The sequence below is a fragment of the Amphiprion ocellaris genome, chromosome 5 (assembly GCF_022539595.1).
Source record: "Amphiprion ocellaris isolate individual 3 ecotype Okinawa chromosome 5, ASM2253959v1, whole genome shotgun sequence".
NCBI lineage: Eukaryota > Metazoa > Chordata > Actinopteri > Pomacentridae > Amphiprion > Amphiprion ocellaris.
The window spans coordinates 24,091,821-24,232,283 of NC_072770.1; the positions used below are offsets into that span (position 1 = coordinate 24,091,821).

The following is a 140,463-nucleotide window of genomic DNA, read 5'->3' on the forward strand; positions in this document are numbered from 1 at the left end:
AAGTTTTTATCTTTTTTGAGTTGAATTGGTCCTGTAAAACAGTTTCAGCCACACAAAGCAGATAAAATAACACAGAGACGAAAGAGGTATTTTTATGGCTGTTTGATCAAGATAAAAGCTGCTGTAGACTTCTACAAACTGGGGATAAAGCTTTAACGATCACTTTTTGGCACCACGCCCTGATACGGAGTTACATTTATTTCTCTGCATGTTCTCTGTGAAGCGACAGGTGGCGGTGATCGCTGCAGCTACAGAAGAGAGCGCAGTTAATGCACCGTAGAAGAAGAATCGGTTTACGCAGGTGTTTACGTTCTCCCACTTCCGTAGCTGCCTGAAGCGGAATAACGTTACCAATCTGACTCTAAATCTATAAATTTGGCAAGAAACTCTCGGTCATGTCTGTTATTTTCTGCTTAAGTATCAGAGCTGCTCACCAGATGGACATGAATCGGGTGGTTTGCTGTAAACTGTAGGCGCTGTATCGCGAGTTTTCCTCGTCATTCATCGCAGTCAAAGCTAAAGCTAGCGGTGTGTTAGCAGCACGTCCACGGCATAGTGGACAGAGTTTGATAAATCATCGCCTGATCCGCACTTTGTCCGGTGTTAAATTAGATATCAAGCAAGGCAGTCATGGCCACTAGGCGTCTGACCGATGCCTTCTTGTTAATGCGGAACAATGCAATCCAAAACCGGCAGATATTGGCTGAGCAAGTGAGTACATACGACCCCCGTCTGAGTACACGTAGCAATGCTGCGGTGAGTGGTCTGCATCGTTTTGACATTTTACTGTGTGTGTTTGCATATAGCCAGTCACTAATAGCTGTTAGCTAGCTTCAGCTGTGTGGTAGTAGCTGCTAGTTATTATTTAGGACGGTTTGTACGACCTCTGAGCCCCTGTGGCCCGTAGTTTCACTGCAGGACTTGATGTGGCTCAGTGAGGTGATGGAGGAGGATGAAAAGCACTGTGCAGGCACGTTTTTCACCTCTCATCAGCTAAGTGTCCACAGCAAACAATAGGAGTAAGACTTGTTAAATGTTAGCCAGGGCTATATAATAGTAAGATAATCATAATAATTTTGCCAGAGTAAGTTACGTAAAATTAAAGCATGCTTTTACCGTCAAATGTGCTCCTCACTAGTATAGCCTGTGCTTTGACCTTTGACTTAGTCTAGATCAGACTGTGCCTGTGATCTGTGATTGATAAAGTGAATCTGATGTTTTCCCTGCATTTAGAAAAAAACGTGTCACACAAACTAAGACAAGAAAAGTGCTCTGTAATGTCGCTGAAAACGTTAACCACTAATCCTAGAGTAAAGTTGCTCTCTCTCGTGGAGCCATAAAGAAAAGCAAGTCATCTCATTGTTAGTTTAGTGGAGAAACGTGTAGTTTCCACAATACAAACAGCTCACATTAATTTTACTTTCACCAATGAAATTAGTGATGCATCTTTCTGATATTGATTTCTACTCAGTACTGATCCAGTCCCTCCCCTTTTCCAAAACGGTGACTTAATTGTATGAAACTCCATCCATCCATTATCTATACGCCGCTTAATCCTCATTAGGGTCGAAGGGGGGCTGGAGTCTATCCCAGTTGACATAGGGCGAAGGCAGGAGACACCATGGACAGGTCGCCAGTCTATCACAGGGCTACACATAGACAAACAAGCACACTCACATTCACACCCACAGACAATTTAGAATCACCTGTATGAAACTCACTGATTAAAAAAAAAAAAAAACAAAAACATTACATCAGAGACTTCCAGGGCCAGTGATGAAAAGAGTATCCAGATTCTTTAGTAAAAGTACCAGTGCAGTAATGTAAAAACACTCCATCAGTGGTAAAAGTCCAACCTGAAAACGCCTGCCAACTAAGTAAAAGTACATAAGTATAAGCAGCAATGCTTTGTAATTAAAGTACTAGCTTGGTCCTTCTGACTGATCTACTTTTATACATGACACCATTAAATTATTAATACAGAATCATCAGTGTGTAAGTAGTGGGGCTGAAGAATTCATCAGTTTAAATTGTGACTGGAAGCAATGCAATTAGCAAATTGCAAAAGCTGCAGTTTCACATATATATTACTTCCCCTGGCTGACCTGGGGTTAAAACTGTTGTGTCTTGTGTGGCAATTACGCTGGTGGTATGTGGTAATACACCATCACACATTTTAAATGTGAATTTATTTAAAAAATAAAATAAAAAATTGCAGTCATTTAATAGTTCCCCTAAATTGTTCAAATGTTTGACTTTTGGAGAGGCGTTGGAGCAATTAAACTTTTTTTTAAATGAAACCATGTGAGAAGTTTACAGGGAAAAATCACCATTTGTGAAAGCTGTTCAAAACTCAGAGACATCTGAAATATGAAACTTACTACACACTGTTTTGTAAGATGTTAGAAGCCAATAAAGGCTGGAAACTCAGTGTTGCATTTTAAAAAGCTGTTACATTATCCATTTTGTCACATCTTTATCTTCAAAGTAACTAAAGCTGTTAAATAAAGTGGAACAGAAAGTATGTTAAATTCCCTCTAAAATCTAAAAGAGTGGAAGTAAAAAGTAGCATAAAATGGTTTCATTGAGACGCTCAAGTATTTCAGACTTATACTTAAATACAGTCGATGTACTTAGTTACTTTCCACCACTGGCTGAGGTGCGACAGAATTGAGCTGATGACATTCTTTGGCTGACATTGATGAATTCTGTGATAAATGTTGAGTTCAGGGAGGTCACGTTGTTCACTACAAATTCTTCATTATTCCGACATTTCAAAAAAGGATACTTCATTCCATATGAATATCCTGCAACTATCTTCTTGCACATTTAAAGTTAAACTCCATTGCACAGCTTCTTCTGGTTTCCTGACTCTTGTTCTAAGCTGGTAGAGCCAAGCAGGTGTAGCCTACATGTGACTACTCACACTCTGCTGTGAACATTTTAACTACTTACCTGCTCGCTGAGGTAGATTAATTTCTTCCAGCCCGGATGCCCAGAGACAATGAACATGTAATGATATTAGCTGCACAGCTTCCATACCGAAAAATAAAATCCACAGCCACAAGTTTTTTTCTTGTTACTCTGCACTTCCTGACAGCACAGAATACAGACAAAAGTGGATGTGGAGAGGCTGATCATTCAGTAACGAAGATCATTTTAACCATCAGGCCGAGCTACAGGAGTGAAGACCTTCAAATAGTTGTGGCTCCTGGACTGACACTGTGTATTAGTGCATCTCTTTGTGACACACAGTGTAGAGCAGCATGTTGGGAGCATCAGCAAGTACGCTCAGAATAACAGAACCCAGTAATGATGCTGTGGCCTCAGAGCAGAGAGTGTTATGTTAATAGTTCTCCCACGTAGAACCAAAAAAAAACATCCACTATTCAGTCAGTCCTCTGTGTTTATTTTACACAGAACCACAACAGGACGAGGGCCTCCACTGATCCTGTTACAGATTAATCAAAATTCTGTATTTGCAGACGGTCTCCTGTGACCCGAGAAGCTTCTTACCAAGATCTGCTCACACTCAGTAAATCTCTTCCTCCTGTCCTTAAAGGACATTTACTGCTCCAACCATTTTACTTATGTGTCATGACAATTTAAATGTCAAAAGTTTATCAGTAAAACCATGCGTGTAGTCTGCTGCTACTTTTCTTGTCTTGCAGCGTCTGTGTTCAGTGTTCGTCTGTTGTCTTCGTATTCGCTTCATCCCAATGTCCACCAGAGATGATGTGAACTACTTGGGGATAAAATTAGGATTGTGAATTATAAATTAATTTGTTCTGCATTTTTAGAGCAGTCAGCCATAGTCACATTATCAAAGTGAAAGCTGTGAAAAATATTTGACCCTAGGGAAATTATGATGCACATACATATTCACAGATTGAAATATTGTTGCTCTGTTTAAAAGGTGACAACTCCACTAAAACTACTGTTTGACTGCTGACAAAACTGCTGCACATTCAGGTTTAAAATTACTCACTTTGCAGGAAGGCAGCTGTTTATCTGTTCAAACAAGACACATATACAAGAGACACATTTATGCAAAACAAGTTGTCTCTTTTAGGTTTAGTTATTGAAGTAAATTAATAATGTCAAATACCAGAAATATCCTGCCCATGTGAAACTGTCTTTCAGACCCCTTCTTTCCTTCATCTGAGTCTTTACCATTTCTGCTCTCTCTGTAGTTTCTCATATTTCTCACATGTAATGATTTGATTTCTGAAATGAAATTATTTTGTTGCAAGTTACTGAATGATTTATTATTTTTGTGTCCGCATTAATTGTACAGTTTCATACATGGCTGGGATTGATAGCCACATATGTTTTACAGTATTTTTAATTAATTGGTTTGTAGAAGTGGATGCAAAGGCATATTTGGTATTTTTTTAAAAATCTGATTTCTTTGGCCTCACTTTCTGTTGCTTCTGTCTTTCTCTCTTTTCCTTGTCCTCTGTTGGATCTGTTGGACCACTCTGCTCTCTGCCAATCACATTAGGAGCTTGATGAGGTACTGTAGTAGTTTCCCTTCGTGGTAGAATAACTTTAGAATCATAAATTAGTACACTGTCATCGTCATACTGTTAAAATATTATGTAAAATGTTTTAATGGGATGATTTGTGTTTTTAAGTTGGCTGATGACCGAATGGCCCTGGTGTCTGGGATCAGTCTGGATCCTGAAGCTGCCATCGGAGTCACCAAGAAACTTCCTCCCAAGTGGGTGGAGGGGGTTGATGAGGTACAACCCAAACTGGATTATGTAATTTGATAGTAATTTTTGCTGGAGTTAATATACAAAATAAAGTCTTTACGGGATTTTTCACTGTCGATCGTCACCTTTCAGATCCAGTACGAGATCACACGGGTTCGGCAGAAGATGAAGGACCTGGCCATACTTCATGACAAGCACATGAATCGTCCAACACTGGATGACAGTAGTGAAGAAGAACATGCCATAGAAATCACTACTCAAGAGATCACACAGGTACACTCATTTATAATTACTGTGATATACATATAGCATATTTTCGATTAAAAGAGGATATGTTTATTTATTGAAATAGTACTTATTTGAATATAGATCAGTATTTATGAGAGTGTGATCTAGTGCTGATTCTGTAGTGGACATATCTGACAGCAGTTAATGAGACTGAGATGAAACAGATGGTTGTTTTGTGCCAACTCACTATTTCTGCGGTCCATTGCAGATGTTCCATCGATGCCAGCGAGCTGTGACGGGTTTGCAGTCTCGTTGTGGCCACTGCACTGAGCAGGAGGAGAGACTCTTGAGAAACGTGGTTTCGTCTCTGGCACAGAGCCTGCAGGATCTCTCCACCAATTTTAGACACACACAGTCCGGCTACCTAAAACGTAAGAACTGCACCGGAACTGGTCTTTATAAGTTCTTACACCTCACTGTCGTATGTCACATGTTTGTAGCATTGTCAAGGTTATGTCTTGTGTTGTTTGTCTTCTATTCTCCTATTAATACCATCATGGCATTGGTTTATCTACCAGGTATGAAGAATCGCGAAGAGAGATCGAAGCACTTTTTTGACTCGGGGCCCTTAATGGAAGAAGATGAAGATTTAGCTCTGTATGAAAAGGTGAGCAGTGTTTTTCAAAGGCAGTAATTTATTCAGCGAAATCCAGTGAGAGTTGAAGTACATAGTACATTAACATCATGAGTACAACATTTCTGTTTTTATTTTACCTGGAAAGTCATCAAGAATAAATTCTTATTCAAAATGGTAGCAAATGGCAAAGCCTTTTGAAGACATAGGTTAAAGGGCTGAAAACAAATGCCAAATGTTAAAAGACGAAAGCACATATCTGAAAGCAACATGACCTTAGGGATCAATAAAGTACTTCTGATTCTGAAATCATTTCAACACACCAGCTACTTACATAGAATCGCAACGTGACAATCAGTGCATGAGTGATACTCACTTAAAAAACACAATCGCACAAAAACACAGCTAACGCCATCAACGCAAAAGCAAGACAAGAGTAACATGCACAAGCAGTCAGTGAAACAGTTGAGGTAGAACGTTAAAAACAGCAGCAGGAAGAGAGCAAAAATACGGCAGAAAAAAAGCAGGTTTCAGTACTTTTTACTAATACTACTATTGGACAGGAAATGGCCTCAATACTTGAAGTGAATGTATGGGGGAGAAAAAGCAAAAAAAAAATGTCAGATTTTTTGAAAACATCAAGAGCATGAATGTAGTTTTTAAAACTTAGAAAACAGTGGTGCTGTATTGTTATTATTAGTTACTATTGAAACAAATCAGGCACAAATGTGATGCTAATGTGTTTAAAGATCTATTAGTGCTGTCAAAATGATGTTGAACTACTCCATGTGAGAAAACAATGGGTTTGAGCCATTATAATATCTACTTATGTGCATTGTGTACATAAGAGAGCAAACAAATACAACAGGAGACATAATTAATGCTCATTTGGGTGCATATTTTTGAGATGTACCCTCAGGTTGTGAGAGCTAGTCCACTCTAGCTTATCTAGCTTCCATGAAACTTCACTTGAGGTTAAACTATTACACCATCTACTGACCAAAAATGTATTTCCAGATGGGCAAGTTTGTTTAATCAAATGTGAAATATTCATTGACATACCTGTACCTTCTAAGTGGATCTATTAAGAGTAGCAATGTCATGCGTACTGACCCGTGTTTACCGTAAGGCATTAAATGTGCATTTTTTAATCTGCTGTCTTTCAGGGCTTCACAGACGATCAGCTGATGCTGGTGGAGCAGAACACAGTTATGGTTGAAGAACGGGAGAGGGAGATCCGACAAATAGTGCAGTCCATCTCAGACCTGAATGAGATTTTCCGGGACTTGGCTGGAATGGTGGTGGAGCAGGTATTTGAAACATGGCAAAATTGTGGCATGATTCCAAGAGAGAAAAAAAATCTTATTCAGAATACATATGCATGGGGCACATCAGTGAGCTGTCTGAATGGTTTACAAAATTTAAAGTATCCTGTTTATTGGAATTTTAAATTTAAAATTTCTATAATATGCCTTGAGTCAAAATTATAAACTTATTTTTTTTTAAACTATGAGAGCAAAGCACTTTTAACTGACATTTAAGGCAAAACAAACCCAAATTTGGAAACCCAAACTGCTAACAAGACTGCTAACATACAATATTATTCTTTGTATAAAATATATGATCTGCAACTGAAATGACTTTCTTCCACAAATAAAATTCTATGCTCTTCTTCCCCGCAGGGCACCGTTCTTGATAGAATCGACTTCAATGTGGAGCAGGCTTGTGTTAAAACAGAAGACGGATTGAAACAGTTACAAAAGGTAAACTTGATGTGCTCATGGCGACATGAAATTATAATACATTACAATACGAAAACAGTTTAACATTTGAAGGGTTTTTCCACTGAGTGAGTTAGCTGTGGCCTCTATGCACAGCTGCGATCATCATGTTTTCCCACCACAAGCAAAAATATAGTTCACTTTAAACCACTAAAGAACCAGAAGAGCTCAGTTTACATCAACAGTAACTTAACACGGCTCTGATTTGACTGAAAACTGTCGATAAGCAGTAAATTGAGGCTGCTATTTGAATGGACAAACAAAAAAAATTATTAAAAATTGAGAGCTGAACACAGAGAAACTTTAAAAACAGATTTTTCTCTAGTGCCCAGCAGAGGTTTGGCACCACAGGTGGTACAGGTGGGTGGTGGAGAGTCTTGCTATCACCTGCTGTGAAAGCGCACGTTGTCATGGTTTGGCACAACTAAATTTGGCCAACCTGGGCCAGTGGAACAACCCTGTTTGGTTAAGAAATTGTCACCATTTTTTATAGCACACATGCGTAGCTCTGAGAAAACATGAAGGCAGCAATTATAGCTAAAAGCATAATCATGATTTACCATTTGTTCTTAATAATAATAATGTAAATTTTTACACTGAAATCATTGCCTTTATTTTTCACACAGTTTTTATTCTCTTTGCAGGCTGAACAGTACCAGAAGAAAAACAGAAAGATGCTGGTCATTTTGATCCTCTTTATCATAGTCATTGTTCTAATTATTATTCTTTTTGGAACAAAGTTTTAATTATGCATTCCTCTGGCTTTTTGTTTTCTGTCTGAGTGTTTGTTGTGCATCTGTGTGGACTTGGACTCAATTCTACTCTAAAGAAATGTGACTGCCTTTCATACCGACCAGGAAACATCAAGAAGTATTCCACGTCTTTGCAGGTGCACTTTGGGCTTCGTGGAGATGTTCTTTGGTTGATTTTAATGAAAGAAACAATCGACAGCCTGTTCGAGCTGCGGCTATTTTATCAAATGACTGCCAAGACGGTGACAGAGGTCTGTCGACCCGAACATGCAGACATAAATGTGTCTTAACAAAAGACAACACTTTGTGATGTATGAAAATGGACTACTAATGTTAAGTTGCTTAAGCAGAGCCTTCTCAAAGCATGAATTGTGATATTGTGCAAAGACACATCATTTCTGTCGAATATCATCATACTTCTTTAGTTTCTCGGGGGTAGATTTGACAAGAACGAATGTTTGCAAAAAAAAAACATGCAGTAGGTCCAATTTTACTGCAAGTTAATTTTCATCTCGATATTACATTTACGTCCTGGCTCAGTATTTTACCTTGAAAGACTAAAGGAGAATGTTTTGTATTAGGGCAGTCCCAGATAAGATTAGAATAGCCATTCAGTACCAAATATATTCCTTTGGTTTAAGGACCATTTGTTTTTTTTTTTAACACCATACTTTAATAATAATATTGAGGTCCTGTTAGTCCACTGTTGGCCTGAGGAGGGTGCATACTTGATCCTGTAACTTAAAATCATACCCATCTCACACTGGCTGCACTTTTTATGAAGTGCTCCTTTTATAAAACACTTGTTTTTGTTTTCCATGGTCCTTGCATAAAGTGCTACCTTTTTTTAAACTCTTGCAGTTTGCACATATTGAGGCCTGAGTGGGAGGGGGTTGTGTTATGGATGTAATACTACTGTCATCTGTATGATAAGAAGAATTATTTATTTTCTAATAACTACAAATAATCCAGAGGTGTTCTGTTTCTGGCAGATTTGCTGTATATTGAGTAGAGTGTATGTGTAGCCTGAACCCAGCAGTTGTTGTCCACTCCACTGAGGAAACTGTGATGTAGTCCAACACAAGCAGACATCTAAAGACGGCATTATGATTCTTTCTTTAGTTTCAGTTTGGACGCATTACATTTTGTTTGGCTGTGTTGGAAATTCTTTACATGTTCTTGTGTTCTTTAAAGACTGATAAGCTGAAATGATGAAGAGCTTTATTCGACATATCTGTACTCAACTCTACACTTTATACACCTGTTAAGTCATCTTTGTCATTGATGTGAAGTTGTGTGTGGGGAAAAAAATGGTTATGTCCTAGTGGTACTTCACTTAAATATTGTTTTCCAGACAAAGCAGGATGAGGGTGACAAGAAGGTGACTTTTTTTTTTTTTTTTTTTTTTTAAATAAACCTGGAACGTGATGGTGTTTTGTGTTTTTGAAGTGCAGCATTCCAACAGTGTAGAAAATAATAAAATAATCACAATTAATGATACTAGACAGCTTCCCTATCAACACAAAAAAATGACAGCTGTGACACACGAGAGCAAAATTGAAATGTAACTATTTTAATACTTAATTCATCATTACAGTATTTTTTTCAAGCAAACAAGCCAAATATGAGCTTTTTTTTAGATGTAAGGATTTGCTGCTTTTTTTTAGACTTAAGTAAAAGATGCTATTCAACCCACAAATAACTAGACTACAAGCCTAGTCTTCAGTGAGTGACTAACATTGTCTATTAGGATGTCTGAGACCAGCAAGCTAAAATGCAACCTTTAATGATATTGGCTAAATCTCAGTTTATTTTTTCTAATATCAATTTATGATGTACAAAGATGAACTGTCAGTGATGAGAGCAGGACATTCACATTCTTGTACTCTCCAATATATCACACCCACATGTCCGTGCTTCACTGTCAGGACTATGCATTCACTGTGGTATTCCTGACCAAGTTCCCTCTAGACATGATGGACCACATCTAAGCTGAACAAATTTCACTTGGTCACATCTGACCAAGGGTTGTGCTCCAAATATACATCAGGCTTGTTTTTGTGTTATTTAGCAAAGTTTAATCTTACAGTTTTGTTCCAAAGAGCACATGGAGCCCTGATGCACACACACACACACACACACACACACACACACACACACACACACACACACACACACACACACACACACACACACACACACACATATATATATATATATGATTTTCACACACACACATCGCAAAAGTCCAAAACTGAGATAGTTCTGGTGTTCACAACTGATTTAACCCTCCTGCTGTCCTCATTTACGGGCACCAAAAACATATTGTTTCCTTGTCTGTAAAAAATCAAAAATGGAGCAAAAAATTCCCCAAATTTCTGAAAATTTGCAAAACCATCAGGAAAAAATTTCCAATAATTCCTTATTAATTTTTTTTTAAACCCAAATCTGGCAAGAAAATTCTTGTAAATATTCTCAAAAAATGAGTAAAAATCAAAAAAAAATCCTAAAAATATCTATTACATATATATCAGTAAAACTTCTAATATTTTCTTTAAGAACATTCACATAAAAAAAAAATTGTGAATGTTCTTAACAAACATTTTTAACATTTCTTTTTTTTCCACCAAAAAATGTTCAAAGATTTCCCAAAAATGTTGAAAATGTGGACATCAGAAGTTTCACTGTGAACTTTTTTCCACATTTTCAAACTTTAAAACGGAAGGTTAAAAGTCATGTTCATGCTAATAGACTGATTGGAAATAACAGAAGTACTCAGTTTCAATTATCAGATCTTTTTTAGAAGTTTACATTTTAAAGCCTGTATTTTCAATATAGCCTTCCACTCCAATGTCAACTCAGAAATAATAATTGAGCATTGATCTAATTTTTAATCAATTAGGTGACATGACCCAGGGGTGTACTCACTTCTGTTGCTTACTGTAGCTCTCAGCACCTCAGTATTTTAAGGCTACAATAATGCATAACAATCAAGTTTGTTTGTATAGTACCCAAGTAAAACAGCAATAGTTTAAAAGTAACACAAAACTAAGCGTGCTTGTGTTAAACTGATAGTCTCATGTAATGCCACAGACTTGCGGTTAAACGCCACTAAAAACGGTTTAAGCTAATAATAATCCATTTGCAGGAGGTCTTTTCCAGACTAAATTTATCAGCTGAAACTTAAAACCAAGCCTCCCTCTGCTGACTGTGGGCTAGCTAGCTAACTTACAGCCGGCTAAACAGTGCCAGAACAGCGGGTTACACTGAAAAACTCATTTTAAAGTAAAGCTTAGCTAATTATCATTTTTCCACTTTCCTCAGTCCACGACCTCGTTAACGTTTCTACGGTTCACCATTTAACTTAATGCTGTTTAAGCAGGCTGCTACTCTCTGAGCTAATGCTAATGCTAACGATATTTGACCTGGAAGCGTCTCAGCGACTGAATCCGGGTTTTATCCGCCGACAAGCATGACTTGTGTTGCGGACGAAGACGACCCGTTCCCTGATGACGACTGTCTCTTTTCGGAGACATTTTCCCAGGATAATGTGTACAGTTTGCTGGGTGAGGAGCTCAACATACGGCAAGTGTTCGGTGCTAACCTCGGCGTCGCTGCTCCGGTCTGGGAAGCTGTAAGAGCGGATAGTTGGGACACTTTTCTTGCTTTGTGTAGACGTTGTAGGTGAAATTAAAGAAGTAAATTAAAGTTTTGTGGTGCTTTTGTGGGTGTAAACAGGCGTTGCATCTGTGCCGGTACTTCGGGGAGCAGTCAGTGCAGCTAGCGGGGAAGCGCATCATCGAGCTGGGAGCAGGCACCGGGGTGGTCGGTATCCTGGCAGCTCGCCTCGGTAGGTTTGTTTTGTGTTTCTGATTTTAAATTAAATCATAAGGTCCTCCTAAACCTTCTCTGAGTGTCTTAAGGCTCTCTGTATGTCCATTTGGTTCAGCTGGCGTAGCCACATGCTCCTACACATCATGCTGCCTGTCATTCATCATGGTGTCAACTGTCAACAGAAGCAGAGCTAATATTACAGCAGGTTACAGTGGAGTCACAAGTTTGGTTTCAAGGATTAGAGCCCACATTAATGCCTCCAGAGTTCCAGTGGCAGACACAAATATGAAATTAATTTTAGCTTGGTTAACACTGTTTGTTTGCTAGAGAACATAGTAAAAGTAAAGAAAAACGACTAATGTGCTTCAACTCGTTACTGGTGTTGTATGTGCTGCATCCATCTACACATGCATACAGATTGTCTTCATTTGATGTCGTCAGTTTCATTGAAAGCACATGGAATCAGCTTTTCATATCTTTTCCTTCCAGGTGCAGAGGTGACTCTTACAGACCTTCCTTTGGCTCTTCCTCAACTAGAAGCCAATGTCTCTGCTAACATGCCTTCCAGTGGTTGGCCTTCCTCCCCTCCCGCTGTCCTCCCTCTGTCCTGGGGTGAGGACCACATGACCTTCCCCTCTGACTGGGATCTGGTGCTTTGTGCAGATATAATTTACCTGCCAGAGACTTACCCGCAGCTCGTGGAGACACTCGCTCATTTGTGCAAAAATGGAGCCCTTGTGTATCTGTCATCCAAGATGCGAAAAGAACACAAGACTCCAAGTTTCTATGAGGAGCATCTACCGAGAAGATTTAATGTGGAGCTTATGCACCGTGATGACAAACAAAACAATAACATCTACAAGGCGACACTGAGAACAGATTCATGATTACAGGAACAGACTGTTACAGATGTGGGACTGTATTGAAACCAGTTATATCTCTGGGTCCTTGGGTGGGTTTTTAAGAGTTAATGCATTCTGGAAAATGCAAAGCTATCAGAAACACATTTATTCATGTATTTATGTTTTTATGTTGGATATTTGGAGCCACTTAAGAATCTCTGTTATCCTGTTTATATCTCACTTGTTTCAACTGAGATTATGTTTAACCAATAAACATTTTAATGTGGGTACAAGTAACCAAAGTTAAATATATATTTTATCTTTAGCTAGGTAGCCTGATTTACAGTCTTTTGAAAAATGTGTCTTGAAGTGGGATTTTAGAGATTTTGTCCAATATTTTGAAAAAAAAAATGCATCCAAAATCAGCATTTTATCGAAACAGATGAGGTTAACTGATCTTTTTCTGTGTATTTTAATTACGGTTTACAATCAGTCATCAAGATGAAACAAGCTGTTGTTGTGATTTCATATATAGTAGATCAGCCTCACAGTTTGTTAAAAACCTAACTCCACTTTTGTAGTTCTTTTATTTCCATCCTGTTGTCTGTCACACACCTTGCAGTTTCCGAGATGAACTTGACAAGATTTTATCAGCACATTTCTTCAGCTGTACCTAACAGTTCTTTACTTAAAATCTCAGATGTCTTTTCCATATTTCTGATTACATGACTGTCTATTAGTATAGTTTGGTTTCTACAGAGATGTTGGATGTTAGAAAGAGATCTGAATAACTGCAATTTTAGATTAGGCAAAAAAAGCCACAATGTCACAACTTTAAAGGCCCTAAAAATCTATTTTCTCAGTCAATTGTTTACTATTAGTTATTTGGTGCTATATGAACACATTTACTCATTTTACATGAGACATTTCCAAGCACTTTACTGCTTGTAACATCTTTAAGATGATTTGCTTATACAGCCAGACCACTGTCCTGATGAAGCAGATGAATTTAATTGTTAAACTTTTTATTGACCTAAGGATCTTTATTGTTAGTTCTTTACTTTTAAATATGCAATGTGATAGTCAAATATTTAAAACCAGATTTTTTAGGGGCTTTAAATCAGGTTCATAGAGGTCCCTCCACACAGGATGTATCACTCACTCAACATTTTAATCAGCAACATGTCTTTTATATACAAGCCGTGTCAAAACTCAGGAGCAAAAATGATTCACTTCTTAGGTAATTAGTTATTGGTGTTTTACTGTTTGTCACTCAAAACTGTCATTAGTGTAATTACAGAACTGTTAAATTTGATAGCCAGCAAATACATCTTCAAGGAGCCAGATTTGCTTTTCAATAATTTCAGGACATCAATGCAATATTGTTTGTAGTGAATTATACAAAACCCAAAACAAAATTCACCTCATCCCAAACTATTCTGTCAACACCAACAGACTGCCGTCCCTGCAGCCGGCTGTCTGTTCGTACTTCATCCCCTCTCTCCTGCACACTGCTGATGTACAGACTTTCTGTTCAGGAAAGGAAAGCCTGTTTGTTACGCTGGAGAGTTTCAAAGAAAGGGAGACGACCCGACCGCTGCCCGTCACTCCCTCTGCTACAATTCAGCCGACAAAACAACAGATCCCTATCTCCATGCAGAGTCTGCTCGCCATCACGCCCAGCGCCTCCCACGCGACTGTCATGCAAAGTGATTATCCCTGGTTGGGTTGATATACATTACTGTGTGGGCAAAGTCATAAATTATACCAGGAAGCATGTATGAATAGTATGATAAGAAGACATCAAAGTTTCATTCAAAACATAAATTAGTTTTACTGCAAATTTCAGAGATAAGGCAGGGAATTATCTTTTTTATTATCTGCATCATAATAACTACAAAATTAGTGTTAATCTCAATACAGTCATATCAAAGAGTTTTCACCTACATTTGTCTTAACATTCAGAAGTAAACACAAGAGTAGCTTTTATCCTCTTGCTGCATTTGACAGTTTGTGACATCTAAATCCATGTTACTTTGTTTTTACTTTAGTTTTCAGCTCGAATGTATGAGATCACATTTCTAAAACAAGTGTTTAGAAACTTCTTTAGTGCTGTTTGAACTGAGTGTATTGGCTGGATGAAAGGAGGATGGGCAGTGGAGGTTTGTGTGGTAGATGAGTGGGAGGGGGACTGAAAGTCACTGTCCTCTTAAAACAACTTGTGCTGTTTGGACTTCATTAGACCTCATGTCACCTCATGAGCAAGAAGGACAATAATCTAAAAACAGCAGCTGAAGGTATGTTGACGTGTGTTTATGCGACAATTTCTATCAGTTTTTCTGAAAATACTCTTGAAAAACTTGTTTTTAGCTGGTAAATATATGCCAAGTCTGTTTTAGTGTCTTAAATTTAATTATTTTTAAGGGATTGCTCTTTTTTTCATGCTTCAGATCTGTGTATGACACCAAATGATGGAGTTTTGGCCTGAGAATCAGGGGCAAGCACATCTGTACTCCAGATTTGGTACAGTTCCTGGGAGAAACTGTACACACAAGTAAGTTGAGTGCAAAGAAAACTCTTTCAGTCATGACAATAAAGCTGCTTTTCATACATACTTAATCTGAAAATGTACTCTTAGTTTGCACATTTGGGTATTGATAATCATCTGCTGTGTGACTCAATAAAATGTGAACTGCATTCCTGCACATTAATCTATAAAGTTCTGAATAACTTTAAAAATTGCTTTTGGGCATTTTGCTGTTAATATCAGTCTACAGATACAGAAAAGTATTACCAGTACCAGTGAAATTACATAAGCTGTTTGAATTTGCTCACACATTTTTCTGCAACTTTACTTACAGCTACCACGACAGACATCAGGCTGCCCATTATCCGTTGTACTACGGAGAGCAGCAGGACCACAGCAGAGAGTCCAACTACTGGACTGTACCAGGATCCAGAACAGGAGGAGCTCTACACGAGTACAGCAGCTGGACGGACCCAGAGCTGACCGCCTCTTCTTCTTCCTCCCACTTCCCTTTTATTCTAGACCGCCACACCCAGCACCACCAGGACCTGGGAGACTATCAGCCTTATGAGGCCAGAGACAGAGAGTGGACGACGGCTCAGCGGGCCACGAGGGACTACGAGAGAGGATTTCTGAGGGAGGGGTGGCAGAGGAGGTGGGAGCCCTGCAGCCCCCTCCACTACAAGAGGGAGGTTTCTGCTAAGAGGAGCGACAGCAGCTACCGAGAGCTGGAGGCCTGGGCGGCTCGGTACAGTCATTCACTGCCGAGGAAGAGATGCATAGAGGCCGAGTTGAGGGGAACCTCCCAGGGGCTGGTGGGGAGCAACAGGGCTCCAGAGAAGGACAGCAGGAGTGGGACGGATGCTCAGGTTGCGACACTGCAACATGTCCGACAATCTGCAAACATCAGAGAACCCGGACTGTGGGACAGAGGGAGCAGACAGCAAGCTACAAACTATTATCTACCACAAGGTCCTGCCCCTGACACAAGCCACATGATGGACACAAAGGAAAACACTGGCTACCAAAGGAGGATATTCAGCCAACCTCCTGGCTATATTGCTCCTCCTCCCTACGACAGCCCACATAAAAGCTCACCTGTGAAGCACCAGTCTAACACCAACTGGGAGCAGGACGGTAAGAGACAAACCTACTGGTCAAAGCCCATGCTTAAAAACCAGCTTGTTGATTTGCAAGACAAGAGGAAGGAGGAGAAGGAAGAATTTGCAAAGCCAGATGAAAGTAAAACCTGCACACAACTTGAAGTATTAAAGCATCAAATACAGGAGGCGGATGCCCAGTGTGAACACATGTCATCTGTACAACATCCACACGAAGTTCAGACTTCAAAACTAATCAAGGAAACATCTTCACAGGTCATTGAAGGAAGGAAGTTCAGATTAAACAAAAAGACAGGAGGGATGACCATATTCTGCCTGGTCTCTCGAATAGCTGCAGCCACTAAAAGTCCATCCTTTCCACCTTTTGCCTCCCAAACTGATATTCAAAGCAAAGAAACAGGAGAAGTTTCTAAAGCTGTAAGAGATGCTAATGAAATGAACAAGCTGGCAGATGAGGTGGACTTCAGAGCATCAACACTCACAGAGCAACCCAGTGCTTCTCATGTCGAACAGAAAGAGGCACCAACCTGCACAGGAAAGGAGATGTTTGGAGATGATCTACTTAACAAGGTTGGGACGGATGATGTTGAGTCTACAGGTGGGAGACAATTAGGTCAGTCAGAGCAGCCTGCTTCGGTCAAATTTCCTTTGTGGAGGGAGCCGAGTTTCACCAGCAGGGCTGAGAGTTTGTCCACGGGCTGTTTGAAACTAAACAGCGAGGAAGAAGAAACAGATGGTGTACAAAACCGACATGATCGAGGTAATGTAAGTAGCCATCCGATAGATATTGAAGTCAGGAGACTGGACATCAAGGAGGACACCGAGGACAACGAGGGTCTGCTGGTTATAGACACAACCTGTGTGGTCGTCAAAATGGAGCTGATTCCATCACCAAAGAAAGAGCATGTTCACTATTTAGGTTCCATAGCACACGATGAAGACCGTCCATTTAATGTTGAAACAGATGTCTCCAGTGAAGTAAACTATCAGCTAAATCAAGATCTGACAACTGACCAAAAGGCACAAGGAGACCCCATGCAAAGGAATGAAAGTCCTGACACCAATTTCAGCTCAACACTTTTGGAGAAAGAGGAACACAAGGGAGAAAGTGAAATCTCTTTGACCTGCATGTTGTCATCTCCAATTCCTGAGAGGGAAACCTTGGAGGAGCGCGCTGAAAGAATCCTAGGAATCCCTCTACATGACACTATCACTGAGCAGCAACCCAAAGATGAAACACCATTCCTTGATTCATGTATTGAGGAGCAGGATGAGGAGGCTGAACCTTCTCCAGTAAAAGAGGACATTCATGATGAAAATAAACAAACTCCAGAAGACACAACAGACAAACAGAATTCCTTAGAGGTCAAGGATGCAGTACTTTTGGAGGATAGTGAAGACGCAACAGATCAGGCCAATGAAAGTGTTGAGGACTTTGCAGGATCTCAAGAGCAGGTGTCAGATATGCCTGAAGAGAATGACACTGACTCCCAACTTGCAAACCATGTTGAAACTTCAACCAAAACTGAGATTCCTATGCATGAAACCCCTGGTCAAGAAGGTACAAGAAGTGGACAGTGTCAGGAGGAAAATCAGCCTGTTGTAGATGATCAGTCCTCTCATCGTTCTGACTTCTCTGATTCTTCTTTGCCGTCGCCTTCTGATCTTACATCTCCCTTAAATAACTCGGAGTCAAACACAGACGATTCTACACTTAACACAGCTGCATACATCACTCCTCATCCTGAAACCTCATCCCTTCCTCCTTCACCTTTGCAGCAGATGCCATCTCCTCTTGTACCTGACTCTTTCCGAAGCTCTACTCCCCATATAGACTATTACCTAAGCCCTCCTCCTCCTCCTCTTGATTTAACAGATCAAACTGCTGAAGCAAAGTCCACTGAGGATGAAGAGGGTGAAACATCACATCGAATCGAATATGAGGTTGACGCTAAGTCTCTCACAGCAGATACAACAGAGGAGGTGGCATCTCAACCGCAGCATGAACCAGATGATGATGAGCAAATGGAACAAAAACTAGTAACATCTACAGAACAGGATATAGACAACATTTTGCAGCAAAAACTTGAATGTGTCCAAGAACAGAGTGTTGTTTGTGTAAAAGAGAGTAATACTGCTGAGGAACAGCCACCAGATGAAGTCAGTGAGGATCCTACTGGGCTTTCAGTGCAGGCATTTGAAACAGATGAAGAAACTGTGAGTCAAGTAGAAGTCAGCCTCGTCCAGCAACAGTTTGACTGTGGTCAAGAGGAGGATGTTTCTGAAGATAGATCACTAAAAAACCCAGACGGGCTTCTTGCAGATTTTTGGGAACAGACAAGGAGCAACAACAATGCTACAGACTTGCAAATGGAGATGAAAATGTTGCATGACACTGAACCCTCAGCTTCAGACGGTGAGGTCTCACCTTTGGATGGACATTCACTCCCTGAGCTTCCTTCTCCTTCACAGGAATCACCTGAGTCAGACACACAGTTTGTTTCTCTTGTGGACTCAGTTTGTCCTTCACCTCTAAATCCTGAAGCTGCTGCTGACATCCAACAAACTGCCTCTGCTCCTCTACATTTCGACTCCCTTCAGTTTCCCTCTCTCTCTGATTCACCCCCAGTCCTGCCTCCCAGCTCTACTCCTGATTTCCTCCCATCTCACAAAGAAGAGCTCCAGTATCCAAAGTCGCTGTGGGATGTGGTGAATCGCATCAGGAAACACACAGCGCCTGACTCTGAGAATGAAGAGGAAGAAGTGAGCGAGCTGTGGGATCCAGAGAATGTAGGCGAGGACTTTGGTTGCCCGGATGAGGAGATGGTCTTTGATGAAGCAGAGCAACAGGAGGTGGAGTTGATGGATCACAAAGAACTAAGTGGACATGCTGATGAAGACACTCTGTCCTGCAGCAGCACCAGCAGCCACGGCTCTGGAGACACTGTGATTGTAGCGGACGAGGACGAAGTTGAGGAAATGACGCTCAATGTCGTGACTGGAAGCAAGACAGATGATGAGAATGAGGAGTTTAATGCAGTCGAGGAGGAACTATGCTGCTCTGGAGATGTAAAAGATGAAACCATAGCCGAGGAAGATAAAGATTAGGAAGACACAAAGAAATCTTTTCCAGTGGAGGTGGAGAAAACAGCAGCCAGAGCAGAAATTATAGAAGCTGAAGCCCTCTGAGATCACCATGGTCTCATATGAGGTCAGAAGTTCAGTCTATACAGCTGCCAGGGGATTAGACATAAATTTGTAAATCAACTAAGCAGACAAGTTCTGCATATGACCACTATGTTGTATTCTTGTAATAAATTAAAGCCTATTCCTGTAAAAGGTTTTGTAGCAGATATTTTCACACAGACTAGAGTATTTTTTTTAGCTTCAGTGTAATTTTAGAGCTTTTATTTTGCTGGCTGGGAAGTGAAAACAACTGTTAAGTACATAGAAATGTAGAAATTCGACAATAACAAATCTAAAGTATCTAAAACAGCTATATTCATGTTATGGTAGTATTCTTGTGAAGCAGATTTTGTCACAATTCTTTTTTCAAATGTTTGTTGCTATTTCTAAAGAGTAGAATGCTTTGCGCAGTTGTGAGATTATGGAAGTAGATGTAATTAAAGAATGTCATATTTGGTGTGATTTTCCGGGTGTGATTATATTTCTGGCAAAAAAAAAAACAAGCCATTGGTGTGCTTTGCATATAAATAAACACTGAATTAACATGAAAATGTGTCCTTTACAGACTTTTGTTCTTGTAACAGTGTTTTGTCTCCTGCTGCTTCCAAAGTCAACAACTATTTTTGAAAATAAACCTCTCAAGTGTTTAGAAAAATAAAAATTTAAAAAGGGTACATTTTACATTACTGTTTTGATGCTTTAAAATCAACATTAAAATTCCAAAAATATGTGTTTTTCTGCAATAATCGTATCAACATTGAGGCAAGTGATTTTGCATTTCTTAAATATTCAATTTCTCCAACGTTTCAGTATATTTTCAGTTATGTCAGCAGTTCATTGCTCCAAATATGACCTCATGGAAAACACTAGGCTTTCGTTCTCCCATTTTTCAAAGTTTTAAAAAATCTATTAACACTCCAAATTATTTAATGGAAACGCTCAATTATCTGTGTGAAAAATGTTAATAACCGCATAATTATGTTGCATAAGGGTGATTATGATAAGTCTGTTGCCTGATCTTTGCTTTTTATATATAAATCCATGCAAGAGGATTCAAGGAAATCTATAGATATAGCCATAGAATTGCTTTAGTAGTCTTGAAACTTCTTGCCTGCAAAGTACCGTTTAGTTTAGAAATGACAAGTCGTGTTGATGTTGTACAAATATATTTCCATTGATAGAAGACAAAGCAGATTCAGAAAACGTACAAAATATTTTTTTTTTTAATAAAAAAAAAAGACATTTCAGGACAATGCTCACGACAGTAAATTCGTTTGTTTGTTTTTCTCACATAAATGACACCAAAAATACCTCCTGACTGTTCTACATGGACAGTACAGCACTAGGACTAACCAGGTGCAATATATGCCATTGACTACGGCACACTCTAGTGGAGTTACAACAGAGTTCAGTTGTATTGCACTACTGGGAAAAATAAACTTCACAATAATCTTGATGCTCATATTCACAGCAACTCTGTAATTTTCATAATGTGAGGTCACTGCAGCTGGTTTTGACAGTGTTTACTCAAAAGGCAATAAATCAAATACATCTTATCTGGGTGAAACTGTATGCAATTTTGGCTCAGGTATACTTCTGTTTTCTACTGCTCATGAATTTACAATTGACCAAATTATTTTACATACAAGGATACTTTTTCTACTCTACATTAATAAAGCAGCATGAGGAAAAGAGGATATTTTTTCCAGGCATGACTACACGTCCCGTGAATCCTTACTGTTTGCCACATTTCAGCCTCTTTCCAGTTCAAAACTTTGTGACCAAACTGCAATTTATTTCAAAACATGAGCAGAATCAAGCAGTTTATGCATCATTATCAGTGATGTGTTTTAAATTCACTGTGGGCTACTAGAAGCTACAAAGTGTGAATTCAAAATTCCTCATGAAGAAGTAAATTACTTTTTGGATATTTAAGGATTTAATGAAAAATGAAAGGCTTCAGCAGCAGACATTTTTGTTGATTTGGCTTCTAATCTTTTGTTAACTTCTGTGGTGGAAAAAGTGTGTTAAGTTGTAAAACAGATGAGGAAACGGATCCTGATTAAGAAAACCAACCAACAACTCTACATATAAAATCTGCTGATTTTGGACGAGGATCAGCATTTGAAGAGTGTGAAACTACCTGGGAAACATTAAGTGATGAAGGCACATGTCATCTGTACGACAGGCAAACCTACAATGTTATTTATTTCTGATTATACACAATGCACTTTTAAATTGTGGCCTTTAGGATTTCAGTTTTACTTTGAAGAATATCCTCAGAACTGGCATCAGTTAATGCTGTGATCTTGGACTGTTTAATAAATATTGGTGAGCATTAAAACTCTCTTGTAGAACCAGAGTTGAAAGTGTCATTTGGCATCAGATGTCACTTTTATCAGTGAGCAGGCAGTATGACTGTCAATTCATTGTGAATAAAAGAAGACTTCTTGCTCTTAGCACTTTGGTGTAGGACAGAGTTTTGAATTGTGCAAGAATATGAGCTGAGAGACCACTTGACCAAATTCAATTCTGATCTCAATGAATCCTGTAAGAAATCCGGCATCTACCGGAGAGTCTAACTTCATTTTCCAGGTTCACAGTTTCAGTCTGAAGAGCATTTGAATGGAAGACAAGCACCTTGATGAGAGAGACAGAGTGTGGACGAGTGTAATAACTTACAGTACATGAACAGGTGACCAAATATTACGACTAGAAACGGACAAAAAAATGGCAAAGTGGTCCATATGTTCTCCAAGATCATTTTCAGGTAGAGTTCCTTTTTTTTTTTTTTACACAAAGATTTGTATACATCTTGTAGCACGGCCCTGGTATAAACAAGTGACAAATGAAAACAGTACAGCACAAACCATCTCAGCAGAGACGGCAGCTCTGGAGAGACGGTATCAAAGTTCATCATGGGGCATTTTCAGAGCGTGATCACAGAGATCTGAGGAGTAAATAAAAAAAACCCAATGTATTACTGCAGTGAGACAACAACAGAAATTTGCAGAACTCATTCAAAGTCTGAACATACCTGTCCTCTTACTGCAGAGCTTGTCTTTAACATTATCCGTTTCATGAGCGAAGAATTCAATGATTTCATCCTCATGCTGTTCAACGATTGTTTCACACTAGAGAAAAAAAAATTAAAAACTGCACATTTAAAAGTAAAAGTCACATGATTTACAATCTATCAATGCAAGACTAGATGCCATTTTAAGCTCGTTCCGTGGGCCTTCCTCTACTCACTGCAAACTTTAAACTGCCTGTAACTCTTGAATCCAGCGAGGCCTCTGACAGGTCCATGGCCTCACCGCTCCGAGACTTGATCCTGATGTAAGACTTCCTGTTGGTGGAAGAATCTATTCGCTCACCGTAGTCCTCCATCCTCTCACAAACGCTCTCCATCAAGTCCAGCAGGTTTCCCTCAGAGCGAGCCAGAGGAACCTGAGGGCAGCCAATGCCACGAAAAAAATCTGAATTAAAGATGATTTGAGGTTTTTAATCAATGAAAATGATGCATATCCCTTTGCTTCAATTCCATGTATGTCTCCTCTTTGGTGTCTTTAACTTATAACATATGTAGGAATACAGAATAATGTGCCAACACTGAATTTGGCAGTCTAGTGAGAAATTAATGTAGTTGTAACCTAATCAACATTGTATTTGCAATAGTTTTTATATTAGTTAACCAACGTAAGTTGGTTAAATTATACAACCATATTGTCTAGCTTTATTATTACATTAGTTAGGTTATTTTCAATAAATAATAAGGGTCTCAACCTGAATATGTAAAGTAGTGTTTTATTCACATCTTGTAGCGTTTAATGTGTAATATGTAAATTACTCAGCACTACAGGATCTTAACTGCAATGTTTAATCTTACTAGGTTACTTTCCTAAAGTCAATCATGATTCTTTTTTTACTAGAACACACTTCAGTGCATCGCCTGTTGTCTTAGATGTGTTCAATAGAAATATTGCCTTAACTTAACTGTTTGATCTCGTTTATGATCAGCCTTATTAACTGTTGAATTTGTTTTCATTATTCATCTAATTTGACATTTGTATTATTGTACAGGTATTTGTAACTTCGAAAGCTGCTTCCCAAATAATTGGTCAGTCATCTTACAAATACAACTTTTCTGACTCAAAACTAGATGAAAGAAATGGATGAAAGTTGTTCTGTAACCCATAATAAAAAGGCACAGCAGATTGCTGTACATACTGCCCGAAAAGTAGTTTTTGTTATTATTTTTGTTAGTATTTGTAAGATTTATCCTGTGTTCTTAAAATGTTCAAACTGTAGCAACTTGCACAGAATGTAGTATTTTGGGTTTAACAAACTTTTAAAGCTATAAGTAGCATTTTGGGTACAATAATCCTTTAAAACCATAACTCATTAGTTAAAAAGCATATGGAAAATAAATGGAAGTCGTTATGTAAGCTGTCAAAAAGGAGCATAAGAAGCTGTATACACTGAAAAGTGGGCATTGGATTTGGTAATGGCAGAAAAGAAGTACATTTAAAACTGTAAAGGTATAATCAAATTATGTTTGTTTTATCTTGCGTTCTTTAACTTTGATTTTAAATTAAGTGCTTTTTGTTTTGTTTGTTTACTCATGTACATAAAACAAATAACTATATTTTTGTAATTTTAATGATAAAGATGAAACTAAACCTTTTCCTACATCTTTAAACTGTAACAACTTGGACAGAAAGTAGTATTTTGGGTTTAACAGACTTTTAAAGCTATAAGTAGCATTTAGAGCGGAATAAACCTTTAAAACCATAACTCATTAGTTAAAAAGTATTATTTGGCAGAAGCAAAATATGGAAAATAAACGGAAGTTTTGTAAGCTTTTAAAAAGGAACATAAGAAGCTGTACACTGTCTGAAAAGTAGTGAATGAATTTAATAATGACAGAAAAGAAGTACATTTGAAATTCTAAAGGTATAATTAAATTATTTTTGTTTTATCTTGCGTTCGTTAACTTTTGACTTTAAATTGTGTTTTTTTGTTTCATAAACACTTTGGCTTGGTTGCATTTTGTTTGTTTACCTGCGTATATGAAACAAATAGCTACATTTTTGTGATTTTAATGATAAAGATTAAACTAAATCTCCTCCACAGTGGGCTGGACTCTGCCTCCTACGTGGCCCTGCTGCTGCTGCTGCTGCTCACCTCCCTGATGGACTGACTGCCGTCCGGGTTGATCCTGAAGGATCCGGTCTGGATCATCTTCTTGGGGTCCACCTGGGAGATGGCCCACTCCATCTCATCCACCAGAGCCCTGCAGGCTGACAGCAGCAGGACACACGTTAGCACTGAGCTCTGGACGAACGCTGCAGCCACAGAGGAACATGCAGCCCGTTTACCTCCACACCGGACGTCCTGACCCTGCCTGGCCGCCTGGCAGCAGCTCAGCAGGAGACACGCGAACACCCACGGAGCGAGCAGGAGAGCAGCTTCCCTCATTTTGCGTCTGAACACACACATACACACAAATCAAGCATCACACATTCTGCACGTAAACGCCACATATAAGTTCGCCTCAGCGGCCGTTAACCTCGGTAGCGTCTCCGTCGGACCACCGGGACACAGACGGAGCCACAGAGCCGCCGTGAGTCCAACTTTTCATTCATCTCACCTGGTACCGGCGACGTTTCTTGGCGCTTCACGGTCCTCCCCGCTCTGCCATCAATCCGTGAAATGTGGTGACGTAGCAGCGGAGCACCGGACAGGATGTGGAGCGCGAGACTTGCTCGGACAGCGCCCTCACGCGACCGGGAAGATTCCGGCACAAGCCGCCCCGCAGTTACCAGGGCAACGGGTCCACCGCCTGTTTGCGAAAGACTTACCAGATTATGAGTTTTAAAAGCTGTTGAATTTCTAATGTAAGGCAGTAACAAAAACATCCCACTAGGTGGTACTGTAGCACCGTATGTTGTTCGGTTGAATTAAGCAAATTCTATATTTTTATCCCTTCGAGGACACCGTAGTTAGACCGGCGTTCAGCTGAGGACGCCATGTTTCGGGGGAAGATACGTTTTACTGTTGTTGAAGAAGGTGGTATGTACAAGGATAGTTAGCAATAAAAATAAATAATAATAATAATAAACCGGTCTCCATCGCAATTCCGAGCCCCGCCGTCTGCTTCTTCTCGCTGCAAGACACCCTGCACTCAAATTTAAACACACACACAACGCAGAGCTACGCAGGGTTTGTGGAGAGGCGCCCCACCGGAGCAGAGGCGCAGAACGTGTGGGTTACACTAACTTTGAAATTTATTACATCGAAATTATGTATGTGATTTTTTAAATGTCTGAATTCAGTGTTTTTTGTGTTCAGGATTCGCCGCCAAAAAATTCAGTGTTCAAAGTTCACCGTCAAAAAACTCAATGTGTTCAAAATTCGGTGTCCAAAAATTCACTGTGTTCAAAATATGCCATTCAAAAAAATTGCTGTGTTCAATATTCGGCATCAAAAAATTTGATATGTTCAAAATTTGCCGTCAAAAAAACTTGATGTGTTCAAAATTCGCCGTCCAAAAATTTGCTGTGTTCAAAATTTACTGTCCAGAAATTACATTACATTACATGAGAAGTATTTGGAGTGGAATAAACCTTTGAAAGTACAGATAGTATTTTGAAATAAACCTTTAGAATTACAACAACTTGGACAGAAAATAGTATTTTGTGTAGAATAAACCATTAAAGCTATAAATAGCATTTGAGTGGAGCAAACCATTACAACTATATGTCATATTTTGTGTGGAATAAACCATTAAAATCATAGATAGTGTGAAATAAACCTTTAAAATGATAACAACTTGGACAGAAAGCAGTATTTGGTGTGGAAGAAACCCTAAACTATAGGCAATATTTTGGGAACAAACCTTTAAAACTATAAGTTGTATCATAGGGGCAACAAACCTTTAAAACTCCAACTCTGTAGTTGTTTTTTTAGTTCTGCTTTACTCACACTTTTGGTGCTATTTGGATGGAGCAACCCTGTAGTATTTTGGGTGGAAAAGAAGATTAAACCGTAAGTAGCAATTTGAGTGGAATAAACCATCAAAACTATAATCAAGGATTAGTGTTAGGGTTAATGAATTGGGACACTGGAGTTTTAGTGAGTGATCTTGACCTTTCAGATCTGGGGCCCCTCTTGGAGGCGCCACTGATTATAGTGACAAAACAAACAGGAGTAATTTGAATAGAACACAATAAAGTGCAAGTGTGCTGTAGGAATTTAAATGTGTTCTGTGGTGCTCATCAGCAATTACATATAAAAGACAGACTTATGAACACAATAGTTAAGAAACCAAATGAATACACATCTTTTGACATGTGTTACTAGAAAAGGCACGAGTCACAAATTCCCATTCACAGTGTGTTTCCCAGTAACCCATGCCAGCGGTATTTAGGTATTCATTTTATTGTTTACGATATGCCTGTACTTTTCCTACTCTAGCAATTCAAAATGTTTTTTTCGTGCTAAAGGCCTATTAGGTTGGGAGGACAGAAAACGTAATTTAGGCAACAGAATCAATAACCACAACTGAGCAAACTGATACTTCAAATAGTTTTAATTCCTCAGCAACAGTAAACCATTAGGGCATTGCAAAAAAAGAGAAAACAGTCCAGAGTGCTCTGATTGCAAATTCTTTTCAGTTTATTGGACAAGAAGAGACTTTTTGTCTTATAGTGTTTGGCATACTTTTTACATTCAGTCACCTTGGATGTTATTAAGATCCAATCAATGAACACAGTTACATACTGCAACAATTTCACACCTTCCATTGCTGTGCCAAACAATTTCCAACAATACAGGAAAAGCAGCACAAACATCAGGTTGATCAGGGATACAGAATAAAGAGCAGCTCCAGATGAGTGAACAGTGTTTTTCTTGAAGATATTTTTAAAAAAGACCACAGGGATGAATTTATTTCTAGTTTTGTTTTTTTAAAAAAAGGAAAAAAAAAACACCTTTAAAGGTATAATATGTAAATTATTTTTTACTCTACAATATTGAAACATAAAATACAGATGATCTATCATTAAAAACAGAAAACTTTTGAACAAAACAGCAGAAAACCATCCTGGCTGATGGTCTTAATACTGCTCAGTTTCATAAATTCAGAAAAAAAAAAACTTACAATGTAGAACAGCTGCAGTTTTCTGTCTGGACATGAAACCAGAAAATGGTCTCTGACAGGTTTTTCCCAAATTCTTTATGGTACTTTAATATGCAACTAAAAGCAGCCAACTAAACATCTGCAATGTCTGTTTTAAGCTAATTCCCTTAGAAGCAGTTTTATAACGCTGCCAGAGGTTCATATGGAGAGAAATGTATGCCTGATGGCACCCAAAATCAGGTTAGCATATCTTGTGATCCTATGGATGGTCCTCCAGAATTTAAAACAATATTCAATCACTCAGCTTACAGTGTGAAATTTTTGACTTTTTAATTACATATTGGCCCATTTTTCTGTATTCAAGTGCTGGTTTGTCATTATTATTTTAAATAGTTTGCTGGAGATCCTACTAATGAGGCACGTTGGTGATCAGAGGAGGCACTGTGGTCGTCTGCACAGGAATTAGAACATACAGTACGAGTGCAGTTTGATATTTGGTCGAGGGAAAGGTTTGTTTAGTTAGCAGCAGTCACACCTCTCAAGTGCTTTGACGGATTTTTGATATTATTTTATGCATTTTTTTTCTTGTCTAGTGTCCTCTCTGTACTGTATTTTCTGGAAAACATCTTGTCACACTGCGTTGGAAAGTTGCTGTACTAAGTAAATAAAGGGCACCAGAAGACAAAAGAGTCAGAATTAGAGATATTTGTTATATTAGCACTCTGTTGTAAAACCAACACTTGTCTTTTACGTTTGAAACAGTCAAAAATGTTCATATTTTGTACGATTACAAACTCCATTGACACATATCTTTTCCAGGAATTCCCAGGATGTTTCATACTGCTACCAAAAATACAGCACACCTCTAATAGTGACCTCATTGTTTTATTTCAGCTGCCAATTTTTTCCTCAACATCAATTTCAGCAAACAAAAACTGTATTTTTATTTTTTTTGGGGAAAGTGCATTTTTTACACACATTTGGCTTCTAAAAAGGCTAACTGCAATAACTCCCAAAAAAACATTTAACCTAAACAAAGTAAAAGCATTCAAATAAAGCTTGCATTAAAACTACATATATAGCATTTATAAAAAGTGGAAACTACACATAAATAAATAGCTCTTAAAACAAACTGGCCTAACCTTAACGGAGAAGGAAACTGAAGAATGAAATGAAATAAAGAATGTGAAATCTAAATAGTAATGGCTGAGCCGATCAAACTTGAATTACTGCCTCCTGCACTGATCCATAACACTGAACCTCTGCAGCAGATTTATGACAGAAACTCAAGTATTAATTTAATGGGAATGTAAACAAGCTGAAAACGGACATATGTGTAATTCTGTAGCTTAAAGTTTGTGTTTGCCGCCTTTTTTGATATCATCTCTAAATATCACTGCAGTGAAGAGTTTCAAAAAGGCTGAATCTCTGGTTTTAATTTAATAACATGCTAAGATCTGATATCCTCATGAACAGTTTATAAAGATTTGGAAATACAGACGTGTACATCTCCATGAGCAAAATGTGACCTAAAATATTTTGCACAGAAAGTGACATAAAACTGTCATTCTTTCATACGTTATACAAAACACAGGAACAGTGTGACCAATAAAACATAAATATCTTTTATATTTTTAAAGTGTACATATTTCATATATTAATCATGACAATTTTGTAATCTAATATTTATATCTAAAGGACTATTCTTATCACAGCATTGAATAGAATAACAGGAAGCTGCTTGGTCCCCAACAAAGACATAAAAATTGGGAACATATTGCAGCTTTGGTGTTTGTTCTTTTGTTTTTAGATCATACCGGATAAAACAGATCAAAAAGTTAAATGTATAAAAAAATCCAAACTAAGAGCCCTTTAATGTGGCACAATGTGCAGCCTAGTAGCTATAATGGACAACCAAATTGGTGCACCACTGTTTCTCTGTTTCTCTGAATTTAAGGACAGTTCAGTGTCCCATTCATGACTGGAAACTTCATGACTGTAGGGCTGATTGGCAACTATCACTGTTTTCTATTTTACAATGATGTAGTTTACTGTGTGACAGCCAAGGCAGCACTTTAGTCCAGTCTTCCATTGGAGATATTTAACCATTTTTCAATATTGTTACTCTTCTGCAACAGATTGTCTGCCAAAAGCAACCGATTGACAACATCCATCGCCGATTTAAACAGACTTCTGTGGCTGTACTATAAGGACACTTTAAAACACTTCAGACACCGAGGTGAAGACGAGCACATACTGGCCGAGCTGCCGTGGTCCCACTCAGGTCATTTACTGGTGAGTTACAGCATGTTGTTTCATCTGTCAACCGGCGCATCAGAGTCCATATCGTTCAGCAGGTAAATGTCTGTGTGGCGCGACAATCCCAACTGCATCTGAAAGAGACAGACGGCATCAAGGGTCTATTATTAGTGACATGTGTTCCCAATTTTGTCGCATAAATCAGCTCAGCTTGATTTCACCGGTTATGAGGACAACCTTAAATAGAAGTAAAAACATTTCTCACATGATTCTTGCCATGATTTGGATTTTTCACAAGTGATGTGAAATTTTATGAAACATTTCTGGAGTAAACTATCAGCTGTACAATTAAGGAAATATTCTGCTTGCTATGAATGCACACTTTGCTTATTAAGCTTTGTGAGAGCAGCCGTGTTACTGCAGCTCATCTTATATTACTGTAAATATAACTTTATCCTCTTTCTATTGTAACAGAAACCTCAAGGTTTCAGACACAAAATGACAGCTGTTGGTAGTTCACTTTAAGATCATTTGAAGAATATGTTTTGATTTATCCAAAAATAATATCCCTATCAATGCTGTGTTTAGATCAGTGATAGAGTTCAATCAGTTAACAATTTGAATTTGATTGTTTTATAGAATTACAGATTAACTGAGGGTGCTCACCTTCAAACTCAACTTTCCTCATTTAATCCTGGAAAGTCCTGAAAAAAAGCAATTCTGTTGCCTAGCATGAGGTACTACTAGTGTTTTGTTCATGAAAGATGGATGAGTCAGGTTGTTTATTTTAACACTTATATATCTTAAATTTACATTTATTGTGCATCAGTCAATTAATAGTTTATACTGATGATGGTATATAGCAGGTGATAATTTCTTGACAAGGTTGTAAAGTGAGGCAAGTTAATTATACTTAACTGCAGTAATTATCCTGTTTTAATTTTAGTATATTTAGTTTTTATTAGTAAAAATAATATAAATTTTTCTCGATTTAAAATAGAAAACACAAAGAACCTAAGTCCTCCTATGGACATTTGAACAGAAGACGCCAACAAATGCCCATATCTCCATTATTTGCATTTATTTTGGAAAAACGGTGTGCTTCATCCAGCAGCAGAGAACAGACAGTTTTTCATTCAATCCCATAAATGAGTAGAGTAGACATGACTACATTGAAGTTTTCACTGTAACAGTTCAAATGTGCATTTTCCATGTTTTTCCCCCAGAAAAGTTTTCATGACATTGTGTTAACTGAAAGTAGCCTGTAAAATATCAAGTCATGTTTCCATCACCTCCCTGAACACTTTGAGAAACTTCATAACAGCTCTTGAGAACTTTAAACCAGAGACCTGCATTTGTACCTAAAGCCTTCACACTGAAGAGAACATGTTATATGAGAACTTATCATGAACCTGAGATCTTCATTGAGCTTACTATATGAACGGTGCGTTGTACAGTTCACTTCCAGTGTTCTTATTGGTTGATATGTACTTCTTACTTGGTTATTGCTCGGTTAGTTGTGTTTTCTTCCTCTGGGCTCTATCAAAGAACATAAAAGTACAGTGTAGACTACAGGTAAAACTGATTTCCGATGTTCATAGCTAAGATGTGGACTTGTTATCTACTGTGCCTCAATGGGACAACATAGCTGCTGTTAATTTGCACTTCAAGCAGCTACTGATCAGCTGTTTTTGCTTTTATGCAGTTGAGTGGGACAGATAAAAGTATGACTCTAAACACAGCTGTAAGTGTGAGACAGGATTTGATAACACTAAGAAACTGACCGCTGATAATAAACATAATTCTAAATAATATTTTCTTCCTAAACAGGGTTGAATTCACTTATTACTGGTTTACTGAATATGGGTAATGTTTTATAAAAACTGGTTATGTAATCTTTATTTTGAAGCCCACTTGAATTTAAAAAATGTACAGTAAAAGTTAACAGTACATTTGTTGTTAACAGAGAGAAAAAAATTGATCCAAATGTAACTAACTAAAAACTAACAATGTCCTAATAAACAAACATTTTTATTGCCAATTATTTGTCTTGCCATCATATGGCTACTGTGAAAACTATTTGCCTTTATAGAAACATTAAGAGGTCTAAAATGAATCTGTGCAGAATGCTGAACTCTGTAGCTTAATTATATAACAAATACATATGTATATATTTGAATGAACCTGACCCTACTGTAGACTATTCACGACTGTGGAGGTTTTTTAGACTTAAACCCACAAAAAGATTTGTGATGGTCAAAGTTTGGAGGGAGTCAGACTCTCTACAATCCAGAGGCAAACTTGTGATTATAGGCTATATAAATAAATTCGACTTTCTTACACGTCTTGACTTGATTTACAACAACTATAACTCCTTGTAATCAAACATAAAAACAGTTCATTCACCTTAGAACCTTTAACCATAAGTATTGTAATAGAACATACACAATTACAATAAATTGCAAACACCTTATCTGGTATTTATCTCTTAACATATCCCACAGCTCTACAAAAACAAATACCGTAAAGAGGTTAAGACTGGTATCACAAAATTAAACAACACAAAACCCAAAAAACAAAACAAAACAAAACAAAAAAGGAGCTCCCACTCTTTCTAAAAACTATCGTTGTTCATGATACTGTTGAGTTCACTTTAGCCCAAGTCTCGGGCACCTGATCACTGAAGCACTAAAAGAAGACGAAGCTGCAAACACATAAAGCTTCACTTGTTTGAATGGAGCAGTTTGGTTTAGTAAAATCTAGACAGTTAGGGCTGGATATCATTTGGAGCTTTTTAGTACATATAATGGACTGTAAAAAGCCTTCCCACATATCATGCAACAACTATATTCTCTAAGAAATATTCTAAAATGATTAGATGTAACAATCAAGTCAATCAAAGTGCTACAGAGAGGCAGCACTGGGATTAAACAGTAGAGGACACTGAGGTAGACTGAGTGGAAATCATAAAATGAGGAGTGCCTCTCTTTGCATGAGGAGGGCTGAGGATAAAAAAAACCCAACAAGATGCGAAAAATAGGTTAGAAAGACATCTAGTTTTCAAAAAGAGATCTTTCTGCTAATGTAGTCTGTGATCAATTAACTTAACTTCAGTCGAACCATATATACAGTCTATGAACAGAGCTGTGTTTCACGTTTCCTCTGTGCTTCTCTGCACATATGGCAAAAGTGAAGACTATCTGATTCAAATAATGTCCTCATATGTGACTCAAATCATTTACTTACTGGGTTTATTGTTGAAACTAACCTTGGGCTCCTGGTCTAATGTAGATTATTGGATTTTGTACTGTCATGAGAACTAAAGCCTGTAAAAACTGGTGTTCACAACAGCTGTGGAGAAAACACAAGCTGACTATCTGATGTTAAGATAGCATTTTGGGCAAGTGTGGGAAATGCTTTCTCAAGGTATTAATTATAAATATACATGTTGCTACATGCTGTATCAGCCACTCATGTCACAGGATGTCACTTTGTTGACTGAATACAGCTGGTACCTTTGTGAAGTGCTACAAATAATAGTATTTTTAAAATGATATATAGTGTTTTCCAAGAAAATGGCTCAAACATCAAACACTGGTATCTAATGTGCTGTGCTGGTGTCGTACTACTATGTCAGAGAACCTAAAAAGAACCAAACTCTGATATCCAGCCCTACATAAAATGAACATGTGACATTAGCAGAAAATGTGCGTTCAAGATCCTACATGATCTTGAAAAGTCCCAGGTGTGTAAAGGGCTCTCCGAGAGGAAAGAGAAATGCTGGTTACTGTCGTGTTCAGCTCTAGGAGTCGTACTCAGACTGCTCCTCTATGAACACAGCAGGTCGGTTGCTTACCCTGCTGCCACAGTCCACGCAGGAAACCCCCAACGCAATCAGACAGTGCCACACCTGCCGACGACAAAAGAAGAACAAGAGGTCAACGAACAGCCAGCTTTGAGTGCACTTTTTATGTCAAACCTTCTTTCAAAAAGACTGAAACTTCAATGTAGTTTGATGCTTTGGTCTACTTTGCTTCAAACCAGAGTTGGCCCCTTAAACCTTTGATCAATGGATCCTTTTTTAATGAAGTTGAAACATATTGAGAGGAGTTGTAGGGCTGATTTTATCAATTTGATTTTGATACTTGCATTCCTTTTGTTTGTGATCATACTGTCTCAGCCTGTGTGTTCTAGCAATTAGAAATGAAGATTAAACAAAAAATGAAGTTTAGAAAAAGACACTAAAAAGTTCAATAAAATAATATATTTTTATTATTTATTTATTGTACATGTATTTTTATTTTGATCTATTCCAGAGAGCAGGTTTAGTAAAATCTTGTAGATTGTAAACCTTGAGATGAGGGAAACTGAATTTTGACTGACGTCTGAATCATATTCTTTGCTTAAAGTGAGTCGATTTTTCCGCTGCAACTCACCAAAATCATTACTGCTGGCTAAGGCAATGAGAGTACAATCTGGGTATAATGTGTAATATCTATATAATAATGTAATGTGTAAGTTCTATAACCAAGTTGCATCTTATCATTGTCATCTCCAGTTGCAGTTTTTTCTCCTAGAAGTTACAACTGATTAAATATATTTGAATGTATAATGTACAGTCCCATTCCAACACTTTATCATTCATTAAGGACATTCATGTCTGGTAGATAATAAATCATTAAAAAAGGGAGAACAAAAGAAGAAAAAATAAACAAAAACAATTTATAGTCTTCCTGCAGATGAAAAGGCTACTATTCAAAAATGAGTGCCAACCCAGTCTTCACTGTTGATGACGTGCTTTTCAAGATGATTGTGTTATTTTTTAATGTATTATTGGAGCTCAGAGTGACGATACTCAGAGCTAAAGTAACACTGGTCAGCCATTCTGGAGGTCAAAACTTTGGGTATCAAGTTTGTTAAACCTGCTTTCTGGAACAGTCTCCCACCTAATAGTAAAGTATTACCTTTTCTCATAGTTATTCCCTCATTTTGATACATTAATGTTATTGAAATATAAATAGTTTAATAGATACCTAGCACTAAACTAGATAGTGTACTATATTTATTCATGGAGTCACACTCAAAATATTAAGAAAACAAGCTATAAAGATCCATTTTTTGACAGTTTATGAGAATCACAGTCAGTATTCGAAGTCTCCAAACTATCGTATTATTTAAGCCAAAAAGTCCCTGCAAAGTGAATATAATGTTGCAGTAATCTAACTCACCAGATAGCCAACAAAGCCCAGATAGGCTACGGAGAGGAGAGCAGCGATAACGTAAAGAGCTACGCTGTTCAGCGAAGTCACGTAAACCACCACAAAGTACATGTTGATTGCACAAACCACCAGGATGACGACGCCTCCAGAAATCTTCCACACCCTGGAGAGAACAGATACTTCATTGGACCATTGAGCAACACAGTTTTTTTTTTAAGTTGATAATTTACGAGAAACTGACAGAAAATGTCCAAGACTATCGTTTTCTTGCATCATGCTGTCAGTGTTGAGTTATTCCCAGGTTGCGTAATTCGATTTTGGACTGTTTAAAAAATTTTTTTATATATATATATATATATATATATATATATATATATATATATTTATTTAAAAATGCATCTATTTTACTTACAATCCATTGGCAAAGTCATTCATTATGGATTTCAGACTGGTGAAAGTCAGAATTGGGATCAAAGCAAATGGAAGCTGTTGGATGAGAAAAGAAATGACAGTCAATACCACTTAACAAAATCCACTACAGATTGCGTAAAAAGAGGGTAAACTTTTGGGTTAATCGTGGATGCGTTCTCGATTACTCCTCCTGACCTGCATGCTTTGAAGCACGTTCAGGAAATCATTCATCCCTGTCAGATGCTGAACATCCTGGAAAATGGCGACCAGCAGCGTTGGCGTGATGGCGATGGAGCGGGTCAGCAGCACCCGAGCAAAACGAGACCATCGCAGGTTCAGGAAACCCTACGTACACATGAAAGCAAAAACATTTCGTGTTCTTCTTCTGATTATTTTTGTTAGATTTTTTTTACACCAAAATTAAACAACACCTACACACAGTCCACTGCTTTATCGACATGTATTCTTACCTCCATCACAAACTGCCCAGAGTAAGTGCCTGTCATGGTGGAGCTCTGTCCAGCTGCCAGGATCCCAATAGCCCAGATGTAGAGAGCTGCAGGGCCAAAGAAACAGCCCAGCACCACCCCCTAAAGACACATACCAACACAAAGTTAGTCATCCTATTAATCATCTACATATTCATGTGGTTACTGAAAACTATAGGACCAGCTATTAGACTGTTTACTAGATAACTTCAAATAATTAGTTGAATTTAAGATTTAATTACAATTTTGCACAATTTCCTCAGTGCAACTCTGATTGTTTTTGTTGGAGACTGCATTTAAATTGTTAGCAATGAGACCATTTATTACGAATGCGAGGAGTCCTCCAAGATGGAATAAACACAGAACACCTGAAGAATCTACAGTACCAAAGTTTGTGACAACTATTAAGACACAGCAGCACTTCTACACTATTGTCTTCTAGATGTTTATACTGTTTTGTATATTCTGGTGACAGTGTGTGAATGCATGACCAGAGGTTTAATCGACCAGTGCAAGTTGCTGTTTATTCTTCTCCTCTGTGACAATTATTTTCATTTCACTATACAAAATTTCTGCTGTGGTAATGCTGACCACACATACCCCTTTGTAAATGTCCACCTCCAGTGTGTCGTTGTTCAGAGGGAAGAGATCTGTGTGCGGGCTGCCAGTGGCATTGCACTCTTCATTCTGCAACAGCACGGTTAGCAACATCTTAACTGACAGTGTGTGTTAAGATTATTAATCAAAAAACAATTATTTTGCTGTATTTGAAACTGAGCAACCAAGCATCAGCACTCCCCAGTATAGTGATGGATTTACCGACCGCATACTCACCACTTGCATATTGGTTTTATTGTAGAAGGCCTGAGCAAAGACTGCGACAACGAAGACGTTGATGAGGAAAGAGACAAAGAGAGCGATAGTTGATTCGATGAAGAAGTACTTGTTGGCTTCTTTTACTTCCTTCTTATTTTTGCGATCGACTTCCCGGGACTGGTTAAAGCAGAAATAAACAGAGAGATATGCAACTATTATCAAACACTGCAATCAATGCATTTCATTTCTTATTTAAAAATGTACTTTTGATTCTCATAGAGCTATAGAGTTAGGAAACTGTACTTTATTTTCTTTTGCATTTTTCCTTCAGGCATGAATCTTGTTACATGTATATGTTTCTAACCTTGACCAGCGCTGAGTGCAGGTAGATGTTGTGAGGCATGATGACAGCTCCTACGATTCCCACTGCCTGCTCCAGCTGCACAGGTCCACAGCCAGAACAGTACGGTACAAACATCCCCTTCAGCAGTTGTGGTTGGTCTGGCTTTACCAGCACATACTAAATGCAGATTACAGAGTCAGACATGGTAAGTGGCCACGAACCATGTGAAGTTTCTACAAACACTTGAATTACATTTGAACAGTGAGGGAACATTACCTCATAACCAAAACTAACAGCCATGACAGTGATCAGAAAGCCAAAGAAAGCCTCAAGTTTCCTCAGGCCTATAAAGATATGAAAACAATATTAACACTAGGATGCACAGCTTCTAATTACTGATAATAGGTGGATGTTTTATATCTACAAAGAAGAATCACATACCGTATTTGTCTAAAAACAGGAACACAAATGTGTCTGTGATGGTGATGAGAACTCCTGCCCACAGTGGGATCCTGGAAAAGAGAAGAAATAGCTTTTAATTTTTCCAGAAGGAAACTTCTTTGTGAATCTGTAAAAAATGTTTGCAGTGAGTTTTAACTAAAGATGTTACCTGCCCACAGAGAGAAGGTTGAGAGCTATGGCACAGCCAATGACCTCCTGCATGTCTGAACCAATAATTGCCAATTCGACCATCAGCCAAAGGAGGATCCGAGGAACCTGAAAAAAACTAAACAATTAAACCTCATGCATAGTTCACAGAATGCATTCACTGATATTTAACAATAAGAAATAAAAGAGAATCCAAAGCAAGCAAACAGCCAGTGATATTACAAATTCAGCTTCAGACCAATAGTTAATGAAAAACAACAACAAAGAGGGACGTAATGAGAGTGGGAAATACTCACGGTGGGATACTGGCGGTTGCAGACTTCTGCCAGGTGCATCCCTGTTACGACGCCCAGACGTGCAGCTAACCTCTGCAGCAGCAGGCCAATGATGGTGGCACCGAGGAGCACCCATAGGAGCTGAGGAAGAAAGAGAAAATCAGCACTTGTTGCCAGGGCTGGGAATCACAGAAGACCTTACAATGGAATCACGATAAGGCTGGTATCATTACACAGCAATTTGGAGATATTAAGCGATTTATCACAATATCTGTATAACTGAAAAGGAAAAAATATGCCTAAAAACACACAGAGCAGGAGGTTTTATTACACTATGGTGTTAGCGTATCTCTGTATTTTCATTATTATTCCAATTTAATAATAAGTAATTTCAATTAATCAACACTGATTTGCCTCCCACTGTTGGTCGCCATTTTCCCCCTGTAAGTTTCTTCTCTTTCACCGCAGGTTTGTTAATTTTTGTTCACTTTACCCTCACTTATTTGATAATCACCATCAAGAGTAGTCAATAAATAGTGACTCTGGTAAGTCCAACTTGTTGTGGGAATCCATGTAGAGTATCTGCATGATTTAATAAAAATAGGAAGTGATACAATATATTGCTGTATCAATGTTTTATTCCACCGCATCTTATGGGAATTGTTTCTGGCATACTGCCAAAATCAAAATAAATAAATCTCATATAAATTCTTTCATATTTGATTCAATAAAACCAGCATTTAAAAACAGTATTTCTTTGAAGTATTACAAGGAAAATAAATATAGATAGAAGTCACTGTAACCTGTTTCACCTATGATGCAGCAAAGCCTTAGTCTCTACAGAAATACAGCATACTGATGTAGCTCATTATGTGTCAGAGCAAAAAACAGAACAAGACACATCGAGCTTCAGAGCAAAACTTAGAGATAAGTAAACACATGGAAAATATATTGTATGTTTTACAACCTGTAGATTTACCTCTGAAACATGGAGTGACAAATATAAAAGCTGCCATAGATAAAAGTTAAGATTATACTGTAATATGTTTTTTCCTAAATCCCTATCATTTAACCCAGCTAAGTAAACTGCCTGTTCTGTTCTGCTGTCTAGATGAACATGTTTTTATTCCTCACCTTAAAGCCAGCTTTAGCTCCAGACTGCAGGTCGGACTCGATGTTTCCTGGATCCAAATAAGCTATGCTCATCAAAAACCCTGGTCCAGTGAACGCCCAGAGTTTACGGAAACTGAATGCCTGAATGGGAGAGTCAGACAGCATCGTTTTAGTTTTAATGCTTTATTTGTAATATTTTGCAAATTCTCTTAGTGCTTTTCTGCTTATATTACAAGAACCAGTGGTTGTGAGGTGGTACCTGGTTGACACTTTCTGGAATGGGCACCTTCTCCTCAAAGTACGTGGAGAAGGGTTCGTCCTCCACCACAGGGGAGGCAGGAGGAGAGATGGAGCTGTACTGGTTTGTCTGGACTCCATTCTCTTGAGGGGAGTCCTCTGATAAAACCACAGAAAGAGAAGCAGAGAGGTTCTTGTTAGTGATGCGAAAGGAATGAGACTTACATAGAGAAAGAAGAAGTTATCATTAGTAAAACCAAAATATGTCTTTCCATGAATTGTTGAGGCTGTGGTGGTCAGAAATCTGGGCTATTTTGAATGTACAGACTTCCTGCTACAGCTCTCTACCCCCCTCCCTGCACTGAGCACCTTTTGCCATATGAGTACATTCCTATACATGTGCAGGAAATGTTCAAAAATAGTCGAGCTGAAAGTCAACATTCATTTTCTACTTCAGACTTTGTAGCTCATTGGGCCAGTGTCATACTATTCATGCTTATGCGTACACGTGGGTCTGCTAGGAACCATGAGGCGTAAAAAACTTCATCATTGACGTGCAGCCCAGAATTTGTAACCCCACGTCAATTATGCTACAAGGGCAACAGTGCAGATTGACAGAATACGCACATAAAACATACTTTGCAAGACCGGAACTGAGCCCAGTGGACTTCTGCAGGTGAGACAGTTGTAAAATAACAAAAACTATAAGTCCATGATGTCTGCAGCTGTCCATGCACGTGTTCAGAAGGAAGTATAACCTAAGCTGTACACCATCTCACCTGATCTGGGTGATAAAACCGGTGATTGGCCAAAATCTCCCATCATACGCTTTATAAAAAAATCTGTTCTTTCTAAAACCTAAAAACGAGCCAAGGCAAAGTGCAGAAGTCTCTGTTCCTCTCAGACCACTTGAATTACAATATGCTAAAAGGTTATTTTGGAATTTTTGCCCAATGATCCCACATAAGATTGACAACCCAGCTTCCAGGATTTCTGTCTGCTAAACTCAGCAACTTAAGTGCCATTCTAGTAAAATAGGTTATTTTAAACTTGGAGTTTTCTTGAAAATCTGTTCTGAACCTGATTCTATACAGTGATCTGCTGCACTGCAAAACTAACTCTTTAGCATTTGTGTCTCTGAAAACTTTTCAACAAATCCTAAACAAACATTTTCCTATTCAAGTCGAGGAGCCAAAGTTGACATTGATACTATTTACATAATGCTTACTGAGGTCAGGTGACACACGAACAACACAGCTCACACCCCAACCTGACAAAACTGATTCAAGGACTTTCATTATGCTAATTTGATCTTAATTTGTTAGTTAAGCTGCGACTTAACATTTATTCCACAAAGATTTAGTTAAAATACATTTTAAATAAATTATGTTTCTGAAAAATAATATGTAACTTTAAGGTTTGAACAGCAGTGTTTGGGTCATACTCAAGTGATTTCCTTTAAGATTTGAAATTACATGTTTCTACTTGGCCAGCAGTAACCAGCAATTAGCCCCACATTGTTGACATTTTAAACCCAGCGACTCTACAAACATGTTTTATGAGAACACAGTAAAGGAAAGGGCTTAGGAAAAAAACAGCAGACAATATACAAAAGAAATCTCACTGAAAAACTTTCCAAGATCTATAATTACAGTTTAACATTTCTGACAAATCTATAATTATTTTGTAAGTAAGCCTGTAAATGCAGTGTAGTACTCACTGAGTCTGGACCTGTCAGTCTTTCCTCCCTTCATCTCCAACTCACTGCTGGTCCTAAAGTCCACTGTTGCCTAAGAATGTCCCTGCTTTTTATATGACTCAGTCTTTATCATTAGTTCTTTTTTTTTTAACCCTGACATTAGATGTCACAACGACAGTCTGACATAGTGCTTCTAAAAATGACCCTCAAAGGGAGAGAAGTGAAGACTGGCCAACCAGGATGTCAATAAAACATAAAACCCGCCCTTTACTCACAGTCACACGAGCACTAATGCAGTTTTCCAAAGACAAAATGCCAATAAAAAGCATCCAGCTTTTGAAGTTATTTGAGGATTAATCTTACTTTTTGTACATAATTTATGACTTTTCAAAAGGTCGACCATGGTGTTACATACAAAAGCAGAGCACAGCAAAAACAAGTGCTGTAATAAATTGTTTTAGTGAGCTACATCACGTGACTATTGGTAGCAGCTGAGTCATAAATGGTTTTATGATTTCAGTGCAAATGATTGACTTTTTCTAATTTTCTAATAAAGACATTAAGCTTTTGTTTCCTTTAGTTGTCCGATGGAACAGTACGGCACAGATGAGTAGTTCAACAACCACATTTTCTTTTGTTTCTTCTACAGTTTCTGGCTCTGATGAATGCTGCAATTTTGTCTTTTTTTGTTCAAGAAAAAGGGCCTTACAAACCTGCATATGTGAATGTGTACTGCAGCCTAATCCAAACACCCAGAATGTTTAATGTTGGATAGCATGGTGAGTTAGGCTGAAATATGCTGGTCATGTTTCTGTTATCGTAAGCAGTTACCTTCCAGGAGGTCTCCGTCTTGTTCGGCCTTCATCAGGGCAGGCTGAGGGATCCCTAGGAACTGGAGGGATGAATATCAGCCTCCCTGTAAAAATACAACAATTGTTACATTATTCGAGTGAGAATCAAAGATCACAATGTTAAAAGTTGTTTTTATATCATTAGTGAGTAAAACAGCAACGATCATGTTAGCCAAGTGATGCTTCTCTCTCTAAAACGAATTATTGAGCAAAAATAAATAAATAAAAAATTCACTGTGAAACTAATCAACTTCAGCTTTTCACATAGAAAGTACAAACAGCTTCAACATGAGACATGACTGTGCAACTATTGGTTCCCCCTTTAAACAAAAACATTAAAATTCACATGTGTCATAATAATGACTAAGCAACATTAACAGTAAGTCAAAGACCACAGCATGAGAACCGTCCACAGGAAACCATGAGTTGACCACTGACGCCTGATTTTCACTTCCACTACATGCATCCTTCTTTTAATCGAAAGAGACAAACACTCCACAAATGTAGTACTTCTTAACATTAAAGATGAAATAAAATGCAAAACAACTGTGTTTCATTATGACACTGAAAGCTCAGGGCCTCTGGAAGCACATGACTGTGGAATCATATCAGGCAAAGGACGACCTGAGGCAGCAGACTTAGCAGCTTTTCCAACAGTCAGTGTTTCCAACAAAGCACCACTTCCCCAAACTGAACATTAGCCTAGATTACTGTGCATTATTCAAGTGCTAATAGTCCTCGGTACTATTATTTATTTATTTTATTTACTATAATTTGGTTTTCTCTTCTATAGTGCAGTGTGTTATTGAACAGCAAATTTCTTCTCTGAAACTGAGCTTCTTAAATTTAACTGGCATTGTTGACGGAGCTAATCTGCTTATGATTGTACTCCAAAGGCAGCTTACTTACAGCAGATGAGGCATTTATATGGCACAAAAAATTAGCAGTTGTAATCTATTCAAACTGGCTATGCTCCGTGTTGGAGACCATGTCAGAATGGGAAATAATTTAACAAAAGAATTCAGAGAAAAAGCAAATTAGATTTTTAAGTAAGTGTGCAGCCGTGTGAAATTGTCTCGGAGCTGGATCTGGCGACAGGGTTGACTAATTACTGGGCCACAGGGTACATCATTTTCTGACCTATTTGTCATGTGTTCTCATGTGGCCACAGTCAGCAGCTACTATACACACGACAAAGACAATGAAAAAGAGGTTTCAGATCATTTCTGCTACCACCAAATGTGGTGGTAGCAGTGTACGATGATCATAGCTCGTAAAAATAGGAGTAAAAAAACATCTTTACAAATCAGGTATGATCCTCAACTAGCAGAAATTATACTCTTGTGTTAATATCATTGACATCTGGCTCATGTAGAAAACATGGCTCAGTTTCTGCACTACCCCAACAACAGTTCTCAGATTTAATCAAGTCCTAGCAACTCTCCTAAATCTCCATCCACCGACCATCCAGCAAGCTCACCATCACGAAATTAACGGTTGTCTGACTCGACTTAAACTTGCCCTTTGAAGAGACTTTTTGGTTTCAGCATAAAGATGTACTTTATATTGTCTTATTATGTCTCAAAGTAGATTTCCTTGATGAGGATCTGTTTTCCAAATATACTAATGCTGCTGATAAAGATTTCAAGGGAGATTTTGCCTTTGTCCTTGCATCTGATTGAAGCTGTAGCAGAATGTAATTTGTACTTTCTTTTTCACACATAAATAGACATACAGCAAACAGTCAGGTCTGTCCTGCTTTGGTCAACTTATCTGCACTTTTACACATTCAAATGACACTGACTGTTCTCAGTTTGTTTTAAACTACCAGTGTCTCAAGGTTTTCACAAGTTAGTCAGTAGGTAAACTGTAAAGCATGTGTGAGAGTGGACCTTTGGAAACAGCTAAAATCTGTTCTTTTTTGGTGTACTCTTTTTCTTATCCGTGTTTCGTCTGCCAGGCTGCTATGTGTTGTACTAGTCGTGGTGTGACCTGGATTACAGTCTTTGATTGTGTAACTCCTCCAATGTGTCAACACCAATCTTGTCAAATACAACGGACACCCACAAGTATGTGGTGCTAAAAGAAATTCAGACTGACAAAGCTTCCTGGTAGTTAAGACTTAGAGCAAAGTGAGCTCATGTGATATTCTACACCCTATTAATAATAGTACCAGCGTGACATTCACAAAGAAAGATCAACCCATATCATCAAGTATATACTTCATTTTGACTTCATCAAATGTCAGGGAGGATTTTCTAAGCTTGTAGTTCTAAATTAAAAACAATAAACTTAGCAAGAAACAACCCCACTTAGCCATTTATTCAACTTCCTTTGGCTAAACAGACATTAATGACACCTAATCTGTGCAGAACAGCTTTTACTATCTCTGCATCTATGACAACTCCCAAACTGACAAATGATCTCTAATGTTACACCCCTCCAATTGTGCAATTGTGGGCCTTGAGGACTTTAAATGACACACAAAATAAATCAACTAATAAAATAATTGATTAACAATTTATTTCTACTATTTTCAAATGAAAACTCACCACGAGCACCAAAATATCAAACCTTTTGCGTCCAATGCAGCTCTGTTCAACCCAACGGACAATCAACTGCCACGAATAATAAACTGTCTCTGATGATGTCTAACCAGAAAACCCAATATCCGGGAACTTAGCTCTTGCAAAAACTGGTAAATCAAGTCCACATGCATACCTCATAAGCAGCATTACCGACTGCATCACGCAATATTAATTTATGTGATCACATATAGTATAAACTAGAATTGCCCTACTTGACTTTGATGAGTGGTTTCAAATTGATTCAAATGTTCATGCACAAATAAAATGCGTTATATTCAACATTAAAACAGAATCAATTTTGGTTGCATAAATTAATTCATAATAGCATAAATTTATGGAGCACTTATATTTCTTTTGCAAAGCAAATACAGTGCCTATAAATGTGTTGATTTGCTTTATTTTGTTCTTTTATTGTTGTTAAACACTGAATCATGGTCAGTTTGATTTGTCTTTTTTTTTATAATTTTGTTTAATAATTTACCAAAAATAAGACTTTTTCATGTCAAAGTGAAAACAGATTTTCATAAAGTAATGTCAATAATTGAAAATATAAAATGTAAAATAAGTGGCTCCTAAAATTGAGGTATTTGGCCATAATACTACACATTATGTTTGGCGGACACCAAACACTGCACATCATCACAAACACACCAGCTCCATAAATGAAGCATGGTGGTGGCAGCATCGTGATATAGGGATGCTTCTCAGCTGCAGGCCCTGGAAGGCTTGTTAGGGTAGAGGATAAAATGAATGCAGCAACTGCAATTTGGCCGAGGAGTGTTTTCCAGAAAGACAATGACCTGACCTGAAGCATACAGCCAAAGCTACACAGAAATGGCTTAAAGACAACAAGGTGAATGTTCTCGAGTGGCCAAGTCAGAGCAGATCTTACTGCAATTGAGAATTTGTGCTTGGACTTGAAATACGCTATTCATTCATGGTCCCTATGCAACCTGACAAATTCTGAGTACCGTGGTTTTGCACAGAACAATGAGGTACAACCGCAGCATCCAGATGCAAAAGGATGATTGAGACCTATCAACATAGGTTCAGCACTACAATAGTGGCCAGTAATTCATCTACTAAATACTGACTTGAAAAGGGTAAAACTTAAGCAGACACTTTCTTTAAGTTTCAGATTATTAATCAATTTTCACTTTGACATGTAAGAGTCATTTTCAAATTGAAACAAGCTAGATTAAATTCACCATGATTCGCTGTTGAAAAGCAATAAATGGTGACAACTTCCAAGAGGGATGCATACTTTCTATAGGCACTGTAAGTAGCGGAATTTGTCAGTAGCATAATTATTACAGCAGTTCCTTCTTTTACAACGGCCTACACACTTTTCTGCCACAAGAGACGGCCATTAGGAACACTTCACATACAGGCAGATTAAATGTGTTTAGGAGGTGACTGCAAAATGATGTGTATTACAGAATTACACATATAAATGAGTTATATGAGGTATGGCAAAAAAATGTTGTGAACACTGATATCAATTTCCTCTTGCACAAGTCCAAGCCTTTACATAGGGGATAAATAGAGTTCACCAACTAACACCTTAAATTCCACTGACACACAGAATCTGGAGGAAAGTTGGCTAATTTGAGTTATGGTAACGATTTATCCTACTTACGCAGGCTCCCGGCACAATATCACATAGTTTAAAGGTACAGGAAGTGAGGAAAGCTCTAAACTTCAGCATCAGCATTAAAAAGAACATGCTGTCCTGAATACTCCAAGAACAAACAATCACAAGTATTACTAGAGTTTTGACCCCCTTGAGATTGCTTTTCCTTTTTCCCAGCATTTCGCAAGTAGGTGCTATTATGCCCTCCTCTTCCATTCAAGATGCACTCACCATAAAATAACATTACTATAGTAAATGTTCCTAGAATGGCTTTTCCACTCTCATTAGTAAGGAAGTATAATTACTCAAAGACAACAGATGATTTGTCTGAGACTGTTATGATCAGATATGGTAAAGAACAGTGATGTAATGATCACTGCTACTGGATCAGATTCAGTAAGTGTCACTTGATCATTTCATCAACTCAGGATGGTGTTCTGATTCTGATGTGTAACACTGAAATCATCACCTTGATTGTACTGATCTCCACTACAGGAATCACTGAGATTAGATCATGTTAATGACTAGACTTTGCCTTTTATGGCAACATACCGGTGTATTCAGAATTTAGTTTGACAAAAACCAATCCTTAACTTAGTCGTTCATTGTCATAGTATTTCACAGAATAAGATAAAGTGAGAAATTAACTCGAGCTGAAACTTGAAAATACCATTTGACCTCTTGTCCTGATGAAGTCTTTAGCAGCTACATGGCGATGTTGCTGGACAAGCTTGCTAGTTTAACCGCTATTTAACCCTTCAGATATGTACAGCAGAACAGCTTTGACAACCACCTTCATAAACTCTTCCGACAGACCCGATAACATAAATCTTCATACGCCAACACTGTCAGTACTGTTTCTGTGCTATCAAGCTAACAATTTTCCGTTAAGTATTAGCTGTCTGGTTGCTTCTGCTAACACTACTGTCATCAAAGTATGAAAACGTTCTTACCTGTGTGTAGTTTACAGGACGGTAAAAGAAAAGGCTGTGTTTTGATTATGAAGTTTCGTTATAAACCGGCACCATGTGTTTGAATTTGAAGCTAAGCTAGGCACGTTATCATGCTAAGTCTGGCAAAGTCGTATCTTCCCATGTCAACTGTAGGTTCAAGGTACACTGCGCATGTGCAGTAGTGACAAATTGTTTTGATTGGCTGATCAATAAACTCACTTGTTAGCCCTGAGTGCAGCCTGGCAGGCGGTGAAACTGTAAAAGTACAAAACTGTTCTCAGTAAAATGAACGCCAAAGTATCAAAAATATTCACTATAGGGAGAAAAGGAAAGAAAGGAGTCAAAGTAAAATATTTACTTCTGAGCTGTGTTGTAGCATAAAATGTAAACTTAAGTAAAGTGTCAAATTTGCACATCGCCACAGGTATATAATCAAAAAATAAACCATTAGGGAATTAAAGACTCCTAAATTTAAAAAAAAAATGACATTATCCAATAAATGAATATAATGATTGTTGTTAAAAGAACAGTTGTCTATATATTTATTGCATGATTTATTAACTCTAGGATTAATTATTAGGGGTTTTATTTATTTAGTTGGAACATTTATTTATTTGTTTATCTATTTATTTATTTAACGTTTAGAATTGACTTTTTTTATTCCTTTGCCATCTTGTTTTCAGTTTTTTCGGAAAACGAAATTTTAAAATTAAAAGAATTATTATTTAAATAGTGTCAGTGATAGGCTTCTTTGCATAACATTTGTAATAGAAACGTTGTATTGTATAAGCATTCATAAAATTGTCTATTTAATTTTAAAAATTACATTCGGTTTACATTGCAGGTTTATGATTAATAAAAATATATAAATTAAGCAAAGGCTGTATAAAAAGAACTGAGACGTTACCAAATTATAATTGAAACAATCATCTCATTAAAGTTTAGACTGACGTGACAAAAAAAATTCAAAATCGCTTAAAATCACGTTTCTTCAACTTCTCTCGCGATGTTTTGGTAACAGCGGCGTACACAACACATCCAGTGGCTAACTAAGCTAAAGCTAGGCTAACTATCCTCTACAGAGTGACATGTAGTCACGTCTACGTCGAGTCTCAATGTAGGAGCCCCAAGAGTGACTGGGACATGGAGTTAAGAAATATCAAGGACCAGGTAGTAAATAAAGCTTTTACTTCTGTCTGACTTAACGTTAGATAACCTGCCCTACTTCTGACTACTGCACACAGCTGGCTAGTCATGTTAGCGACATGACGAGGAAAGTTTTCTACAAGGCTCGTTGATGTCACAGAATCCGTGCAATGCAAAGATAATTAAGTTTTAGTTCGTGCGAGAGGTTTGCATGTTAATTTACTGTAGAATTTGATGTTTGACATCTCAGTTTCGTGATGCACTGACATTCTCGTTAGTGTCATTGGAGCTACTGGTAACTGAACTCCCAAACCTGCCAAAAAGCATTTTAAACATCGATTTTAAATATAGTTGTCGACTGTATTGTGGTTTAGCTTGATGAATCATTGCTAAAATTACCCTCAAAGTTTCTAAATATTCACAACAAAGTGGTTGGAGTTTGTATGAAGATGGAAAGTATTCGTTTTCTTCATTTAAATAAAGTCAGAAGGAAAATGCTTATTGCTTTGCGTGATGTACTTCACTTTATTGAACTGACACCATCATGCAAATTTAAATGTTTCACTGAAGGCAGATCCATTATTGGCATTATACCTAAATTATTGGTCAGAAATGTGACAGATTTATCCTGACTCAATTTATAATAACAGTAACTATAGATGCTTTTCAGAACAATCAGTTCCACCTTACAAGACATCAATCTCAAGCAGACAAGTCTGTTGTGAGATTGTGTTCAGATAGAAGACAAACTACTTCTCTCAAATTAAGCTGTTTATTCTCTAATATCAACGTCTCGAACGAATCTTGTACAAGGACATTTTCTGTTTGCAACAGCCTCCCAGAAAAGGATAAATTCTGAGAACATTTTAAACAGTATGGTGAAATGTGATTGGTTGCAGAAGACAAACATATAATTCAAATATTGAAATGTGATTGGCTGAATGTGGGGATAAACTGTGGTTTAGACTTAGTTCTCCCATTAGTTGGTGCACAGATATGTCCAAATCACTTGGCAGACGATTCAACCAATTTCCAAGAACCGCACCCTGTAAAAAGAACCCTCCTAGCACCCTCTTCCTGCTCTCTACCTGTCAGTCTATTCCTTTGTTAGCTGTGATGTGATGCAGCTACTGGTGGTATCTCATAGGAAGGATTATTATGGTTTCCACCCTTGAACAACCTTGAGTTAGCAGTTTCAGTGCAATTAGTTGTTACCTTATAAGGAAATAGAAATATACTGTGAAGCAAAGCCAAATCTCTCTTATCTTTTTGGTGTGTGTATGTGTAAAAACTATCCAGCTTGACCTGTCCCTGGTTGTATCCCTCATATATTCAGTCCTTCAGAGTCTGGGAGTCCATCTCTCTCCGTTAAAGGTCAAGCACAGCTCATGCAATCATTGTACAATAAATGTTATTAATATAAATATTGTAATACTCATGAATGATATCGATTTAAGTGTTATACTAACAGTGCCTTGTGAAAAATAAATCCTAACAATATGATATGAACGGATAAGAACTGAGTTTGTAAAGGGTGTAAAATTCTAAACAGGTATTTTGTGAATTGTGATTTGAACTGTGCAATGGAGACCAGCTGACTGATGTGTGGTGGTAGTGAGGTCCAAAGTCTTGGTGCAGTACACCTGAAGGCTCTGGCATCCATAGTGCTGAGTCTAAAACTTTGGACAGACAGTAGAGCAACAGAGTAAAGTATGAAAAAGGCCTGAAAGGTCTGAGGGCTTTGAAAGTGAGCAGTAGAACCTTGTAATGTATCTGCTGTTGAACAGGGAGCAAGTAAAGCTTAATAAGGAGAGATGTGATACGGTCAGTGGGTTTGTTACAGGTAATGAGCTTAGGAAGTTTAAATGATTTGGAGCCAATGAGGAATTTTTAATGTCCAGAGAGAGGAGAGTGGCAGTAATCAATGTGAGAAGTGACCAGGGTATGAATAAGAACTTCAGTGTGAAGAAACACAAAGCAGTATGTGAGATGTTGTTGGTGTGGGGTCTAAAGGAAAGTATACTGTCCGGTATGACACCAACACTTTCAATATGTAGTGAAAGTGTGGACCAGGCAGTCATCAAGAATATAATAAATAGATGCCTTTTGGAAAGTGCAGTCTTTGAACCTGTGAGGAATCCTTCAGTTTTATTTCCACTGATCAAATACATTTATTGGGCTTGGTATTCTGTAAAAGTTTGACAAATTACAATTAATTTTATTGTGTAAATTTTCATATCATTGTTGCTCTTGTTCTGCATTTCTCATCTCTTTTCAGTCTCCATTGGTCCAGGCCATATTCAGCCGAAACACAGAAGACGTGACATTTTTGTTAGACCACAAAGAAGATGTCAATTCACTGGTAGTATTATCCATAAACTCACCTGTCATGATGTTTTTACAAGATGTGCTGTCAAGCTTGCATGCAAAATATTTTGGGTGAAACATTTGTCGAACTTATAAGGATAACCGTATAAAATGGGAAAGAAATGTGTCGTCTGCTATTATGGATGGTTCGATTTATTTTGTTCTTCTTATTTTATATTTTTTACTTGTCTCAGGACCAAGAACAAAGCACACCACTTCATGCTGCTGCTTATCTGGGTGATGTCCATGTTATGGACCTCCTTATTAGTGCAGGTAAAAAACAAAGAATTTTACTGGAAATATGTCTGAGTGCATAGTAAATCTTTGCAATAATGGAGTCTAGTAGTCAGTCACATATACACAAACTAAAACGCATTAAAAATGCTCAGTGGCACAGCAAAGCTCATTCTTGCTTTTGCGTTCTGTTACAGGTGCAAATATAAATGCTAAGGACCAGGGGTTGCTGACTCCTCTACATCGAGCAGCTGCCTCACGAAATGAAGTACATTCCTGTTCTCAAAACTCAGAAATAAAAATATAAAACTGTCGCTTACATCTAGATTTTAATGTTCCATTCTTATTCTACCTTTTTTTTTCCTTTCAGAGGGCTGTGGAGCTGCTGCTAAAGCACAGTGTGGAGGTAAACACACGGGACAAATTCTGGCATACACCCCTACACATGGCAGCTGCCAACTGGGCGACAGGCTGCGCTGAAGCCTTGTTACCGCATGTTTGCAGCCTGGATATTACTGACAGGTCAGGAAGGACACCTCTACATCATGCAGCACACAGCGGCCACGGAGAGGTAAACTATGAAGCCGATGGTTTTAACCAGAGTCTTCACTTGACCTTTAGCGATCCCTGAAGTAATTATTGCAACTTAACATGTCTCGAAACTAGATTTATTTCCTTTAGGGAAGTAAATGGACATTTTGTTGTCTCTGGCAGGTGTTTTTTTCCCATGTAGCTCAAGGCATTCTCTCCTAATATATTGATCTAGCTTCAAACTATTTACTCCTCTGTGCAAAATATAACCAGAGCTATGTTAAAGTAAACACTGGAGTATGTTGTATTTGGTTCTAGACATTCTTGTAATTGTTGATGGCGATGACTTTACATGGACATGCTGGTTTATCAAGGTATTGTGTTTCTGCAGATGGTGAACTTGTTCCTCAGTAAAGGTGCCAACGTGAGTGCCAAAGATAAAAAGGAGAGACAGCCAATCCACTGGGCTGCATACCTCGGTGAGTGGTGCCCAGAGTTACATGTATATATTTTGTTGTGAGTGTAAGGAAGAACAGAAGAACAAGAGCAGATATATGTCAGTATGTGTGTACAAAGTGGAGAGGATGACCTCCATCTCAAGACTAACTACACCAATATTTTGCAATATTGTTGAGGGAATGTAACAGGATTTCATATGTATATACCCCTTACTGTGGTTGTCTCAGTCTGTTTATACACATACACAGTTTCAACATCATAGTATATAGACACCTTGTGTGTGGAATTGTTTATTCTGCTCTTTAGCAAATCAAAGGTGAATTCATTGTCTGAGAAACAAATGTCTAAAAGAGTTAAATGTCGATCTGTTCTTAGAGAAAGTGTACATAGTCCACCTGCTGTCCTTGCCTTTAGATCTAATTTACCCATCTGTCACTGCACAATTGACTGTTTGAATGATCAAGCTGTTATAATACTTTTGAAGTTAAGAATATCTATCTATATTTAGACTAGTCTAATGTTTAGTCTGTATGCTCAGAGTAGAGGTTAAATAAATGGGGTGTGATATGTAATATGTAACCAAAGACAGACACTTGTAGTAAATGTTATTCTCTTGTTTCAGGACATGTGGAGGTCATGAAGCTGCTGGTGTCGCACAGTGCAGATGTGACTTCCAAGGACAAACGTGGTTACACTCCACTACATGCTGCAGCGGCCGGTGGACAGTTAGACGTGGTCAGATATCTGCTGAGACTCGGGATGGAGGTAAAGCAGCTCCATCACATCGCTGTTGGAAAACACAAATATCTTTAAATAGTAAAATTGTATAATAGCTGCCACTTGTTGCATATATTGTATATTTTTAGATTATGCATAGGATTTTTTTGTACTTGCTTTAAAGACCGAATTCGGATATACTCCACAACAATGCAGACTGCAGGTATAAATGATTCCACGTAAGATTAGGAATTAACAACACAGATCTTTTGGAGCTCCAGACTGGATTTAATGGTCTGTATTACTAATTATCAGGTTAGGAAATTAACTTTTTAAAGCATAAACATCTACTCAAAGAGAGAAATATGTTCAAATTCACCTGCATTATTCAATTCAATTCATCAGTCAGTCTTTATTTTGTATCAGAAATCTAGCTTCTTACATATGCTACCAGAATTTTCGTGGTGGCTGGTTTCCCACTCTGGTAGTTATACTGGTGCATTTTCAGTGTGACATAAATTCCAATAAATTTAATGCAGAAAATATGTACACAAATATTTATTGCATCGCGTCGGAAATCATGAAATCTGCTTTTTGCCGATAGTAGCAGGAAAATCTGTTTAAACAATACACCTCTATGTTTTGAACTGCCGCCAACTAGATCGGGTATATGTATATTTTGTACCTGTCTCTAGCTTTGGACCAGTCAAATTATTTAAATCTTTTTTTGTTTAAGCCTATTTTTGTCTTTTTTTTTTAAGGTCAGCTTTCCACTGATGGGCTGCGGTAATTCTTGAGCACAAACTGTTGTGCGGCATTTTTCATTGTGATCTCATCACTTTTTTTCCCCCCTCTTCTGTCTCCCAGATTGATGAACCCAACCTTTTTGGGAACACGGCGCTCCACATGGCCTGCCACACAGGGCAGGACACTGTAGCCACTGAACTCGTGAACTGCGGCGCAAACATCAACCAGCCCAACTACCATGGCAACACACCGCTGCATCTGGCTGCCGGCTCCTCCAGCGGGGTGCTGTGTCTGGAGCTGCTCGTCAACAATGGTGCTGATGTCAACATGCAGGTAATTATTTAAAGATCTGAAAAGGAAAACAAAGAAGAAAATCATTTCTGAATTGCTGAATTGTAGCGATTAACACATATTATAATTATTTAAGACAGTCTTTCAACTATGCTTGTTTTCTTCACCTCAGAATACAGAAGGGAAGAGCCCTTTACATATGGCAGCGATGTACGGACGCTTCACAGGCTCCCAGATTCTGATCCAAAATGGTAACATAAATTGCAAAGAATATTGACAACATCATGTTATTGCATGTGATTAATGGTGTAAAACAAAAAAAATGTCATTGCAAAACACCCAAGCTTGAAATATACATCAAGAGGTCTGATTTCTTCCATCTGCACAGGTGGAGAGGTTGACTGTGTTGACATGAATGGAAACACTCCTCTTCATGTTGCTGCCAGATATGGTCAGGAGTTACTTATCAGTACTCTGCTGACAAATGGTGCTGACAAAAGCAGGTAAGTCTGTTCAAACCTGGAACTGTTTAATGCTGCTGATGGTAAAAATTCGTAGTTACTGGAGTCACAGTTCTGCATTTTGATTTTATATTAGAGCACTTTGAAGGACATGAGAAATTAATAAATATCGGTTGGAGTGAGAAATTTTGTGGGAAATGAATTTGCACCCCTGCCTCAGTAAAGTTCATAACAACTTATTTTCTAGAATTTAATCAAAAAGTAATCTAGGTTGGACCACAACAATACACGCACGCACACACACACACATGTAGTTTTTGAAATGATACTTTGAGATTCTATTTTCTGATGAAACAGTGGACTGTGGCCAGAAAATTAAATTGCTAACTTGCAGACGATGCTTCTCTGATGTTCGTGTGAAACTGCAGTTATTAGCATTCACGTCCACAACTTCAGGACTGGGAGTAGATATTTCTAACTGAACACCTAATAATATGGAAGAACCTGAAAACCAAAACCACCTTGCAATGATTTTACCATCCTGAGCTGTCAGGTGACACAAATAATTGCAATTAATAATCAAAGAGATCTTTTCCCATCTCTACTATCCATATTGTAGCAAGACAACATTAAACCTCTAATCCAACAATAGATATTATAAATGGAATGAAAACAGTCAGTTTAGTGATTGTTGTCTTTAATTACAATTTTAGAGTGAACAATGCTTCCCAGCCTGGCGCACGCAGACTGAACCTAACAATGTTATCTCTACAGACAGGGGATTCATGGGATGTTACCTCTCCATTTAGCAGCACTCTACGGCTTTCCAGACTGTTGTCGCAAGTTACTGTCTAACGGTGAGATTCAGCTCGGATTCATCACACCTTGTTTTCTAATCTAATCTTTTCCTTGTTGGATTTTAATGACTAACACAAGTCTAAAATGTTTCTGTCGTTTGTGTTTTGCTCAGGCCAGTTTTACAACCTCATGCCATCTATGATGAGTGGAGAAATGCCACCAGTGGGGTTTGATATAAACATCGTAGATGACCACGGGAGGACCTGCCTGCATGCCGCTGCCTCTGGAGGGTGAGTGGTGAACACACTTCTTAATGCTTCAGATTGAAGTTTAAGTTTACATATTAGGATTAGGAACCTACATTGTTATATATGTTAATCTGAATTTACCTGAGTAATTTAGGTATTATGGTTAAGACACTACACTATTATATATTATACAGCTTGGCCTGATTAACTTAAATGTTAAGAACCTACACTATTGTAATCTCAAATTATTTGACTAATTTAAAAATTAAAGATAATACAACACAAAATTCTACATGGAAAACCCAAGTAATCCATAGATTCCCTATGTGCAAGCCTATTGGCAACAGTGGGCTGTCCAGCACAGTTTTAAGCTAATTGAAATAACGATAAATTTTTTTTTTTTCTTTTTTTTTTTTTTAGGAATGTTGAGTGTCTCAATTTGCTATTAAACAGTGGTGCTGAGCTGGATATGAAGGACAGTTTGGGAAGGTGAGCAGTGCTGAATGGCTGTGGTAAGAATTGAACTGCACTTTTGTGTTGCCTGATGTCACAGACTCCCCCTGTCATACCTTGCAGATCTCCTCTGCATTATGCTGCAGCAAACGGGAACAGCCAGTGCACGATTTCCCTGGTGAGAGCAGGTGCAGAGGCCAATGAGCTGGACCTGACGGGCTGCAGCCCTCTGCACTACGCTGCTGCTTCACACACCTTCTGTGGGTAGGAGCCTTTACTGCCATTTAACATTTAAAATGTTTACCTAGGTAACAAGGACAGAATGCTGCAGGCAGTTCTGCATGAATTTTCCTGATACGAGTTTAACGTTGCTTGTCTTTCTTTCCACAGAGGTGGGACAAACTCTCAGCCAGACTTCATTATGGAAAAGGAACAAGAAGCCTCTTTGTAAGTCAAATATTATTGTCTTGTACAAAATAGATAAACATACTTTGTACTGTTTGTGCTGAAGTATGCACGATGCAAAATAATCTCACCTTTTACTCATTAAAAAAGGTCTTCTAGAAGTCATAATGCTAAAGCACTTCATTTCAACTGCATCTCAATTTACATCCCATGCAGGGGTGTGAAGAAAAGTCAAAATCCTCGTCACGTCTGTGATCTCAGAGCAAATAGAGAGAAAATTGGACAGTATTATATATGAAACAATACAGAAATTTGTAGGACTGGACGTTGCTGTGGAAGAAGATCATCGATTTAAAATACACAAGTTTTTTTCTTATTCAATATACTTGACATGAAATATTCTTAATCAGAGCACTTAAGACGACAGACTACAGAAACAGTTTGTTTAATGTGATGGGACAAATTTATAATTTATTTGCCAAATACATGAATGAGTCAGTATGAAACACCTGTAATGTCTTTACATTTTGTCATTGGAAAATGAATGAATTCTAAGCAGACAGGATTGCCAATGATCCTTGGACTCTGTGTGTTTAGGTGTTTAGATTACTTGCTTGACAATGGGGCGAACCCAACTCTGAAGAACAGCAAAGGTTACAGCGCCGTCCACTATGCAGCAGCTTATGGGAACAAACAGCATCTAGAACTGGTCAGTAGCATATTTTATTAAGTTTTTTTCTAGTTAATTAACTGCAGGCTGGACCTAATTGAAGTTATCTTACTCTTGCAGCTCTTGGAGATTTCTTTCAACTGCCTCGAAGAGGTTGAAAGTAACATTCCAGTCAGTCCTTTGCACTTAGCTGTGAGTATGATCACAGTGGAATCACCGAAACAGACTTTTAAATAAAACCCTTACTGTTAACCTGCTTTTGATTGTTATGTATTTTATCTCTATAGGCGTATTATGGTCACTGTGAGGCGCTGCGTTTACTTTGTGAGACATTAGTGAGTCTGGATGTGCGGGACATCGAAGGCCAAACCGCCCTCCACCTGGCTGCTCAGAAAGGCTTTTCTACGTGTGTGGAGGTTCTGCTGAAGCATCAAGCCTCCTACACACTGAAAGAACACAAGCACAAGTGGACGCCTCTTCACGCTGCAGGTGTGCTTGCATCCCTGGACATGTTCGGACCCATATAAGCTGAAACCTGAACTGTGCATATTTTGTTTTAGAGTCTTGTGACTTTTGATTGATGCTGTTGTGAGAATAAATCTGTAAACTTTGTGGTTTAGATGTTTTATCTGGTTGCAACTTGAACCATTAATTTTATTCTCCTTTCCCTGTGTGCAGCTGCCGAGGGCCAAGTGGACTGTCTGCTGTTATTGGTCAACAGGGAACAAAGTGCTGACGTCATTGACAGTCAGGACACACGTGGACAGTGAGTCAATTTATATATATTTTTTTCTAATTAGTTCACTGTTTTAGGTTTAAAGCCCAAATCCTCCCAGCGGGTTTGAATGCACATTATCTTTAGAAACATCGCTAAAATATACCATCTGTCTGAGCCACAAACTACAATGGCAAGAATCGTCAGATTTTCCAACAGTCCTTGAACTAATCATCTGTAACGTGCAGTGCTGATGATAAATTTAACTTAATGTAAACTCATCTAAATCACTCTATTCTACATGTCTTGTGTAAAAAAATAATATTCAAAGAATACATAATTTATGCTACTAGGACTCAAGACTAAAAATTCTGCAGTCTTTGGTACAACCAAGATGCCATGATTAACTCATTATTTTTAACTCATTATGATTAACTAATAGTCATGTGACAAAAAATCTGCTTTTGGCTGAACTGGGCTGAACTGCAGATTTTGTTTACACAGAGCAAATAGGAAACAAGACTGGAAACAAATTAAAATGCGAGTTGTGAGATATCTATAGTATGTAGAGTCACTCTTTCTTCCAGTTTTGTTATCACCTAAGATGACTTAGAAAAATGTTGTACATGTTCATTACAGCTTTTTTTTTTTCCAAATTTAGTAAAATAAATGATTCAAGAAATTCTCCTTAAGTTATTCTCTTTTTTCTGATCTATGACATTATAATTGGGCCATAGTGCACAGTTGACATTTTTGAGTTCTCTGTACTTGTGCTGTTTTCATAGATGCAGGATGTTATATTGCTGTGAAAAATCATCCCACACTGGGTGAAATGCGACAGAAGCAAAAAACACTCATGAACTGCTTGGTGTTCAGAGAGTTGAAACAAAACAATGAAAAGATAACTAACTGCAATTAATATGGAAGCACAAAGCATGACAACCGTGTGCTATTTAGACACACGTCACGCTGTGTTTGTTTGACTGTGATCTGAGACAATTTTACCCTTCAAGCATAATGACAACATGATCTGCTTGCGAACCATCACAGCATTGAATTCTATTTCTTTTGTTTTTCAGGACGGCTCTCATGCTGGCAGCTCTGGGACGTCACACCGACTGCGTCCACATCCTGTTGGAGAAAAAGGCGAAGGCCGATGCTGCTGACAAACACGGCTTCACTGCCTTACACAGAGCTGTGAGTGTGTGCATGTCATATGTCACATTTTCACTGTGCCTAATAATTATGTAAATTGAAAATCAGACTTTTACAGCCTCCCTGATGATCCCGATATAGTTCTTCCTGTCGAATCATGTCTTGTGTGCTCTCCCTGTAGGCCACGTTGGGCAGTGAGGACTGTGTATCAGCTCTGTTGGAACATGGAGCTTCAGCTCTGTGTCGAGACTCTCAGGGAAGAACTCCACTGCACCTCGCTGCGTCCCGCGGCCACACAGAACTGCTCCACACTTTGCTAACGGCTGCTAAGAAAGCTGACCCTCTGGACTCCATGCTGGACCACAGGGGCTACACACCCACCCACTGGGCTGCTTACCACGGTGAGGCATCAGAAGTAATTTTAACAAAAAAAAAAGGTAGATTCAGTGTTGAATAGAGCAAATATGAATAGAGATATATGTATAAATTGACATTTTTAGAGCAGCGTTCAGTTTGTAATTACTCTTTTTATACTGTATTATGTAATTTTAACATTAATCATTTGTCATTTTGTTTCCTGTACTCTTCAGGGCATGAAGGATGTTTACACATATTACTTGAAAACAAAGTTTTTAGCAACCAGGAGGGAAATTTATTCACTCCACTGCACTGTGCTTTGTGAGTACCATATTTTGCTTACACACATGTATATCTATTTATATGTTTATTAGCCAATAATTTTAGCATTCTTCTTTTCAATTTGTCTGTTCCCTCCACAGAGTTAATGGACATGATGTTGCTGCAGGACTTCTAGTGAAGACTGTTGGCTCTCAAAGTGTCAACATCAGTGATGCCAAAGGAAGGTGGGTTTCATTTTCATGACATATCTACTTCATGCAGCACTGTCAGTATGAATCAGTCTACAGATGCTGTAACTGTAAAATGTTTACATTAATTTTTTTATTAGGCAGACATTTCCAAACAGTGGCAATACAGTTACAGATATGGATATGGTTCCATCACTCATAATCAACATGGTCATTATTGTTAGCTGTTTATGAGCTTTAATATTCCAGAAAATATTATAATTAATCAAAAAATGGCATAATATCACATGCACGGCATAATTAAGTTACTGTCTCTATCGACTCTGTCTGCTCATCCTGTATTTTGATGTATACGTTGCTTGAATGCAGGACTCCACTGCATGCAGCTGCTTATTCAGGAAACGTTGCTGGGCTCCAGCTGGTCCTGGCCCAGAGAGCAGAGGTTAACGCTGTGGACCACAGTGGATGCTCTGCTCTAATGGTTGCTGCTGACTGTGGACAGACCATGGCTGTTGGTAGGTGTGATATTTCTGAGTCTGTTAAAACATTCTTTTCTGTTCTGCTCCCAGAAAACTTTAAAACAGATCAAGATCATTTCAGCTCAAGAAGCTTCTCATCTTCTTTCAGCAAACATTTTTACCCTCACCATCTTCACCAGTGGTTACATTTAATCCACCAGTTTGTTCCCCTGTCACACTGATAGTATGTCAGTCCACATCATGTTGTTGTTGCTTATTTTGTGCATTTCAGAATTCTTGCTGCACAATGCGAAGCCAGACCTGACCCTGGTGGATGTCAATAATAACACAGCCCTTCACTTAGCCTGCAGCAAGGTTTCACATACACACACACACACACACACAAATGGATGCTGTGTAGCATATGCATGCGGTGGCACTTAAACCTTTGCATGACTGTAACAAGATCAACATCTTGTTATTCATACTGTACTGAAGTATGGAATATTTTTAACCCTTTGATGCACAACATGGGTCAACAGGGACCCAAATCCAATGGAAAATGGGTATCTCCTGACCCACACTGCGCATCAAGGGTTAATCAGAGATTAGCTGACTAAACTATTAAACATTGCATCCCGTAGATTGGTACCAGATGACAAATAGTAATTACAACTAATTATTAACAGTTTGTTTTATTAATGTACAACACCCACCATCAAACTGGGCTGCAGCTCAGGCAGACAGCAGCCCCCCTCTCATGCTAATGCCTGGATGTTGTAAACCAGCAAGGAGGAAAGTACCATAGATGACATCTGGTAAAACCAGTGCGGATTGGCTTTGTTTTAATCTAGAAAATGTAAATAAGGTTGTAAGTAGACTTTGTCAGAGTAAGCTGGTATATAAGCACTTGGCCACAGCAACGTGCAGCCGCATTCAGCACAGGCATGTGAATGTTAACCTGCAAGGCATTTTATTTGTTTAATTTTATTTAGTGACTTGTTTTGTAAGAAATTGCCATGTTCATGTGTATGGTGCAAAGTTCCACACATTTCAAAAGCATTTGAAGTATGATTTAATTATCATGATAATTATTATATTATCTGCAAAATATTATTTTTGAACAAAGTTTAACTTTTTTGATTTAATTTGATTCTGAAAATTTTTGACTTTTAGCCTAGTAGACTAAGGTTCCATTTTTGTTTTGTTTTAGTTTCATTTCATCTTGGAGTGTCTCGTAACACTAAGAATATAATAATGTGTTGCTTTAACGTTGCAAGGTGATTATTTCACTACATGAAATAAAGTTGAATGAAAGAGTGTATTTTTAGGCAGACATTTTACTTTACATTTTGACTGTTTTTTTTCTCTTTTGCCAACGTCTATGTTTTTAAACTGTAATGTTGCTTAAGCTCATGAACTCGTTAAAGTGCCGTGTGTTTCCCCTTGCAGGGTCATGAAATGTGTGCTCTGTTGATCCTGGGAGAAATAACTGACTCCTCTCTCATCAATGCAAGAAACACCGCTCTCCAAATGTGAGTTCTCTTGAAGTACTGGTCAGCTGAACTATGAAATGTAATAATTAGCTTAGCATGTAGGATTAACAAAATCAACCAGTGTGCAGGTGAATTCTTGATTGTATTTTCATTTCGTTTGTCCTTAGTGCGCTGCAGCCTGACATGTCTAGCTTTCTCTTGCAGGCCTCTTCACATTGCAGCAAGAAAAGGCCTGGCGACTGTCGTGCAGGTGTTACTGAGCAGAGGAGCAGCGGTAATGGCTGTAGATGAGGAAGGTGAGGGGGAATAATTACATTTCAGTGATGAAATACCAAAGCAGATCATGTTTCCTGACAAAGATAAAGCCCTCGGAGGATACAATCTATTAACTCTTTGCCTGTTGATCCTCTGCAGGACACACACCAGCTTTGGCCTGTGCACCGAACAAAAACGTAGCAGACTGTCTGGCCTTGATCCTCTCCACCATGAAGCCTTTCCCTCCCAGAGAGGCTGGCACCGGCCCAACCACCAACTTCTGCCCCATCCTGAAGAACTGTGGCATCGCTGCCACCTGCGGGTCCAGCGGAAACCTGTGTCACGCCTAAATCAACGACCGCACAGATACCGTAGGCCTGACAGAGGAAAGTTTCATCCCAGTATAGCTAAAAGGCACCACACACATAAAAGCCTCCATGAACATGTGTGGTCATACATAGCTTCTTCTCTCGTGTCGTGACATTTCTACACGTGTGTCATGCAGCTGAACATACAGCGTATACTCATGTCCCAGTAGCAGCGACTGCCTCTCTTAAATCTAGTCTTACCCCTTACTAATAATAGCAGACCTCTTAGATTATCTTCTCTTTTGTGTGTTATTTTCATGAACTATTACCCTTTAGAAATGAATGGAAGGTTTAACGTGAGCACACTACACAAGCCTCCCCAGCTGAACCCCGTCCACTGTCAGTATTGGCTTATTTTTTTAACTCTTTAACCACCAAAGCCCGAAATCTCCACATTGGTCCTCAGCTGATACAAATGCAAGAATGCTCGGTTGTTTGTTGTGTGTGTTTGATTTTACGTGTGTGTGTGTCTGTCAGTGTTATTTTGCATATTAGACACTGCTTCTTAATTTACTTGTTTAAAATATCTAACAGGTACTGTAAGCCTTTTATGCAATCAGTAAGACTCTATTTTCTTATCCTGCACAGGGTGTAGCACACACTACACTGATATAAGTAACCTTATTATTCTAATAATATCATGATTTACATTTCACGTTAACAGTTACAAGCATGTCAATAGATTTAAAGATATAGTTTACAGAGTGTAGTGTATATATAGTTCTTAATATGAAGTTAACCTTTTACTCGTATTATCTTGAAATACCCAAATTATTGATAATTAACCTCAGGTCAGCGTGTACTGTACTGTAGGTGCAATAACGAGCACATCTTGAGCTGGATGATACAAACTAAGTGTAAAGTATGAGAGAAGTATTTTATATCAATAAAATAAGCCACAAAGAAAAGGGTTTAAGACTTAAATGTCTTGTATGTTGCTATGAACAGTTTGAAAGCACAGGAAAGAAAATCTTTCAGGCTTCAAGCATAAAAGTCTTGTGTAATTTGAAAATGTGACATTTCACCATATTTGCAGCTAAATGTTAACTAGCTTTATGATTAATTGGTGGATTTTTTTTTTTAATTGATGGTTAATGTGCAAAAGCCCACATTATCATTTTTCTGAATAGAAGTTAGAAACCCAAAGATGACTCATACATTCTATCACACCAAAAAAAGCTGAAAATCTTTCATTTGAGAACCTTAAACTAAAATTTTTAGTTTTTCAAAATTCTTATTACATTTTTAGGTTGACTGAGCAGTAAATTGTTCCAACACTACATTTGTTGTGCGGACGATTAAATAAAAGAGTCACAATGTCTTTAAAACACTACATTAAGTGACTATTTAGAATTAGGGTTTGTTATTCTTTGTGATTTTCTATGTAAGTTCTTTGTTTAGTGGTCCAGTGGAAAAATCCCCAAAGTTGAAGCTGTTTATTTGGGTATCCAGTACTTATTGACATTCAATAAATTTAGTCCTATTAAACATTTGAAATGTTTTATGATCAAAATAAGTAAAATTGGCAGAGTTCGACACCATTGATTTTAACTTGATGAGCATATATGTACTGGTACTAACATGTCACTGCCTTTCTCTTTAAACATCAAGTGTTTGTAAATGGTGCTGTGCATTAAATGTTTACCCTTTTTATAATTTCAAAGTTACATACAGCCTTTGCCCCTTTCCTAATCCCCTGTCTGTTTAAACTATTTGCACTCTGACATTAAAAGTTTACATTTTACAGCAGGGTATCCTTCTTAGACTTATGCAATTATTATTTTAAATTTGAAAGTTTTTGAAAGTTAACACTAGAAGTGAACTCTTCTTCTCCCTTGTTTCAATTGGAATAAACGGGAAAAATGTTTCACTTTTCTACACACAAGCTGCAGTCAAATGTGAACAATGTTTGTCTTCAGGAACTGTTCTATTGCAACGTTTCATGTGAACAAACTGTCTTCCATACATCTTGCTGAGATTTCAGGGTGTGTTAACTACAATACTCTGAGTGGTTTAGTTGTTGTTGGCATTAATATGAAAGAAAATAAATAAATCATTACCATCTAATGGTTTGTGCAGTTTTTTTTTATCCTTATAGAATGACTGTGTCCTTCAGTTACTGACTCCATATTGTTACCTATAGTAGCAACGGGCTGCAGTATGATGACATACATTATAGTGTTAATATTAAATATACATAAAGAAGTAGATGTCATTGAATTATACGGAGGTTCTTCAAGTACAAAAAAACAAGTGGATTGTTGAGAGTTCAGGAGAGGGGAAAATTATACATTAAAGAATGAAACCCAACCAATCCAGTGATGGTTTACTGTGACAAGCACGACTGTCCTCTACTTCACTGTATCTGTGGCTGCATTTTCTCCAATGAGCCCATCTCCACAAGCTGTGTTTCTTCTATTCTCTCACTGTTCATCCTCATCCAGACGCACTGCCAAATTGTGCTCACTTGCTATTTTTTTTCTCCAGAAAAGAAGAACCTTTTCTCCTTTTTGTTCTACTCCTTTGCCTGTCCTTGAAGTCATCTTTTAAGCCAGTGTTTTGATTTATCCGCAGACATTCATGGTTTTTTGTGAATGTTGTTAAAGAAAATATTAGAAGTTTTACTGATATATATGTAATCACCTCAGATATTCTTAGGATTTTTTGGAAGGTTTTTACTTATTTTTTGAAAATATTTACAACAATTTTCTTGCCAAATATGGGGGATTTTTAAAAATAAAACCTCTAAGGGAAACTTTTAAGGAATTATTGGAATTTTCTTCCTGAAGGTTTAGCAAATTTTCTGAAATTTGGGGAAATGTTTTGCTGAATTTTTGGATTCTTTTTCAGACAAGGAAACAATATTTTTTTTGGTGCCCATTAATGAGGACAACAGGAGGGTTAATTAACTTGTGTAGTCCCTTCTGGTCGCCGGTAGAGGGTGATAAAATATCCCATTTTACTGACAGCATCCATAAACTAAGCGGATAAAAACCGTTTGGTCCCTCCCGGCTGCCGTCGCCGGTCCAGGCTGCACAGTTGAACGACAGCGGTCCGTCCGCTTTAGCATCACTGACAGCCTGCTATCTCAGCCATTCGCAAAAATGGCGAACGTGGTGCTGGAGTTCAAAGCCTCTGCCGGCGACTCGGAGCCACAGAACCGCCCTGTCCTGATTATCGGGCAGCAGACCAACCTGCAGCAAGTCAGCTGGAGCCAAATCAAAGGAAAACTGCAGCCAGTCGTTAGCAAAGAGGTAATCCTGTGACTGGCAACGATCGCTGGCTGACGGCTAACGTTAGCTCCAGGCTAGCCAAAGTTAGCGCTAGCTAACGCAGCTAAGTTATCTCAGAGCTACAACACAATTAGCTAACGTTAACTCGTCCCTAAGATGTACCATATTTGTCTGAGTTTCTTAATTGGCTAATTGTAACTGTAACAATACTAAGGGGACTTTAGTACTCTTTTTGGCAGTGTATTTGTTTTTATTAGTCAGGAAAAACTTAATTACAGCCACTGTAACGCACATTTGTTAAGTGTGTTAATGTACCTGACTGACATGACACTAGAACACGTTTGTTTGCGGTACTAACCAACTTCCAGCAATAATTTACTTCTCCGGCACAATTGAGATTAAAGTCCCTTTTTTCATTTCGTAGCTTCAAGAGTTGTTTCTTTTGTCTTTATAACAGAATAGTGTGGCCTTGTCAGTGCTGTAAGTCTAATACCGGTTGCCATCCTGTTGATGTTCAAGGTGCTTTGCTGAGTGTTTAGGGCTCTGACAGGTTCCAGTGGTCAGACTCGGACTAAAATACTCCTGTGGCACCATATGGATCTGTAAACGGTGTGCTGCAATATGTCGTGCTAAGTCTTCAGAGGTGGTTGTGCAACTGTGACAGCCAGTCTATAAAGAGAGACTTGGGACAGTGAGTCTGTGAGGTCAAGCAAAGGTTTCCTTGTCCTTCATTCAAAGAGCATCTGACTGTTTGTCAGCAATGATCACTTAAAATGATTGTGACTCATGTACAGTTAAAGATCTTTGCTATGTTTAAGCTGGTAAAGGTGACACATCCTACTCATACTGTCTGATTTCCTTCTTGTTTTGTCTTTTGAAAAAGAAAAAGAATTCATTAGGAGTAAGAGTGATTAATGTTCAACCTGAAATTGCTTTAGTGCTCCCAAACATTGCACATACACACTTAAACTGCTGAAAAGTTGCAAAACTTTGCAAAACTGTTGCTTAGCTGTTCAGTTCTGTCCTAAACAACAGCAGTACCATGTTAAATATTACAACAAATGGTATTTCCATTTTAAAGATTATCCACTGACAGAAACCCGTAAATACAGATTGTTTCAGATCACACACTTGCACGACATAATTGCTCTTGCTGAGAAACTTGTAGATATTTAATCAAAATCACGATTTAAAACAATGAATTGGCAAATTGCAAGGGCTGCAACTTAGCATACACCTTATGCAGTACATTTAGGTTTAAACTGTTATGTCTCCTCCTTGTGTGACAGGCATGTTTTTGATTGCATCTCATGTGGTAAATCTCTGATACTGCGAATAATGAACGAAGGCTTGGCTTTAAAAAATTATATTGCAAGTCAGATCAAACCGAACCACGATATCTGTCAGAAAAATTTAAATTATCCCCACATCTTTCAGCTCTAGTAATTACACCATAAAATATCCTGGAGACCTTTGATCATTTATACCCATTTTGTAAATGAATCACAGTCGGTACAAGTGACTGATGGTGTGCAGGATTTTAAAGTTGTTTAACAAGAGAATAACAAACAGTACAAAGCTTTATTCTCTTTGTAGTGAACCAGAATGTCTGCTGTTTTCTCAGATCTGGCAGGCAGCTCTCAGCGCTTTGAACCCGAACCCCACGGACAGCTGCCCTCTGTACCTCAACCATGCTGCAGTGGCCTCCCTCCCTTCTCGGGTCAGCCGGCACAACAGCCCGTCTTCTGCCCACTTTGTCTCCCGTCTGGTCCGTTCCTGCCTCCCAGGAGGGAATAACCGCTGCATTGTGGTCAGTGACTTCATCCGAACTTTGTTTGTTGCCTTTCAGGTAATATGTAATCAATGTGTATGGAGGGATGAATCAATTTTCTTTTCCTCACCTCCTTCAGGGGGGTCAGAGAGCACTTTTAGCTGCAGAACAGATGTGCTGTTTAAACAGTGATGATGTCCTTTTGTGTTTCTCTCTGGAAGTCCTGTGGTTCTAAAATCTGGGTCATCCAGAGTTAAGACAGCTCCTGTTTCCAAGTTGCTAACAAATGGGTGTTTCTTGCTCCTCCAGATGGTGTGTGAGCGTTCAGATGTGTTTCCATCTTCCTGTGCCATTGCCAGGGCCTTCCCCATCTTCTCTCGCCGCTCCACATCCTCACGCAGGGCAGAGAAGAAGCACGTGACTGTGGAGTTTGTGATCGTCGGGCAAGACAACAATCCTCTGGATGCTGCAGAACTCGAGGTACGAGAAGTTTTGGCTCGTAGTTGTTCTTTTTTAAACACAGTTTGGCACTGGCAGGGTCCTGCTCAGAAATGGCATGTTTTAAATTCTCGTAGTGCCTGTTAGCTGCAGTTCGCTTTGGCTTTAAAGTTTTTTCTCCATTTCCTTTCCTTTAGTGTCTTTCCAACGCTGCTGATGGAGTTCGGCTGGCAGCTCGCATTGTGGACACACCATGCAATGAGATGAACACAGACCACTTCTTGGATGTAAGTGAAACCATGAGCATGAATGAACATATATCCACTACAGAATTCTCTACATTATGGTGTAAATATGATTTTAGCTTACCAGTTAATACTTTTACATACTGTACATATTGTACACACAATTATGTGAAGAGAAATTATCTGTGATTTACTGTTAAATTGATGGTTTGTTGGCAATATCAGGAATCAGCTGTGCAAAATCAAATAAAGCAGCTTTATGTATTTTTTTCAAATTAGTGTGGTTATTAAATGCACCATCTTTCCAAATATAAACTGTGGTTGTGTCCTGAACATACTATCAGCCATTTTAAAATTTTTACTTTTCCATGGCTGCCATTTATTAACTGTTTATATACAGCTTATAAAAACTAAATAGATATGGTTAAAATAATGCCATCTGTCTAAACGGTTATAAATATTTTACTGTCGCATCCCATCACCAGCATCTGTTTCTGTTTCAGGAAATCAAAGCTGTTGGGACTGAACTTGGAATCATTCCAGTCATCATTCGCGGAGAGGAACTGAAACAAAGAGGGTTTGGAGGTATTGCATAGATGTCTGTTCATAATCTGACAACTCTCCTAATTTGCTGTGTGTGGCGTTTTTAGTAAATGTGCATTAAAGATCATTTTGCTCTGTTGCTTTCCCGTGAGAAACTACTTAGTTTGCTATTAGAAAAAGAAAAAATATCAGGCAAATCAGTTGCAAGGCTTTCATTATCAAAGTAATATTTGGCTCCTAAAAAAGACTTTCTCAGATTATCCTGGGAATTATTCTTCAGTCACTAATAATGAACAAATGTAATTGAGTTTGCAAGTCCAAATGTAAATTTGTGTAACTTGGCTTTAGTGTTTTTGTAAAAGCCAGTTTCACTTAATTCTTTATTACATTCTACTTTGAGAAACTAGATTCTAAAACGGTGTTTGTGGTCTGTATAGAGTGGTCATTGCAAGTTCAGATTATGTATCTGTTATTGTTCTCTCCACCCTGTCAGGTATTTATGGTGTTGGAAAGGCAGCAGAGCATCCTCCTGCATTAGCGGTCTTGAGCCACACACCTGATGGTGCGACCCAAACCATTGCATGGGTGGGCAAAGGCATCGTCTATGACACCGGTGGACTCAGCATCAAGGGAAAGGTATGCCCAATGTTTCTATGGAGAAGAGGTCATAGCTGTTGTTGTGCAAATGCATACTAATAAACAAGTTTAAAAAATACACATGCATGCCTGCACTCAAATATATCTACAAAAATGTTATTTTGATATATGGTGGTAGCTTGTGGACAATATTTTCATTTAGATGATAAATTTTAAAGGGCACTTTAAGCTTCGCTATGATCCTGTGACATTTGATGACATTTAATTCTACGGCTCACACCATCAAACATCTCCCATGTTGCACCTGCAGCATCACAACATGGCAAATATTTCAACAGTGTGTTATGTGGTCTGGGCCAGTCACTGTACACCTTTCAGTCTGCTGACTTTGCTAAAGCTCATCAGCTCCCTGGTGGTTTTAGCAAACCTGGAACCTGCACACACTGATACCCCTGATCTGTTAGATTAGCTTTAAGCCTATTCTCAGTAATCTGTTCTCATGCAGTCGCTGTTACATGTACCAGTTGGGCTAAAAAGCTTTTCTGAGTGTAAATACTTAAATAGACTATTAGGTCACTGTGCTGCTCAGTGCAGATAATGATGCAGCATTACAGCTACATTGCAGATCAAAGTAAGTCCTTATAAATAAACAGTATTGTGTTTTTCCTGTCTAGACCACAATGCCAGGGATGAAGAGAGACTGTGGCGGCGCTGCTGCCATCCTGGGAGCTTTCAAAGCCACTGTTAAACAGGTGAGGGCACCAACTGAGATATCCAAAAATCAGCTGTTACAACTGTCATTTAGCTTCCTCTGTATCTTTGCAGCACAAAGGATTTCTCAACCAAACTCTCCCATCTGTTTGCTCCAGGGCTTTAAGGATAACCTGCATGCAGTGTTTTGTCTGGCAGAGAATGCCGTTGGGCCCATCGCCACACGGCCTGATGATATCCACACTCTCTACTCTGGAAAGTGAGACATTTTAAAAAAAATATATAACCAATCCTTTACTTTGGGGTGTATTTGATAGATTACTTGTTTTGATTTGTACATGCTGCTTGTTTTACCTGTGCTGTCATGATGTGCCTGCACACAAACCTGTCTGATATCAGTTTACAAGCCAAATCAACAGGATGAACAAGAGCTGTGGTATTAAATGTTCATAATTTATGTTTTTCATTCTGAAGGACAGTGGAAATCAACAACACTGATGCAGAGGGCAGGCTGGTGCTGGCGGATGGAGTGGTGTACGCCAGCAAGGACCTGTCTGCTGATATTGTTCTGGATATGGCTACACTTACTGGTGCACAGGTGGGTAACTGTTGTTAAACCAACCACAGCGAGTACACAAATCAACAGACTCAAATGATTTAGTACCGTTAGACAGCTACTGTCTCTGTCACTAAAACCTTTTTGTTTCTGTTGTTCAGGGAATCTCCACAGGGAAGTACCATGCAGCTGTGATGACCAACAGTGAGCAGTGGGAGAGTGCATGTGTGCGCGCAGGCCGCAGCAGCGGAGATCTCGCCCACCCTCTGGTCTACTGCCCCGAGCTGCACTTCAGCGAGTTCACCTCTGCCATGGCTGACATGAAGAACTCTGTGGCTGTGAGTGACAAACCCCAAATTCCTCAGAACCAAACTCTTAAACAACACATGACAAAATGAATGGACATCAGACGCATCACAAATTTAGAATAAAATGTAACTGTCTACTTAAAATATACAAATAGAAAAGCACTAATAACTGCAATAATAGGTGTAACTATCGGCCATGGTTATTGTAGTTAATTAAAACTAAACTATGTGTGAAAAAAACATTATTGTACTCAAATAAAACTAAAACTAGAGCTGAGAAAAAAAAAATCAGAAACAATATCATGTACTTACAAAGTACCTAAAATGCAATCAAAATATACAGTAAATGTCTGCTGTTTTAAGTCGTTTAATCCTAGGCTTCTCTAATACTGGTATAATCTACTATTCATGTTTACCTGAATGTTGACTGACTTTTTTGACACCCATGAAAACACTGTAGCCTACTAAATGTGATACGCCACATTTTTAACATGCTACATCACCAGAATAGAATACTTAGGTTTCTGGTTAAAAAGCTATTATAAGCTAAGCTGATTAGCTCAGAATACTGATGTGTTGTAAAAGTAGAATATTTGTTTAGTGACTAAGTTATTTGCTGAGCCGCGTCTTCTTTTTCTTGTGCTTTGACAGGACCGAGAGAACGCTCAGAGCTCCTGTGCTGGGCTCTTCATTGGTTCCCACTTGGGCTTTGATTGGCCTGGAGTCTGGGTCCACGTTGACATTGCCTCTCCTGTTCATGCTGTGAGTATCAGTTAGTGATATAATTTCAGTCCTGAAGGAAATCGGGTAATAATCAGGACTTCAAAGTGGATGTTTCACTGGGTGTTTTACCAGTTAAACTATCACATTATTTCATAAAATGTTTGACAAACTTCTATTTGATCCATAGAAAAACACATCTAGCAGAACTCTAAAGCTATAATTTATACTACAAATAATCAGCTTGTCAACTTGTGGTGGCTCTGCTCGGTGCACCTATGTGAAGAGTAACCAACTTCATACAATCACTATGATAACTGAATACTTAAAACTAAAAGCAAAAACAGCAAAGACAAGTGCAGTGACCTCAGAGCGTCATTTGTTTGCACAAAGGTCACTCTGTTTGTCAAATCTGCAATAAATCAATCTTGCACTCTTCAAAGTTGGTTATTATTTTTTCCTTATCCATATGGTGCCAGTCAGTTCGGCAAAGTGAAAGATGACAAGCCAGATGCTAAAACATTGTGTGATCTTTATTGAAAAATGTTATTGGAAGTCCAAATACGTTGTTTTATTTAGAACTGTATAGTAATTGTTCATGTAAAGCTTGGCAAAGTTCTTTTTCTATTTTGTTTGACAAGTGTTCTTGTGCGCTTTCATTTAAATCTCCTAACATTTACTTTTGACATTTTGTGGGTAAATGAAATGAAATTCACACGTGTTTCAAGTATCCAAATACTTCTTGGGGCCACTGAATGTTTCTTTTTTTCTGCGGCTGGCTTGACAAAACATTTCTTAGTCTAAAATGAGCAGAGGTGGAAAAAGGAGTGTCAGATTAGCTGTCGCAGTGCATCAGTACACTAGATCACACCATATGTTAATGCAGCTGCAGACCTGAGTGTTTCTGACAAAGACATATAAACTTAAGACTTAAGCACACACTGCTGTCAACTACTTGAACTTTATGCTATTCACTACAAAGTTTTATGCATATATACTAAAATTAGCCACAGCAGCTTTGAACAATGTTCTTGTGTTTGTGTTATAAAGTTAGCTGCAGTATTTACTGTTACCATAGACTCAGTACCCTGAAGGAAGACAGTCAGCACAATGTTTAAGGAAGTTGGTAACAACACTGATGTGAAACCTCATCTGCCCTTTTAGCTTAACTAAAAACTCAACATTAAGCAACCTTGAACTAAGTGTATAAATAGCCCTGTGTGAACACTGTCAAAATGAGTGACAGTAGTGCCATGAAAATAATTTCACCTGCAGATTAATGCAAATTGACAGTCTCTGACCAAATTGTCAAGGAGTCCTGCCAGTGATTAAAACACACACCAGAAGATCTTTTCAGACATCCGATGTGTGACATTGCTAGTTTCATCAATCAGTTGAAGTGAAAGTATTCTCAATATTTGTCATCTGTGGAAAAAATGGACAGAACATTAGAGGTCAAGGAACTACAAATAAACAAAAGACTAATAGCAAACCTGTAAACATGCAGACCGGATCGATCGGGATCTAACAGCCAATGATAATGCACTTTTCTTACTTCAGACAGGTGAGCTATCACAGATTATAAGCAGTTAAATTATTAGTCAGATACCAGGGCACTTGGAAAATATTTTCCTGCAATCATATGGGAAAGTTATGGGAATTTTCCTGAAATTTTCCATGAAAATTTCAAGGATAAGAACATTTCCAGGAAAGAAAAAATCCTTACAGGAGTGACTCACCATCTTACTTTTCTGGAGTTCTAGCATGGCTGTCTGTGCTGCTGCTGCTCCCTGAAGCCACCGAGTCCCTCTCACTCAGCTCCCCTGTATGTTCATGTCTACATTTTAGTCACTTTAATGGCACATTTCTCAGAAATCCAAATGAACCAGGGGGAATTTTAACAGAAACACGTGGTTATCAATAACACTATATTAGATCACCTTAGAGGCAAAGTATGAATAAGTATGTTTGTACAAATAGGCCGTGGGGAGTCAGACGTAGAGTGTTGGGAGTCACAGTTTTCAGCTGGCTTGTGACTGATATCTTGAATAACCTAGACGGCAATAAAAAAGTATGTAATTTTCATACTATGACGGGATTTGTTTAAAAATGACTAAATGCAACACGCTGTGAATTTGTCACCTTCCGCCACTGCTCTGTCTGTTCTTTGCTCTGCAGGCCCAGCACAATGGCCTTCCCTCCTACTGGGATGATCTTCAGCTTGTGCTCTTTTGTCTTTAGTTGCTTCTCTTTGTAGACCACACTGCAGCCCAGCAAAGTCACTGAGAGAGGCCAAACCAAAATGTTAGCTTAGCGATCCTACAAGTTCTGGTAACAGGCCTCAGCTGAGCAGTTTAACATGTACTGTACTTTGTATAATCTTATTTATTCCAAATCTTGTGCTGTTCTATCATAATAGAATCTTTAGTACTGGTACTATCTGCAATGTTTTTAAAAATACCTCATAATCCATGTATTATTCAATACATAGCAGGAAGTGTCCTTCTTTGTCACAGAGATCAATTATGTCAACCTGATCTTCCTGATTTTCTATAGTGATGTATTCAAGGAAAAGATGAGAAGTCTGATAATACAGTATTTACACATCTTTGTGGTAATCAGAGACGTTGCTAAATGGTTAAATGGGCCACTTCTCAAACCAATGGGTCTCCAGTTACTGGTTAATTGATGGATGAAAGGCTTTTGATGATGAAGACGTAAACCTGTCAAATCACAGACAGAAAACTAGTCATACGTTTCCTGGTCTGAATCCACTTTCCCAGTTGATGTTTGATCAAGTTAAAAAAAAAAAAATAAATAAAAAATAAAATGCTGGTGCGATTAAAAACATTAAAAGGACAGTGCAACATTACAAGAAATGGAAGATGATTAGAACACTGATACCACTCACATGGTAATTTGCAAATTAACTGAAACAGAAATGTAAAAACAAGTTACAGTCTGAGAGAATTATGAGTTGTTACTAGCCTATTTCTTGGTAAACAGCTGATTAAATCTCTAGTTCTCTATGTAGTGTCTCTGCTGATTGCCACCTCATTGGTTTAAATAAATAGTTATAGCACATTACTGCTCCTAAAACCACAAATTGTTGTTTTACATTAAATCCAGACCACTGTATGAGTTGCCAGATATCATGGATGCATAAATATCACTGTATATGCTGTCCAAAATAAGATGATATGATAACTTTCTTTTACACAACATAATGCAGAGAAAGATGCTCTGGGTATTATAGAAACTGTCAGACTCCATTATTTATACACTCAGACATGTTTAGGCTGAGTTCCATCACAGCTGTCGGGATATATTAATTTTACTGTCAAAGTCTGGTCCATTTACCAATGTCAAAATACTTTCCCATTATTAAGATGTTGTTGTCTTTTTAATATGGACACTTTGCATTTTCGCATTCTTTCAGTAGTTACAATTTTGTGTGCATGGATACGTTACCATGACTACATACAGAATGTGACTTTGCTCATCAGAAAATAACCCAAATCTCTTTGCTTGTCTTGAGACAACACTGACAAAAAATGCTGACTCCTTCATTGCTGATTCTGTACTTTCTACTTAAGACACACTCAGTAGTTTACTTTGTAGTGAGAAGATGTGATGTGTTTATGGGTTATGAGTAGTACATGGAGTGGATACTTGCTGAGCACACTCTGCTGAGCATGAATTATGCATGGAATGGAAAGGTTGATGTAGTCTGTCGGTTGTGATTTTGGACACACCTGAAGAAAAGCCTTGTCTGTCTGAGTTAAGCATCTGTTTGTTTCATTAGTTTTGTGTTGTACAGAAACTAGTTGAGCCAGTTAAATAATCTCTGACGTTCTTATCAGGTTTTTTACTGTTTGCTTAGCTAACCACTAAGCGCTATTTCTGAAGAAAGCAAGAGCAGCTGCTCATTCTGTAATCTTTTCATTCCCACACCTTTTTTTTATTACTAAGGTGTCCTGGTGCCCTGTTTTTGTCTTGCGAGTCAACTCATAATGAACAGGGCTCATAATGACTTTGACTGTACTGAAACTTCTCATTAGTGTCTTTATACTGTCTCAGAAGTAGGTTTAAGAGCTTCGCTCTAGTAATGTATATGATGACCTGGACTTTAAACCAAAGGTTTTAGTCACATCAGCCAGAATAGAACAGGTAATAGTCGAGTGACTTCAAAGAAATTACACTGGACTTTACAATCTGACCTATTTTCTGTGTGTATGTGTCTTTGCAGGGGGAGCGTGCTACAGGATTCGGCGTTGCTCTGCTCATGGCCCTGTTCGGTCAGGCGTCAGATGACTCCATGCTGAACCAAGTGTCTCCTCTGGTTGCGTCCACCAACATGTGTGAAGACCAGATGGAGCGCGACTGCAAGAGACGAAGACTGGTGTAGAAACCCAGCGGTTCACTCCCCCACCGCTCCGCTGCCACCACACACCCAGACTGCACCAGTTAGAGTTAAAAGCGTTTTAAACCGATTCAACTTCCTGTGTTTGATTAAATTCACTGAATAAAACAGATTATCATCAGTAAATCAAATGTGGTAAAAATGATTCTGATCAAACACAGCCCCTCACTGTCCTCATTACTCAGCACATGATGCACTCAGCGCCTCTTTAGCTTCTCCATTGTTCAGCTGCTTTTGACAGATGCATTGATTATATTAAAACCCGAGTAAATTAGTTGGTTTATCTTAACGACAGATTCGTTTTTTGTAATTGTTTTGTAACAGATTTTACAGTTAACAGCAGTTTAAACGATTTTACCTCATACCTCGTTTTCTTTCAAGTATCCACCTCATCAGCAGGAGTTGTCAGTTGATACTTTATGCAAATCAGTGATGATGCCATGATACATGTTGTTTTAGACGTGAAAAAATACCGGATGAAGATCAGTGAAGCTCGAGTCTCTTGGTAACCCCTGCACTTTGTGTTCTTCCTGTGTATAGCTGGACTGCCTGATCTGTGGAGCTGATGGAGGGCTGAGCGCTTTACTTCAGTTTCAGACTGTTTCATAATGGTGTTGGATGAATGGCTTAGTCAGCATTAATACACATGCAACATGTAGAAGTATTATTCAAGATTCCTGCACAAATATGATGTTTTTTCACCCTTGTGACAATCACATTGTCCTTCAATAAAGGCGGTGCCATCTGTCCTCTGTGTGCATGTGTGTATCATGAAACCTTTTCTGCTGAGGGACGCATTTAAAGGCTCTTGGAAAAAAACAGTCAGTGCACATTGAAGTGGAGTTTTGGCTTCTGTTGTAAGCTCAAGAACACCAGTCACTCACATTACATCACTGCAGTTTCAATCCATCCAGCTGGTATCAAACTAAAAACAAACTCTGCATCTTTATTGCCAAATGATTCTGATGACTTTAGTGTGAGATTTTACATTTGGGCTCTATTTATCTTTACAGTGGCTAATTAGAACAGAAGATTAGTTTTTCAGTCATTCCAGTGATGTGGCTGCAGTTCAGACTGAGCTGCTGCTGCTCTCTCAATGTGACACCAAGTGGTTAATAACTCAAATTGCAACCACTTTGTGCAATGTTTGTGGGTTTGGGAACAATTACAAGAATATGCTTTAGATGCTGTTTCCAGTGCCTATTCTCCCCAGTTACCAAGGGTTTTCTTCTGCTTCATTAATCAGTGCAATGGAAAACAGTCTTTCGGCATTTTTCACCTATTGTGGCAAATTATTTAATTAAACTTTTTTTAAAAACTGCATTTCCCAAGATGTTAAACTTACTTGCCCAGTGGCATCGTTAGGCCTTACAGCCTTCGAATAGGTTGTGGTTAACCCCAGATCTCAGTATCCCCTTTAGCAGTAGATAAATGTTTTTATTTTACCATTCTGTGATGTATAAATTAAAATGAAAGCCATTATAATAAAGAAGTATATATGAATACTAAAAGGACACCAACAGAAGTGAAAATTCACAAGAAAAATAAAACCAGAGATAAAAAAAAAAAAAAAAAAGGTCCAGAAACTATATTCACATAAAGGTTGGCTTTGATAAGAAACTTTTAAGATCATGATACTGATGTCTAGAAAATGAAAAACAAAAAACAATCACCATCCCCTCAAAGCAGCACATCTGGGCTGATTATTGATGCTTCCTCAATATAAAAGTTCAGACCAGACAAGGTAGTATTATAGATTCGCCCCAGATGTAGGATTTCTAAGAGTAATCTGAAGTCTGTTTTTCCCCCTGCTGCTTCCATTTGTATCATATTTGCTACATGAGTTTCTGAGACCTCTATCAAATCAACATGATAAATAGTTAAATAAATATGACAAAACTATTTTTTTCCCTAAAATCAACATTGTTGTGAGCAAAAAGTTGCCAAACGTGCCCGATGTATCAAATGTGATACAAAAAATAAATCATAAACAAAATGATATGCCTTTTTTATTCTTTTTAAAAAAGGGGGTTAATAGACATCTCAGTTCCAAAATATTAGAATTTTCTGACTATTTTTTGATGGATCAGGCTTTACAGGGTTCAGTAATCTTTGTTGTTATAGTCTGTTTTTAATTACCTGCACTTTTATTAAACTGGTCTGCATTTTTTTCTATTGTATTATACACGTTGTATTTGTTCCTCTCTAGTCTTTTAAAGCTGTTTTTGTACTGAATCTATTTAATTGAACATATTATTATGAATACATGTTTTATCTTTTTTTTTTTTACATTTGCCTATAAAGCACTATGAACAACCTCTTTGAATGACAGTATCTTATCTTATCTTTCTTGCTACTTTGATAAATTATCATCAGAAATGTGCAGAATTTTCTGTGTTAAAGAAAACATGCATGAATGCCCCCTCTTAAATACAGTATCAACTTCGGTCCGTGTATTTATCTGGCGATTGGATATTCCGTTCTGAAACGGGTATTGAAAAACAAAAAACGAGTGGTTATTTGATTTTTGTTTTAAAATACAAAAAATAAAATTGAAATACAAGGCATTTTTCCTTTTCATGATCGAAAAGGGATGTACGAAATTTTAAAAATGCTTTGATTTTCATTTTATATTTAGAATAACAAAAAAATATAATCAGTAAGAGACAGAAACGAAAAAAGGTCCGTTTTTTTCCATTTTCTGACCGGAAGTGGTCATCAGCAAGTGTGGAGCCAAACGACAACAAGATTCTCAGAGGGCGGAGCCAGAGAGCAGTGATTGGTCAGACTGACTGAGAGCCAGAGAGCAGTGATTGGTCAGATCATAGATACTATAGAAGACAGCGCGCTAGCGTATCTAGTCTGCTATATATATTTATGGTTAGCATGTCTGGTAACGTCTCTGGCTGCTGTTGACCTTGTTTTTGGAGTAAAACAAGGTAAGAAGATAAATACTTCTAACCAGTAGCGTTGTTTTGTACGTTAAGTCAGCTACTTGTGAAGAGTTGTGTTTTGTCGTGTTTGAGCAGTTGGTCCGGACGCGTTAGCTAGCTAAGCGGCTAAGTTAGCTAGCTAAGCGGCTAAGTTAGCTAGCGGGCTAATTAACACAGGTGGCTAACTTACCGCTGAACACCTGTGTTAGTTGCTGCTGCAGCTGTCCTCATTATTAGAATGACCTTCTCAACCTGTATTTCTCTGCTGTGTATTTTAGCTTTTAAAAAAGTTATTTTACTTTGAGGTTAACTGAAAATCGTTCAGCTGCACTGAAGTTTAACATTCAGCTGGTTTGAATTAAACCGTGCTAAACTTAACATTCTGCAACATTACCTCTCTGAATCTCCATAATTTCATTAAATTCCTTCTCTCTTCCACTGCTCAAGTTCAATCCAGTATATAAAATGACATTAATAGTGAATAAACTAACAACCAGCCATTGTATTTATTTATTACTGTATGTATTTGTAGTAAAACATGAGTTGAAACAACCTACTTTTGGATCTAGAACTGCGCAAGCCGTTCATTTTCAGTCACCTGATGAATTAAACTCCCCTTTTTATGTGAGGTTGAAGCAGAAAGTCTGAGTTAACAAAGAAAGTTGTTTATAATTTGTGATACCTGTTATCTCTGACTGAGGCTTTAGTTTTTGTTGAGCTGATTTACATGTAGAAACTTTGTTCAGGAAAATTTCTCAGTAGCTCAGAGGACAGGCTGCTTTTTACACAACCTTGTAAGAGAATGTCTGTCAATGCTTTCAGCAGAATTTAGAAACACAACACTTCCTAAACAGATATTTTGAGGCTGTGAGGTTGAACGTTTGAGAGTATATCAGTGTGTTTGTTTTTGGTCTTTCTGTTTCTAGGTGGAAGCTGAATTAGTGAGGATGACTCCTGCTCCTGTCATCTCTAAGCTCCTCACACATCTTTACCTGCACATGAGGAAAATCACTCCTGTAGAATGCAGGTATGTTTGTCATTATTATAAAAAGATGTTGCCTGGTGACCTGTCAGAAACCCATTATACAGAGTCAGCCAAAATAATGTTTACACACATCAGGAAAAGAAAAACTTGCATAAATATTTCAATACCAAATTTATTCAGACATCACGAGATTAATAAAAGTTATCTTTGGCCTCTACAATTACAAGAGGTGCTCAAAGTGGTGGCCACTGGCTTCCAGACAATTCTGTTGTGTTGTAGACGTCACTTGTTGATGCTCCATTCATGAGGGTAGCGCCATCTGTTGGGAAAACATCGTACAACAGGACACAGAATTATCGTGATTTGATCAAACTTAGAAAGAGGAATCTATATGTGTAGAACTACTTATACAAATTAAATATTTATAACAGTTTTTCTTTTCCTGATGTGTGTACATTATTTTGGCTGACTCTGAACTTAATGAGAACAAAACTGTCATTTAATTGTTGCTCTGAAAACTTCTTTAGTGAAAACCATCTGGTGTTCTGCTTTGAAACAAACTGCTGTTGAGGTCTGTGTTTTTAGGTTTAACCCCACAGTTTCTGAATGAACTGATGTTTTGTTTTTTTTCCTGATCAATGTGGACGTTATAATTGATGGTAACATTTACTGATCATATAATCAGCATGACAATATAACAGTAGAATATTCTGACCACCTGACTAATACTGTGTTGGTCCCTTTATGCTGCTAAAACTCCTCTGACCCAGTGGTTCATCAGAACCTCTGGGGATGTCCTGTGGATTCTGTGGGTCCTGTGGGTTGCAGGGTGGGTCCTACCTAGACCAGGCTGATCCGGGACCATCCTGTTGTCCATAGAATGTTTGCAGTTCTTGTTTTAGCAAAATATGTTATAATAGAAGATCTTTATTGTCATTGTACATGAAATTATCTGCAAACCAGCAAAGTGTATCAGTCTGAGGTATCTAAAAATAAATAAGTAAAGAAAAATGCTTCTAAAGCCAATAATAAACTGAATATTTTGAGGGAATATTCTAAAAAGGAAAGAAAAGCTCCATTCTCACTCCTCTCAGGATAAATTGTCATTAAAATTGACTTTAAATTTAGCTTCAACACAAGATAAAAACGTTTACTTTCATTATTGATATTGTCAAGTTTTAATAAAGTTCATGCTACTTTTATAAAATGATGAAAGTGAATAAATTGTATTTCTGTTATCTGTGTTTGATTTCTGTCTTTTCTCCTGTCATCCAGATGTTCAGAGGGAGATGATGCCACATCTGGTCCAGCCGATGGATGGTCTTGAAGTTCTCTGACTGGCCTCGACTGAAGATGGTCGTCTCACTGGATTTAAGGTTCAGATGCTCAGTAACAAACTCCACCAATGAGCCAACAGGGAAGCTTTAGGTTTATTAAATGTTGCTATGAAGGTTTCACTGTTTTTCTTTGTGAATGCAATGTGCTCCAACTGAAACTTGAATTAGAACTGAGAAGTAAATCCTTCCATCTGAAAGGATTTAGTTGCATTAATAACCTCATAACATTCTAATTTTTATTCCAGTCTTGGTTGAAAATAGAATCTCTGTATTGATTCAGGTAAAAACTGAACTTCACAGTATGTTGGAGCAAAACAACCAGATGAAAACTGTGATGGTGTTGGATTGTCAGACCGTAATGTTGCAGCTCAAAGCAGCTTTTCTATCTCAGTTCATTCTGACATTCAGCTATGAATCAACACAGCAGATGGTGATCCATGCTGTGGAAGTCTCACATCTCCTGATTTAATGGAGCTGCTTTGCACTTTTTACACTGTTTATTCACCAACACTTTATTTAATAAAAATCCCATCTAGTTTTTATGAGGAATGTGATGTTTTAATTTCTCTGTGAATAACTGCAGTCTAATGGAACAGCTGGAGTTGTAACATCTGTCCTGATATTGATCATGAAGTATTGATCAGAATACTTATGGTTAGCAGTCATCCCTGAAGTTTTACATTAAAATCTTTACTTGTGTTGTGAACTTTGGTAAGAAGCAGAAACTTTAGCGTTGCCATGGATACATGAGTGTTAAATTCTGTCCATGTTTCCATTTTGGGAAATTCAGTCCAGTTCCAGAATGTGGAGGAATTTAGTCTTACAATCACAGACAACAAATATTATCTGAAAGTCGGGTTATTGTTGTTTATCAGCACAATACAAAAAGATTAATGTTAGAAATATTCCAGTTAAGACTCTAGAATATCATGATTTATGTAAATTTACCTCAATAATATGAATGTTCAGGTTAAGATTGTGCAGTGATATTATGTAAGTTTAGCTGATTAAAGTTTATGACTCTGCACTAAAATATTATTTAAATTGACATTATTATAATATTTAGGGTCAGACCCTACAGTATTGAGATTAAGAAATCAAATATTCTATAAAATGTAAATACACTGAACTCATTTGGATATATTTAAGTGAGACTCTACAATATTATTTGACACAAATCTATCTAAATCAAAATTTTAATAATTTTCACGCCAAACATTTACTGGACTGATTTAAATATTAAAATCACTCCTTTCTAATCCTCTGCTGTACGTTCAAACCTGAGGCCTTAAATAGAAACACACAAGTATCTGATTGAAGGAACTTCTGTAGAGTCCTGGTTCCAGAACATGATGATAGAAACAAACTTTAACAAAAGCTGCCTGAGAGTTTACAGGTTTTTATGTTGGATTTCTTCAGTAATTTAATGAGCGTTATCAGCAATAATCAAGTGTTCATTTGATGAACTTCATTTCCTAATACATCCAGAATTGGAGCTCATATCTTTTGCAGCTGTAAAGTTTCTGCTCCTTCAAAGTTCACAACACAATGAATGAATTCCTAAAACACTCTCAATGCTGAAGCAGTGATCAGTTTTTTTGTTTCTTCTCTGGAGATGCACAATGAGGGACGTCTGCAGTGACTGAGAAAGAGTCTCACCACATCCTGACATGAGGAAAAAGACTTTATTGAAGACTACAATGAGAAAAACTATCAGACAGCAGACGGCTGCATTCAAGGTGAGCTCTGAACATCTAATCTGGAACAGGAATTCAATAACGGATGAATCATCTGGCACAAGAGAAGAAGACCATCAAACATCCACGTCAGCTGATGGAGGTCCAAGAGTCTCACCGAACAACCAACCTACAGAGTGAAGACCTCCAATCTGATTGGACGGCCTCCTATTCAGCCACATGTGTGAACAAATGCCTCTAAGCTGATTTGTTTTCTAAAATAAATCTAGTTTGAGTCCTAATCTATGCCTGTGTGTTTGCTTCTTTACACCGCTGTTAACAGTTTAGGCTGTTAGATTGTTCCAGATAAGACAAGTACAAGATTCTTCAGAGCCGTTCTACCACGAGCCTGACAGGAAGAACTCCAACAGCTACTGAATGTTCCTGTGGTTCCCTCAAGGCTACAGGAGGAGCCCTATGAGGACGAGCCAGTCCACCTGATGGAGGCCAGTCGCTGCGGTTCAAAGCCAACACAGACTACGTGGACTTCTACTGGACCACACGGAGGCCTTCAAACCGGACCAACAAGTTCACGACTCCCCGACTCGTGGGTCTGAGGACGCCGCCGAGCCTCGGTCCAGCCGGCCGCCTGTCTGTGGGTGTTTGAGTGCTGAGAGGTTTGTGGATGCATGTGAACGTGTCTGTGTTGAAACAGCAGCTTTTGACTTAGTAACACCGCTAAAAACCAAGAGCTCCTTTATTTGTGACTTCCACTAAAAAACTGATGAAAATAAGTTTGCCAGGGTTCTGACTGATCACAGATTATTAAATAATGAAAATAATCGTTTAAATATTCCCTTAAACAATGCTTTTAGGTCTACATTTCCTTTACACTGACTTCTTGGTATATGTACAAGTATTTTGGGTGGAATATACCATTAAGCCTAATGTTCAAGGGTTCTTCTGGGAATATACCATTAAACCAACCTTTTAGGTAAATGTTCCAGGATGTTGGGTAGAATATACCATCAGATCAACCTTTTAGGTCTACATTGGAAGATTTTAGAGTAGAATATTACTCCAAACCATCCTTTAGGTCTACATTTAGGGTGGAATACTCCTTTACACCAATATTTTTTTGGTCGACATTGAAGGATTTTAGGTGGAATATTCCTTGTAAACTTACTCTTTCAAATAAATAGTCGCCTAACCCCCTGGAAACCAGCGTTTGTCCTGTTTTTGTGTTGCTCCTCAGCGACCCTAGACAGCTGGGTCGTAATGTTTTTTGAGCAACACACCATACTATGACGTTTTTACAATGATGGTTCTACTATGGAACCAGTTTGACATGTTCAGTTGTTCTTTGTGTGAAAACTCAGAGATTTCAGGTATCAGAAGGTGGTTTTCAACTTTGTTAACTTTCTGCCTCAACTTTAAACTAAATTTCCTTCACTAAGCCAGCCCTCTGGACTTCCAGGAAGCTGTGTTCCCATTGGCTGTCCAGGTGGCTGCTTGGTGTTATCAGGAACACCTGAGCAGCTCAGTCTCTTCCTGCTTTATTTAGGTGCAGACAAACATTTCCTCTGGTTCTCTTCACCACTGAACTGGGTTTGGCTCCATTGCTTTAGTTTGTTCTTTAGGCGTTGGCTTGCAGCTTCCAGCAGTAAAATCGTCTTTAATGTGTTTCTTGGTGTGTTTTAGGGCTTTGTACTGGATAGTTGTCTTGGTAAATGTGGTTCTTTAGCCACAGTTAGCACATGGTGCTAATGTGTGCAGTGATTAGTGGATTTGGTGCAGCTGAGTTGTGTCTTTATCTTGGCTGTAGTGAGTCTTTAGAGGTTTTTGGTCAGACACATTCTGTATTCTTGTTGGTGAACTAACGTTGGTTGTCCAGAAGGTAAGAGTTCCTGTCCTGATTCTCTGTTCTCAGAGGTTCTCTGGTAGGCTGCAGGAGACTTTAACATTTGGGTTGTGCTAGTTTGGTTTTTGTATGGTTTCATTTGGACGACTATCTTGAGGCCCCTCCATGTGGTTTAGTGAGGTTTTCTGCAACAGTTCTACAAAGCAATCTGCAGCAGAAGAGACTTTGAGAGTTTTTAGGAAGTTCTGGAGACCAGACTTTAGAGCAGCAGAAACATTTGTCAGCAGTTTGAGCAGGAGAAGGTGAGCTTCAGAGTAGAAATGAGGCAGAAACTTTCTTGACCCGTGTGGTGAGAAGAGTCTGTAGTTCTTTGGTCTGAAAGCACAAGAAGAGTCGACTGATTAAAGGAGAAAACAGGAGATATTGTTGGTTCTTCTGTCACTCTGCAGTTTCCTTAGACTGAATATCAAGTTTATATTTTAAATGATTTCCCATGTGAGCCCAAGAAGACTTCAATAAACTCCCTCTATCCCCTGGACACAACATATTTTATAACCATGTTAAATCTTTTTTTTAAAATGTTTTTGAGTTTTAATCATAGTTTTAGCATAGTTTTATTCTCTTTGCTTGTTTAGTTTTGTCATCTGTGTGAAAGGTGCTAAACAAATAAAGTTGAATTGATAAACTGAATAACTGACTAACTCATGATTGTGAGAACAGAAGTATTTTCATTGTGATTTAAGGGTTTATTTCATTTTTAAGGTTGGGGTTAAAATCTTGACAGAAAAAGAAGATTAAAGAAATAAACTACATAACAAAAAGCAATTAAATCAAAGGAAAAAAATTAATACAAAAAACTTTTTAAAAGTTTTATTATTAAAAAGATAATAATCTGTTTAGTAGAGTTAAACATTAAATACAATTAAATTATATTAAACAGACAAAGTATTGAAATAGATAATTCAACAAGATACAATACATGTCATTATGAAATTAAGCAAAATTTTTAAAATACAAATATTAAAAATTACAGATCAAATATTTTCCATAATTAAACATTTAAAAAATACAGTTCAACAAGAAGAATATTAAACATTTAAAAAAATGCAAAACATTTAATTAGGTTATTAAACCTTTAAAAAGACAAAACATTTAATTAAAAAATTTAATGTTTAATTAGAAAATTACATCTTAAAGACAATAAAACTTCAAATAGGAATTAAACAGAAAATACAATGAAGCATTTAAAAAGAAAATTAAACATTAAAAGGTGGTAAAACATTTAAAAAGAAAAACCTTAAAGATTTAATCGAAACATTAAATATTTGGAAAGGAAAAAAAACTCAAACAAGCCGATAAAACATTTGAAAAAACAATTAAACATTAAAAAGATAAAACATTTGGAAATCAAATCAGACATTAGAAAAGAATAAAAGGTGAGAAAACAGCAAAACTAAACGTTTAAGAAGAATCAAACTAAAGACAAAACATTTGAAAAGACACCAGTTAGACTTTGGAAGATCAAATTAAACAGAAGAGACAATAAAACGATCAAAAAGAGCAGAAACAGATAAAGGTCTGAAAGTGTTTTCTAGTCTGAAACAAAAACATCAAGTTGTTTCTTCAAACGTTTCCTCTTTCTATGTTCTTGGTTTGATTGTGGACAGATTTACTAAGAACTCATTTCAGAAAACTGCTTTCCAGATAAAGTCTACTAGTAGTTGAAGGCATTTATCAAACTAATGTTACCTTCTGATCTCCACAAACTTTACTGTTCAGTGAAGAGAATCAAAGTTTGTTGAGGATTTCTAAAAAACCCACAGGTGAAGGTCTGAGAAGAACTCAGATGGATGGTCTAAATGTGAAATCAAGACTCATGGTCACAAGTTTTAAGGCTTCTGTTAACCAGAAAGTTCAAACTAACAGAGAAGTACTGAGAAACTTTTAAAATTTCAGTCCTCAGACTGTCTGAAGGTTCAAACTAACAGAGAACTACTCAAGAACTTTCAAGATTTCAGTCCTCAGACTGTGGAAAGGTTCAAACTAACAGAGAACTACTCAGGAACTTAGAAGATATCAGTCCTTGGACTGTCTGAAGGTTCAAACTAACAGAGAACTACTGTGGGACTTAGAAAATTTCAGCCCTCAGACTGTGTGAAAGCTCAGGTCCTGAGGACTCGGGAGGTGTGGAGGCTTTGGAAAGTCTTGGAACTGAGGGTTCAACCCTCCAGCACAAAGGCTGAAGTCCAACCTCCTGAGAAAAACGGTCGAGTCGAGACTCGAGTTTAAAAAAAAACTCGAAAACGACAAAAAATAGATGATAAATGCGCAAAAAAAAGAAGAATTAGTATCTGAGCGAATAGCTCAGGAGGATAAGAGACAGACTACCAAGTGGAGGGTCGCAGGTTCAAGACCCACCACTGGCAGTTTTCTTTCTTTGTCTTTGTCAGGATTTTGAGAAAATTTAAGAAGTGTCTGGTCTTGAACCAGCGACCTGCAGCTCCATAGGCAAATCCTTAACTCACTGAGCTACAGATCAGATAAAAAGAAATAAATTCGTCGTCCCTTTGACATCGTAGTTCATGAAGTAACCACATGGGCAGGGCCAAGGCGGAGTCTGGGTGGAGTCAGGGCGGAGAGTAGGTGGGGAGGTGGGTGGCGGCCTCCCCCCTCTACTCCCCCACCTCCCCGCACCACCCACCACACCTTCCCCCACCCGACGAGTTCTTCGAGTCTCCACGAGTTCTTCGAGTCTCCACGGGTTTTCCCGAGTTTCTGGGGTTTCCACCAGGTCAGAGGCAGAACAAGTTGTCATGAAGAGGTGTTGAAGTCGGTCAGGATGGACTGACTTTTTACAGCGACTAGAAGGACGACGACTAGAAGAGCAGGTCTTTAACCACCATCTATAAAATCCATGGAGTCGGCTCCAGAGAAATGAAGGAGGGTCAACTTTTATCAACCTCCATCCAGATGTTCAACTTGATGTCTTTGACATTTTTAGCACCACAAACCTTTAGTATCACACTTTATTATCATTTATTAGGACTTTAATGGAATCCACCAGCAGATTTAGTTTTTGTTGACAAACTTTATTCTTGTCATCGTGGGACTGCAGTATTTAAAACTGTTCCTTCTATTTGACCTCATGTTTATTAGTTTTAGTGGAGAAAGTTATTTTAGTTGTCGATTAGTCTCTTAAAAACCAAATAATAAATTCGACTAGTCAAGAGGTTTAAATTTCTTACTTTGTCATATTTTAAATATGACAAAAAAATATAAAAAATAAAGCATCTTGAGACAATTTGACCTGTAATTGGCATTATATAAATTGAATTAAAACTGTATGTATCTTGTAATGTTGGAGTAATTCAGCCATATATGTTGGAAAACACATTTCTTTGTCCATTAATCTGTTGATTGTTTTCTCCAGTAATTAGGGTCCGAGCACCGAATGGTGCAAAGACCCTATTGGAATGCAAGGAATTATTCATTTCTTGTTTTGGTTTATAAAATGTCAAACCCAAATATATTCAGTTTACTGTCATAAAAACCAAAAAGATTTACATTCATGATGCAGGAATCAGGCAGTTTTTCACTTTTTATCTTAGTCAGAAAGATAGTTGATAAAGTGTGAATTGTTGCAGCTTGTGAGCCGTAAAAGGTTTTAATCTTTGGGGCCGAGTGTCAGAAAACATTTAGAAACCAACATCAACAAAACAACTTTTGCATGACAATATCTAATTAAAAGACATTTATTTCCAACGTAAATGTTTGATATTCATCCTCTGGAGCTTTCTCTTCACATCGTCTCCCACCTGGACTGATTTGGTCGGGAGCATGTGCAACAAACATTTGAAAAACTGCACTTTAACATCAATGAATGACACTGAAGTTTAATCTCTACATAAATGAGACTGAGTCTGGATGTGCTGCTCTGTCATTAACTCCTAAGTTTAGGGAAAGTTCAAACAAAAGAGGACAGTTCAGATCAGACTTGAGAATGAGCTTATTTTGTACAAACACCTCAGACTCTCTGAGCTTCAGCACCTGTAGCAAGATATTTTAACAACAAGCAACTCAACAGATCCAGAAATTGGAGAGTTAGCTTTAGCAACTCAACAGATCCAGAAATTGGAGAGTTAGCTTTAGCTGAGCCAAAGAACATGTGGGACGCTAACCGAGCAAACATTTCAGACTTTTCTCTGTGAATTCTGAGAAATAATTTCCTATTTAATGACAGCTACACATCTTAACTCAGTCTCATGAAAACAAACTCAATTCAGTGTCATCCATCCATATTAAAGTGCAGTTACCCAAAGTGTTTGTTGCATGAGCTCCAACAAAACCTGTCCAGGTAGAAGGCCACGTTGACAAACAGGAAGTGGACGATTCCAAGCAGATTTATAGAAGGGGGAACCGGACTGTACTAAGTGTGGTCAAGTATAGAGGGGTGTATTGTGGGATTTTAAGGCTGATAATGATTATTAGTGAGACATTTGGAGTAGATATTCATTTGCAGTAAATGAAAGTATTTAAAATCTTGGAGATAAACTTACAAGAACACAAACTCTAACAGAAAACTTTGTTGATACGTTTTTGTTTTGTTTACAGATGTTAACACTTTAACATCCTCACCAAGAATAAGGCAATGAAAAAATTATTTCTTTATATTTCTTATCTCTTTGGGGCACTAATAACAACAATCAATGGTTTCTTTATGAAGTGACCCAGCGATTTTTTAAATATTGACCTCTACCAAACGGTTGAGAAAAATTATTTTACCCTTTTAAATCTTTTTTTTAACATTTCAAATGACACATTTGTGTTCAGCAACTCCTTAGGCACCATAATATGTCAAAAGTATTACTTTACCTTTGAAAATCACAGCAAACAGAGGCCTCATGTGAGGAGTGATTTTGCTCGTGCTAACTTCCTGTGAGCAGACTAACTTGCTCTGCATGCTATTTCAAAACACAGTGAGTCTACTGGACTTTTGTTTGTATAATGTACCTTAGAGTGGTACCTAATGAGGGGTAGAGATGGCTGAAACAGGTGGACTTAAGTAAAACACATTTTTCAAGAAGATTTAGTGTTGAAAAATGACATTTTTCGACATAGTATACTATGGCGTTTTTTTGCGCTAAAATTTATGATGATTTTTTTTAAAGAAAACCTTTCTGGAGTGTTTTTCACGGCCTACTTTACATTATTTCATCATATGGCATGTTTTTACATGTTGAAAAATCACTTTTTTCCGAAAGGAGTATACTATGGCGTTTTTTTTGCGCCAAAATTCATGATTTTTTTTTTCAAAGAGAACCTTACCATAGGGTTTTTCATGGCCTCCTTTACATTATTTCATCATATGGCATATTTTCACAACATGTTGAAAAATGACATTTTTCGACATAGTATGCTATGGTGTTTTCTTGTGCCAAAATTCATCAGGATTTTTTTTTCAAAGAAAACCTTTCTGGAGTGTTTTTCGCAGCTTCCTTTACATTATTTCATCATATGACATGTTTTCACAACATGTTGAAAAATGACATTTTTCAACATAGTATACTATGGTGTTTTCTTGTGCCAAAATTCATCAGGATTTTTTTTTCAAAGAAAACCTTTCTGGAGTGTTTTTCATGGCCTGCTTTACATTATTTCATCATATGGCACGTTTTTACAACATGTTGAAAAATCGCATTTTTTTTCGACATAGTATACTATGGCGTTTTTTTTGCGCCAAAATTCATGATGATTTTTTTTTCAACGAAAACCTTTCTAGAGTGTTTTTCACGGCCTCCTTTACATTATTTCATCATATTGCATGTTTTCACATGTTGAAAAATGACATTTTTCGACATAGTATACTATGGCGTTTTTTTGCGCCAAAATTCATAATAATTATTTTTTCAAAGAAAACCTTTCTAGAGTGTTTTTCACGGCCTCCTTTACATTATTTCATCATATTGCATGTTTTCACATGTTGAAAAATGACATTTTTCGACATAGTATACTATGGCGTTTTTTTGCGCCAAAATTCATGATGATTTTTTTTCAAAGAAAACCTTTCTGGAATGTTTTTCACGACCTCCTTTACACTATTTCATCATATGGCATGTTTTCACAACATGTTGAAAATTGACATTTTTCGACATAGTATACTATGGCGTTTATTTGCCAAAATTCATGATGATTTTTTTTCAAAGAAAACATTTCTGGAGTGTTTTTCACGGCCTCCTTTACATTATTTCATCATATGGCATGTTTTCACAACATGTTGAAAAATCGCATTTTTTTTCGACATAGTATACTATGGCGTTTTTTTGCGCCAAAATTCATGATGATTTTTTTTTCAAAGAAAACCTTTCTGGAGTGTTTTTCATGGCCTGCTTTACATTATTTCATCATATTGCAGGTTTTCACAACATGTTGAAAGATGACATTTTTCGGCATAGTATACTATGGCGTTTTTTTGCGCCAAAATTCATGATTTTTTTTTTTTTTCAAAGAGAACCTTACCATAGTGTTTTTCACAGCCTCCTTTACATTATTCATCATATGGCACGTTTTTACAACATGTTGAAAAATCACATTTTTTTTTCCCACTCAGCTGCATGCCTTCGTCCACCCGGCCTCCGTTGACTCGTCCCGCCTGCCGTCTCTGGAGCAGAAGCTGGATTGGAACAGACCAAAGTACAGTCCAATCACGATGCCAGCTGCCTCTCAAAAGGCTCCTTCATCTGGCAGGTGGCGGCACTTCTTCTGAGGGGAAGCAGAGCTGGCCCGGCAGAACTTTGGAGATGTGTTCCAGTGGTTGGTAGATGTGTAGGGAGATAGAGCGGGACCTTTGAACTGTTCAGAAAGGAAAACAGGGAACCCATTGGTAGTTTTAGTTTAGGGTGCTACTGCGGTGTGTTTTTGGGCTTGAAGAGGTGAACAGGAAGAGTTTTTTTCGTATTGATTATCTTTTACTTTGTTCCTGGTTGGAATGCCCATCAATGTCAACATGAAGTTCACTTTTAGTTCTGTTTATTTATTTTTATTTTACTAACACCCATTTGCTTTTAACCCCCTCATATGTTGTGTTGTTGTAAACTTACTCTTTCAAATAAATACTCGTCTAACCCTCTGGAAACCAGCGTTTGGACTGTTTTGGTGTTGCTCCTCACCTACTTCAGACAGCTGGGACAAAACTTTTTGTGGACCAAAGGCTATACTATGACGTTTTTAGAGCGACATGCTATACTATGATGTTTTTAGAGCGACATGCTATACTATGACGTTTTCAGAGCGACATGCTATACTATGATGTTTTTAGAGCGACATGCTATACTATGATGTTTTTTGGACCAAAGGCTATACTATGATGTTTTTTGAGCCACATGCTATGTTTTTTGGTGACATGCTATACTCTGACCTTTCTGGAGTGTTTTTCGCAGTCTGCTTTACATTATTTCATCATATGGCATGTTTTCACAACATGTTGAAAAATGACATTTTTCGACATAGTATACTATGGCGTTTTTTTGCGCCAAAATTCATAATAAATTTTTTTTTTTTTTTTAAAGAAAACCTTTTTGGAGTGTTTTTCACAGCCTACTTTACATTATTTCATCATATGGCACGTTTTTACATGTTGAAAAATCACTTTTTTCCGACAGAGTATACTATGGCGTTTTTTTGCGCCAAAATTCATGATTTTTTTTTCAAAGAGAACCTTACCATAGTGTTTTTCATGGCCTCCTTTACATTATTTCATCATATGGCATATTTTCACAACATGTTGAAAAATGACATTTTTCGACATAGTATACTATGGCTTTCTTTTTTTTGCGCCAAAATTCATGATGTTTTTTTTTCAAAGAAAACCTTTCTGGAGTGTTTTTCGCAGCTTCCTTTACATTATTTCATCATACGGCACGTTTTTACAACATGCTGAAAAATCGTTATTTTTCGACATAGTATACTATGGCGTTTTTTCTGCCAAAATTCATCAGGATTTTTTATCAAAGAAAACTTTTCTGGAGTGTTTTTCACGGCCTCCTTTACATTATTTCATCATATGGCATGTTTTTACAACATGTTGAAAAATCGCATTTTTTTTCGACATAGTATACTATGGCGTTTTTTTTGCGCCAAAATTCATGATGATTTTTTTTTCAAAGAAAACCTTTCTGGAGTGTTTTTCATGGTCTACTTTACATTATTTCATCATATGGCACGTTTTTACATGTTGAAAAATCACATTTTTTTCGACATAGTATACTGTGGTGTTTTTTTTGCGCCAAAATTCATGATGATTTTTTTTCAAAGAAAACCTTTCTGGAGTGTTTTTCACGGCCTACTTTACATTATTTCATCATATGGCACGTTTTTACAACATGTTGAAAAATTGCATTTTTTTTCGACATAGTATCTATGGTGTTTTTTTGTGCCAAAATTCATGATGTTTTTTTTTTCAAAGAGAACTTTACCATAGTGTCTTTCATGGCCTCCTTTACATTATTTCATCATATGGCACGTTTTAACAACATGTTGAAAAATCACATTTTTTTTTCGACTCAGCTGCATGCCTTCGTCCACCCGGCCTCCGTTGACTCGTCCCGCCTGCCGTCTCTGGAGATGAAGCTGGATTGGAACAGACCAAAGTACAGTCCAATCATGATGCCAGCTGCCTCCAGCAGTCCAGAAAAGAGAGAAAGAAAGAAAAAAAAACAATAAAAAAACAAAAACAATAACAACAAAAAAAAAAATATTGGGCCCCAGAAAACTTAATAAAATCAATGAATGAATAAAAATTAGATGGATAGTGAAGACATTTCAGCATTTACTATGACGTTTTTTGGGCGACATGCTATACTATGATGTTTTTTGAGCCACATCCTATACTATGACATTTTTAGAGTGACATGGTATACGAAGACGTTTTTAGAGCGACATGCTATACTATGACGTTTTTAGAGCGACATGCTATACTATGATGTTTTTTGGACTAAAGGCTATACTATGATGTTTTTAGAGCGACATGCTATACTATGACGTTTTTAGAGTGACATACTATACTATGACGCTTTTAGAGCAACATGCTATACTATGACGTTTTTAGAGGGACATGCTATACTATGACGTTTTTAGAGTGACATGCTATACTATGACGTTTTTAGAGTGACATGCTATACTATGACGTTTTTTGGGCAACATGCTATACTATGACGTTTTTAGAGGGACATGCTATACAATGACGTTTTTAGAGCGACATGCTATACTATGATGTTTTTAGAGCGACATGCTATACTATGACGTTTTTAGAGCGACATGCTATACAATGACGTTTTTAGAGCGACATGCTATACTATGATGTTTTTAGAGCGACATGCTATACTATGACGTTTCAAGAGCGACATACTATACTATGACGCTTTTAGAGCAACATGCTATACTATGACGTTTTTTGGCCGACATGCTATACTATGACGTTTTTTGGGCAACATGCTATACTATGACTTTTTAGAGCGACATGCTGTACTATGACGTTTTTAGAGCGACAGCTATACAATGACGTTTTTAGAGCGACATGCTATACTATGACGTTTTTAGAGCGACATGCTATGCTATGATATTTTTAGAGCGACATGCTATACTATGACGTTTTTAGAGCGACATGCTATACTATGACGTTTTTTGGGCGACATGCTATACTATGACGTTTGATGAGCGACATGCTGTACTATGACGTTTTTAGATCGACATGCTATACTATGATGTTTTAAGAGCGACATGCTATACTCTGATGTTCTTTGGACATGCTATCCTGTGACGTTTCTTGAGCCACATGCTATACCATGACTTTTTTAGAGCAACATGCCATACTATGACGTTTTTAGAGCGACATGCTATAGTATGACGTTATTAGAGCGACATGTTATACTCTGACGTTTTTAGAGCAACATGGTATACAAAGACGTTTTTAGAGCGACATGTTATACTCGACGTTTTTAGAGCAACATGCTATACTATGACGTTTTTAGAGCGACATGCTATACTATGACGTTTTTAGAGCGACATGCTACACTATGACGTTTTTTGGGCGACATGCTATACTATGACGTTTTTAGAGCGACATGCTAAACTATGATGTTTGTTGGACCAAAGGCTATACTATGACGTTTTTTGAGCGACATGGTATACTAATGACGTTTTTAGAGCGACATGCTATACTATGACGTTTTCAGAGCGACATGCTATACTATGACGTTTTTAGACCAAAGGCTATACTATGACGTTTTTAGACCAAAGGCTATACTCTGACGTTTTTAGACCAAAGGCTATACTCTGACGTTTTTAGACCAAAGGCTATACTCTGACGTTTTTTGGACGACATGCTATACTGTGACAATTTTAAAGAGACATGCTATACTATGATGTTTTTTGGACGATATGTTATGATGTGACGTTTTTTTGGACCAAAGGCTATACAATGACATTTTTAGAGTGACATGCTATACAATGACATTTTTTGAGCAACATGCTATACGATGACGTTTTTTTGAGCGACACTATGGCGATACTATGACGTTTGTTGGACCAAAAGCTATACTATGACTTTTTTTGGGCGACATGCTATCCTGTGACGTTTATTGAGCCACATGCTATACCATGACTTTTTTTGGGCGGCATGCTATATTATGACGTTTTTAGAGCGACATGTTATACTCTGACATTTTTAGAGCCACATGCTATACTATGAAGTTTTTAAAGCGACATGCTATACTATGACGTTTTTAGACCAAAGGCTATACTATGATGTTTTTAGAGTGACATGCTATACTATGACAATTTTAGAGTGACATGCTATACTATGACGTTTTTAGACCAAAGGCTATATTATGACGTTTTTAGAGTGACATGCTATACTATGACAATTTTAGAGTGACATCCTATACTATGACGTTTTTCGGGTGACATACTATACTATGATGTTTTTAGAGCGACATGTTATACGCTGATGTTTTTAGAGCAACAAGCTATACTACGACGTTTTTAGAGCGACATGCTATACTATGACGTTTTTAGAGCGACATGCTACACTATGACGTTTTTTGAGCCACATGCTATACTATGATGTTTTTAGAGTGACATGCTATACTATGACGTTTTTTGGACGACATGCTTTACTGTGACAATTTTAAAGAGACATGCTATACTATGATGTTTTTTGGACGAAATGCTATACTATGATGTTTTTCGGACGACATGCTATACTATGATGTTTTTTGGACGATATGTTATGATGTGACGTTTTTTGGACCAAAGGCTATACAATGACATTTTTAGAGCGACATGCTATACAATGACATTTTTTGAGTGACATGCTTTACTGTGACTTTTTTTGGGTGACATGCTGTACTATGACGTTTTTAGAGCGACATGCTATACTATGACGTTTTTAGAGCGACATGCTGTACTATGACGTTTTTAGAGTGACATGTTATACTATGACGTTTTTAGAGCGACATGCTATACTATGACGTTTGTTGGGTGACACTCTATACTATAGGCTTTTTAAATTGACATATTACTATGATTTTTTTTGTTTTAGTTTTTTTGTTTTTTAGCAACATATTGTAAGAATTTGAACAGTTTTAAAAATTATTATACTTTTACTTGTGCAATGAAATATTATTCTATGGCATTTTTTAGACGACGTACTCTGATGTTTTCTTGAAAAACATTATTTTGACAATATACTGCACTATGACATTTTTTGAATCACACATGACAATTTTAGGCAACATCCTATCATTTTGCACTTTTTGAACCACATAATAATCAGTTGGGGGTTTTTTTGCCGACATGCTATACTATGAACTTCAGGCCATACTATGTTATTCTTGAAAAGTATATTATACTTTGACATTTTCTGAACTACATCCTATACTATGGTGTTATACACAGAGTGCTTTGGTTACATGTTGATTTATAATCTAGATTTTTTTCTGTTTTGTTTCTTGACGGGATTACCACAGACCTGACCATGAACACTGTTGACACTCACCCGAGGGAGATGCTGCCTAAGATCTCAAGGCTGCTCGGTCGTGGTCTTTCTGGTCCTGCTCCAGAACGCCTTCATCAACTACGTCTTCTTTTGAAGAGGCCCTCAGATGCTGCAATCTCCGACCTTAAGGAGGAATTGCTACTTTCATTCTGTAACGAGACGGCGGTTATTTTAAAGACCCAGCTCCTGGCGGCTTTGAGTGAAAGTTTAACACCCATCAAAACGGAACTACAGACAGGTAAATCTGAGCTGTCGGTCAGTATTTCAAACATCAAGTCTGACCCCGGTGCCCTAAAACACGCTGTGGGTGAAACGGAAACTTCACTCTCCACATCACCGACGACATCGTCACATTCCAAAGCAGAGCACCTGTCTGCTGAACTTTTAAAAGTGGACTATAAATGTGAAGAATGTGAGCAGCAGCAGACTGTGAGCAGCGGAACAGATGTGATCAGAAAGAAGTCATTTTCTTTTTTCTTTTCTTTCTGGTTGACTTGATGCTGTCAGATGCAGATGTTGGAGCTGATACTGATCTTTCAGGATAAAAAGCTGCTTTTCCTTCACAGACTTTTCAGGAAATTATTCTCTCAGGTTTTCTCTGCTATTTATATTTTTATTATCTGTGATTATTTCATTATTTCTTTATTGTAAAAACAAAGTTTGAGGCATAAAGACTCATTTAGTTATTTTAATCCTGAAATCTTTGATGTAGCAGAACTAAACTTCAATTTTCCTTCTTGTACTTCTGATACTAGAACTAAACGTATCTTCAACACGGATCATCTGCTTTTAATGAATCAGCAGCAACATCACAACAACAAATGAGACAATTTTCAACAAATTAATGAAAGTGATGTCATTTAAAACTATCAGTCTGTTTTAGTGTCAAATTGAAGCTGATTACTGACAACTAGAACATTAACGTTACTGTTTTAATCACATTTAAGTTTCCTGAACGTTACATTAATGTCAACCAGCCACAGTTTTATGAACTTAATGAACCACATTACAGGAACACAACACACTTCAGCTGTTTACATGAAACTCAACACATTAGCTTGATGCTACGTTAGCTTTAATCAGGCTAAGACTGAGCAGCTAGCTCGGTTAGCATCGCTAATATTAAAGCTAATATTTACTATGCTAACTTTCTTCTCTGGTCAACACACACTGAAACAAACTCCACCAACATCTGGAGTGCATGGCACACATTACATCTGATACTAAAGCTGCATATAAAGTGCATTAAAAGCGGAACCGATACGAAAATAAACATTTACTTACCGAAATATCAGAGTCCTTTCAGTGTCTGCTGGTAGAATCAGCCGAAGGTAGAAAACTGGTTAAAACAAGCCAACGGGCAGGAAAACTGTATGTGGTAAATGTTGTGCTGCTGCACCGATAAATAAATCAACAGTTATTATATCAGAATTAATCCAAACGAGGAGAACAGTCTCAGACTGTCAATCAAGTACTCCCGCCCCCTGGCTTCGCAAAACTGTAACGCTCTATAAAAAATTCAATATTGATTTATTTTAAGATCGGCCACCTGATCTCTCATTTTGACCATGAAAACTCACCAAAAAAATGTATGTACAGTCTATGCACCGTACTCTGTTTGGCTCCACACTTGCTGATGACCACTTCCGGTCTCAGAAAATGAAAAAACGGACCTTTTTTCGTTTCTGTCTCTTACTGATTTTACTTTCTTGTTATTCTAAATATAAAACGAAAATCAAAGCATTTTTTAAAAAAATCGTATATCCCTTTTTGATCATGAAAAGGAAAAACGCCTTGTATTTCAATTTTAATTTTTGTATTTTAAAACGAAAATCAAATAACCACTCGTTTTTTGTTTTTCAATGCCCGTTTCAGAACGGAAAATCCAATTGCCAGATCCGTACACGGACCGTCTTCTCCTGGGCTTTTTATAATAGTGGTCACTGTAATAGCCAGATATAATGAGATAATTAGCGACAGTAACTGTAAAATAAGAAACCAATGTATGCAAAATTTTAAATCTTATACTAACAAAGGTTTCAATTTGTCTTTATACTACAATATAGAAGAATTCCTGAAATTCAGTGATGACTTTGACTTTTGCTACCTTTTTATTTTCATTTTACAAATTAGATCAGCCCTATAACAATATTTAGAAGGTCCCCAGCTTCTAATTAATAATTTCTGACTTGTACTGGTTAAAATCTATAATTTCATGGGCTCGTCGAGTGTTTTAATCCAATCTGCGTGTCTGTTGTTTTGTGTGACCATGACTTGCGATTTCTTGTGAAGCATGTGGGTGTTTTCTCGGTCATGTGACTGCTCTGTGTACCGGCTCATAAGTGCTCAGTTTACCCGCAGACACAGCACTATTGAGGCGGTCTCTGCTCCAGACAGCACCGCCGACTCTCTGCGCTCCTCTTCCCATTAACTAAACCTCTGCTCCGGATCAGAGATGGCTCCAACGGCCGCGCTTGTTGCCCTGTTTTCGCTTGTGCTGTCCGGTGTGTCGGCCGGGGTGTTTTTCAACCAGAAACAGCCTTGTTATGTCCGCACACCGAGGAAAGACGACTTTGGACTCAAGTAAGTTGAAAAAAATGTGTGCTTTTCAGTAAAACTTACCTTAAAGTTGTTTAGTTGAAAATAAATCTACAGTAAATAATGTTTTGTCGCTATAACTAGCTAGCTAGCTGACGCTAGCTACAAACAACCGTTGGATACGTTGACTTAGCTTATCAGAAACACCTCCAGGTTGAGTTAAAGGTAACCAACATGTTAGTTTTACACTCAGATGTGATGAATACTCCTAAATATATAACATAAATTGCGAAAAATATGCATGTAAGGAGGAAAAAAGAGCAGCCAGTATGTTCAAATTGATCCAGTCGCGAAATTTTGGTTTCATTTTGCTTGTTTGCGTGAAAAACAATAAGCATTCATCAGACAGTTGACCTCCAGATGTCTTTGTCAACACCACAAATCACGAGTTTTGCAGAACCGCAGGTTGAGGAAGTTACCAGTACTGTAAATACCCTGCAGCTGAGCTGTCAACCCTGAAAGATTTAAAAAAAAAAAGAAGACAAAAACAGGTTTGATGATATGACTTCAGCCCTGCCAGGAAGCAGGTACCAGTAAATCAGAAATGTGAACATCTGGATGGAAACTTTACTCACAGCTACAGTAGCCACCAATCATGTCAGAGAACTAAAAACACAAACACAGTATATTATGAATTATCTCACATTTTATGTGAAGTTGAACTGTCAGTATGCTTGTCAAAATGCTAAATCTAATCCTCTTTAGCTGAATAAAAAACGGTAAAATGAACAGATATTTAGCCTGAAAAATATCACAATCAGTTGATGAGGTAGATACAGATAAGGATATTTGAGATTTTCTGATGTGTAACTACTGCCTAATAGTACTGTGTTAACATGAGCAAACACTTAATAAAGGTCCCTTGAATTTAAAACAGAAAGAACAAGATATGTGCACTGAAAAATAATACTGAGAGTTTTAATTTGACAGCTATGCAACTGTATCACTGTCTCTAAACTACTCAGATGTAGTGTTAACGTTTCCGTGCTGCAGTTCTTGTTACCTGTTGGCTGACATTAACACTAACAGATACTAATACATCTGCGATAAACTAATATTGGCTCAGTTGATTTATCTGGCTGTTAAAACCCTGCAACATGTAGCATGTAAAGTCTGACAGAAGACACGATGTCTTCAGTTGTACTGTGGCTTCAACTCAGCCCAAGTTTGAACAACAGAGTCCAGTAGAGGACAGCTGGACGTCTTTTTAATTCTTGAAGATGCATCACCTGTCATCCAACAGGTTCTAACTAGCTGATAGGGAGGGGCAAGTACTTGTTCTCACCTCCAAATCACATGAGACTCCCTATCAGTCAGTCACCCCATTCTGTTGTGATTAGTTTAAAGAAATAAAAACAAGCCAGAATGTTTTTTCCCCTATAGCAGAATAACGATAGGGTGCAGTTAGCAGAATGTTCTAGATGTGTGAGACTAGAGAAATCATGACCCAAATGACTGTTTTACTGTTCTTCCTCAGCTGGACTTTATAGACATTTTTAAAGAAAGGAAATGAAACAGAAGAGTGAGAAAATAATCTTTGCACAATCTTAATAGACTTTTGTCGAGAACACAAATATAGTTTGCTTTAAGGAAACACAGACAACCCATCAGATTAGAGTTTATCTGTAGCAGCTGATAACAGTTCAGATTAATTTGTAACACTGGAGAAATAATACTTGACTGCTCAAAAATGGTGAGGGAGAGTGTGAGAGCACAAGGCTGTCCTCACGGTGCTTGTTTTGTCCAATTAACAGCCCAAAACCCAAGGATATTTAATTAGCAATGAAACAAAACAAAGTAACAAATGGTTACTTTAAGCAATATATTGATCCACTGGCTGCCTATTTTTCTAATTGTTTCAGTATGTTCACTGGGTTGCTCATGATCTGTCTGTTCACAGGACCGCACCTCGTCCTCATGAGTATTTAAACGTTACTGATCTGCCCAAGGCGTGGGACTGGAGGAACATCGATGGTGTCAACTATGTCAGCACGACCCGCAACCAGCACATTCCCCAGTACTGTGGCTCCTGCTGGGCACACGGAAGCACCAGTGCCATGGCAGGTATGACTCAGATTAGTTCTGTTTGGTGGCTGTGTAGATCAGCAGACAATCACATGACTTTTCAGCCACACATTTTATTTTTATTTTTTTACAAGTATCCTATTCCCACTTCCTCTTTACACAGAAGGACTTTGCTCAACAGAAACTGGTCATTGAGCTTTTTATTTCTCATTTGCAATAAAGCTTCTGCGTTTTTTTCTCTTCAGATCGCATCAACATTAAGCGGAAAGCAGCATGGCCATCTGCCTATCTCTCCGTCCAGCATGTGATCGACTGCGGTGATGCCGGCAGTTGCCATGGAGGAGATCACAGCGGGGTTTGGGAGTACGCTAACAAACATGGGATCCCAGATGAGACCTGCAACAACTATCAGGCTAAAGACCAGAGTAAGTGTCTTTCACTGCACAGTAATAATTAATGACAGTCTGAGTCTGAGCTGTGCATGTTCTGTGTCTCTCTAAAGAGTGCAAGCCCTTCAACGAATGCGGCACCTGTACCACTTTTGGAGTGTGTAATATTGTGAAGAACTACACTCTGTGGAAAGTTGGAGATTTTGGAGCCGTCACCGGGAGAGAGAAGATGATGGCAGAGATTTACGAACGAGGACCGATCAGGTTTGTGACTATTTTTTGCGCTGTTGCAAACATTCACTTACCCACAGTCTGTAAGAAACCGCATCAACCCAGCAGGAAAAAAAAACACAATCTCACACACACAGGGACAAATAGAAAAGGAATGAAAATAATTTTTTTGTCTCTCCCTAAAGGTGTGATCACATTATATTTTCACTGAACAGATTTTCTCCACACCTGCTAACAGAAGCACAGCAATGTGTCTATAAGTGAAAGATCAACTTTGACGTGCAAATCTTTTGGAGTTGAATAGATTGCAGTGAAACACAAAACACACTTGAACTGTTCTGTTTTTAGGCCTAAGTAGAAATTAAGTGTACTATGACATGAAAATAAATGGCTGTATTTTGGCCTTTTCTATGAATCCTCTGAACCCTATAACCCACTAGCAGGTTGGAAAGGCTTGTTTTCTTTTATAAAACTACCAAAATTATACAATTTGTAAGAGCTAGAAGCTGTAAAACAGGAAGAATCATCAGATGTTTCAACAGTCCTTGAACTACTCATCTGCAGTGCAGTGCTGTTGATAAATTGAACCAAATCTAAGCTCAAAATTGTGATATTTCATGTAAGTCATCTTATTTTACTTGCTTTATGTAAAAACTTGCCAAAAATAAACCATCTGTGTTCACAGGGTCCTGTAAAAAAATAAAAAATGTGCACTCCTTAAAACAACACAGAAGCCATGATTAATTCAGCTGCGACCAATAGTCACGTGACAGATATTCTGACACTATTCAGCTGAACTGCAGGCAGTGTTTACACAGAGCAGATAGGAGACAAAGATGGAGACAAATAAAAGTGTCTGGTGTAAAATATCTAGATAATGTAGAACCCTCATTTTTTTTTTACAGTATTGCTAGCACCTGTGGCCACTTGCTGTATGAGCTCATTGCAGGTTTTGTTGGTGTCCTGTCCTTCACTTTTAAATAAAATGATCTGCATCTGCACCAAATTTGAAGGATTCTCTTCCCCAAAGTTTCATGAAATTTGGCCTGGGTGTTTTTGAGTAGTTCTGCTGACAGACAAATAAATGTCATTTTGGCAGAGGAAAAGTAGTTTGGATATTCTAAATGAATGTTCTAACTTCTATGTCTCCTACTTCTTTTAAAGAAACCTATGAATGCAAGACTGCAGCACAAAAAAACCTGAGTAGTAAAGTGGGAAGAAAATGTTCAGTGAATTCTACCAGTGTACAAAACCTCTGAATTAGAGAATCTGCAGCTTAGAATTCTTAACGTCACTTTCAACATTCGGCCTGCACATTTACCAGAGAGAGGAACTAACCTGTGGTGTTTGTTTCTTGCAGCTGTGGGATTATGGCCACAGACAAGCTGGATGCGTACACTGGAGGTCTGTACTCTGAATACCAGGACGAAGCTTACATCAACCACATTGTGTCCGTGGCAGGTTGGGGAGTAGAGAACGGCGTTGAATACTGGATCGTACGCAACTCCTGGGGAGAGCCATGGGTGAGTCTTCATCAAACAAAAAAAAAATCTCACACATTGATGGTAATAAAAATAAATATCCTGTTTTCCGAAAGATGGCTGGCAGAATTGTCTGCTTGCTAGTTATTGTACGAGTTACTTTAATTTTAATTCATAAAAATGTTTCACAGAAAGAAATGTCAGTTTAAGTGAACCTTTCCAGTTTATAAAGGCAAGAGATTACATTTTTGTTTTCTCAGAGATCAGCTCTAGTATTTTTCGGTAATGTCAGGACTAAGTAATAAATGCTCAGAGATAAAGTTAGAGGAAAAACACTCCATCATGAGTAAGCAACTTCCTGCTAGATAGGATTATAATATAGCTAGATCTCATTCTACTTTGTCCACTTAAAACCAGTGAGAAGATCACAGACACAGCAGAGAGAAATCTGTCCTGTAAACTAACCTATCCCACTGCAATTTACATAAATTGACAAAGAGAAGAACTCTAAAAATGTCAACATCATTTCATTTCCTTCAATCAGTTCAATATGTTTTAATCCTCTAAGATCATAACTTTAACTGGTGTTTGATCTAAGCAGTAGCCTTTGTGCAAAACCTTAACCCAAAACATTCACAGCAATGTAAATGATGTGATTCCTAAATACGTCCAATCCAGGACTTCAGCTGTAGATATTCATTAATCTGCAGATTATATTCTCAATCAATGAATTTCCCACTATTTTCTTTCTGGCCATGGGGACATCTTTTAAAAACCTTTTTTTTTGTTCAACTAATATTGAAAGACTCAAGAATATTAAACACACTGTTATTACATTCCACAAAGAACTTCCTTATTTGAAGCTGCAACTGGACAAAGTTTGGCATCACGGTTTGAAAACTGGCTAGAATAGCTGCTAATTAATTTCTCCCCTCTCCTCAGGGTGAGAAGGGCTGGCTCAGGATCGTGACCAGCGCCTACAAGGGAGGCAGCGGCAGCAAGTACAACCTGGCGGTGGAGGAGGACTGCATGTACGGAGACCCAGTTGTCCCTAAAGCCTACCTCTAGAGGACCTGGGTGTCAGGTCGTCACGGCACTCTGATGTCTTCCTATCTAAGCTAGAGGGAAGCTTTTTATATATATACAATGCTGAAAAGGGAATAAGTTCAGGTTTTTATTTTTTACAGAGTTATTTTTTAATTTGTCATCAGTGCCGAGGTCTTCCAGCTGGATATCAGACCAGTTTACGTTGATGCAGATTATCAGATTTTTAGCATAATTAGGTCTTCAGGCTGTTGAACAGTCAGATACTTTCAAATGTTTGTATCAGTGCATTTATGTGCTTAAGGAAAATTCAAGCACTGCATGCTGAATAGCCATTATAGGCACCGAAAAGATCCACTTCAGTTTGCAACACCAACAGAATACAGACTATTTTTTAATTTTTTTTTAATTTGTAAATGACTCAGCCAAAGACACAGTGATTAGTTTGTCCTGCGCTGCTCTGACACTGGATATTTTCAGTGCGTGGTATCAAACTACTGACTATTGCACTACAAAGCAGTAGAGGATTTCTACATTAAAAACTGAAACAGGATCTACTTTAATTGTGCCTTATATACACTTGACATCAAGTACAGATTATTAATTTGCAGCTTGTTTTCACGCTGAGGAATTTACACCAGAAATGTTGCAATGAATGAAATATGCGGCAATAAAATAATAAACACTTTAAAGTGATGCTTCACACATCTGTTCTTTGAGTCTCCATCCTCTGGGCTGAAACGTGGTTAGAATAAAAGGGTAGTTTGTTCCTTCACAAAGGAATTTCATTGGTCACATGATTGTAAAGCAAAAGTTCAACGATGTTTGAAGCTTGCTAGGCTACTTTGCAGCCTACTTATGTTTTCCACTGTTCCTCTACTGCCTATATGCAAAACAAATTGTAATAACCACAATTTCTTATAACTGTCAAAGGTTTGTGGAGCTGCACATACTATTAATTTTCAAGTATCTAGTTTTGTGCTGTTGGCTGTGTCGTGTATAAAACTGTACATTCTGTGGGTTTACACTTCTTGAATACACACTGACATCAGATAAGGTGGCTATTTTAAACTATGAAGTTGAAAGAGGAAGTAACAATGGACGGGGTTATATTGTGTGAAGCCAGTTCCATAATGGGAAATTATTTTGACTGCTGTGTCGTTGACCGGTTACTAGGTTTACACACTGCAGGATGTCGGTAAATTTTTAATTACAATCAGAAAAATTACCATTAAAAAAAATCTTTTCATAAGTGTGTTTGAATTAAAGTCAAAAATGCACAAAAACATCTTTAGCTTTTTGTTTTAAAACAGCTTGAACCAACATAAAATATAGAGAATCAAATATACAGGTGAAAAAGAAACCTTTAGCTGCATCTTCAGAGGCTTTCCCATCGACCAGTCCATCTCATGTCATGTCGTCCAATCGGCTCGGTGACATTTACCTTTTTGTTGCTGCAACAGAATCCATTCTCCACTCACTTGGTCAAAACTGAAATGTCCGTCTCCAAAGTGTATGCTTCAGTATCAAGCAGATCCTGTGTTTATCACCGAGATAACTGCTCTTCCGTCTCCTTTAGGTCTTTCTTCTACAGTCTCCCACGAGACCGTTTTCAGCAGCGTTTCCACGTCAATTAATCATAATGAAGTTTGACTTGCAATGAGCTGAAAAGTAAATCACCAACACATTAGTGCCTAAAGAAGATGAGGATAGGAAGTTTTTAGATTTAACCTCCACTATGTTGTTTGATGTTCTAGAGAACTAACCTCAACATTCGCCTTGAAAAAATATATATCTTTACAAAATCTGCAAAGATACAGCACTATTCAGAACCTCAAACTAAAAACAGAATTATCAGATTTTTAACTTTCTGACAGTCCTTGAACTACTCATCTTTGAGATTCTGTTTGGTTCAAAAACGTCAGTCAAATGTAGCCAAAATCACTTCATTTTAAATGTCTCATAAAAATCCACCCAAAATAGGTTGTTTGCTCTGACCAGGTTCTGTAAAACCAAAAACATCTGTAGTATGTAGAGTTTTCTTATTCTTTATTTTTTTCCCCAAGTACTGATACCACCTGTGTTCACTGGGAAAACATGTTGTACATATTGATTTTAGAATAGGTAATCAAAAAAAGTTCACTTTTGGTTTTTCTTTTTTTGTTAAGATTTATGGCATAAATATACAGGTCTTCACATGAATTTCACACATTGATTTTCTAACTGTAATTGTGCAGAAAAATGCCCAGAAAGTGCTTTGAGGTTCAGAGGGTTCAAAGACTGTGCGTGGAAATAATCAGTACATTGTAAATTTTGCTCTGTCTATAGAGTACAGTGATCCCCCGTCTACTGGGCGGGTTACGTTCCAGACCCCTCCGCGATAGACGAAAATCCGCAAAGTAGCGACCATATTTATTTTATTATTTATATATATTTTAGGGCTTTATAAACCCTCTCCACACACTGCAGAGCAACACTATGTGCAGCGATCACACGTCTATGTGAAATGGGCAAGGCGAGATGCTGAATGATGCTACGGTTGTTGAGCCAATCAGCACCCAGCGCTGTACACTACCCATTTTAATTTCATTAAATATTCTTTTAATATGTTTTAATTATTATTTTATATCTATTTTTAATATTGGTTTAGTTTTTTAGGCTAGAAAATGCTTATTTTACTGCAAAAATAATTAAAATAATGTAGCAGTCGCAGAGCTGTGACTGAACTGTTGTGCTGCAACACACCATGGAGGTTCGGGGTGTTGGATGTTTAAATGTCATTATTGTGGTTTATGTTTGTGTTACAGTGTTATTAGTGTTTGTGTTTTATTGTGTTTTTGTGGTTTAGACAGCCTAGTTAGTTTGGTTAAGTGTTATGTTGTCAGGACCGTGGGTGTGAAGTGTGTGTTTGATGACTCCCTGCCACGTTTCCACTAATGCTGCTCTCTGTGTCTGTTAAAATAAAAGCACCTGTCAGTTGCAGAATGCCGAAAGGACAGATATCCTTTCTCCAGTGTTATTTTTCAACGCAGCTCACCACAATAATGACTATATAAAAATACCTATATACCGCAAAATCCCGCAATATGGTAAAAAATCTGCGATACCAAATGCAATTTAAAAATTCAGACCACGAACAGTGAACCGTGATGTGGCGAGGGACCACTGTACATCTGTGCTTCAAGTGTTAGTTTGTCACTTACCAATGAACTCAGCAACAGGATCATGCTCTCCCTCTGTGCGGATTGTTCCTGCAATGCTGTCGTTCTCCAGGATGGGCAAGAAGAGCTGAACAAAGTCTGACGTGTACGGAGGCGCAATCACGTCCAGCACCTTTAAGAGAAACGGTTCGTGCTGAGCTTTGTTTGAAAAGGTAAGTATTCCAAGTCAGGCATGTAAGCCACAGATCACTGTATTTCACACACTTTATCTTGTCACCTCTAATCAAGATGAAAAAAGCAGTTTTTAACCTCAGTGACAAAATATCTGATGAGGGAGATGTCTGTGTTGAGTTTTTCTAGACACTTGCGAATGTAACCGACGACAGGCAGGACGTAGCCGCGACTCAGCAGATGAACCATTCTGTCCAGCAGAGTCTTCTTCAGCTCCAACTACAGGAGAAATAAAACCAGCTCGCTGTCAGCTTTGAGTTGCACCTCACAGGCTTCTGTTCAAAGCTGAAATGAGAAGGTTTAAAGTAACACAAAAGCCGACCTGCTCCATGACGTCCAGCTGAGAGTGCTCCGTCTCAAAGAGCTTGATGAGCAGCTGGAGGACCTGCGGGTGCAGCAGCTGATGGCACGTGCAGATCTGTGCAGAGGAAAAAGTCATGTTTAAACTTTACTGCTGCCTTAACAAGGGTTAAAAGCGGAACTTTAATTTTGTAGAAATGTCGTACCTCATCCAGTAAAGCTAAGTGGACTGGAGTGTGATCTGTCTGGAGCTGGAAGTACCGCGGCTCAGACACTGTCCAGTCCACCCACTTCAAAACTCCCATAGCAACTACTGGAAACCTGAAAACACAATCATACATCAACAGGCTCAGGGAGGAGGTCTGTGACATCAGGCTTTAACCTTTATTGAGTACTGATTATAATGCTTCCACAGCAGGAAGAATCAAAAAAGTACCGGTCATTACAGTTATCGCTTCAAATTCATAATGGTTATGTATTTGCTGTTAGAGCTACATATAAAGTCTTACTTTGTTCTGTCAACAAACTGCTATTTTAATCTCAGGTGACCTGTTAAACATCTTACATTACCAGCTTAAAAATAAAAATAATAATAATAATGCACATCAGTTTCAGGTACTGACATATTCAAATGTCTTTTTGATTTAGCAAAAAATCCAAGACCCAAACGTATTTAGTTTAATAACAATATAAGTCTAATAAACAACCTGAAATGTACATTTAGAGGAACCTGGCCGTCCACTCACCTGATGCACTGATACAAAGTGCCGAGTTCAGCCACCAGCTCTGTAGCTCCTTTGTTCTCATTGCAGCACAGGTTGTGCACAGTCTCTATGGCCTTGGAGGTGGACTTCAGCTCGTCTTTATTGATGTTGACTCGCTTGTTCTGGGGTTGAATTAAAAAAAAAATAAAATAAAAAAAGTAGTTTACCACACCTCAAATTTAGTTTAACTACCATGCAACAGGTGCACACAATTCAGCCAGCATGTGTTTTAAATTAGATTACAACAACACATTTATATCATTATATGAGCAGATTTCAATATTTCACCATCATTGTTTTCTGTACCTTTTTCCATGTCTCAACCACACTGGCAGCATAGGCCAAGATGTGGATGTATTTGTGTTTATGGTCTTGGTTGATCTTTGATCCAGGCTTAAAAAGTGACTGCATGAACAGGTCTAGGAAGGCAGGCACTCTGATCTAAAGACGAGAAAGTTTAATATTTCAATTAACAGCACCTTAACAAGCCTTAAACAACAGGATGAAGGCAGTTTTAATCTCACCAGCTCCACAGGAGGAGGGTCCATGCTGCTGAACATTTTGAACAGAACTGTAATATCAGCAGGATTCAGGGCCCCTTTGGACAACATGGCTCCCAGCGCCTGGCAGGCTCGAGGATAAGCTGCTGCCGTACCGAGCGCCAGAGTTATCTGACTGGCATCATGACCTCTGCGACAAAAAACACAACCAAAGAGTTAACATCAACAGTGATGTTTGTTATCTACATAGAACCCAACCAGTGTACTTCCGTTTATTCACACGTATCTGTATGTCTTGAACTTGCATCTCAAAAAATGGCCCTTTTTGGTTTTAACAATCCAGGCAGAAGATAATTTTTATACCACTTGGAATGGACATTTAAATTTTTATTCCCCAACATCTCTGACATAACTCTAACGTTACGCAGTTCATTTAATCTACCTCATCAGTTTAACCCCATGAAACTAAAGAGGACTGTTATGTCAGACTAATAGATTCCCACTGAATGATAGACAACAGTACCTCTCATGCGCAGACTTTTGCACCTCCTGACCGATTCTACGAACAGCTGATCCTCCCTGATCCTCCTGTGCAAGGATGGACATCATGGCCTGAGCAAAGAGGTAGGTGTGCTCGCCGTGACACACCATCTTCTGCATGAACGAGGAGGAAACGATTCAGCATAGATCATATTGCAAAAACTACAAAAATGTGTTCAGTTATTTCTGCAATTTCCTGATTTAACAATGAAATGTATTAGCTTAGAGTACAAAGGATTTAATTTTTAGACGGAACCAGATTTAGAAAGTGCTTTTAAATCCTCACTGTAAATTAACAGCAACCATAAAGTTATCTCCAGCAGTACTTATACTTAATAGCACTTAATAGAACAGAGACATCAAGTAAGCCTCACAGCAAACTCTGGCAGGTTCTTCTCCAGGTTTTCTTCTCCTCCGTCCAGCAGTGTGGCCAAAGACGTCCTCAACACCCGAGAGAAAACCTCCAGCTGCTGACATGCTGTAGACACACTGGTGATTTCGCCCTGGTAACCCGCATCTGAGATGAGCTTAACACACACAAAAACACAAAACTGAAGAGAGGCATCAGCAATCCAATAAATCTGCCAAAGCATTCTGCTGTAAAATATTCTATTGTACTTTTTATCAAAAAGAAAAACAAAATAATTAAATTTCCAGTGATTCTGAGAAACCCTAATTCAGTTATTTGCATGCACTGTCAGATAAAATATAAATTACTTATAGAATATTAGCAAAATTAGAAGAAATTTTAAAGAAAATCAGCTCGCTGGTCATTTAAGTGACTGTTGAAGTGCGAACATAGCTTAAATTTATCTCATGATGTAAGTAAATTGAATTAACTAGGACAAATAAGCAAAGAAAAAATAGTTCAACCTTCAATAAATCTGCACTATATATTCACATTTTAAACTTCTGGACAAGGCGCTGCACTACAGTTATACCTTTACAGTGAAGTTGAGCATCAGGCAGTCGGGGTGAGCCTCTGCCAGCTTATAGAAAAGATCTCTCCATGTTGTGTGTGCTATCATCTGCTCGAGCCAAGCAGGAGTCTAAAGACACAGGACACAGGATGGATTAGTGCACTTACATTAAACATGCTCACAGTTATTTTTTAATCATAAAATGAGTGTGTAGAAATCTCACCTCTCCCTCAACAGTGAAGATGGAATCAGCTTTCTGGGGGTCAAAGTGCTTAATCAGGAGACTTTTGAGGTGATTTTCTACGCGCTCTTGGACCTGAGCTGGCTCTACACCTGCAGACAAAATAATGAAATTGCAGACAAATGAAAAGTCTCTGCTAATCACACGATGCAAGCTTTCTGAGACAATAATGATGAGATGACTAGTCTGCTTCCTACCCATCTGGATGAGCCACTCAGCCAGCAGATTGACAGTCTGAGCCACAGCAGAGTAGTTTTCAGAGAGAAGCTGGATGACATGTTCTGGAGAGCCACCTGCTTGGAAATACCTGCAACATGCAATTACCTTGATGACTCAAGCGTCAAAACACAGTCATCCTGTGCAGTTTGCTGGTGCCAGGTCACACAGGTATTTTCGAGTCTTGTTCTCATTTGGCATTGATGGTATAGATGCAGAAATCTGAAAACATAAGCTGAGAGATGCTCACGTTTTGAGGGTGTTGAAGATGGCAGGCTCCATGATGTAATCCCTACTGGAGAATTTCTGCAGACAATCTTCTTGGATTTTCCCATCATTTTCTCCTTCACCATAACCATCCTCCTGAAAGATACATTCATGCAAATGTTAATTCTACTGTAGTGATAAAAACACACTGTTCTTGTCTATATTTGCATCCAGTAAATTTTAGGAGTAAACTAAGGTTGAATATGCAAAAAATAAAAAAATAAATCTTATTGTTGTTACTTTGACAGACATTGTGACTTGATTCATGATTTCAATGGGAATGGTGGTTTGTTCAGTTTGTTTCCAATGAAGAAAAAAAAACATAAAAATTAGGATGTAATTTTTGCTTCAGTCTGTAATACTCTGCAGTCTGTTCCTGGAGAACATCATTGCAGATTGAGGTGTCTCTGTAAGGTTTAGTATGTTATGACACACATAAAAAAACTGTAGCTCCTGCAAGTTGTATATTGCACTTTACATATTGAGTTTTAGATAATATTCCAAATAACTCTTCAGCCTAAGAGTGAACACAACAAGCTTTTCATGTCGTCATAAGAGTTTGTGCAGGCTGTATAATGTGACAAATTTATTTCATGCCCCAGTGATCATCAGATTTAAAGCTACCAAAAAGTACAATACTGCTCTGTGTTTCGGTTCAATCACTGGATAAAAAGTATATCAAATGACCACACTGTGAGCTTTTTTTTCCCCATTCACTGTAACGTCAATTTGCCATTTCTAATTGACATGTTCAGTTCACTGCTCCTAGATTTAACTTATCCTTAATGAACTGTACTGTGTCGGTTAGTGTATTAAACACAGCTTGGTTGTGTTTCGTTAACCTATCATGAAGTCATTCATTAACACGGCAACTAATAATTACTTTAATTGTCATTTCCTTCATCTAAAGCTGTTGTTTTTTTAATAAACAGATTAGTTGTTTGGTCTTTAAAATGTGAGAAATAGTGAAAAGTATCTTTTGAAAACCCAAAACAATGCCCTCAAATGTTATATTTTTGTCCACAACCCAAAGATATTCAGATTACTGATGTCCTCCTCTATGTATTACGTTACATAGAGAAGGAAATAAGCCAGAAAATATTCAAATTTAAGAGGCTGAAATGAGAGAACTCAGATGCTTATGTTTTTAAAAAGGTCACTCAAACCGATTAATTGATTATCACAATAGTTAATTAGTAGCTACTATTAGGTAATAGTGAAAGCAATCAATTTAATGTTAGTTGTTCAATTGTTGCACCTCTCTTTCTGATCTACAGCATCAAGATTTACCTGAACACTCTATTATAACTATATGTAGCTCAAAATTGATTGAATCAGTAAGTTATATGGCAGGGGGGAAAAAAAGCAAAACTTCAACCAGGAGAGTGTGATGTGATTAGTAAGTTAACGTGCAATTTTAACTGCACCGTCCACCAGCTGTGTGGTTAGTTAGCCTGTAGCTGCTAACGAAGCAGGTAAACTACCCTGACTTCAAACCCTGCATGACATCTGAAAACAACTAAACTCATCCTTCTTTGCACATTAACTCGCTGTTATCTGAACACTAATGAACGGCTGTCACAACAAATCAGCCGTTGCTGTAGCTGCAGCTAAGCTAACGCCGCCGGGCTAACTAACCGTCAGAGAGCCAGAGAGCAACAAGTCTAATCTCACCAGGCTTCCCTCCGTGCCCTCCCAGTCTCCGCTGCCGCTGTAATATTCCTCGTCCATGGTGACGGGAAAGAAGAGACCCCGAACTCTTTACAACAACCCCAGCTGCACGTTTTAAGTGCTCCCGTGACTTGTTTTACCGCTGCTGATGCTGAGCGGCCGAGGATGCATGAAGTGGCTAGCTTGTTTAGCGAGCAGGCTAACAACAACAGGAGGAAAATGGCGAGCTACAGGCCACGCCCACTTCCGTAAGCCCCCGTACCCTGAACTCTGACTGTCAGGTGGAACCATCGACTGAAGAAGACTAACAACTATTTAAGGTTTGTTCAGTTTAGTTCACTAACTTGAAGTTGTTCAGCCTGTAACGTAAAGAAAAACTAATAGAACAATGATTTAACCGAATATTGTTAAAAGCCAAGCTTCTTAATATCTACATTAAAAACAAGAGGGAGACAATGAAGCTAGATGGATATATACTATACTGGACAGCTGGATTTTAATGGAATTTTACAGTAAATCAAATATCAATATACCTAGCTAAAACTAGAGAGGTGCGTCTGATAGCTAATAAAATAACATTAATATTGCAAATTTATGTATTTATTAAGGTTACGATCCTACAGTAAATTCAATTTAATAATTGTAATGTTAGGATAAAAACCCGACAAAATTATTTAAAAATGTGAATTCACCTGACTTGCATGAATAATACAGTTAAGACCCAACAGAAATTAGAGAGATTTACGTTATTAATATAAAACAAAAGTTAAAACCCAACAAAAATGTACATGGAAAACCCATTAAATACAAATATTCCAGCATATTGGTGACAGTGGAGAGGAATAACTTCCTTTTTACAGGAGGAGACTTCCAGCAGAACCAGGCTCTGGGAGGGCAGACATCTGCCTGGACTGGTTGGGGTGAAAGTAAATGGGAGAGAGAAAAGGAAAACGGAGACAAAGACAAAACAAACTAGAGAACATAAAGAATAGACAAGTTGGAGGGGCCAGTAACTGCAGATCTGACCTGTGCAGCTGCTGCAGAGAGCACAAAATACAAACTACAATAGAGAAGACACAAAGTTAATAATATGCTATAGCGTATAAAAATGCGTGAAGGAAGTAAAGTGGAAGGGCGATAAAAATCAAAGAGTATAAAAATAACATGGACAAAACCTGTCACACATTACAAACTTCAGTCTTTATCACTGAGTATTAACAATACCTCTCTGTTTTTAACAATAAATAAACACCGTAAGCTTCAAAATGGAAGCATTTACTGCAGGTTTGTTGTGTTAAGCTGCATTAGTGTTAACAAAGTGTATCTAATACAGTGGCAACGAGGTAAAACACTCTGTAATACAATCTGAATAACAACCTTGCTGGGAGCAGTAAAACCACTTAAAAAGATGTAGGGATGTGCAAATGCATACACATATACAGTGCTAATTACTCTAAATTAATAAAGACATCTTTTCATTTGTAGAACTCGTCTCTCCACATCCAAATGTTGCAGCCGGGCAAGTCAGAGAGAACAAAGCACAGGGGGAAAAAAGCTCTTGAAATGTAAATCAGCAGATGGCAATGCTGCTCAGGATGTGAGAGTTTTTCTGTATTTGCATACATATGTTACTGAAGCCTAAGATCTTGTAAATGTGCAAAGTGAATGCATGATAGCTAAAGTACTTCATCAGTGATGTAAAGTTGAACATTATTCTGCAGGAAGTTGAAAGGAAGAAGGATACATGGATACAGATTGTTTAACTTTACAACTGTTTTACTGACGTTTTGACTGGAGGGGAGGTGCTGCCAAAATCTATGATGTTGGGAAACTTCATACATTGTCATTTCATTGATCACTGATTCATCTGTATTTGATCTATTCCTTGGATATTAGTATGGTACATACAAGTTTCCTTTCTAAATATGCAACTCCATTAGTTTTTTGCTTCTACAAAAGTGAAACAGGCTTGCAGCTCCCTGACTGGAAAGTGGCAAAGTGAAGCTGCAGAAATTTATTGTGAAATCATTTCTGAAAACTCTTCAGATCATTGGTCACCACTGTAAACACATTTGATAGAGTTGAAGTGACTTTGTGACCTCGCTTCATGTCCTGCTGTAACTGAAGTACTTCCAGGTGTCTTTGAAGTCTCCCACCTGCTCAAAAGATTCAAATTTTCTTCCGGTTTGGAGAATCCAATGAGGTCATAGGAACCAACTGAGGGGCCTCCTTTCAGTGGTTCTGCTGTGCCACATATTCCCTTTTCCAGCTTTTTGGCTTATATGTCTGGCATTCAGCACTGTGAGGACTGATGAGTCGGGTTGTATGGGAACAAACATTTTATTTTTATAATGCAAACTGCAACATATGAATTATATTATTTACTCAAAGGAGCAGGAAAAAAGGTCATATACCCGTGGCAAATAAATCACACAGTCTGTGTTAAATCTAAGTCCAACAAAATATTTTACCTCAACCATAAAGGGAAAATCCACCCTAAAATAAAATGTACATTCCTTGAATGTCGGACAGTTCATTCTCAGTTTGTGAGCATAATCAAGTCTCGCCCAACGCCAGGAACAAAGGATCCAGGACTTTTGTTTTCTTCTGCAGACAGCGCAAACGGGAAACCTGACTTCATATCAAAGTCAGTGATTTTTAAGGGATGTGAGCAAATTATCAGGTGCAAACAGTTGCACAATTTGGATCATTGATCCCTTTCTGTTTCGCAGTGTACACAAACGTTAAGTGAACTGTGTAATCACAGGATTCTTAATGTGAATTCTCCAGGGTTTTTGCTTCAGGAAGGCATTTATCAAAGTATTTCTATGCACAAATATAGCTCAGGTGAAAACTGAACCTCAATTAATCTGTTCAGCTATTGCTTAGATAAATAATATTTACTCTACAAGAGAAAGAAAAGTTTCACATTGTTCAGATGCATGTAAAAGAAAAAAAACTGTTCCAAAATGTCAAATTGACATTTTTTTGGTTGAAAAATCCCTGCGCTGTTGGTTCTTGAAACATTTTACCACATCTGCATCAAGTCTTGGAAAGTTTCAGAAAGGATTAGTTGATAGGCTGAAAAACCAGCCATGTGACAAAACAGTGACAGAAGTCTTTAGTAACTCTGGGGAAAAAAGGAAATAGCACCATGTTCACTGAGAGCAAGCCAGAAGGTAAAAGGGGAGAAGCCACAGGACACACAGAGTTCAGGTGTGCACTTAAGTGCCGCGGCTTGTTAACAAAAAAAACAAAAAAAAAAACAACTGCTGATCCTTCAACATCACTTTTTGGTCTTCATTCTCCTCTGTCATAGTCTGGCTGTGTGCAGCTTATGCAAATATAGTCCTCCTTCTCTGCTCGCTCAGCAGACAGTCCAACGCAGATCTGGTGGAACCACTGATTGCAGCTGCCGTCACATTGGACCCAGTTTACCTGAAACAAGCAAGATCAGTGGAAAAAAAAAAAAGTGTTTTATAGCATTTTCACTGTAACTTGTAAATCTGAGCACAGACAATAAGACAAGAACAAAATTTAGTTAAATATAAATATGGGATAAGATGAATACTCCAATAATGTATTATATGTTGCAGACTGATGAAACGAACCTCGTCACCCTCTGGCTCTCTGCACCACGGTGCTGCACACAGTGAATAGTCCTCTTCTGAATCTGAAAGAGCAGGATCAGACACTGTGTGTGAAGGAGAGCAATTTCTCTTCGACTCTTCACTGCTTTCTTTGCTTTTCTTGGGCTTCTTCTTGCGACACTTCTTGGCCTTCTCGCTGTGCTGAGAGTCAGAGCTTTCCTTGCGCCGCTTCGTCCTTTTGCTCTGACCGTTCACTGCCTCCTTTTTCAGACTGGACACTCCGTTCTACATACAAATTAAGAATTGAAAACTTGACTTAGTAAATGGTAAACAATAATGACAGCAAACATATGAGGTGTGACATGCAATGCTATCTAGAAGAGGTAAACTCAGCTGTGTTCGTGGTTACCTTGTGGTGGTAGGGGCTCGCTCTTGGAGACTGCTGGTCCTGCTCTGGGCTGGGGGTGCTACGTGAGGGCAGGGGGGCCAGTTTGTACAGCAGGTATCTGTACAGCTGCTCGGTCTCAGGCAGAGTGACCTGCAGCAGGAATCCCTCCACCATCAGCTCCTCCAGCTCAGGATCGAGTCCTGTAACAGATATGATGAGCATCAGTGAATTCAGAAAAGAACTAGAAGAGAGAATGCAGAGTGTGTTTACAGCAAAACCTTTAACACTGACCTTGGAGTGGAATAGAGTGATGCTCTGTATAAAACGATGAACCATTTATTTCCTGAGTCAGACATGAAGACATTCTGGGTCCGACTCTCCCCTGAAACAATAAAGAACAATCAATAGCTGTACAATACCATAAAGCATCACAACATCCTTAAATAAGTAAACAAGCCCTCTGATGCTAAACTATATTCCTAAGTCATAGGTCAGCTGTATGTACAGAGTTAGAACACGATTTGCACTGACCATCTCAGACACCTTCTCCAGCACTCCCTCTGTGCAGGCCTGCTGAACTTTGTGCTGCCACCGAACCGTCCTCTCAATGAGGAAGCGCAGAGCGTCTCCTTCTGGCAGGCGAACCCGAATCCTCTGCAGCGAAGCCAGCAGCGGCAGGACCTTGTCCAGAGGAGGTTTCCTCGACCGCTGGCAAAGCGGGCAAAGCCAGGCTTGGCCATACTCGATGTCTGTGGTTGTCGTGACACAGCCGCAGTGGAAAACGTCTCGACAGAGCTCACACTGCACCATGGCACCCGAAGGGGCCTTTTGGCAAACACAAACATTAAGTGCACAACAGTTTTCAGCAGGAAGAAGCTTGGACTCATTTGAAGCCCTCAGAGCCAGTAAGATCTCCATCTCTCTCTGTCGGACCTCTGCAAGAGCGGTCATCTGTGATGAGAAAAAAATTAGACAAAATTAAAAATAATCTTATTCTGCAGCTTGACACCAGATCATGTCTAGTTTTTTACTTGTGTATTTCACTTTAACATGCCTACATGCTTTTTCTGGCATGACTGACAAAACAGCAACTACGTTTCCCTGTTTCTTTTCTGAGACATTTTCCTCTTAGATTGTCATTGCTTTCTGCCTGCCATAAGACATTTTAGGATCATTTTTGCTCTTAATATGCTTCACAGGGAGCATTTGCTGTGAAGTTAAGAAAGCAGCCTTTTTAAACTTGTTTTAAAATGTGCTTATGTAATTTCTTTAGAGTGGAGAATTTAAATATTACAAATATACAACATTTTATCATTTGACAGTCAAACATGCTCCTGTCTCAGTCCCAGACAAAGAAGACTCAACACTATGATTAAAGACTTGTCACTCAATTCCGTTCATTGTCTGATTTATCTCTTAACAACATCTTTGTGACTGGATGTAAAACTTCCTGCTACAAATGCAGCCAGTAACATGACTCATTTCTAATTTGAATTTTCTGTTACTGTTAACGGCTGTCACCCCTCCCCGCCTCCTTTTCAAACGCACTCCAACAAAGTGAAAGTGTGAGACGAGAAGAAGTTGTGGCTGTCTGGGAGGAGATGACAGTCAGATCTTCTGTCATAATGTTTTGCTACTTAAACCACAAAGAGCTCATCAGCTAAACAGCCACCAAAAGAAAACATACAGCAGTGTATAAATTCTACAGAGCAATGTTTACTGAGACAGCTGGGACAATGGAAAGCATTTATTGACTTTTATTGAGAAAGGAAGCAAAAAGAAAGTAAAGTGTAGGGGACGCTACCAATATAATTATTGTATATTTCAGGGCACTGGTTTCAGGAGTGCAGTGCATTAGATACAACAACAGCGTGATCCATATTTTGGCCCAAGTGTATCATGCAGTGTGGTACTGGTCATGACTCAGTCTCACTCTGCCTAGGTCTGAGCCATGACTTAGTCTCAGCTTACTTGTTCTTAACTACAACACTATTTTGAGGTGACCATTCCAACAAGCGGATTTTTGAGTCACCCTTTAGACAGCACTTTTTTTGTAACGAACAACAGCAGTTTTTTCTAGCATCAAGGGAACTGTGCAACACACTGCTGGTCACAATCATGTGTTCTTCAACCCCAACTAGAATGTGATATAATTATGAGAAACAGAGATAATACTCACAGCAGAGGCAGAGTCCCTGCTGTCAGAGAGAGCTCTTTCAACGTCACATACAGAGTCCAGTTTTATTGATGCTTTTCTATTGACCTGCGAAGCTTCTTTCACTTTTTTATATCTTGACTTTTGGTGCCCGGAACCTACATCACATCTTGGGCAGAGGACCTGAAAATAAAGCAACAAACACAAATTATTTTTAACAGCCATACAGGGAAAACAGATACAAAACTAATAACACCATATATCACCTCTATTTACCTCGAGGAGAGAGAAAGGAGAGTTTTTCAGTAGGAATGTCTTTGCTGCGCTTTCCTTCCAGCTCTGAACGTCACTGACGAGGGCCTCCAGTCGACTCAGAGGGTCGAGCCTCACTGGCATGCCCTCTGCTCTGAGAACCAGCTCAGATAGGCTGTCCAGGACAGGAATACGTCCCCCAAGCTGCACATATGCATTAACAAGATTAGTAAATCACACTCAACCCTCTCTGTGTAAGTATAAAGCTCTGAAAACAATCCACATGGCCACAGTTTGTGTATTTCACCTGGAGTGTTTCAGCTTCATGAAGCCATTTCTTGGCCTTGCTGATGACGTCCTTCAGCTGCAAACAGTTGGGCAGATAAGCAGGGATGTTTTCTACTTCTTGTAGGGCAGCGTCAAGTGTTTCTATGCTGTGATAGGGCCTGTGGAGAGAAATGAGGTTTATTAAAAACAGTATATATTCAGGTTGTGCATACTTGTTGAAAACACAAGACAGAGCCATTCCAACAACAATTGTCCAAATTAAAAAAGAAAAAAAATATCAGATCATTTGAGTAAGTGGTCTCCGTGGAGCCATCAGTGGGTTAAGTACTGTCACAACACCATGATCCTCTTTATCCACCATGATCCAGCTCTGCAGACTTGGCACATTTCACTCTGTGCTGTCTAAACTTTAAGCTGATTTCACATTTTCACACTTCACAAAATAGGATTTCACAGTGGTTAAATGCAGACTTCATTGTATATTAATTAGGTTGTAATAAGCCCACAAGTGCAACCAACCTGGGATGTTTTTTAAATTCTGCTTAGTACCAGAAGTGTTTGTTTATTAAAGAGAAAAGCTTATCATAGCTTTCAGAGACCGACACTCAGAGCAAGTAAGAGGTAAGTGGGGTAGGGTGTTTGAATAACCATTTTTCATGACTCCAGATGTAGTTTATCATGTTTTATGTGGGAAATTAACACTTTATTCTGACACTATTGTTACAGAAGGAAAAAAACTAATATCTGGTCACAATCAAGTAAGCAACACTAGCTTTAGTGGAAAAAAAAAAAATCACAATGCAAGTGTCAAGACCCAGTGAAGCTCTGTTTCCTCACCTGGCCTCCATGAGGCTGAGCACTCTCTCCTCCCACTGCTCCGACACCGTCAGCAGCTCCTGCAGACGAGCCATAGCTCTCTCCACGGAGCTGTGAGGAGCCAGGCCCACACCCTGGTCTATCAGCCTTCTCATGGTGTCCAGACAGAGGCTGTCCGGCCGGCTGCTGGCTTGCTGCACGGCCTCCAGCCAGCGAGCCTGCTCCAGTCTCTCCCTCAGTAGAGGCAGCTGTGGCAACTCCACGTCCAGGCCCAGACTCACATCCAGCAGGTCCTGCAGCTCCAGCGGACTGGGTGACTCATCAGAGAGGAGACGTTCACTGCGCTGCTGGAAGTCATCGACCCGGGTCAACAGGTCCTGGAGGTCACATCGAACAAGCATTGGGAACTGACATATAAATACCACAACAAGCCTACTTTTTAGAACTTCACAGAACCAGAATGTCTGTATATGTGGTGTTGTGGGACTAGAGGAGTCTTTAATGTGAAAGAATGAGGGCACAGAGAAGTTTTCTTTGAAAAACTACCACATATCAAAGCTCTTCGCTTAATAATTCTGAAGATACGGAAAATGATCTCACTAACCTTGAGCAAAGGAGCCTGTCTGACGTTACACGGCAGATTGTCTAACTGTTGGACAAAGGACCTCAGCTCCTCCACCGTCAGTTCATTCTGGCTTTGAGATTTTCCTCCTCCAGAACGGTACCTGAAACACAGATTAAACTGCTTAACAGACCAGGAAACAAAATGAAAGTTGATCTTAAAATGGAGACCACTACCAGTAGATGAGCTCTAATCCTGCCTATAACAATACAATGGAATAAACTCACACTAAAACATACTGAAAAACTGTCATCAGAAAAAACAAGCTGGAGAACAATGGGAAGATAACATCGCTGATGCGCCATCATATAATTACGTGACATCTAATGTGATTTACTTTGACATAGATTGAACACGGCTGATGTTTATGGTGTATACTTGGTTCATTTTGATTTATAGCAACACAGCTGGATCCACAAGCAGTGCTGTATATGTCAGATCTATTTTTGTAGTACCTCGTCTGTCTCTTCCCATTGAGAAGCTGCTGTGCCATCACAGCCACTTTATCAGCCTCTAATGTGACTGTACGCAGCTGATCCAGAAGGCTGGTCTGAGGGAACGCCTTTGTTTCTGCTTGCTCCATTAGACTGTGAAGCTCCTCCAAACCTGACCAGAAAACAGAACAGATTCTTTGAGAGCAGATTCACAGACACTAAGTCGATGTTTAAATACATCCTTAAAATGACAGAAGTACAATAAAAGGATAGAAATTTTGTGCACCTCTTTTTTTGTTTCCTTTGTTCTCCACAATGTCCTGAACACTGGAAACCCAGTTTTTATAGGACTCTGCACGCAGCTTCACTGATGCCATGACGGGGTACAGCTCATCCAGTGCAAACTTGTAACTACAGGTAATAACACAAATATAGCCTGTGAATACATCATATCGATTTTGAGATTTTTACTTTCTAATATAAAGTTACATTCTCCCCTCCTTACGCCACAAGTTAAAATGCATTTTTGCTTCAATTTGCTGTAAATTAAAGGCAGCCAGGCTTTGTGAAATACTGTTAGATTGGGCAGTGGCTGTTAAAGAGAATAAATAGACAGAAAATCCAATAAAATAAATGTCTATAATTGAAATAATAAACAGCATTTTTGTACATGGAACACTGTAAATGGTTTCTGCAGTAAGAAAGGGGTTACAATTTGGGATAAACCTGGTGTAAGACTCTCTTAAAGCAAGACTTTAACGAAACAGGAGCAGATCCCTCATGACAGTGACAAATCAAAATTCACCACTTAAAATTCAGAGGTGAATATATTCAGCTGTTGTGGTTACTGAAGACTCACTGGAGTGTTAGGTTGCTATGAGGACAGGAGCAGAGGTCCTGGGCGTGGTACAGGCAAACCATCTTGTCAGGACTGCAGGCACAGGTGACACCAGACAGGTAGCAGGTGGTCCGACACTTGCAGCACTGCCGCTCCTCATCTGGGAGCACCTCGTAATCAACTTGTCGAGACTGCACCACACCCTGGGGACACAAATTCACAGTCATTAGAGCTGCTGCAGAGGAGACGCAGAAGCTAAATGTCACATCTGTGCAAACAACAAAAGTCCCCTCCTTTTAATCTCTAATTGTGATAAATATCTTCAAAAGGTTTAAGTTTTCAGATGACAAATCATTATGGGTATACAACTATCAAACTGTGAAACACCTGTTAATTTGTGAGCTTTGCTAGAAAATGCATTTCAGTCCAGTCAAAATACATGAATTCTCCTATTTTTCTGCATTTGTTTTTCTTCGAGGGTAGCTCTTAAGAGTTGCAGGTGTCTAATGCTGAAACCGACCACGCTAGTTATCCAGATGTCAAGTTGGTTATCATAATTTGTAATCATATATTGAAAATTAGGCCGTTTCTCTACGGGGGAATCTTGTACACAATAATTAGGAAAACATTTATTTCTTTGTTGTTTTTTTTTTTAAACAATTTGGAATTCAGCAGATATTCATGAAACTTTATAACTAAACTTCAAATTCAGATGGTTAGGAACAGCAAGTCTGAGACCATGGACTAAGGAAAATACACATAACCATATGCAATGACCGCTACATCCTGAAATAATTCATAAGCAATTTCTATCCCAACTGAAGAAGCCAAACAACTATTTGCACTCATTCTAGACCATGGCACGAGATAATTTCCTTTAATAACACACATTATTAGCAGCAGTTTTTATCATTGAACTAAATCTGCTGGACAAGCAAAAAATAAACTATAATAGATACAAAGACAGAGCAGTTCACCATTTTGTTAATCTTCTCTCGTAGTCCTTTCTCCTCGTCGATCATAATGGTCATCTCCTTCTGCACTGCTGACGCCAGGTCGACATCCATCATGTCTGCTTTAAGGGCCATGTTACAAATCATCTCATCATGGGAGAAGACACAGTATCTGCTCAGCTGGCGATAGTGCGTCACACAGTTACGACCAATGGGCATCTGTCAGAAAACATGGGAGAGTTTTAGAGCAAAAAGCCAAAAGAAATTATTGAAAAGTAACAACAATAACAAGTTTCTGTTTCTGAAATCCTTTTTTGCTACCTCGAGTCAGTGTTTAGGGACTGTAACACTGTGTTCAATCATGCTCAGTGAAGTATGTTAATAAATCGTTTTTAATCCCTTTTATTGTCTTCTGTCTGTTTTTAGCATACTGTAGATGGCATCACTGCAGCAAAATGTACTTCTCAGATAACTGAAAAGGCTCGAACAGAACTTCTATAAATATAACAACCGTTAAAACTGTTACAAAACTTTAGAGGCCAGTGCAGAGGAACCACATTTTACCCAGCCTGATCATAAAAATAATTGGGTGTTGCGCAAGCTGGTTTTCTTACCCAGTCCATGGTGCAGAAGTTGACAGCTTCAGCAAAGTTGAAACCCTGGTTGAATCCACTGTGGTAAGCTCTGGGGAAAGTGATGACAAATTCTCCTGCACACTGGTTGGTGCGATAGATCTAAAGTGGTAAATGGTTTTTAAAAAAAAGAGCAAGGGATAGTCTGTATTAAAATATGAAAACAGTATTCAGTAACAAAGTTGACAGGCTTATGTGTACTATTACAATTTATTTGCCATAGTGGTGTGCGATAATCACGTCAGGATAACAATCTACCGTTGTTTAATTAACAAAAGAGCATTAACAGTGAGCTGGTTACCGGGACGCCGTTGTTCATCAGTGTGTTTGGGTTCATGATGGTGACCAGCTGGTGAAGGAGGTCTGGCTGGGACTCGAACAGCTCAGGAGCCAATTTCTTCATGACTGACTCGAGGTGCTCTGCAGCATAGCCAGGAGCCCCATACCACGTCTTTGGCTCCCCCCTGCACATGTAGTCAGGTATTTTAGTGAAAAAACACTAAAAATAAATTACTGTGTATTTTAACAATCTATATTTTACAGGACTGAATTATATTAATAATAGCAGAGTTTACAGGGTGCATTCTTACCAGTGTAGATAGTTGATAGAGTAGCTCCAGTGGTCCTCAATATGCCAGCAGAAGGAGGAGAAGCACATGCCCACATACAGCCACGGTAACTTCATCCCACAGATGTCGGCTGTAATGTGAGTCAGCACTGAGGCATCGAGCACCGGCATGTTGTTCAAGTTCCAGCCGCTGCTCAGGTAATGCTGCAGGTCAGAGACAGGTCTCAACACTCCACTTAACCTCTCAGTCAGATGTAAACCAGAACATAAAACTGATCCTATCCAGTAACAAAAACACAGCATCAGTGCTGTTACTTTTCACAGTTGTAAAGAATGTTTTCTTTAGAAGATTTCTTCTTCAGGAAATATTGAAGGATATTTTGAAAATATTCAGAATATATTTTCTTAAAAATATTATTTATGTTTTCATAATTGATTTGAGGTGGTGGGCATGCTTTTAGACATTACCTGATGTATGAACATGAACATTTTTACTACTTTTCATTAAGTTTTAAAGAGAAAAAAACTATTAAAGCAATGTTCAAGTTCATTTACTTGGGTTAAAACATCAAACGACCCAGGATAATGAGTTTTCATTGTACAAAAGTGGCATACAGACTGAGTTCCCGACAGACATATTGTACCTCATCCTCAGGAGAGACTTCAAAATGGCCATTTGTCACAGGGAAACCACTCCCAAACTCCTTGGAGGCGATATCAGCCCCGTACTCCACAGTGACATCCTCTTCGATTGTGCTGACTAGACGCCAGAACTCCTTCTCCACCAGCTCAGTGGGAACCATCTACAAACACAACAAGCAATGTAGTAAACACAAATCTAAAAAACAAACACAGTAGTTGATAAACAGAGACTCACTTCTGCCATTACTGCGACTTATGGCAGTATTCCAATCAAAACTGTTGGACCAAAGACAACTGGACAAAATTTTCTGTTTCAAACCTGTGGTACATAAAGTTAGCTTTTCCCTGGCCCCCCCTCTCAAGCCAGATCCCTGACCTCTGACCTTTTCACCTCTCGCATTCATGAACACATTAAGAGTACCCCACAGGATGTGTGCGAGTAGGAGGATACAACACCTGATAACACAAAGTGCCACTTTCTGGAAATGTGTCAACAAGGCATTCCTTTGATGCAGACCAAAGCCATAAAATCAAGTAACCAAATCAAACAAAAAGCCGGTTTGTGGTTAGAGTGTAGCATTGTTATTTACGGATAGAATCTGGTAAGAAATACAAGAAAGGTCCTAATTTATTTACAGTGGTATCTGTGATAGAGGTGGGATTTAAGTTTGAAGACAAGAGTCAGCTCAACTGACCTATAACTAGTTTGGATATACTAATCTCTCTGGCCCTGAATTCTTATCTCTGCCTTTGGCCTGCTATGTTGCCCTTTTGCTTTACAGCCAAACCAACCACCTCTGCAAGCCTACACTGAACGACGTGACTGAAACAGGATCCAACTGTCATCATTTTCAACTGCAAGTTGCCAAATAAACCTCTAAACAACCTCTTAGGTTCACTGTGTTCTCCAAGGTCTTATTGTTGGAGATAATGGAATTCTTATCTCTGTAGGTGGTGGCATCCCTAAACAATCCCACACAGACACAGTAAATCAAAAACCAATAAGACTGCAACAATTACATTTATTTATTAACAGGTTGTCCTTGTAAATATCCCATATTGTGTCTCATATCTGTATGCATGTTCTAAATACACTTTCATATACACACTGAAGTTGTTATAAATTGTATGTGCGTCTGTTTATGCCTTAACATGACAGATGTGCTTCCAAGGAACTAAAAAGTTACTTTCATACACATATTTTTAACCCATTAAGCTGCTCACATCAGTGGATGGTAAAAACTAAGAACAGAATATAACTATTATTTAACAAGTGACTGAGGCAATATAAAAAAACACTGACAAAGCAAAATGGAAACCACTCAGTTAACAAACGATGCAAACTCACATGAACTGGCATGTTGAAATAATCAGATTTAAAGGAGTCTGCCATGTCTCCAAAAGCTTGGAGGGTGTAGCTCCTGGCTGCCTGTTCAAAGCCAAACGCAACAGGAGGTTTGCCACATTCCTGCAAAAAACAAAAAATGGAATATAAAGTTAAAACAACCTTTTGGGACTGTACTGTAAAGGTTTATGCCAAACTGGAGATTATACTCTAGTTCCCAATTATGAGCAGACTTCAGATCCCTGAGGGTGGAGCAGCTCACCTGAGCCAGGCATTTGGGGCATCTCCAGTCGCCTTTGGGAACATCATGGAGGGGAGGGATCAGACAGAAGATGTGATAGCTGTCGTCACAGCCATCACATAATAGTAGCCGGTCCTCAGCGCTTCCACTGCCACATACCAGGCACATATACTGGTCCACCTGAACAGACACAACAGCTGTGAGCTTTACAGTCCAGTTGCAACGCATAATAAATGTATCTGTTAAAACAATATTTGAATTACAATGATGTAAAAACATTTACTTTATTCACCAGAGGTTTGCTTATATTATTAAATACATTTTCTTCATATTTTCTTAGATCCTCGTGTTCAATGGGCTCCTTTTTCACTTCAGTCACTGCCATTCTCACTGAAAGGCAAGAGTGAAGATTCAGCAGAGGCTTTCAGAGACAATAATGTTGCTGCCAAAAACACATTTCTTTTTATTCATAAGTTTATCAGCATTGTTTGTCCGTTTTCTTACCAGGTTCTGGTTTGGCAACATACGTTCCCATTCTCCTCCTCAAATTGGGCCGATTCTCACAAACTTCTCCACGTTCACTTTTGACACAGCCTCTCTGGAGTGAGACAGAAAGATTGACAGAAAGAGAGTCAGTACTAAATGTTAGTGGGTCCTCAGAGAGTTATGAGGAATAAACTTTATGAGAACAAAAGTAATATGGGAAATACTGGCCTGATCACTAAAATGCAAAATGGTTACAGTCCACACTGAGGTCCGATGGTCTTTTGCCAAGTAAAATATATGTATATGACGTACACATCTTGTCTAAATAAATTTGCAATCTGTAGTAAGCCTACAGAAGTATCCCAAAATTTGGCATTCTACAACAAATCACATATTTTAACTGAATTTTGAAACTAAATGTAAAAAATACAGCCCTTGCAGCAAAAATTATTATGAGTTTTTCCTCATATAGTGATGCCTTTTTCTTCAATGAAATAAAAAAACAGCAGAATGTTTGGATGAAATCAGTAACTCTACCTCCCAGCCACTCTTTTATACAGACCATTTTATGGTGTGAGAGATCTCAGAACCTAAAGTGATCAGCAACAGATCTTAGGAGATCTTAAACTGCATGCACAGTGTAAGACCTCCCAACAGATTTTAGAGAAGTCAATGGGCTGTTGGTGGCCCCTCCAAAAGCTTCAGCTTACATCTCTTGAAGTAGCTCAAGGAAAACTTTGAGATCTTCTTTGGATCAGAGTCCCTTTTTACTTGACTGATAATTGCATCCAGAATTTGCTGTTATCTCTCTGTGTAATGTTTTCTGTGTCATAGGATGCCACTCTATTCCCAATCATGAAATATGGCATCCTTTTGTCTCAAAACCTCTGATGATGACTAGAGGAAAAAATAAAAATAAAAATCCATAATTGTAACTTCATCCATCTTGTTGTTTTGTTTCCAAAATGACTTTTGCTTATCCAGATGTTGGTTTCCTTAAGACAGAGTGCTGCAGGTATGATTCCTGCAGTCTCTTTGCAGACAAAAATATAATGTGCAATTTTATCTGGAAGGTTCCTTGGTCTTCGAGATATTGTTGAGACTTTCATAATTTTCCTTAGCTGCTGTTATTTACTGACATTTCAGTCTGTGGAAAATAGAAACTGGCAGCACTGTGTCTCATTATAGCCTTTCCCCTGCTCTGAAGGAACAATTACCTTCATTTTAGGTTTATAGTCAGTTGATTAGAGCAAACCATAGTTGTCTGGGTACCACAAAGTCAGTGAACTTATTAAACTCAGCAGTTAATTCCCAACGGCAACTACTGACCTGTGTAACAAGACCAAACAAGCTAACTGAAAGTTAACCAAAGCCTAACAAGTTAATGAAGTTTTGAGAACTCAAAGTGCATGGGTGTCCTAACTTTTGCATACACTTTTAATCTTGACTTGCAGTATATATTTCACAGAATGAATAAAACATGGTCCAGATTGCCATGTCAGAGAACAAAGAGAACAGACTCACTTCAGATCTCATCCGTTTAGCTCGGCGAGCAATGCTGCAGGTCTCCTGGGGCTGGACAGACTGCCGCTGTGGCAGGTCATGAGGGGTGTACTCCTTATCTTTAGTATCATTGGTCAAGGTGGCCTTCTGCAGAGTGAGGGAAGTAAGTGTGATGAGAAGAACACCAAATCAAACACTGAACAAACCTGGCTAAAGACTACGTGACACAAAATCCACAAAGCCTCCTAATGTAGCCACGAATCCCTATACTTAAAATAAAACAAAGGGGCACGTTCTCAACAATTTATTATTGCTGTTAACATAAACTAAATTTTTCTTCTTATTCTAAAAATAGCTAACATTGTTTCAACAATATAGATGGAACAAACTTTTTCGTGATTAAAAACAGAAAGATTTTAAATACCTAAAATGAGGACCTTAAAAATACAATCTTACAATGATCATATTTACCTTTCTGTATAACCTGCATATAAAAATGGATGCACTTAACGGTCAAAGTATAGATAGAATGCTGCTTTTTCCCTTGGAGTAAAGAGAGGACATTTAATAAAGGGAAAGAATAAAGCAATGGTAATTATGTTCTAAATTTGTCAAAATTTTCTCTGAAAAAAAACCAAAAAGAACCAATAACAGTATTGTTTGAGTACAGTATTGGTAAGAATAGTACTGCCAATAAAATCTTAAAGATGCCCATCCCTGCTGGCTCCCGCTGCTCTGCTACTGTGAAAAGAAAATAAAAGTGATGGGACATACGGGCAGATTGGCTCCAGTCTGGAAGAGGTTATATGGGTAGAGGATCCGCTCATAGTGTGCCCGCAGATGAGAGCCAATAGCTTTGCCTGGAGCAAAGCCCATCTTGACGGATATCTTAGTCCAGCGCCGCTCTCTGCAGACTGCATCGAAGCCTCCCTCTTCATTCACCAACTTGAAAAGGAAAAAATTATGTGTTCAAACTGTGCACTCATGAGTGAAACTCTGTAACATATCCACATGTAAATAAATGCAGATATGTAATAATATAGCAAGTACATAACTAGCAGGGACTTGCACACCTTATTCAGTTGATATAGATCTAAAATCTTTCTTTCCACATGAGGAATTTTCAGAGTGCAGCCTTGGAGCTCCCAGAATTTTGCTATTTGATCCAGGAAGTTGAGCTTAACTCTGGTCTGAGCCTACAAACAAGATGAAACAAGGTTTCAAACATTTCAATACTTAATGTGAATAGAAGAGAATAACAAAACAATCTGAGAAGTCTAAGCAACACTGACCTTTGTACACATGATGTCAACTGTTCAAAGGCCATTTTAGGAAAGCCACTAAAATGATCTACTTATCTTCCAACATTGTTTTCCAAGATTGATGCTTTATTTTTGTTTGAACTATTTTCTTATCTCTTAACAGATATTCTAAAGTTGTAACTGTAATAATCTGTTTTAAGGGGTGAACAAAGACAGATCTAGTGAAGCAATAATATGTATGTTTTAAAACCAGAATAAAATCATAAAATGACTAGCTAAACAGGATTTTCTCATTTCAAATACCACACTGGCACATGTACCTCCAGTTCATTGAGCCTTTGTATTCGTGGTGTGAATTTCAGTCTGTCAACATCACAGGCAAATGGTGGCTGCCAGTCCTGTGGAAAAAAACAAAACAACATCTAAGTATGCAAAATGAAACTGGCTTTTTTGGTGGTCACACTGAAATAAAACCTCATTAGATCAACTTTTGTCTGCAGGTTTGTCAATAGGTTTTAAAAGGTTACATCCTACACAAGGAGGCTCTCAGTGTATTGCACATTTTTGTTTTTTTGAAAACAATGAAACCATTAAAGGACCCAAACCAACCCTCTCTGTCCCTCTCAGCTCCCAGTCATTACTTCCAGGTCGAGATTTAGACGTACTGTATGCTTGTCAAATATTCATGACATTTTAGCACTGCAGCGTGGAGCACCAGAATGAGGCAAAAAAGACAACACACTGAGCTGGAAAAGCCACACAAAGGAGATTTATGCTTTACTGGAAGAGTTTTCAAACAATGTTTTCCTTGATAATGCAAGAGAAAAGATTTTAAGGATGATGAATAACTGGTTTCTTGAGAGGCCCAAGGACGCTCACAGCAACTAGTTTAACTTGTGACCATTTTCAACTCAGAATGACACACAGAGTGAGGAAAGATGAGCAATGACACAAAAATTAGAACCAAAACTTGAAAATGTCTTAAAATATATTTCATGATCCTTAAATAAAATTAAAAATAAAATTAAAAATTTCTCATTAATGTCAAGCCCCATTTGAAACACTGACACATCTAATATTAATGCACTTGCACACTGTTTTAAAACAAACCTACTCATGCTAGACCATGCAATTTCCTGCGAGACTAGAAAAAAGGGCGTCAGTGATGGCTCAAGAAGCAGCAGCATAATCTCAGTTTTACATCATTAAATGTGTGACACTACACTGCTTCAAGTGAGTGAGATATTTACAAATGAGAGGCAAACAGCATGTGAAATTCTGTCCTTGACTGTGATAGCAGAATGTGCTATTCTCTCCACCAAGAAGCTGATAATGGTAAACACTGTCAAAGAATGAGAAGATATTGTTCCTCAAGAGCTGCTATTAGTATGAACAGTGGTCTAAAACGTAGAGCTGAAATAACAGTTGTTTTTAGTCATCTTTGACCACGAAGAACAGACAGAAATGCTTATCCTGGAGATAAAGGTTTCAGGTTTCACATTTGCCCTTCACACGCAGTCACACAAGCATTCTTAGACAAACTCAGTGCATCAGCTGCACCATTTCCACCCCAATTCTGATGCATTCACAAACACATGAATCAATAAACCCTGAATGAATCTATGATCCGAAAGTGCGTACAGCTGCTCTCATACAGATTATATTTTGATTAATCTGACGACTATTTTCTTGATTATATTTTAGTCTATAAAATATGTGAAAACTGTGGAAAGTATCCAGTCAACTGTCTGTGCCCAGGGTCACATCTTCAAATGTTTTGTCTATTCCCTAGCCAAAAAATATACAGTAATATTAGACAGAGGGAAGAACAGAAGGAAAATGCAGGCATTTTTGATGATGAAATGACTTTAATAACACTAGTCGATTATAACGATAGACTACTGACTAATCACTGCAGGGTGGTTATATTTTCTTTTAGGATTCAGATTCTGAGCTCAACAGTGTGCTAAGGCTTTCTGAAAAACCAGGTCACATTATTAATACCAATGTAAATTTGATGACGTGGACGCACTGATAGCAGTATGTACATTTGCTCGCAATGTACATAAAATATTTTTGCACTTATTGAACAATTACAAAAAGCAATAACTACATCTTAGAGTGGATCCAGTCTCAGTCCATCATGATTTAATTTATTGTTGTTCAACCCAAACCACTGACACAGCTTCGTAATGAAAGGGCAATGTGCCAAATTAGCATTCAACATATGCAAACAGATCATGTGACCTGACTCAGCTGGGACTGGAAATTAGCCTAAGGTTCTTGATGTGACTAAAGCTGTAACACTCTAAATGTTTCTTAAAGTGGACAGAAACATAGAGTGTATTTTTGAGAGTAGCACTTTGTTTAGGTTTCAAAACCCACTGCTTGGAGTGTTACTGCAGGATTACTGTGGGCACTATAAAATGCTTCACTCAAGATTTACGGGGGCCTGGACAAGGCTTGTTTTCTTCTCAGGAGGGAAATGCTGGTCAGGGTAGGGGTAACAATAGCTGCATTACCACCTCTTTATCATATGCAGACAAAGTAGGATTAGACCAACAAAACGGTGGTCTACAAAACAAAAACAAGGATTTGGAATCATATGAAAGTACGCTGAGTTTTATTGACCATCCTTTTGACTACACCAGTTAAGGTTATAAGTGCATTTTTGGTCTCGACGTGACTAGCATTGCCCCAGTGCAAAATGACAAATATGTGTATTAAGAACTTAACCACAACCCGTCCTAACACATCACTAAAAATCCTCTGCGTGTGTGCTACAAACATCTACAGTCAAAACGTGACCTGTGTAAACCCCTGTAGGAAATTCTAACCGCATGCTGTGCACCCAGAAATCACTGATCAAAAACAGGTTGTGGTGCAATGTTTACTTCCGTTCCAAAAACTCACTCGTTTTGAACTGTTTGCGCTGGAGAAAAAGTCAAAAAAATGAAAGAAAAAGAAAGCTCAGGCTAGATGCTATCTTTAAACACAGGATCTCATGAGCAAACGGTGTGTACCTCTGCCAAACAAGCCCCCAGGAGCTCTCCTTTCACATGAACATACAAAACAAGTGTAAAAATTACACACTTAAAATTTGCCTTAGTAGAAATCCCCTCTCAAGAGCTCAGATTCCATCTGCTCAAGGATTTGTTTATTGTTTTTGATTTTTTTCTTTCTTTTTGGCCCACACACCACCCTGGAGCCAGATTTTGGTCTGAATGCTCAGATGAAACTGCTGGTGCATGCAGATAATTGTGCATACGCTGTGCAACGCAAATGACGGATTTAAACTTTAAAAAGAGACATTTATATACACCAGTGCACACTCAATGAACAGGCTGGGACTAAAATGCTCATGCACTGGTGAAAACAAAGAGTGCATTGCTAAATGGGCTCACCAACAGAATCTTATTTTACAATTCCATTTCAGGAGACCATCAGAGGCCTATCTTTGCTCAAACCTTCTCCTACTGCCTTCTTTTGTTTACATGAGCTGTGCATCTTGAGCCATTGGACCAGCAAACACTAAAAGCAGTCACCCCACCCACCCGTTTCTGACAACAATCCAGTCCCTTGTACCCCATCCCGTTGGGTTAAACCGTGTAAAATGGACTTTTGCAGCTTCCTAAGTTCTCCTAAACACGAGCACCACGCTATCTGATGGCTTACAGATCAAACAAACCATTTCCCGGCAACATCTCAATGGTTTTATACTGACAAAGGGGATATCTGCCAGATATTACGTCAGACATGGTAATATCATTTAATTTCAGCTGAATTTGCCCTTTATCTAATTTGCGTTAATGCATGGACACACCCTGGAATAAGGTCCCCACTCCCATCATATCTCAGAATTAGGGTCAGTGTGAAATGAAATTTCTACTCTGGTCCGTTTTGTGGGAGGATTTTCAACTATTATGTTTTTTTAAATTTTCTAAAATAAATATTTCCCTTCTGTGACGCTGGGGAGGTGTGGATTACGGCAGAATAATCCTCCAATGAGAAAAGAGGAATTAATATCAAAAACAATCGTTCGAGAGTTGCTCCCACAATAACGATATAAGATTATTCAGCAAGTCCAAAAATACTGGGGGAGAAAGATAGTCAAGAAAATCGTAATTAAAGTGGATAAAGATGATGAAACTGTGGTAGAAACGAGAAACAGAGTGTCCATTAAGCGCCGTGTTTGAGCGACCCTTTTCTCCATAAACAGTTGGTCACCGAGCACGTACGTTAGCCAGCGTTAGATGTCAGACAACTGCAGCTTTAAACGGGCCTGATTAACGCTAGCTACGTTACCTCACACTATCTAAATCCGTCAAATCCTATTGGGGGAAAAGTTGTGCTTTACATTTAACTAAATTGCTGAAAGGAAAAACGACTGACTGAAAAAATGTTTGCGAGTTATTTCCGTGCGCAGACTCCAGGAAGCACTTCATTCTGCGCTAACGTAAACAATTTACATTATATTTGCGCACAGGCAAACTTTAGCGTTTGAATTATTTTTAGAAAACGCCCTCTTCGAGTGGACTTTTGTCGTAAATAATTGTGTGACTGTTTGGGGGTCAAAACTTGGCCGGGACACAGATTTCCTCCTGAATGGCAGGTCTGTGAGAGCTTCCCTTGCCGTTGGAGCGAACTGAACACACTCCTGCTCGGGCTAGCTCACTATTCTACTCGGAGCCGCAATCCGCCATGTTGAAAGCTGTCTAAAAACACAACTTTGCCTGCTAAATTGTCCACAGCGGCCGACGCCAACACGCCGTGCAAACACCTCGAACAAAGACCAAGATGAAGAAACACTCACCGGCGGCGGTCGGATCTTGCAGATGCCAGTTTTCTCTGCAATTGGTCGTATTTTGTTGATGTACGCAAAAGGGTCGGCAAATTCCTCCCAGCTGGGCTCAAAAACGGGGCACTCCGGAGGAGGAATGAACTCATTCAGCTGCGGCTGAGTCATCGTTGCATCTTCGTTATGACTCGAGCTGAAATATTTTTGAAAGGGGTTCCTCACGCCGAAAATGCTCGCTTTGAACGACTGTCTTTCAGTTCATGTCCACTCTCCACTCATTGAACTCAAAGACGATTTCTCTAGTTGGAGACGAGCTGGTGACAGCTTCGGACTGTGCGCGTCCGCCTTACAAAGTAGACACCCACGAATGATTTAAACTACCGTCATTTATTTACATAATTCGGTGGTTACATCTCACGTGAAAACACACACGTTGGTAAAAATGCCAATACTGAATTTGTGTGAATTATTATTTCACTAAACCAGATGATGCGTATTCATATCAGAGGGAGTTAAATGGCTGTTGGGCTGTGCTGAGGCAGAAAAACGGCTTTATCGTTATTTCAGTCAACTTTAAAGCCGTTAAAAATAAAAGTAGAGTTTGTTCAGACAGTTCACACTTTGAGAACACGTAGTTTAGGATTTTATAGCTTATTGGTTCCATGGTTTCCTCACAGATGATTGCCCCTCTTATTGGATCTGTTCGATTATGGCACCTTCTGGTCAGGATGTTGAACTGGATTCAATCGGATTACAAATGAAGACGTGTGGCGGGTTGAGGCTCTTAACTCCGCCCGGCTGAGCGTAAAGAATAGATGTATCAGACGGTACGCGGCGTTTTGTATTCGAACACACCCACCAGATCTTTGCGCGTTGGCCGGACCTTCGTTTTTAAATGGTCTAGAGGAGCTTTGTGATTGGTGGAGAGGAATCATGTGTTGATAGTTCAGCTGTTTATGTTTTTATAATAAACATTTGTTCTACTCTAACTCCTGACCTCATTTAGCATAAAGAATTGTTCTTATAACATTGGAAATATACTATAAATTCCTGTGACTATTCATGTTATTTCCATAAATGTTCACTCTGTACAGACTGTACACCACACTGTTCACACTGTATCAATCTCATATCCACTGTCTACATTGTTTATATTGTCATTAATCACATTGCTATCTTTATATTGACATTTATCTATCTTTATATTGTTACTTATCTTGCAAAATTATATATTTGCAGCGTGTTGTATTTATATGCTTAATGTGTTCATACTGGTCATGCTGTTCGTTGTGTTAATGCTGTATCATACTGTATGTACCTATATTGCATGAATTTTTAAGAAATCAGATGCAGAGAAGTTATTTTTCTCACAAATAAATGTTCTAATGAATTGGCTGACTATCGAAATATTTGATGAATCTTGAATAGCTGACAGCTAAGTGAAAACCAGATTTTATCAGAAAGCTGCTGCTAAAAATATGGACAACCAAATCTTTTCTCTCCATCTGTGTGAGAGACGGATTTGAATATTCCAGTTCTCAGTTTCATTTGAACTTCTTGTTGGAGGACGGGTTTCGGAGCGTGAATTGTAAGAGGTGACGTGGCAGGTGTCCTTTGCTGTTAGAGAAAAAAACAAGCATTTAAACATGCCAAGCTCACTTACAGTCACCACATACTGTCTGCCTTTTTTGTTCCAAGTCTGTGTCTTGACTCTTAGGTAGAGTCATTTGTTACATACTTTGCTATCATCCTTGTTGTAATTCTAAAAAAATAAATAAAAAAATAAGAATTCCAGAGCTGGGATATCCATTTCTGCACTTAAAATATCATAATAATACATATTCTTCTCACACTGCAAGTAAAGCATACCACTGAGACCTGACTGTGAAAAAACATGCTGCTAATTCTCTTTTTTATAGTATTCTCAACACAAACTTCTACACCCATAATACATTTCTTCCTTTAGAAAAACACGTGTTCGTATGGAACCTCAGACAGATTTACCACCACCACAACCACACTGTTATCAGCTCAGTACTCATGTGGTGGGTTTGGCTTACTGGGTGTGTGCAGAGCCTGGAGTTGGCAGGTGCACAGCACACAGACTAACAATGGACCACATCATAAAGGAGATCTGCTGGCAGCCTGGAAATTATAAACGTGAGTTGAACAATGAAATCGGGACATCTAGTGGCGAATGGCGGAGCTGCATTTTAAAATAATGAGGGGTTTGTTGATGTGCAGCCTGTGGTTCACCCACCATCCACATTCTGATGCTTACATGAACCAGAGGACATGTTGACTGTTTTCAAAAAAGAGCATTTTTTTCTCTGAGCAAGTCACAGTGAAGTTTGTGGGATATTTAAGTGACATAGTCTCTGGAGGATATGATGCTGAATTTAAAGAGTTATTCTATAACTTCATGTGCATTAAAGAACATTTTTTGGTAATTTGTGTGAAGCAGCAGTCAAACAAGTCATTGGCTTGTTTGATTGTTGGAGTTTCATGAATAAACATCTGTATTCTTCATTATTCTCTCTTCAAATACAGATTGTCACTCTGGGGATTTAGGAGCAGCAAGACAATGACAGCTATCAGTTAAAGGGATTTTTTTTTTGACTGAACGACCAGCGTGGCTGTTGTACACCAAGCAGGTATTTATAAGATTTGAATTTGCCTCATTTGGCAACTGAGAGTTGTGATTTTGTGTCTGATTTATTAACTAGATTAGTAACTAGGTTACATTGCCTGTTTTATTGTCAGCAGAAAATGTAGCAAGCTGAATGTCAGGCTGCCACACCTATTATTTATTACAAAATAAAGTGAACTTTCTGTGCATTCAGAACACAGCTACACAAATGGGTTCTTGCCTCTTGTTAACACAAATGAGCAGAAGGAAACAACACACACCAGTCTTAGTTTCATCTGTGGTTCAGGGATCTAACTGTTCCTAACACAGAATAATTTATTAGGGCTTCAAAAACTAAGTATTTCTCCTGTATTTTTTATTTATTTTTTGGTCAGAGGTCAATAACCAAAAGATTAGCAGCAAAGCGTCAAAATCTGGGATGGTGTAGTTAATGAATATTAGTTTTTGCTTCAAAACTAACCTTTAACAGTCATTGCATATCAAAATTCTGATTTAGTGTCAAATGACAGTATGGATATCACATACAGAATACACATTATCATTTAATCCAAGAGATAGCTGCAAAAATGGCATTCAATATCAGCATCCCAAAAATGTTTTTATTAGAACAGGATGGTTGTACTGTTGTCAGTGTGATAGATGAGAATGAAAGCAACACAATCCTGTTACCACAATGTACACATAACAGTATTTGTGAATGTGTGCGTGTGATGAATATAGCTAGGGTAAACTCTGACAGTAAATCCATGAAACAAAACATAGGCAGCCAACACTTTTTAAAAAGTTCTTGTGGGCTCACATATGCATCGATACTATGCATGATTCACTCTGTCCAAAGCAACGTAGAAGCTCTTCTTGTCATCCAAACAGTGCCAGCCGATTGGTCCGATCTCACAATCTGCACAGATGAGATACTTGATTCTCCCCACGTCGTTAGTGAAGCCCACATTCTCAAAAGTGTACATGTCGTCCACTAACCAGTGGGCAGTCAGAGTGTCACCATCTACTGAGCCCTCTGTGTTGCTGAGGCCACTCTTTTTCCGCATCGATGGCAGGAACAGCTGGTGAGAGAAAACACAGTCCAAATGATCTAAAAAACACTGTAAGAACATAATATTGGAGTGCAAGCATTCTGATAAATTTGCTTCCATTGTTTTCCTTCTATATATTATGTATGTTTGTCTATATGTATGTCGGTCTGTTCCTCCTGTATATTTCTGGTTGATTAGTCATTTATGCTTGGTATTAGTTATTATTACCTTTGTTATTATCACCTAATTTGTTTGGTTTGTGCTGCATTCAATTAGCTACTGGGGCCCGAATTTCCTTCAGGAACCTCTATCTATGTTTAATTTGATCATACATTACATAAAACTGTAAATTAGGTGTTAACTCTAGCAGCCACAATACAAAAATTTAGTGGAGTAAAAGCACAAAGTGTCCCTCTGAGTTGCTGAAAAGTTACCTCAATTTGACACTTACTTAATACAAGTATTTAGTGTCATTTCACTAATATTTTTTATTATTGTGTAAAGTAGGGATGAACAATAAGCAAAAAACAATAATGCTCTGCTTATTTTGATACTGTCATGGCAGTAAGCATAACGACTTTAGTGGGAATTTTTACATTTCTTTTCCACCACAAAAAAACAACAATTATGAAATTTCTGCTGTGGTCTGTACCAAACAATCTGCAGAACATGATCTTTAGGCAGTGGCCTCTGTGTGCTTCTTGAAAATGGTGTGCTGTTACACATTTTTAGCTTGAGCAAAAACTGCAGTTCTTGTCATTTGGATATTGCACTTGCAAACACTGCGGTACTATTTTGATTAATTATTCGGCTCTAATGTTGAGCACTCTGGACTATTTTCACAAATACATGTTGCTTTATTAAAACAATGTGACTGATTCATAAGAGCTGCGGAGCATCATACCTCCTTCTCTGCAAACACGGCCATCCCGGGACAAAGCACCTTGGATCCGCAGCGTTGACACAACACAGACTTCTTGTTCTTGCCATCCTCAGAGACCAGGTCGGACCGGTCCGTGCTGTCTCTGGACTGCTGCTCGTTGTCCATCTCGAACCCTGACAAACAGTAAGTTTACTCGGATGTACATGCACAAAGAGGCCCGGGACAGGGTCTCCTTCACCAGGCCAACCCCACTGATCCAAGACACAAAACTTAACTGCAAAGGCCAACTAGCTACCCTTAAATGAAAATGCTACGCTAACGAAAAAAAGAGGCTGAGCACATAACACAAAGTGAGTGGACCGGAATTACAAGCCTTCAGGACGTTTGTAGTGCGGAAGTGAGTGACAAGGCAACTAATTAATTACAGAGCATGTATCAGGGCTGTCGCTGAACCACAATCTGAGATATTTATGCTTACAAATAACAGGAATGAGATTGATTAAATTAATTAAAACAGCAATAACCGCATAATCAAACAGGAAGCCCTGCCTCTTTAATTTATGCTAACATCAATGCTAACACTGAATTCAACAGACTGCGATAAGACAAATAACCACATTTCGTGTTCATAAATAAGCGATATACATATTTACATTAAATCAAATAAGACATACCTAAGGGTCGAAGTAACGAAAATACTGAAAATGACAATAAAACAGTAGCACACAAACGTTAGCTAAAGCTAGACTAGCATACTAGCAGGTCTTGCTGTGTACCGGCCAGTAAATGCGGTCGATCTCAAACATGAGGTTGTGATTTGGTTCCGTATTATCAAACTAGCAGTCTTTGTAATACTTTACTTCCAAATGCTTACCTTCGTTGCACAACTAGTGTATTTAACCTTTAAGTCACCCTTGACTCCTCTTGAATAAAACCATGCTTTAATAAAATACTTACACTACATGAATAAAGCTTTGAAATGAAATGCCGCATAGAAATATTAGCATGGCAGATTTTTGGAAAGAGGTTTGTTTTAGTTATCTCCAAAACTTGTTTC

General features: G+C 38.3%; 11 protein-coding genes and 1 long non-coding RNA gene across 22 annotated transcripts; 7 read left to right on the top strand and 5 right to left on the bottom strand.

Annotated features, from left to right (window-relative positions):
- The first annotated feature begins 284 nt into the window (after positions 1 to 284).
- On the top strand, positions 285 to 9,541 carry stx16 (syntaxin 16). Of its 4 annotated transcripts, none has more exons than XM_023287157.3 (9): positions 285 to 756; positions 4,505 to 4,516; positions 4,638 to 4,745; positions 4,851 to 4,991; positions 5,215 to 5,377; positions 5,525 to 5,613; positions 6,747 to 6,890; positions 7,263 to 7,343; positions 8,006 to 9,541. In XM_023287157.3, the coding sequence occupies exons 1-9, from the start codon at positions 631 to 633 to the stop codon at positions 8,105 to 8,107; spliced, it is 966 nt and encodes a 321-aa protein (XP_023142925.1). In that variant the 5' UTR covers positions 285 to 630; the 3' UTR covers positions 8,108 to 9,541. The 4 variants fall into 4 exon arrangements, with proteins under 4 accessions (XP_023142925.1, XP_023142927.1, XP_023142926.1 ...); XM_023287159.3 differs by having other exon boundaries at positions 285 to 711; XM_023287158.3 differs by lacking the exon at positions 4,505 to 4,516.
- A 1,820-nt stretch (positions 9,542 to 11,361) lies between these two features.
- Positions 11,362 to 13,361, top strand: LOC111579765 (EEF1A lysine methyltransferase 3-like). 2 transcript variants are annotated; one of them, XM_055010429.1, is made up of 3 exons: positions 11,362 to 11,679; positions 11,852 to 11,963; positions 12,437 to 13,361. In XM_055010429.1, exons 1-3 carry the CDS (start codon positions 11,623 to 11,625, stop codon positions 12,832 to 12,834), a joined length of 567 nt encoding a protein of 188 aa, XP_054866404.1. In that variant the 5' UTR covers positions 11,362 to 11,622; the 3' UTR covers positions 12,835 to 13,361. The 2 variants fall into 2 exon arrangements, with proteins under 2 accessions (XP_054866404.1, XP_023142947.3); XM_023287179.3 differs by having other exon boundaries at positions 11,365 to 11,747.
- A 141-nt stretch (positions 13,362 to 13,502) lies between these two features.
- On the top strand, positions 13,503 to 20,174 carry si:ch211-159e12.5 (uncharacterized). Its single transcript, XM_035955813.2, has 3 exons — positions 13,503 to 15,086; positions 15,240 to 15,343; positions 15,651 to 20,174. Exons 2-3 carry the CDS (start codon positions 15,258 to 15,260, stop codon positions 19,543 to 19,545), a joined length of 3,981 nt encoding a protein of 1,326 aa, XP_035811706.2. The 5' UTR covers positions 13,503 to 15,086; positions 15,240 to 15,257; the 3' UTR covers positions 19,546 to 20,174.
- A 678-nt stretch (positions 20,175 to 20,852) lies between these two features.
- cnpy2 (canopy FGF signaling regulator 2) lies at positions 20,853 to 25,431 on the bottom strand. Its single transcript, XM_023287168.3, has 6 exons — positions 25,277 to 25,431; positions 25,005 to 25,111; positions 24,811 to 24,926; positions 22,876 to 23,073; positions 22,661 to 22,757; positions 20,853 to 22,573 (listed from the first exon to the last, which is right to left on the bottom strand). Exons 2-6 carry the CDS (start codon positions 25,102 to 25,104, stop codon positions 22,530 to 22,532), a joined length of 555 nt encoding a protein of 184 aa, XP_023142936.1. The 5' UTR covers positions 25,105 to 25,111; positions 25,277 to 25,431; the 3' UTR covers positions 20,853 to 22,529.
- A 297-nt stretch (positions 25,432 to 25,728) lies between these two features.
- On the top strand, positions 25,729 to 64,128 carry LOC111579732 (serine/threonine-protein phosphatase 6 regulatory ankyrin repeat subunit C-like). 2 transcript variants are annotated; one of them, XM_035955819.2, is made up of 29 exons: positions 25,729 to 25,890; positions 29,905 to 30,061; positions 50,685 to 50,768; positions 50,968 to 51,046; positions 51,205 to 51,275; positions 51,378 to 51,578; positions 51,930 to 52,017; positions 52,620 to 52,762; positions 53,582 to 53,794; positions 53,925 to 54,003; positions 54,141 to 54,255; positions 54,988 to 55,070; positions 55,184 to 55,301; positions 55,680 to 55,748; positions 55,836 to 55,976; positions 56,103 to 56,159; positions 56,715 to 56,826; positions 56,908 to 56,979; positions 57,075 to 57,276; positions 57,466 to 57,553; positions 58,582 to 58,699; positions 58,839 to 59,058; positions 59,248 to 59,335; positions 59,437 to 59,520; positions 59,854 to 59,999; positions 60,235 to 60,317; positions 61,395 to 61,477; positions 61,643 to 61,734; positions 61,853 to 64,128. In XM_035955819.2, exons 4-29 carry the CDS (start codon positions 51,025 to 51,027, stop codon positions 62,041 to 62,043), a joined length of 2,979 nt encoding a protein of 992 aa, XP_035811712.1. In that variant the 5' UTR covers positions 25,729 to 25,890; positions 29,905 to 30,061; positions 50,685 to 50,768; positions 50,968 to 51,024; the 3' UTR covers positions 62,044 to 64,128. The 2 variants fall into 2 exon arrangements, with proteins under 2 accessions (XP_035811712.1, XP_023142892.1); XM_023287124.3 differs by lacking the exons at positions 25,729 to 25,890; positions 29,905 to 30,061 and adding an exon at positions 48,277 to 48,430.
- Positions 27,200 to 47,417, bottom strand: LOC111579727 (natural resistance-associated macrophage protein 2-like). 2 transcript variants are annotated; one of them, XM_023287115.3, is made up of 17 exons: positions 47,261 to 47,417; positions 42,067 to 42,151; positions 39,559 to 39,695; positions 39,321 to 39,440; positions 38,208 to 38,327; positions 37,913 to 38,019; positions 37,744 to 37,814; positions 37,579 to 37,646; positions 37,324 to 37,479; positions 36,978 to 37,136; positions 36,744 to 36,830; positions 36,126 to 36,245; positions 35,851 to 36,000; positions 35,657 to 35,730; positions 35,254 to 35,407; positions 33,882 to 33,935; positions 27,200 to 30,159 (listed from the first exon to the last, which is right to left on the bottom strand). In XM_023287115.3, the coding sequence occupies exons 2-17, from the start codon at positions 42,098 to 42,100 to the stop codon at positions 30,082 to 30,084; spliced, it is 1,689 nt and encodes a 562-aa protein (XP_023142883.1). In that variant the 5' UTR covers positions 42,101 to 42,151; positions 47,261 to 47,417; the 3' UTR covers positions 27,200 to 30,081. The 2 variants fall into 2 exon arrangements, with proteins under 2 accessions (XP_023142883.1, XP_023142884.1); XM_023287116.3 differs by lacking the exons at positions 42,067 to 42,151; positions 47,261 to 47,417 and adding an exon at positions 41,257 to 41,403.
- A 952-nt stretch (positions 64,129 to 65,080) lies between the features above and the next one.
- Positions 65,081 to 76,355, top strand: npepl1 (aminopeptidase like 1). Its single transcript, XM_023287152.3, has 12 exons — positions 65,081 to 65,315; positions 66,919 to 67,104; positions 67,375 to 67,545; positions 67,701 to 67,790; positions 68,252 to 68,333; positions 68,785 to 68,927; positions 69,563 to 69,640; positions 69,758 to 69,858; positions 70,074 to 70,197; positions 70,317 to 70,493; positions 71,115 to 71,225; positions 75,433 to 76,355. The coding sequence occupies exons 1-12, from the start codon at positions 65,166 to 65,168 to the stop codon at positions 75,589 to 75,591; spliced, it is 1,572 nt and encodes a 523-aa protein (XP_023142920.2). The 5' UTR covers positions 65,081 to 65,165; the 3' UTR covers positions 75,592 to 76,355.
- Positions 76,356 to 78,381: 2,026 nt separating this feature from the next.
- LOC129348881 (uncharacterized) lies at positions 78,382 to 85,065 on the top strand. Of its 3 annotated transcripts, none has more exons than XR_008601617.1 (4): positions 78,395 to 78,545; positions 79,466 to 79,566; positions 80,800 to 82,779; positions 82,881 to 85,065. It is a non-coding gene; the product is annotated as an uncharacterized LOC129348881 (long non-coding RNA). The 3 variants fall into 3 exon arrangements; XR_008601615.1 differs by lacking the exon at positions 82,881 to 85,065 and having other exon boundaries at positions 80,800 to 82,600; positions 82,663 to 82,839; XR_008601616.1 differs by lacking the exon at positions 82,881 to 85,065 and having other exon boundaries at positions 78,382 to 78,545; positions 80,800 to 82,839.
- Positions 85,066 to 98,780: 13,715 nt separating this feature from the next.
- On the top strand, positions 98,781 to 104,914 carry ctsz (cathepsin Z). Its single transcript, XM_023287138.3, has 6 exons — positions 98,781 to 99,033; positions 100,949 to 101,112; positions 101,319 to 101,498; positions 101,576 to 101,726; positions 103,054 to 103,216; positions 104,117 to 104,914. Exons 1-6 carry the CDS (start codon positions 98,906 to 98,908, stop codon positions 104,240 to 104,242), a joined length of 912 nt encoding a protein of 303 aa, XP_023142906.1. The 5' UTR covers positions 98,781 to 98,905; the 3' UTR covers positions 104,243 to 104,914.
- A 497-nt stretch (positions 104,915 to 105,411) lies between these two features.
- Positions 105,412 to 113,235, bottom strand: nelfcd (negative elongation factor complex member C/D). Its single transcript, XM_023287137.3, has 15 exons — positions 113,033 to 113,235; positions 111,342 to 111,454; positions 111,073 to 111,182; positions 110,858 to 110,967; positions 110,656 to 110,763; positions 110,089 to 110,241; positions 109,698 to 109,828; positions 109,199 to 109,364; positions 108,981 to 109,115; positions 108,657 to 108,796; positions 108,117 to 108,231; positions 107,933 to 108,028; positions 107,689 to 107,829; positions 107,422 to 107,551; positions 105,412 to 105,882 (listed from the first exon to the last, which is right to left on the bottom strand). Exons 1-15 carry the CDS (start codon positions 113,087 to 113,089, stop codon positions 105,848 to 105,850), a joined length of 1,740 nt encoding a protein of 579 aa, XP_023142905.1. The 5' UTR covers positions 113,090 to 113,235; the 3' UTR covers positions 105,412 to 105,847.
- Positions 113,236 to 115,350: 2,115 nt separating this feature from the next.
- Positions 115,351 to 135,166, bottom strand: kdm5ba (lysine (K)-specific demethylase 5Ba). 2 transcript variants are annotated; one of them, XM_023287136.3, is made up of 27 exons: positions 134,858 to 135,166; positions 130,365 to 130,442; positions 129,856 to 129,978; positions 129,557 to 129,727; positions 128,804 to 128,929; positions 127,298 to 127,391; positions 127,086 to 127,183; positions 126,815 to 126,973; positions 126,556 to 126,675; positions 125,210 to 125,368; positions 124,588 to 124,769; positions 124,299 to 124,461; positions 123,980 to 124,099; positions 123,390 to 123,584; positions 122,434 to 122,615; positions 121,861 to 121,985; positions 121,596 to 121,746; positions 121,123 to 121,243; positions 120,540 to 120,895; positions 119,722 to 119,860; positions 119,439 to 119,618; positions 119,187 to 119,345; positions 117,539 to 117,958; positions 117,299 to 117,389; positions 117,029 to 117,207; positions 116,641 to 116,904; positions 115,351 to 116,467 (listed from the first exon to the last, which is right to left on the bottom strand). In XM_023287136.3, exons 1-27 carry the CDS (start codon positions 135,008 to 135,010, stop codon positions 116,330 to 116,332), a joined length of 4,446 nt encoding a protein of 1,481 aa, XP_023142904.1. In that variant the 5' UTR covers positions 135,011 to 135,166; the 3' UTR covers positions 115,351 to 116,329. The 2 variants fall into 2 exon arrangements, with proteins under 2 accessions (XP_023142904.1, XP_023142903.1); XM_023287135.3 differs by having other exon boundaries at positions 127,077 to 127,183.
- A 2,905-nt stretch (positions 135,167 to 138,071) lies between these two features.
- On the bottom strand, positions 138,072 to 140,226 carry rabif (RAB interacting factor). Of its 2 annotated transcripts, XM_023287178.3 has the most exons (3): positions 140,081 to 140,226; positions 139,428 to 139,579; positions 138,072 to 138,553 (listed from the first exon to the last, which is right to left on the bottom strand). In XM_023287178.3, the coding sequence occupies exons 2-3, from the start codon at positions 139,569 to 139,571 to the stop codon at positions 138,305 to 138,307; spliced, it is 393 nt and encodes a 130-aa protein (XP_023142946.1). In that variant the 5' UTR covers positions 139,572 to 139,579; positions 140,081 to 140,226; the 3' UTR covers positions 138,072 to 138,304. The 2 variants fall into 2 exon arrangements, with proteins under 2 accessions (XP_023142946.1, XP_023142945.1); XM_023287177.3 differs by lacking the exon at positions 140,081 to 140,226 and having other exon boundaries at positions 139,428 to 139,853.
- Positions 140,227 to 140,463: the final 237 nt, after the last annotated feature.

What these genes read in the sequence shown, in the direction of transcription:
- LOC111579732 (XM_023287124.3), top strand. Translation starts at nt 48,404, where the DNA reads ATGGAGTTAAGAAATATCAAGGACCAG. An exon ending in TAAGAAATATCAAGGACCAG is followed by an intron (nt 48,431 to 50,684) that starts GTAGTAAATAAA and finishes ATCTCTTTTCAG; the next exon opens with TCTCCATTGGTCCAGGCCAT. An exon ending in AAGAAGATGTCAATTCACTG is followed by an intron (nt 50,769 to 50,967) that starts GTAGTATTATCC and finishes TACTTGTCTCAG; the next exon opens with GACCAAGAACAAAGCACACC.
- LOC111579727 (XM_023287115.3), bottom strand. Translation starts at nt 42,100, where the DNA reads ATGAAGGCCGAACAAGACGGAGACCTCCTGGAAG. An exon ending in CTGTTAGTTTTGGTTATGAG is followed by an intron (nt 37,480 to 37,578) that starts GTAATGTTCCCT and finishes ATCTGCATTTAG; the next exon opens with TATGTGCTGGTAAAGCCAGA. An exon ending in TGCACTCAGCGCTGGTCAAG is followed by an intron (nt 37,137 to 37,323) that starts GTTAGAAACATA and finishes TGCTTTAACCAG; the next exon opens with TCCCGGGAAGTCGATCGCAA.
- npepl1 (XM_023287152.3), top strand. Translation starts at nt 65,166, where the DNA reads ATGGCGAACGTGGTGCTGGAGTTCAAAGCCTCTGCCGGCGACTCGGAG. An exon ending in GGAATAACCGCTGCATTGTG is followed by an intron (nt 67,105 to 67,374) that starts GTCAGTGACTTC and finishes TTGCTCCTCCAG; the next exon opens with ATGGTGTGTGAGCGTTCAGA. An exon ending in GAAACAAAGAGGGTTTGGAG is followed by an intron (nt 68,334 to 68,784) that starts GTATTGCATAGA and finishes CCACCCTGTCAG; the next exon opens with GTATTTATGGTGTTGGAAAG.
- cnpy2 (XM_023287168.3), bottom strand. Translation starts at nt 25,104, where the DNA reads ATGAGGGAAGCTGCTCTCCTGCTCGCTCCGTGGGTGTTCGCGTGTCTC. An exon ending in TCAGGACGTCCGGTGTGGAG is followed by an intron (nt 24,927 to 25,004) that starts GTAAACGGGCTG and finishes TGCTGCTGTCAG; the next exon opens with CCTGCAGGGCTCTGGTGGAT. An exon ending in GCTCTGCAGTAAGAGGACAG is followed by an intron (nt 22,574 to 22,660) that starts GTATGTTCAGAC and finishes TTTACTCCTCAG; the next exon opens with ATCTCTGTGATCACGCTCTG.
- rabif (XM_023287178.3), bottom strand. Translation starts at nt 139,571, where the DNA reads ATGGACAACGAGCAGCAGTCCAGAGACAGCACGGACCGGTCCGACCTG. An exon ending in CCGTGTTTGCAGAGAAGGAG is followed by an intron (nt 138,554 to 139,427) that starts GTATGATGCTCC and finishes TTCTCTCACCAG; the next exon opens with CTGTTCCTGCCATCGATGCG.
- ctsz (XM_023287138.3), top strand. Translation starts at nt 98,906, where the DNA reads ATGGCTCCAACGGCCGCGCTTGTTGCCCTGTTTTCGCTTGTGCTGTCC. An exon ending in AAAGACGACTTTGGACTCAA is followed by an intron (nt 99,034 to 100,948) that starts GTAAGTTGAAAA and finishes GTCTGTTCACAG; the next exon opens with GACCGCACCTCGTCCTCATG. An exon ending in AAGCACCAGTGCCATGGCAG is followed by an intron (nt 101,113 to 101,318) that starts GTATGACTCAGA and finishes TTTTCTCTTCAG; the next exon opens with ATCGCATCAACATTAAGCGG.
- kdm5ba (XM_023287135.3), bottom strand. Translation starts at nt 135,010, where the DNA reads ATGACTCAGCCGCAGCTGAATGAGTTCATTCCTCCTCCGGAGTGCCCC. An exon ending in GCAAACCTCTGGTGAATAAA is followed by an intron (nt 126,974 to 127,076) that starts GTAAATGTTTTT and finishes GTGTCTGTTCAG; the next exon opens with GTGGACCAGTATATGTGCCT. An exon ending in GACAGGCTCCTTTGCTCAAG is followed by an intron (nt 120,896 to 121,122) that starts GTTAGTGAGATC and finishes TGTGACCTCCAG; the next exon opens with GACCTGTTGACCCGGGTCGA.
- LOC111579765 (XM_023287179.3), top strand. Translation starts at nt 11,586, where the DNA reads ATGACTTGTGTTGCGGACGAAGACGACCCGTTCCCTGATGACGACTGT. An exon ending in CTGCTCCGGTCTGGGAAGCT is followed by an intron (nt 11,748 to 11,851) that starts GTAAGAGCGGAT and finishes GGGTGTAAACAG; the next exon opens with GCGTTGCATCTGTGCCGGTA. An exon ending in TATCCTGGCAGCTCGCCTCG is followed by an intron (nt 11,964 to 12,436) that starts GTAGGTTTGTTT and finishes TTTTCCTTCCAG; the next exon opens with GTGCAGAGGTGACTCTTACA.
- stx16 (XM_023287157.3), top strand. Translation starts at nt 631, where the DNA reads ATGGCCACTAGGCGTCTGACCGATGCCTTCTTGTTAATGCGGAACAAT. An exon ending in CTACTCAAGAGATCACACAG is followed by an intron (nt 4,992 to 5,214) that starts GTACACTCATTT and finishes GGTCCATTGCAG; the next exon opens with ATGTTCCATCGATGCCAGCG. An exon ending in ACAGTCCGGCTACCTAAAAC is followed by an intron (nt 5,378 to 5,524) that starts GTAAGAACTGCA and finishes TTTATCTACCAG; the next exon opens with GTATGAAGAATCGCGAAGAG.
- si:ch211-159e12.5 (XM_035955813.2), top strand. Translation starts at nt 15,258, where the DNA reads ATGATGGAGTTTTGGCCTGAGAATCAGGGGCAAGCACATCTGTACTCC. An exon ending in GGGAGAAACTGTACACACAA is followed by an intron (nt 15,344 to 15,650) that starts GTAAGTTGAGTG and finishes CTTTACTTACAG; the next exon opens with CTACCACGACAGACATCAGG.
- nelfcd (XM_023287137.3), bottom strand. Translation starts at nt 113,089, where the DNA reads ATGGACGAGGAATATTACAGCGGCAGCGGAGACTGGGAGGGCACGGAG. An exon ending in CAAAAGTCTGCGCATGAGAG is followed by an intron (nt 109,365 to 109,697) that starts GTACTGTTGTCT and finishes TTTTTGTCGCAG; the next exon opens with AGGTCATGATGCCAGTCAGA. An exon ending in ACTTAGCTTTACTGGATGAG is followed by an intron (nt 108,029 to 108,116) that starts GTACGACATTTC and finishes TCCTCTGCACAG; the next exon opens with ATCTGCACGTGCCATCAGCT.